Here is a 110649-nt window from a genome sequence, read left to right as displayed (position 1 = left end):
AACCCCCCCCCCAAAAAAAAATTTGCCAATAAAGACAAACCTTTTGGGGAGGATCTCTGTGACTGTTGGTTTGTTACAGGACGCCCTCCATGTCGCTTTGGGAAATGCAGAGAATTAACCTATTCAGTGGTCTTTGGTAGGTGGATGTGTTATCGTGGATCTTACTGAGGTTTCTTCTAGTATTTTCCCCCTACTACAACTGTGGTGTTAGGACTGAGGGTGTTGTACACTGTTTGTATAAAACTAACATGACGCTTGGAGCAGATATACAAACTCAGAATTTTAATATTTCTCATATTAATAAGGCAGTAATACAAACTTAGACATGACAGCTTTTCCATAACTGAATAAACAAGCTGTTCTCAGAGGAATATAAGGTCCCCAGAACACTGTTTAAGGCTAGAAAGTTGGCAGGGTCCGCCAAATATAAACAAAGTGAAACAGTATCAAACTGTGTTGTCCTTAAAGGCCAGTTTGTTTATTCAGTTATTAAGTCATGAGAACAAATAAAGTCTGTTTATCTATTTTACTTTAAAAATGCAGATGTTTCATTTCTGATAAACAATGCCAAAACTGCACCATGCACCTTTAATATTGTTGTATATTTGAGGTTATTCACATGCACATATGCAAAGGAAGTTTCAAGACATGCAGTGAACCTGGGGCGTTTTAAAGAGTTTAACAATAACTGTTCCCTTCAGCCCAAAACTTACTCATTAAACCTGTGTGCTTATTAATTTGATTTCCAGACAGGGGGGGCCACTGTCATCCACCAGAGGCTTACACCACAGCGGAAGTGCTGAGAAAACCAGGAACAGCGGGGCGAACACCACCGCACTGTGTGATGATCAGGTGGAGGAGAGTCACCTGCTAACGTCGACCGAGCACAGCTAGCCCAACCTGACAGCCGCACTCCGGGAGACATGGGAGGGTCTCAGAGCGTCGACATACCCGGTGGAGGTACTGAAGGGTACCACGTCCTCACGGTACGAGCGGTTCTCGGTCACCGGCGAAACGTTTACTGTTTGGGGTGTCTGTGACAGAGGAGAGGGACCTGCTGTTAGCCGCAGACAGGCGGACGAAGGGCTAGCTAACGTCTTAGCTTAACTATTAATTGTTCATGTTTACATTCATTAAGGAGGTTTTACAAGACAGGACCCGGGAGATGTGTCGCTGATTATTATTCAGCCCGATAGCTCAACGTCTCTACCTCTAACTTAGCTAGCTGCCAAGATGTGAACGTGTTTGCAGCGCTGCAGTTTAGTCAAACTGTGGTTTAGATTTGCTGAAACTGTCCTCATAACTCATTTAATGAATAAATTAATCTGCCAGGTGTTTTTAAAGCTATATGAGTTAACATGGCTCGACATGGGGCATTAGTATTAAAACATATGCTCTGGTTAACAACATCAGAGGATTTCTCTCTTGTCGGAGCTGTCAGTGAACGCCTCTTTGGTAAATCAATAAACCACCTCGAATAACCGGTGTGGTTACTCTTTGTGAGCATAGGTGTGTTTACCTACAGTTTAAAAAAGTTCGTTTTCCCTCTCTTAACCACTTTCATTTGCTCGTTTTTCATTTGTTATTCACTCTGGGTGTTATGATTGCTTCCCCCCACATCAATGTCCAGATTTTTCAATTAATTATTCATAAAATAGTGAAAATGGGCATGACATCTCCAAAAATTCCAAGGCTGAAATATGTTAGTAGCTTATTTTGACTAACCAACAGTCAAACCAAGAGTAGGTACACCTACAGTGACGGGGAATCCTCAACGTACACTTTTACTGTAACCACCCTGAGACAGGACACAAGCTGAAAAAAAACTGTCAGTCTTGCAATAAAATCTTTATATAACAATAGAATATGATGAACTGGCGACTTGTCCAGGGTGTACCCCGCTGCTCACCCAATATAGTCTGGGATTGGCTCCAGCCCCTCCGTGACCCTGCAAAGGATAAGTGGTCACAGACAATGGATGGATAGAGAATCAAATAACTTTATTGTCCAGCCAGAGCAGGAAAATGGCTGAATGATTAAAAACAAATACAAGACACATCACATCAATAAAACAAAGATCTCCAAGTGCACAGTGTTAAGCTTACCCTCTCATATTTAAATTTACTGTATTTGGTGAATAGAAAAATTGCACTCAGGAATTTCTTTGCCAGAGGTAAGATAAGTGTTGCTCTCCCCGCTCAACAGTCCGAAAACGTAATATATTTCATATATGATATAATATATGGAAGTTACTGTCATAGTAGACAAAGAAAGCGAGAAAATGTTCACACTTGAGAACCTGGAACATGCAAACTTGTGGCTTCATTTGTTTAAAATATTACTGTAAAGCTTGATAATTAGGGTGCAAGTATATAAACTTGAAAATGATTCATGAATGCACGACTCATGATGATTTAATGCATTAAGACATCTAATGATTGTCAAATCAAGCTACTGTGACTTATGTGAGTGACTCCCAGTTAATAGATAATCAGTTATGTTAATTCACTGTGACTCTGTACATGAATTCATATACATGGAGTTAAGGATTTCACTCAAACGTGTGTTATATTGTGTTAATCTTTGCATCTGAGGACTAGTTTGATTTATACTCATATTTCAATGGGCATTCAGATATTCAGCTTTCGGAGTGGCTTAGAAAATACATGGATCTGAAATTTTGTGTTATGTAATTGGAATCCAGCTAATTTGGTTCCATGTGAATTCATGTATGAAGTAATGGTGAATTAATATTCATCCATCTATGATCTGTTAATTGTGAACTAAAAACATAAAGACATAGAAACTTCATCAGTTGTTAACAGTGAACAACAGTGCATCATGCTACATCCTACATTAATTAATTCATTAACTCATCATGAGTCATGATTTAGTCAGGCATTGCTTAAGTTTATGATGTGTTCCTGTTATAAAGAGATTTTGCTTTATTGAGGTTTGCGATCAATTGTCTTTGTGTGAAAAAAAGGCTTTCACAGTTTTTTTCAGCATGAGTGCAAATGCTTTGTTATTTCAGATTCTGCAATCAGTTGGATCTTGGGTTAGGGTTGGGTTAGAGGCAGGCTTGCAAAGTGAGTGGGATGGATCAGAGGTGAAGTGAAGAAGTGTCAACGCCAGAAATGTTCCTCCAGAAAGTGTTTAGGAGCACATTTCATGCCATTTGGAGTTCCTATTTGTAGTGACAGTTTTTGTGATCACGCATAGTTGGACTGAAATTTGAAGTGTCAGGGCAAAAAATGCTCCACTGTTTAACTGCTGTTTAATTTGGAACTGGTTTTCAAACCCCTGAGCGTGAAAGGATTTTGCTGAGTGGGAGCTGATGAGAAAGTCAAGCTGGCTGCAGCAACAGTCTGTCTGTCATCATCTAAAATGGATGAGAAAGCGTTTGTACAGCATTCTTTTGCGTTTAAGTTTTGTTTGTCAAAGAAAACGTCTGCTCAGCCTGCCTGTGTGGTGCTCATGTTATAATGTAGGATATTTACCATCGGTAATGGATTTGCTGCTTGGGATGCAGTAACACGTGTTGTGTAGTAGATCAACCTGATCAGTCTGATACCAGTATCAGTATAAATGTGAATAACCCTACTTATGGAAGAAGGCGTTGGATGATGGGTGGACTACTATATTTTTAAATTGTTCCAGTAGTATTAAAGGGCCAAATGTGCATGTGTATTTTACAGGTGCAAGAGAATTCCCCTGGTCACCGTGCAGGACTGGAACCATTCTTTGATTTCATCATTTCTGTTTGTGACACCAGACTAGTAAGTTTACTGTAATGGCAAAAATACAGCTTGCTGCAGCTTTTGGGCCTGCTTTAATAAGCCATGTATAGTCTCATGAGTGTTATGGAAGATGATTTGAATGTTTTGATCTCTGACAGAACAAGGACAATGACACCCTAAAAGAGCTGCTGAAGATGAACGTGGAGAGGCCCGTGAAGATGCTCTTATACAGCAGCAAGATGCTGGCAGTGAGAGAGACCACCATCACACCCAGCACCATGTGGGGCGGCCCAGGACTGCTGGGGCTCAGCATCCGCTTCTGCAGCTTTGAAGGAGCCAATGAGAATGTTTGGCACGTCTTGGTGAGTGTGGCAGTTTGACACCAAATCATGTTGAATGGGTCTTACATGCTTGCTGTTCAGATACTGTATGATTTTTTTTATTTTTGAATGTTTTGGGGATCATATGTCTTGATCAATACTGTTGGCTGAGCATCACATATTTGTCAGAATTAGTTTAAAAATCTAAATTGTAGGTGTATTGTATGTTTACTCTAAAATGTTCCTGGAAAAATGAAAGCATTGAAAAAAATAATAATGGGGCCTTAAATTGTCTAAAGTATGATTTTGACAGGTCTTTAAATTGATTGGATCATGAAATGAACACTGCTTTTATGAGGTTTCATTAACTTTAGTTTTGCTTCTGACTGTGTTTTGTGTATTAATCACACTGCAAAACAAACTACAAAAATAAGCCAAAAATTAAGTAATAACTTAAAATTGTTTCTGTTAACGTCACCTTCATTTAAGTGCAAGTTCAGTAGGACCTGGCTCATACTACTGGACTTTTTGTCCACTATGGACATGAAGTTAGTTGTCAAAATAGAGTTAAACTAAACTTGCTGAAACCCGCAGACACCCTGTGTATGTTACTGCTAACACCCAACATGTTTATGCATGTTGTTTGAGTCCAGGAAGTGGAGCCAAACTCCCCTGCAGCCCTGGCTGGTCTGAAGGCCTACGCTGACTACATCATAGGAGCCGATGCCGTCATGACTGAGGTACTTGCTTTGAAGATTAGTAGTAGCACTGACTTAAATTTGGCCACATGTTAACCTGCTGTGTGTCCTCGACAGATTGAAGATCTGTTCTCCATCATTGAAACGTATGAGGGGAAGGAGCTGAAGCTTTACGTTTACAACACAGATGCAGACAACTGCAGAGAAGTGCTCATCACTCCAAACTGTGACTGGGGTGGAGAGGGCAGGTATGACAGTGAGCAAGGAAACCAACGACCTGAATTTGATTTCTGGTGCCAGTTGAAAGCTGGAGAATTGATTACAATTTTTTATTATAGTAAAGAAGGAAACTAAATGTCTTGCCATCTGGATCCCTTTAGAGGTTATGGTTGTCACTTTGCATCTTCTTTAATGCTCCCGTGAAATGTTTGGACACTGTCCCCTCACAGTATTCTCTCTCTTCAGTTTAGGATGTGGTATCGGCTATGGTTACCTGCACAGAATACCTACGCTTCCATTCTCAGAGGGCAAGAAGATCAGCTTCCCTGCACACACTCCCAGTGAACCAGCTCTTCCACCTAAAGATGGCTTCACTGAGGTAACTCAGGATGTTAAACAAATAGAGTAATCACATCAAGACGAAAACATTATTTTGTGTTCCAGGTGTTGTCAGCGTTTATTGAGATGAGGTCATTTTGGTTACCAGGTCCATCTCTCTGCTGTCATTCCAACCATTCCAGTTGCTGTGTCTTCTTCTGTATCAACTGGGTTAGAGCAGCCTCTCACCGGCTTGTCAGTCAGCTCTGACCCGACTGCTGTCATTAGCGATCTAAAGACAGGTACAATATCATCTAGAATTGTTCAAAACATCCTGTTTAAATTGCTGTGAGGTTGACCATGCCGTACAATTTGCAGATCAAGTAAAATATATGAGGAAAACTCTCAACCATTTATCATCAAGATGGCGCTTGAGGTTTGAGATATCAGCCAGGGCTGTCTGCCTTCTCTTCAATAAATTGCAACTAGATGCTCCAAGCGCCAAACAAAAATATTTGAAAAACTCCAGATCAGTATGTTTTTTCCAGAAATCACAACCCAGTTCTTCAAAAATATCCACAGACCTTGTTATAAGAAGTGTCATGTAGGAACTACATTTATTACACTACACCATTATGTCATTGTTTTGGTCATTGAATTGTTACATGAGTAACAGTTTTGTGAAATTGTTTTAGGAGCTTTTACTGTCCCACTGACAGTCCCCTCATCACACAGCGTCCCCATGTCTGTTAGTCCTGCTGCTACACTATCAGGTTAGTGGACACTGGGGAGGACATAGCTCTTTAAATCTCTGAAAGCCAAACTTTGGTGACACCAGTCTGCTGACCTGTCATTTTATTTTAAAATATTCATTGCACAGGTTCCATGCCTTTACCTGGGGGTCTTCCGGGGGTATTATCACCTGGAGTTGGTGGATTACAACATGCAGGTAATGTTTTATTCTCTGGAGTGTGCTTGACTTGTTTGTAAAATATACTAAAGAGTGAGTCTGGTCATGATGTATATTGTTCTAACATCCACAAATCACATTAGAAAGACCAAAACCAATGATGGTTTAATTATACTTGAATGTGTAGCCAGATATAATAGAGCTCCACTGATGTCCATGAGCTATTAGGATCATGAACGAGCCATACTGTTGCAATCAGTGACATTTCACCCTAACCCTAACCCTAAAAAAAAAATCCAGCTTCTTAAATGTGAATATTTTGTTTTCTTTTACTCGCAATCAAAAATGCTCACCATTTTATTGTCTAAGTAACTAATTAATAAATCCAGAAGATAATCAACAGATTAATCAGCACCATAAATAATAATAACAATAAATTGGTTTTAGCCCCAATTTGCAGTGTTTAACATGACCCACATCTTCATAAGTCATAAGACTTACAGAAATTAATGTGATTTATGGTTTAAAACTTGGTAGTTTGCCACAACAAAGAACAATGAGCCAAAATAAATGAAGAAATGAGTCACTCTGCCGTAGGTAAGAACACCTATACAGTATTTGACAGATTTTAAGGTATCTTTGATAAATAGCAGCAACGGCGCTCAGATCAGGGCTTGAAAATTGTTTCTATTTTTTTTCTCTTGAACTTTACCACCAGTGATATGTTGTGGTTTCTTTCTTGTGACAAACAAACTTATTGTAAGTCGCTTTAGACAAAAGAATCTGCTAAATGTAATGTAAATGAAGTTGTGTTTGTGTTGTGCTCTGCAGGTCTCCCACCTCTCACCCTTCCAGGTGTGATGCCTGGTGTAACTCTGCCACCGCCTGACTTTGTTCTTCCTCCAATCGCTGCTAGTGCATTTCCTTCTGTTACACAGGATACCAGGTTTCCCTCTCCTACCCAACAGAACAGTACGCTGACCAAAAGCCCTGTCCCATCATCAGGGACCACCTGTGAATCAATAAATATCCCAATGACTGCGGACTCATCTTAGCAGAGAGCACCTTTGAAAGGGTGGCACACTTGCTCTTAGGTCTCTACTCAGTCCAGCTGTCTGTTTGCTGCTGACAGACTGCTTGTACATACTGTTAGGATTCTAAGTATGAATCTTGACAATACCGAAATTACATTTTATTCTAATCGTATGCAGCAAGTTTTCCAGTGAAAGTGTGTCCAGCAACAGCAGTCCTTCATCTTGAAAGCAGCTTGTTGATGGCAGAAAAAAGGAACATTCCAAGAATTTAAACCTCTCAGAATACTTAAAATAAACTGTTGCAGATATAACTGACAACTCAATCATAGTAATACATATATGTGATAACATGAATTATGGGACTCAAAAACAAGTGAGAAATGACATGGTTCAGAAAAGTGTAAATACATGGGGTTTCTTTTAAGTGTGCAAGTCAGTATTTTTTCCTTGGTTGAACTACTACTGAACCTCTGACGGGCCGTGGTAGGGATTTTTAAACAGAAATACTTTCGTGTTCCCTCATCATAAGGTCTGCATTCCCGCTGATCCACAGGATCAGTCTGTTAGTCCAGCTCTGTTACAATACACCCTTAGTTCAGGGAAACGTTCTGCAGGTGATGCAGAGATATGATTTGAATTTTGAATTTAAAGGCTCATTGCTCCTTTCAAAAGGCCAAGCTCCACCAATGAACAGCCACCAGCTACATGTGAGCACAGCTGCTGTGGATGTGGTCGCTGCTCAGACTGGCTGCTCTAATGGTTGGATCTGTGGTGCTGTGGATATGGCCACTGCGACTGCTCCCATTAACACAATCAAAGCATGGAATTTTTAACTCAGTGCTTTTGTCACAGATGACAAATGTGTTAATAGTTACAAAAATTATTTGATTACTCAAATAGCTGTCTACTATAAAAAGTAATTGCTGACTTTTGACAATTAATCAGTTTGAGTAATTTTGAAATGTAAGTCACAAATTCTCAGATTCTAGATTCTGAAATGAATGTTTTCTCGTTTCTTTACTGTAGAGCCAGTAAACTGAATATATTTGGTTTATAAACAAGACAAGACATTAGGGACCTCAGGTTTGGGCCTTGGGAAATGCTGATGGATATTCTTCACTATTATATAGACCACAAAACTTATCTTCAAAATGATCCTGAGGTCCTGAGTCACCCACCAAACCACAGGGGTTCAGAGATACAGTTGAATTGCAATGCTCAACCAGCACTAGCATCATAATTTACTAAACACACAACCATTGTACATTTGTGTTATGCCCCATAATCCATGGTCCTCAACCACCAGCTCTCCTAATCATCTACCAGCTGCATTGATACAGACTTGAACCTTTGCTAGCAGCATGATGGGGTCTCAACCAGAGCGGCTATATCATAATACAGCTCAGCCTTTTTTATATGGATCAGAGGGAGTGCAAAACGTATGCGATAACAAATTTCAGTTCAAATTAAAAAGATTGATGAGGCAGTAACTTAAACTAACCTTCCTTTAAGCAGGTTTACCTTCTGCGGTCATTAAAAATGGTTTTGGTTTGTATAATCTGTAAAGTGAGATATTGTTACCTTGATTAAATTGATGTATTTTCATTATCTCAGCCTCTGGTCTGCTTTTTATTTCTATGCCCAGCTCTTCAGTGGTTTCATTAGTGGTTCATGTGGTGTGCATCTTTGCCTTTCCTGTAGCAATGCAGTATGAAACATAACCACCGTGTGTCAGTATAATGTCATAAAAAGGAAACGAGCGCTGGCAGACTGCACCCTAAAATTTAAAGTGTATTAACATGAGAATGAACAGGCTGATGTACTCTACAGTAGCATTCACTGGAAGAGAAGAATGTTTCCTGGCATTTATTATTCACTCTTAGCAGAACTGTACAATTTGTACCCGAAGTGGAACATACAGCCCTTGAAAAAGTAAGAGCCACAAAGCAGCAAAATGAAATCACTCCAGGAGACTAGTTTTACATGGGGAAATTTTAACTTTGTACATGTTACTGCTGCAGTTCAAAATCTGAAAATTCACCTGTACAGCATATACAGCTTCCAATTTATCTATTAATTAATATTCCTGCATAGGATTTTATACATTGTCATTTTTCTACATTTGGTTACTTTGTGCATTAAACGTAAGTACGCTGCCCCCAAACCTACATGTCACTAGATGCCACTTGTATGCTACACATTACATTCTCATGGCTAAGTAACTCAAATTAAAGCCTAACAATTGTGAAAAACCAAACATTTAGCCAAATCAACAGTGAAGTCTTTGTAGTTCTATATAACGCTGACTGTCCTCTCCTCACAGTAAATTAACTTCTAGCAGCTGAATCATTTGCACCCTGGCAGGACCATGTTAATTATCTAAACGGCGGGCTGCCAAGTCTCCCTTCGGCCCTTTAAGGCTTTATCCATCCACAACATCTGAACACACTGTCCAGTCACATTTTCTTCAAGGTACGTTGTCAGTTTCAGTGCTTTTGTGGGACCCTCAGCAGATCCTTTTAAAAACATCCCTTCACTGTCCCTCCATTGATCAAGCCCTGGTAAACAAGTAGAAGCCTGGCACAGGTCAAGAGGCCAGGTGAGATCTCCCCACCAGTGTCCTGCTCCTCCTGTTGGCTGGCTGTTCCTTCTCCTCAGAGCCCGAAGCTCTGCAGAAGGGGAGCAACTTGGTCTGTTTGCCTTTTTGTGTCACAGTACAAGGCTGTCAGTATGAGATGATACTGGAGGAGCCGAGTCCTGAGCCAGCAGCGCTCATCTGCAGATTTCCAGAAGAGCTTGATCTCCTCATGTGAGGGAGCAGGTAGGGGTCACTTCCCATTTGGTGAACGTCAACGCGGTCCTCCTTCCTGTATGCCAGGCAACGCCTTATGAAAGCCTGGAAATGAGAGAAGTACCAACAAAAATGTATTTTGTATATTTTTTTTGATAATAAACAACTTCATACAAGAATTCTAAAATGGCTGCATCTCTTTTGTATGCAAATTCACCCACCTTTGCTTCGTTACTGGAAACAGGCTTGACAGGAAACTGAACATCTGTAGCTTTCAGTATGGTGTTCTCCTGCAGGATGTCCTGTTGTGACTGATTGTGGCCAAAAGGCTGATAAAGGGAAGAGCACAGTTGCAGTTCAGCATCATCTAACAACAGAAACATTAAGGGGTACAATCTGTATTGTCCTCCTTACCTTTCTTCCATACAGACACTGAAAAAAGATTATGCCCACAGACCAAACGTCCACCTTATTGGAGATCTTTGGAGGCTCTTTTCCAACCACAAAACATTCAGGAGGCAAGTACCTGGTCAGAATATAGAGAAAAAAATTGTTAAGCATCCCTACTAGCGGCCTGTTACACACTGCCATATGTTCAATTTCACATGTCTCCGTAATCTGCATCAAACTTTTTTTTCTGTTGACAATTTAGTCCATAACTAACTTTTAAAAAGATGTATACTAAAACAAAATGGTCCGACCTTTCTGACATGTCAACTGTGCTAATTGTATCTTTTTAAATTTATACAATTAATGAATGAGTTAGTTTTAAAAAAATACATTGTTTTTAAATCCCATGAAATTATTTTATGCTTTTTTTTAAACTGTACTGAACTGATATACTTTATATTTTACTTCTTCCACCACAGTTCATGTCTTTAAAACTGAATATACATGTAGGACATTTCTTCTCACCAATAGGTCCCTGCACCCTGTGACGTCAGGTCCATCCCATCTACGCCATAGTTATCGTCATCCATGATTTTGGACAGACCAAAGTCAGTGATTTTGATTTCTCCACAGGCTGTGCCGTCGACCAACAAGATATTGCCTTAAAATCAAAATTAAAATAAGGAAATGAGGAAGTAAGAGGAAATGACATTCAACTGGCACAATCCGATTTAATGTAGAATAACTGATCTCTTGAACTACTGTGATGAGTCATTAGTTGCGCAAAGGCTAATATTTACCTGGCTTAAGGTCGTAATGGATGATGGGGGGTTTGATTTCATTCAGGTATTTTAGTGCGTTCACAATCTGCATGACTATGGACCGAGCTTCCTTCTCAGACATTAGCTTATGCTGTTTCAAGTAGAAATCCAAGTCGTTGCCTTCGCAATACTCCATGACAGTGCAAAACCTAATGGATGGAAAAAAGACTCACTAAGAATTACGGCCAACATTAAACACAGACCAACTAAAAAGTGTTGTAAAAGAGGCATGGACAGGAATTAGTTCTGAATGCACTAACGTGTCTGTGTCCAGTGAGAAGTAGTCGTAAAGTTTCACGATTCGGGGATGGTCCAGCTCCTTGTGTATTCTGTACTCTCGACAAGCATGCCTGTGGAGAGGAAGGTAATTATACTGCTATTAGCAACCAAAGCATGAAGCTGCAGGTGTTGTATTCTGCACTGACAGCTCAGCACAGGGGCTTATGGGCAGGAATAACAATGCACTGAAGGCAAGGACTTTAGAGCAGCTTGTATGTCACAACATGTCAAACACGTATTAAAGTATACTGCAGGTGAGGTGACATACTTGTGGTAGTTCTCCTTTTTCTCTTCTCTCCAGTTCTTGTTAAGTTGGTGGATTTTCACAGCAGCATATCGTTGCTCGATCAAGTCAAAAGCCTGCAAACACAAACAGTTTATGCTCAGAAATCAACACGTTACTATTCTGTATGTATGACACCAACATTTAATGGATTACCTTGTAAACTTCACTAAAGCCGCCTCTTCCTAGCAGGTGTAGGAGGAGATATCGTTCATTCAACGTTGGGTGATCCTTAAATCTTTGGATGGAAAAAAAAAAAATACACACAAATCAATCAAAATCACAGATTTAACATATGGCAATGCCAAATTCTTCAACATGCCAATACATGTCTACATGTGTAGAAAGAAGAAAGCTTCATCCATTAGCCAGTTAGTCGATATGGGCACTATGGGTGAGGATACTGGCCTTGTGTGTACATACTGTACCAATGCCAATGCAGTAACTGTCAAAGAAATTGATTCACACTCACTGTGAGCTGTCTTCATTATTTATTCTCTTCAGCTCCCGAATGTGAAGGTTGCGCACCCTCTCCAGACGCTCCAGCTCTGCCTGGATCTCAGCTTCTTCCTATAAATGATTCAAGCACACAAACACAAATGCACACAAGGAACTTCAGAGCTCTGAGTACAAGGAGAGGAGCTCATCAAAACCCACTTGTACACAGCTGACTAGTTCTGTATTAAATATTAACGGTTGACTTGGTACAGAGTCTGTCAGGGGCTGCCTGTGAAGCTTATTCATCAGGAAAACAATGAATACATCAACAAACTACAGGCTCACTCCGTCCTTAGAGTGATTCACACAAAATGAACAATGGTTCAGCTCAGGAAACAAGAGAATCAGGCTGAATATGTTCAATTATCCTAATGTTGAAGACAAAGATTTGCTACATTTAATAATTTACTGACTCCAATTAGGTTTTCTAACTCTCTGTCTTTATTATATACCAGGTCCTGGATCAATTGAGCAACTTACAAATTGTTTTCAGACATAAGGCCTTGTGCTTATACTGCACAGGAGGACAAATTCCCCCAGACAAATTAAAAATGCTTAAAAATAAATTCGGCACTGGGCAAACCTTCTTGAGATGTCCAAGTCGCAGTTTGAAGATCTCTTCCTGTTCATGGTACTCTGCTAGTGTCAGCCTTTTAAGATTATGAGAGAGATGGAAAAAAGCAATTGCCTTCAACAATAACATCAACATGTTTACTTAGATTAGTACGTTCAGTTATCCACCTGCATTCAGTCTTGTTAAAATTGCTTTACAACAGCTTATGATGCAAAAGAATTAAGAAGTATATACAAAATAAAATGACAATGAATTCTCCAGTGGAATGGCTACTATCCAATTTACACAAGGCCTGAACTTACAGCTGAGGTAGGCTGGGTTTCAAGAAGGGATCACTCTCTGCTCCATTCACTGCCTTGGTTTTGCGTTGCTTTGGCTCAGAGTTTGTAGTTGGTGCTTGGGAGTTGCTGGAGGATGGAGGTTTCCTCTTGGCTAGAAGTTTTCTCTGCCTCTCAATGTCCTCTCGCTGTTGGTTTATCGACTCCTGCTGTCTGCAGATGGAAAGCAAAGATTTTTGTTGGGTGCATCTGTTCAACTACAACCGAAACAGCAAAACACTACTGCTGAAACACAAATGGGGTTGTGATGTTGCACTTCACCCAAGTGCACTGGAAATGAGCTCACATGCAAAGACTGCAAAATACTATATATAAAAGCCACATATCAAATCGAATGTTTTGCCTATAAGATGTAAACTTTAGTTCTTTTACTAGTATCACATTTCATTATCATCTTTCACTCGAACAGAAATTAGTATAAAAGGCAAACATTAAAAAGTGTCTCCTTATCACCATTTGGAAACTATATCTATATAAAAATATACTATACAGTAATCACACAAGACGGCAGAAGAAGTGTGGACAGAGTTTGGTAAAAAAAATAAAGAGTAGTTTAGCTAAACTCATTCAGCAATTTAGCTGAGATAATCCAAGCAAGTAAGAATTACAGGTCATTCACACATATTGACTTAACAGCTGAGAAAGCGATAGTCTGCTATTTATTGTGAAACAGACCTGGCACTGCAGCCTGGTGCTGTTCGCTGAGATAAAGAGATTTTTTTAAAAAGGCACTTAATAGCATTATGGGTAGTATCTCAATGCTATGCAAATTTCCTCCAACGCTTCGGTGTGACAAGAACATTTCTGATCAAGAGTGTTTCTCTAAGAATATCTAGAGATGAACAAATAAAGGACAAAAATAAAACAGTAATAACAAATATGTAAAACAACAACATGTTCAATAACACACATCTCACTAAAAGCCACTTACTTCACAAGGTTTTGGAAGGCATAGCCATCTGTCCACTGCTCTGTGAATGATGCTCCATGTCTCACTGTAGTGAAATGGCCTAAACGAAGTCTGTCCTGCATGCTTTTCTCCCGACAAGCCTGTTTTTCCTGGGTGCTCTGAAGAACAATAGAAACAGGTTTGCACGCTTGTTTGAACACACAGTAAAATGTAGAGCTTTCATAAAAGGGTTAAGAAAAACAACACATTTACCTTTTCTATGAGCAACTTCTTGCTCATGGTGATGCATTTATTCAAGCGTTCCTTGTACTTTTCAAGTAATTTTTGTTGTTCATCTATTTGTCTCCTGAGATCACAGTTTGCCTATGAAGCAGAAACAAACTTTAATCAGCAGCTGCACAGATTATGTTATTTTCCCAATCCACCAATTATTTAAAACCTTAAAAAATGCTGTTTATATGGTCGACAGATGATACAAATTTAGGTCTGTTCTACATCCAAACCAGAAGTAGTCAAATTTGTTTTTCAATAAAGTTTAATCATGGATCAAGCACAGTTGTTGAGCTCTTCTGCAAGGCATTCAATGGTAAAATATTCTCCTTACCCTTAGCAAATCATCTATTCTTCCCTCCTTCTTCTCAAGGTCTAGATTCTTAGTGCTTTCAAGGGCAGCCAATTTCAACACTGTAAGGTCAGTCTAGAGTGGAGAACAACAAAAAATGTAAAAAAAAAAAAAAAGCTGCAAACTCAAAACACACAAAGAGCTGATGTCATCCATATACTCACCTGAACAAATTTGACTGCTAGTTGCTTTGGAAGTGTCATGTGGTCCCCAAAAGACAGACTAGTAGGAGATGAGCTATTTTGTCTAATCTGCAACAGAAGACAGAGCACTTCTTTTATGACAGGGTGACACCACATGAGGCACCGAATGAGATTCTGAGTACAATTTTTATTTTCATTTTTTTCTAACTTACAGCTGTGCCCTGAGCGGAGTGGGAATGTGAGTTCTGGGGCGAACGGATCATCGGTGGGAGACCTCTCACTGGACTGGACCCATTTCCTCCCTGGAACTAAAAAGTTACATCACTGCTAAAACTCTAATACAGCACACATTATTCACTCAACACACACTTCCTTTAAATGTTAAAAACGTGTAAAAGCAAAACTGAAAACTTACATCAAAATAATCACTTATTTTGGGTCCTCGTACAATTGATTTTCCTGTGAAAGGGGAAGGGGAAAACCGTGTTTTAAAAACTAAAAGCAATAGAAATATTTTAAAAACTGCAAACAAGAGCCATCATAAACAGTTGAACGTGCTCACCTTGGCTGCTCTCTGATTGGAGCTCAGGTTTCCTTTTTCTACCCCTGGTTGTTTCAGACTGTTTCTTCTCTGGGGTCTGACAGAGAAATTTGATTTTTACAAATTTACAACAACTGTATAAAAATAATGTTGTGACTGTTATGCCAATGCAACATTCACTGTAACCATTTGCCTATCAAGACACTACTGGATAACCATTACTTTTAATATTTCGTCATATACCTACCGAATAAGCAGGAGAACTGCCTCTTTTCACATCTGACCCCTGTAGCATGAAAAAGACAAGAGTTGAAGATAATCATAAAAAAAAAGGCAGAAATATTTAGATGCGACCATCAAATTCTGTTTACATTTGTAAAGCTTTATGAATAGACACAGAAAAAAGAGGTCTTTAACCCTTCTTAAAAGAATAAACATAAGAAAGAACTTCTATTGAGGCATTTATCAAGAGGTGTTGGTCTGATCCGACTTGTCCCCCTTGTTTCAATGTCAAAAGGGAGTGCTATGCAAAGGTTTTCGTACAATCAAGGTTAATCCACTAGTCAAGACATTAGATATAAAAACTGGTCCAAATTCAGACAAACAGTAGCACTACAGCAAAACAAGACAAGGGGCTGCAGTAGTGTGGGTGTACTGCTGGAGCATACAAGAAGAACATAAAATATGAACATGGAAATCCAGTTTGAAGGCTTATTAAATACCAGGACGCAGCATGGTAGTTGGCATACCACACTGTATCGATGCACTTGGTCTTAGTGAAATTAATGAGGGAGCCTTTGTGGGTCTGAATGCAATCTTGCTCACTACCCAATGGGGAGATTTAGCTTTGGTAAACTGGCAGATGGTGGGGACCAAAATGAAGCCAAATAGCCACGCAGTTGATTTGGGAAATCTATCATAAAATTGTCCTCGTGTCTGAATGATGGTGTTCATGATATCAATAAGGCATCAACCCACCACCCACAAAACACAGCAACTGGTTTACATGAACGCGTTGAATGACCAGCTCACAAATGAGGATTTTCAAATATGAACCTGTTTAAGATTAATGAACAAAAAAAAGACACATGAGGAACTTTGTGTTTATCATAATGTAGATAGGCTTATCATCAGTAAGTACACATTGAATATTTTTAGTATATTACCATTATTGAGACAGCACACAAACCCATATATGCACATTAGTCCCACTATGACTCAGGTATTTTTCATTACATACAAGTTATGAGGGGTAGATGTTACAAAAAACAGCTCTATAATTGTCACGGCTACACCCAAATGCTTCTCCAATAAAATTGCTAGCTTACTGAACTGCAAGGTGCAAAAATAAAAAAGCTCTTCACAATTGAACTGCTAGCAGAGCGAACTTCTGCCTGCAATATATCAAAGTATTATGATACAATAATTTGAAACACATTTAATTGATAAGTTATAGTAATATTGATGTTACACTGCATTTAAGTTCCATGAATATACACATTAATTAGAAAGTAAATGTATTCAATTGATCACTATTAGTTTTCAATTAATTTGTGTAATATCCATCCCTCATACACAACCTTTATGTACTGGTCTTGCCCTGGCAAACTCTGAACTGGTCGACCATTGTAACTTATTAATTGAACATGGCTCAACAACAAAAAACAACAACAACTACAAGCAAGACAATGAATTGAATACTAAGGTAAATATATTCATATAATCAGATAACTTAGATTTATGATAATGATTCATCTTAGTGTGTAATGTAGTTTTATGGTCACGTAAACATCAGCTGAAGTTGTGTACCTCTGACTCCTTGTCGCTTAAGGATCCCAGGCTTCCAAAACTGTGATTTGAACATTCATTATTGGTCAAACCCTGGGAAAAAGAAAAAAAGAGAAGAGAATTTTTGGATATGACTTGACATTTAATTTAAAAACAGTATTCTGAACAATTGTGTACGAAGAGTGACATTACTAAATTCTCACTCACTTTGGTTCCCCCACTTGTGCTACCAGTACTGCCCCCTGTGCTGCCGCTGACCCCACCCATAAAGCGTGCCTCCAGCAGCTCCTGTCTCCGGGGGTCCAGGCTGTGCAGCTCCTCCATGGTGCCTGGGAGGATTAGCAACAGTTCACAGTATGTCTCAGCAATTTCACCATCAGCTTAATTACAGTCTATGAATGTCCACCAAGAGCAAGTGATAGTAGATTTATGATGAATGTACCGTATGTAGCTACATAAACAATATCAACCTAGCAGACAGGTGACAATATTTCAATCTAGACCAGAAGACGGGCCAAGACCAAATTTATGCACATTCCCCAGTGGCGTTTTCAAGACAGGTTTTACTCTGTGTAGCACAGATGAGATAATAAAAAGATTTTTACTACGTTAACTCCGCTACAGGGTCTGCTAATAACACCTTAACACTGCTACCACTATAAAAACAAAATAAATGATTAAAACACAACATGCCGAGTCAAGAGGAGAAGGAAGACATTTCTGTGCAATCTTCCTGAGAGTCCTGTGAGGCATTGATGAATACTGTGCTGCTGTGGGACTGTTACGTGAGCTCCCTGGGCTTCAGTGTTGCTGCAGACTCACAGGGGTCTGCCCACTAAACCTGTGCTTTAATGAGACAACCATTTTGAATCTGCCAAGGAATCCATTCAAATGGAGGAAAACGTGATAACACATCGAGACAATTCTTCTCAGTAATAAAAAGTACGAAATCACAGCAGCTAGGAATACAGCCTACTTAAACGAACAGCAAATGATGCCAAACACACTAACTCTTGTTATCCATTCAAAGCCACACACACACACACAACAATCAAGAGAGACAGCAGCATATGGAGTTCATCGCCTCCAAAAACTGCAACATACCAGAGAGTGAGAAATGGAGAGGGAGAAGTATACCAAACAGACCGGAGAAAGCATGCTATAATACCCTTTTATACTAAATAAAGATATGTGATTCAGCTAAATGTCAGGCAGGAGGGGCATCAGTGCACTGAAGCACATCTTCAGGAAAACAACACAGACATGACTGATCATGAAACAAAGACAGATATCTCTTTAAGACTGAGGGAAACAATACATGTAATCAAAATGTGGTTGTCTGACCAGCTTACATATTACACCAAGTTTATTGATTAAAAACCACAGACTTAACAAATGTACCCAATAATTTGAAGATGTAGAACCTCAAACACTACTTGTGTGTAATCATAACTTCCTTGTCGACCTAGGCAAATGTAAACCACACATAGAAGTTTCAGATCTCCAAACACTCTTCAACCATCTTAGATCTAGATTGAATTTAGATTTAATTTAGGTTAAGGCAGATTGTGCTTGTTGAATAGCAAGAATTAGTAACCAGGAAAAGCTAAACAAAATGCCATTCATCAGATCCTCCAAAACAAAAACACTGTCTGCGTTCAAGTTATGTATTACAGAAACAATTCAGTGTGCAATGTGAAGCCACGTGAGAAATGTGTTGTATACTCTACAGCCAACTTACTAAATAGTACTGACTTGTGATTTTTTTTCCAGAAAAGCACAAAAACAGTCACAAATTAAGTATATGTACAAGACTAAAACCACAAAATGTCTCGCGTCATCAAAAAATTACTTCCCGTCAATCAATCAACGTCACCCACAAACCAGTTGCAAAATACTTCAGAGTTTAAAAAAAAGTATACTCTAATAACAACAAGGACAAATGTATGTGTGTAGATAACTAATATCTTGATTACCAGTGTGCTACTAACAACCCAACTACACAATCCCAGGCTAATCCCTGGCTCCAGTGAACAAGCAAAGAAACTGTTACCAGATACTGATCCCTGAACTATATACAATTACAATTTGAACACCATCAAAGACCAAACAAACAACAGATATCAGATTAAGTTTAGGATTTCTGACAGAATGTTTGACTGACTAACCTCTTGGTAACTCGATAACACAAGCACTGCTACATGGGATGGAAACAGGCTTTAAATTAGTCTAATTTTCTAAAACCACATTTATTAATACAGTCAGCTATTACCAATGATTCTCTGTACACCACATGCACTGAATGAAGTAGCATGTCTAGCAAAAAAAAAAAAGGAGCAAAATAAATGTATACGTAGAATTTGCATGTTACAATCTGAAGACAACAATACATCAAAATAATAATCTGGATGCAAGTTATAACTAACACTATGTTGATTACGGAGAGACATTTTCTTTGGATTAACCAAAATTGTTTATCATAATCCTCTTTTGTTAGTTAAGCACTGATTGCTTAGGCAGTGGTAAAACATTTTAGGAGTTAGCTACATAGAGCTGCGATACATTTTTTGAGTATTTTGTCTAAATCAAATCTCTGATTTCAGCTTTTTAAACATGAATATTTCTTGAATTATCTTTGATTTGAAAACCAAGTAAGACATTTCAGGAAGTCATCTTGATCGTCACTTTCCCTTTTTTGACAAAATACAGACCAAATAAATCAAGAAAACAGTCAACAGATTCATTGACAATGATAATAATCATTAGTTCCAGGATCACTGTAAGCACACTTTTCCTGTCAACACCTTGACACCACATTAACAACTTCTCTGTGAGACACTTGCATAAACATAAAAAAAAAAAAAAAATTCTTATGAGATAAACCATAGGCAATAGGCCCACTGCCTCTTCCTAAAGCATCTCAGAGACAACAAAATGGCTTGTAACATTTCCCATGATGTATTGGCTGTGACTTTTAATCAAACATGCACTCTATTTTGCTAAAGAAGTCATCTATCAGTCATCAGTCTCATAGGCTGCCTGTCATTGCTGCATGCAGCATCTGCACCAAATTGAGAGCAAAAGAAAAAGCTGGGGGAAAAATGCAAAACATGTGTGATTTTGCATCTTGCCTTTAACTAACAAGGCTGTTCTGCAATGAGTATATGCAGAAGTGCTACATGTTTATCCCCGTAATGACCTAAATGTAGAGACAAGTTTCCAAACTATTTAAATGAAAACCGTTCACCTCACTACCAATTCACGGTCAGCTAGAACTCTTTTAGTGAATAAATGACTGGTATGTTAAGTGTTTGCTGTTGGATCATAACTACAACTTAATTGCTGCAATATTCACAAGAAGCAGATGTTGTATGCGTTAACCAACACAGGTTAAAACTGTTCAATTGTACCTCTTAAAAAAGATAATATTTATAAGAAGTTGTATCTCTTAAAAAGCCTTCCTACAGTTGCTGTTCTTGCTGAGCAGGATCCAGAACCTTATCTCAGTTTTCACCCAGTGTGATTGTGCCACTTTCACATCTCAAATACAAAGTCAGCAGTGTGGTGTTTCTCAAGGATTTCCCTGTGTATCAAGCATGGAGGCCTCAGTGCATAACTATTATCTATATTGAAGCCCCTGCAGGAACAAGTGGTTGAACCCTTACAACTCTTGCTGTGGATGTCATTTTAACTCCATGCTGCTCAGTCAGCAGAGTGACCACCTGTTTATGGCAGACTCTTGGAAAACCTTTAAAAAAAATCTCTACCATAATCTGTCTCGGATTACCTCCCGATGGGCTGTTTTTTTGGGGGGGCAATTTAAGACTTTAAAGACAATTAACACAGACAACTCTCTTATATGTACATGTATCATGTTGGTGTGGACAGCTATCATTGATTAATGTCAATAACTGCATGCAACACTTGCATGTAAATAAAGATGAGCTGCATCATTGTCCAAAGCTATCTGAAAGTGCTCCATCTTCATACTGTCCACTGAGAACTACTAGGAGAGCCAGGAGTCATGGTTAACATAAGTGACAACTACAACAGGGTCAACAAAATGACCAAATGAGCATTAGTTATATGATGGCGTGTGTTAGCATGCTACACAGCCCAAATCAGCCAGTATCCCAGAAGTGTCCCTTCATTTTCACTTGGCTCTTTACTCCAAGTTGGTGATACTAAAAAAAGGTCAAACAAGGCTACCTACCATCCACTGCAGTAGCATCTATAGCGAAGAGCTGTCTTCATAAAGCCCATAACTACATATAATGTTGAACATATAGCTACTGTCACGCCTGGAGCGGACCCAAGACCCCAGGTTAACGGTTAATATGAAGATTATCGTCCGTTACACAGATATTGTGAACATATTTCGCAGGGAAACACCACAGTCAACACACAAAGGATTGCTAACAGTGCGATGCATGCCTAACTTATGCATTATTTGCTACGAATCGGGTGATATAACGTTAACCATCACTCCAACAAAAAAAATGTTGATTTCTCTCGTTGCATGTACTGATCCAATTTTCCTCATCCATCTGTAACTTGACTAGTGTTTGCTGTTATAACGGCAGCATGCTTAAACACGGATGCACAACGGCTACAGCGGTAACCTTTCTGCTCCCGTAAAAGGTTTATCGCCATTATGCACGTATTTGTCTCTGGGTTACCACACTGGCCTGAGCACAGAAAGACGGTCCTGTGTCCTCAGTGCTACTAGCTAGCCAAACAGGCTCAATTGACTTTGGAGCTGACGCGTTCACTGTAACGTTAGCTAGCAAAGCAGGTTTCGCCACCAAGATTTGCTCGGTCATTTTAACACAATTCCCCTTCGCTCTACACAAAACGACCCACACGAACATGTAGAAAAGAGATATCCTTCTTAAAAACGTTTCACGGTACCTTCCTGGGCCTTCACCACAGCCGTGGTATGTTGCTGAAAACACAGTCCGTGTTGGGGACGTGGAGAGCTGGGACCAAAGATGGCGTCCCCTCCAAACTTCCACTACTTTGGACACTCATCAAGCTACTTTTCGTGTGTTGGCACTGCAGCGCACACGGTTAATCTTTCGCATACGGTGTGAAATTAACCGACTGGCACCGCGCAGTTGCTTCTACATGGGAAGAGTGACCGCCGCTGAGTGAAAATGTCTAATTATTATCTGTTTTTAGGGCACAAACCTCTTCACACCTCGGCACTGTGTCCTGGCTCCAGGGCCACCTCTCCGTCTTCAAGTGGTTGCCCATGAAACGTCATGCATCGTGTGCAAAATACTTATCGCGAGGGTGATACATTTATTCCCAACGTCAGTGACAACATCAGGGAAACATCACTGAAATAAACTCTCACTTTAAAACTACATACAGCACACATCAACTAGGAATAACAATTTTACATCGAAAGTTAATGACTTTAATCAAAGGACGTTGTAATTTTCAAAACTTCTGACCTTTTCTTTAAAGAAATTAAATGTTAATGGAAATCAGTTTCAGGCAATAGGTCGATTTGGACATGGCCAAAAGTTAAAATTATGAGACATTAACTCTTAATTACGGAAATATAAGTTATTTTTGCCAGAATTGTGACTTACTAGTAAATCAAAATTACAAGACACTAAATCAAAAATATACAGTTATGATTTTGACCCATTTATTACTTAAGCATCTTAAAAATTTGAACTAATAATTTTGACTGATTTTGAGTATTTTAACAATGTAAGTGTCAGTGGTGTAGTGTCACTAAGTTAATTTACTCAAGTGCTGTAATTAAGTACGCATTTGAGAAGGCTTACTTGTACTCAAGTATTTCCATTTTATGCAACTTTATAGTTAGACTTTCTTTGTACTACTCCACTACATCTCAGAGGAAAATATTGTACTTTTTACTCCACAACTCTGACAATTTCGTCTGACAATTTCGAAAATGTTTTGACAAACTGAGAAACTTCATCTTTGAAAGGATGCACCTTCCAAGTGTTTTATTTTGTGGTGCTAAACCAAAGAATACCCAAAAATATAAAGGTATCACACACACACACACAAATCTTCAGGATAAAGTCAACAAATCTCGGTTTTACCAGTTTAATCTGACAGGTCTTTCCAACTCTGCATGGTTCTCATAAGACAACAACACTACAATCATATAATGACTTTATAGAACATGATGTAAACCTCTAGATTAAACTTACCAACAGTATATAAAGTAGTTAAAATGAGCTACACCTTGAAGGACTACAGCAGTAAAATGCTAAATACACATTTATGTAGCAGTAATATTGATCCAAAAATTATAAATACATTAGTAAAACACTGACATGACCATTTTAATGCAGACAGAATAGTCCTACTACTCCTTCTGATAATGTTTACATACTTAAGTATGGTTTTGAATGCAGGACCTTTGTTCATATTAGAGTTTTGGTACAGTGTGGCATTGTTACTTTCACCCAAGTACAGGATCTGAATGATCTATTATTATGAATGTAATTTGTCCCAGTTGTCATATGGTATGTAGTCCTAATACGGAAATATTCATTTTATTCCAAACTTTAATCATCAGCCATTTTAAAGTCCAGTTATATTCACTGTGTTTTCTCCATGGACCTATTTTGAGAGAGTATTAACAGTCATCTTACCAGACAGTACCACAGCTTTGTTTTGTAAGTTTATTGCATATATTTTTGTTGTTGTAATAATACTCCTCTGGCAGTAAAACAAAAACATAAAAACAGGATTGAATGAATAAGTAGCAAAGTATAAAAAGTCATTTTCAACATAAGCTGTGCATGGTGGTGTGTTAAGATGCTGAGGGTGGATACAATTTCCTGTATTTGCTCTGCATCCAAACCCGATGCATAGCAACCTTCTCTCTTCTGTTCACTTGAAGTCGTCTGTCCTCCAGATTCTGAACTTTTTCCAGTCCAGCATTGGAAAATAAATCATGAACTTCTTCTGTAAAAATACATACAATAACGACACAGTCAGTAAACAAGGCTGTAGTCACAGTTCTCCTTTATTACTGAGATCATGAGTCCCCCCCCGTCAGATTAATTTGACCAGACCATTTTATTTATATTGTTAACTGCTGAGATATTTTGTTTGTCAACTGTTTCCCAACATGAAGATCTAAATGCTATTTTAATACATTTTGCTGACTGCCTGGTGGGAAAAATACTTTATTTATTATTTATTGGCCTAAAAATAATCAAGCTTAAATGTCATGTCATGTCAACCAGCCACCCATGTAGAATTCAAACACCCCACAAGTCCCAGAAACCTCCAAAGTCCCAGAAAAATACAAAGGACATGACCCAAGTGTCTTTAATTATGTAAATAAAACCGCACCATATGTTCCGCTAACCTTTACTCAACGATATCTCAGCATATTATTCACCTGAGTATTTTATCCTATTTTATAACTTTTTATATTGCTATAAAAATAGCATTTTATTGTATATAATACTTTATTGTTTTTGTATATTGTATAGTACTTTTTCTTATTGTTTATCTGTCTTTAATGGTAACTACGGTTCTCTGGAAAAAAATGCACATCTCATGGTTCTGACTTACCTTTAGTGAAAAAGTACACACAGGTTCCATCTCCACGTGTGTAGAAATTCTCTGATAAGCACCGACCTGATTATGAGAGATTGAAAAAGATGAAATGACTAAGAATGAGTCAAAAATTAGTCAGAGTATATCATATTACTACTCTATTTCAATACTACTCAGAGACTCACCTTTTTTAAACCTGACTTGTGAGAAGTCATATCTCCCATGATCACGGAAGAGGAATATCCCTCCATGTTTCAGGTATGTAGATAGTCTGTTCACAACTCCTTGAATTCTGTCAATGATATATCAATTAATTAATGTTAGGACTTCAGCTAATGAAGATCCAAGTAACCATGGACAAAATATTGGCTATATGGGAACATAGTCAGTGAGGCCTTAAAACACATAACGAACGGCTAAATAAAGAAAGAACTATAAGCCAAAAACATCTTACACGAACAGTGATTAAGTGCCACTGTAAGTGCTGTTTGTAATATTACAGTATAAAGATGATATATATATATTGCCTTGGAAAAGGTTGGTTGGAGGTTTTAGAGGGGGGGTCTTGCAGGTGAGAAATCATGTCGGGCTCTCCTTTGTCTTGTGACTTTCACCTACCGGTTCGGATGAATGGAAGAGAGCACAAAGACTGTCAGAATAACATCCAGGCTGCAAGGAGGGAAGGGAACGGAGGTGTTCTCCTCACAAACGTCATGAACAAAAGCATGACACACAGAGTCGTTGTAGTCTGGATGGTCCTGAATGAGGAAAATATAGTTATAATATAGGCTAATCATTTTATGGTCACATAAATTACCATTTAAAATGGTAGCTCAGATACAGTTTCGGGGAGCTGTTCAGTGTTTGTGTTGCAACATCGCTAACATTTAATACTATTTCCAAACGGATTTCACTTTTACCCCTTGCCATCAATTCTCTATCCCACTGAATGACTCTTATTGCAAGGGTACTGTAAATTTTACCGTTGACCTTTAAAATTAATTTACATAAAGTATAATTTTGCATTTTTCATTAATATTTAAATTGATATGCAAATGTTCGTCAAATCAATATATTATTGTACATCAGAGTGACAGAAAATAAATGTTTCCTGGTGTAGTATGCTCTTATTTTCATCAGATGCTACAAATGATCAATATTCAAATGTATAAGGAAATGGTAAGGCTGGGCAATACATTGAAGTTATATTGTTATGGTGATGTTATATAAGTGTCATGGTTTTAAAGGCAGTTGAACTTGTTCTAATATTTCCCTTTACCCAGGTAGTCATTATATGCACACTACGGATGATTATTTATCAAAAATGTCATCATGATAATATTTTTTGGAGTATCAAAAGTCATCCATACATTGCGTCAATATCAAGGAATTTATCAAAAATATTGTGATATTTAATTCTGTAGTAGTAGTAATAGTAGTAGTAGTAGTAGTAGAAGTAGTGCTTTTGAGGGGATTTAATAATATCAGGAAGCCTAAAAATATGGCAAGATTCAAGATATTTCGTCCACCCTCGAGGTATTGGATAAATCTGTACGTTTAAATGCACTAAATCCATCTCTTCCTCCTCAAAAAATGAATGTGAACTGTACTCAATAAAGGATAAAAAAATATGTATGATATACAATTTAAAGCTACAACAAGAAACTTGGATTTCTTGTTGGTCTTAGGGTTTTCCCATAGAGGAATCAGTATTAAGTTTATTTCATAACCAGTCCATGTAGTACCTTTAATTTTGGGTTATAAATTTGACCTCCATGCCAAAACGACCAACTGCTTGGCACAACTTTCACACGGGATAATTTGCATTTGTTGCATGTTATTTGCAATTTCTTTACACGTGAGAGACTTTTTTTTTTTATTGCACTAAGATTCAAAATATTCCCTCTGAGCTCTTTTTTTCCATTAAAGCTATTATGGCACATGATGCTGTGGTTTCTTGTGCCTGTGTCCTATTTGGAGACCAAATTTAACACTGGCCTGCAGATGAATCAAAACCGTTTTGACTGGAATCCACAACTTCCAATAAGACACACTGTATTCTCTCCTTCGACAATCTGGTTTTATGCTCTTCCTCTACTGACAACTAACTGGTTAAATAGAAGAAATATATTCCAATCAAATTTATTCAAAGAGATAAAGATGAGTTTGAATAAGATGTTACATACTGAGCCCAAAATAATGGTACTTTGCCTTCAAATTATATTTGAAATAAAATATCATCTATAAATGACAAGATTCTCTTTTCAGCATCTTCACACAGTAATTGTCTGATTCAGCTGTAGCAGCAGGGCAGAGCTTTGAGTTATTCTAAAGTACTTTGTCTGAAGGAACAATGGTTTGAAGTATCATTTAAATCATTATTCTGAAAAGCTGTGAAGACTGACAACAGCATCAAAATAAAGGAGTTAAATGTAATACTTCATCGAATGTTAACGGAATCTGTCTAAATATTTCAGCAGTCTGTGACACTTAATCGTTCTCTGATATAACTGTAAATACTCTCAACAAATTGTCCGCATTGCTAGTTGAATAGGAATTATACGGCGTCATTTGTTTTTAAACATAAATGATATATCAGCCAGTAAATGTATCAGCCTTGATACAGTATACAATTTCGATGTCCATACCAAAAGATATTAGAAATGCTCACCTTGACCAGCTGAATGGCACGTGGGGAGAAGTCACAACAGTATAAAAATGCATCCTTTTCTCTGTGACAAAGAAAAGACAACTTAACAACCCTTAAATCATTCGAAATATAGAACAACTGTGTTATAAAGCAACAGGAATCTTTGGCTAAAGATGCATGCAGGCCCTATTTTCAAGGAAGACATGTTGACACATCACAGTAGGACAAGAAAGATCTAAAAAATAAAATTCACAATAGCTAAAGTCCTTTTAGCTTCTTTAGTTTCGGGGGTGTTGTGCATGCTAGCTCACTGTCACACTTTCATGGCTTACTTGGAAACTTAATTATAACAAAGCCATCGGTACTGTTATTCATAATAGCTGTGATGTTTCCAAACTGTCTGCTGTAAAGATAGGCCTATGTAAAAGTACTTTGTGAAGACATGCCCATTGAAGGTTTCACATTTGGTGCAGCTTGGCAAATCAGTTGTTTCAACTGACCTTTCCAAACAGCACAACAGTAGTCTTTGTGTGGTTTATGTGTGTTCTAAAAGTACCAGCTATGTTTGCACATTTCATGCTACAGTATAAATCTTGCTCCTGTCCACAGAACTTCAGAAATGTCATCACGGGCCACAGTTTTGTGCTGATTGGGGATACGTAGCTAAACAATGTAAAGGTGGTGCACTTTCAACAATACAATGATCAATAATACTGTATCTTATGGGATAATATTTGGTGTTCTTAAATTGTTTTGCTTCTGTCAACACAGGCAGGACTAAAAATCAACATAGGAGCCACATTAATGACATACAAACATACAACTGAAATGGAATATAGGGAAATATCACAACGTTAACTCACTTTATGGTGTTAATGATGGGAAAGACACTGTTACCCACTCCACATCCAACCTGTGAACAGAAAATACATTTTATTGATATTTCAGTGAAACATGGCAAAGCAAATGTGCCAGAACAGTCAATTACAATCAAATCATCAATACATGTGAACGGTTTTGCAAACCTCCAAGATCCTAAAAGATGCATGCTGGCCAGGGAAAGTAGCAGTTTGTGTGGCAGCGTCATCGTTTTCTGGCACCACTTTTTGACAGGACTCCTGAAGATCGGCAGTGTCTGGACTTCTGTTATGTCTGTTGGTCTCTGTGTCTGTGCTGGAGCCAGTAGGCAGTGCTGGCTGCTGATCACGCAGACACCTGTTAGTTAATTCACTTTTTGCACCTGGGGGAAGCAGTTCTGGGAATTCTAAAAACAGCCAGTTGCGATCTTTGAAGAACTTATCCTGGTGCCTCCCATAAAACTTGTCCCAGTACTGGCAAGCATCAGTGTCAAATTTACCTGTGTGGAAGAATTTAATACATGGTTTATTCGACTTGTAACCTCAGTCAATATAACTCTGAGCTTTTATTTTTTAAAAATACATTCTTGCCTTGCTCCTGTAAAGGAATTTGTATACAGGAATTTTCTTCTATCCTCTGTCGAGCATTTTCTTTGTCCTCTTCTGTCCATTGTACATGATCCCTAAAATGTGAAGCATTTTAAATCAACTGCTGATACATCTGCAACTTACAAACTGTAAAAGAAAATACAAAACTATAACATGTAACTGTTACTCTAGATGTCAGCTCTTATATACAGCACATATACAAATCCTATTTCCATAAAATGCATATTCAGCTAGGTGACAGATTACAGCACTACTGCACATCACTGACCACATGTTGTGCTTAAAGACGTCATCAGGATTGGTCAGAAAACGTGAGCCCAGTGGAGCCGAAGGTCTCCCTGCTGTGCTCTTTAATCTTGGGGACAATTTGCAGACAGCTTTAGCCAATGTGGCTACAGATGAGCTCCGCAGTGTATGCATTTACCTGCAAAAAAAAAAAAAAATAAAGACAGGGCTGAACTGCATAATGTATTTAATTGCATAAATTCAAAGATAAGACAAAGAGTCCCTGTGTGCTCAGTTTAGAACTTCTTTGTTTAAAGTGATCTTGTTTGTGACCTCGAGAGTTGCTATTTTGAAAAAGTACAGTTTAAGTATTCCGATTTGTTTTGGCTGTCCACAAAAAATGTATTGAAGGCCAAAAAGTTTTTCATTTCATTGGCAAGATTAATATGATATTAACGCAGAGAGAACCCTGGATTCTCTGTGTTATATGAATTGTAAAACTGGAATGTTTCTTTCTAAATTTGTCAAACAGTACAGACCTGTTACATGACCATCTTGGACCAGCCAGACCTCGGAATTTTTAGGTCTGATCTTGTCAGTGATTAATTTAGACTGAGACTGTGGAATGAGGAAAAAACAAAACAGTGACTTAGTCTGAATTCTAGGCTGTTTATTTGTTAGTCTCTTGAAAGCCCAGGCTCAGTAGCACCACGCTGGTCAGGAAACTTGAATTGATCAATAATATATCATGAAAGACATCTCATTACCAAGGCAGACTAAAATTAGTAGTCAAGGATTCAATAGGCTTCAATATACTTCCACTCCACTGCATTCTGGAGGCAAAGATTGTATAATTACTCACTACATTAATTCAATAACTTAAGCAACTTGTTCCTTACATGCTGCATCAGAGTCAAATGAGTGCAGGTTTACATTCACTTTTTATTTTATTTACAATCAGATAAATAAATTTAAAAAACAACAACACAGATTCCAATAATCAGACAAACTAATACTGAATCTGATAACTGGTCCAGCCCATAATCCATCAACCCATACAGTCTATGCATGTAAATCTATGTATAGTATTATCTACATTTCCTCAGACTTTTAATACCAAAGTTCAATCTTTGCTAAAAATTACTTTTGATGCTTAAATACTTTACTTTAGTAGTATTTACATGTGTGGCTTTCACGTTTACCAAAGAATTGTTTTAATACGATCTGTTAACTTTTTCTCAAATGTGACTTTTAGGTACTTTATACAACACTGCAGTTAACACAATTGGCCTACCTGTGTCTCAATTATTCATAGATTTTAAACAGTGTATGGGTCAATAATACATTCACGAAATTATAACAAACTCATACTGTGTAGAAAAACTTCGTTTAAAACAACAGTAGCTTTTTAATATTCTAGTAGTTGTCACAATCTTTCCAAGGGTGCCGCATATTACCCTGGATTTTGAGAAAATGTAAATAAAAATTATGAACCAGACAGACAGAAAAACGTAGAATAAGCCAATACAGTCAAACAGTGTGGAAAAATATAACACTTTCAAACTTAAAGCTCTTTAAGGGGAAATAAAGGGTAAATTAAATGTGATGTGTCGGTTTGCAGGAGCTATCGAGGGGGAGGGCGCTGACGTTCAAAGATGGCTGACGTGTGTTAAATTGTTTGAGGAGAAGAAGAAAGCTGGCGGACTACAACAACGGAGCGCGAGACGGCAGCTAGCATCCGCAGCTAACTAATGTCACACGCCGGTTAAAAAACGGCATTTTCGTCCCAAATCTTCTAACAGCCGACACCACTTTGTTTCTCACCCACGGACAACTAGCCACTTCAACTAACGCTGCGTCACATACGACGGACCAGCTAGGTCGCTAACACCTTTGAGCGAAGTAAAGGAAATATCGAGGTGCTGGAGCTCAACCTGCGCTAACTGAAGTTATGCTAGCAGTTGACTTAGCGTGTTAGCAAACTAGCTTCAAGCCAGATTGGACGTTCAGTGGTGCCTTAAAGATGGAGCTCAGTAAGAAGTTCTAACGTTATCACCTTTACCTACCTGTGGCTGCGGTCTTGGGGTCAGCACTAGTTGTAGTGTCCTGACATGCTGTCAGACAGTCGTCTTGTAGAGAGAAGTGTCACCTTATGATGGCGCTGTACCAGAGGAAAGGAACAGTGAACGCCACCGAGCTGCTGAGCCGGAGGAGTAGAGGCATCAGGGATGCTGGGACCATAATCAGACTCAATATGAAGGTCCTTAGAGCTCTCCTCCTCCAGGTAATGGAAAAGACAGTGCATTTAGATATTGATTGTAGCAAACTGGTGTCAGTGAGTATTTTAATAATAATAGTCTTTGTTATTATATTGTAGGACAGCAGGGATTTCATTAAAGTAAAGCAAAGCAAGACCTCCAAATCCACAATAATGTATGAGAATGGTAAAATCTACTTTGAAAACTACCAGAAATGCTACAGCTGGTGAGTATGAATAATAACACAATAAGAGGCTTATACTCTTGACCCAAAATGAATGACTTAATAAGGACTGCAACTGTAAAAAACATTTGTATTTCTTTAGTGATACTATCAAATATCTTCTTTGCTGATGACTAATTGTTTGGAGTGCAATGTTGGACAATGGTGAAAAATGTCTCTAAATAATCCCAAAACCCAACATGATGTCCTCAAATGTCTTGTTTTGTCCTCAACCCAAAGATACTCAGTTAACTATCACAGAGGAGTAAAGAGACCACAAATTATTCACATTGAAGGATGGAATCAGAGAATTTTGGCTTTATTTGTAGAACCGTACTAAAATCTATGAATCCATTATCATACTAGTTGATTGATTTAATAGTTGACAACAAATTGATTACTTGCTGCATCTCAAAATTAAATTTTCTGGTTCCAGTGTTCATTCAGAGCCTCAAGTTCTATACAAATTGTCAAAGAGGTCGAAATTGGAGAAATTTGAAGATGCCTTGCTGTGTCAGAGCCCCCTCGTAAGTGAAATTAAACTTTTTTTTTATTATATATTTTTTTTTATTAAAGCTGAAATTGCAATGACCAGATTATTTTAGCGACACAGGTTCAGATTGTTGTTTCATGTGTCTTGTTGACAGGACAAAACATTACCCTCCCCCTCTGATCATAAACCCAGCCTCATCGCTTTGACAGCCAATAACTGGCTGTATCGTCTCTCAGCTGAAACGGGAGAGGAGCTGCAGAGAGTTTACCTGTCTTCAAACCATAAATTCAGGTATCGTCAATGCTTTGAGTTCTTTGTTTCTTTGAGTGGAGAAAGATACATTTAGTAGCAGTATGTCTGAACACCTTTTAACATTATACACTCAAACTTTTGTTTGTTATTTTTGTAGGTATCTTGGCTGGGATGTTCCTCAAGAGATGTTTTATGTTAAATCTGTTCAAAACAAAGAGACATCTTTGGCTCGACAGGTAAGGACAGTGTTTTTATTTCATATAAGATTTGTGCCTCATTAAATAGAGACAGGAGACTTGATAAAGGGTAATACAGTCTATGATCCTGCTATATATGGTATGTGGAATTTTCCTGAATTTTGATATTACATTGCATGTTTAATAAATTAGGACAATCAATGAGTCAGTCAAGGACTTTAGATATCACTAGTCAAAGGATGCAACAATCTTTCTTGATCCTGTATATGTTTGTAACAGTGCTGTGTGTGACATGGAGCTTAAGTTTCCCTGAGGGAACCTCCGAAAAGGATTAATAAAGTCATCTAAATCTAAGTCTTATGATTTCCATTGTCAAATAATCTGTTGACTTAAGTCGATAAGCAAGTACTGAATCATAGCTCTGTTTGTTTGTTTTGTTTAATTCGCAGGCAGGTATCACTCAGAATACTGTAATGCACCTGGCCATCTTTCAAGTTTTTCCCTTGGAAATTGTTGGCATTTTGGAGATCAACAAAAAGGTATGTGGCGTTTTTTTTGTTTTTTTTTTCCTTTTTTTTTTTTTTTTAGTTTATTGAGAAAGTGTAAAAAATGTGCCTGCAGGATGATGTCATTAAATTGTAAATCTTAACTTTTCAGGTCTTTGGAAATGGTGTCACCGATGTTGTTCTGTCTCAAGGTGTCCTCGTGGTGTCTTACAGCAACAAGTCTGTGAAACTGTACAGCTTGGAGCACATTGTCCAAAGTGTATGTGTGTTTCATTTTGTCCTAAAAGTGTTTCCTGCACAGTATTGAGCAAGCTGAATATTTTAAACACTGCATCAGAAACACATCTGTTGAAAATGTTGCTTCTTACATCTCTGTGTAACTGATGAACATTTTTTTTGTATGTTTTCAGAACATGACAGAAAAGTTAACACTTGGAAAGCCGAGCTCACTTCTTGGAGGCAAAACAGTGGGAGAAGTCCCGTTTGGTATTCCAGTAAATATCCAGATCACAGGTGGAGTCTCTGTTTTAAAGTCCAGACCTGTTTTGTATTTGTTTTAAACAGTATTGTAGACCTACTTTAGCAGGGATGTTTTTCATTACAATGTAAAAATTGCAAACTTATTGCACAGATTGCCCTCAAGTGCTTTTCGAGGCATCGTGCACCAATAACAGTATCCAGATTGGAGGCTACCCATGGCACTACATCTACACACCACCACATAAAAATGACAGAGGGACACATCACATCTGTTCAGTCAAGGACAGCACCTTAGTAAGTTTATGAAATCCTCTTTGTTACATTATGTCACAACATTTGAATAATTATTTGTTTAAAGTGTAGCTTCTGCTTGGTTATAACAGAGAATTATGCTAAATCTTGTTGTGTGATAGACTGAACTGCCACCAAAATTAGCAAGAGCCTATTGAAAGTGACACAGTAAGAAGGACCACAGATGTTCCTGACAGTCTTTGTATTCGGCTGCTGGACAGAACCAAACCTGTAATCACTATTCAAAACCAAACAAAATGGTGCGACTACTTCCACGCAGTGCAACACAAGCTTCTCTGTATTTTGTCAAGATTATTACGGATATAGTTTCTTTGAATGACACTGCTCACTTTTATTTTATTTACCAGAGACAATCTTCAGCAACTGAGTCTAAGAATTCAGTTGTAGGGGGAACATAATGAATTTTATTTTAAGATATAGTTTTGCTTTCCATGATCAACAGGGTGTGCCTGTGATACTAATAATAATACTGCATGAGCTCACAACATCAAGAGTAAAAACTCTTTAAACCTTTAACACCCTTATGTTGCACATCACAAAAAAAACAACAAATGGTTATGTGCCATTGGTGCTTTGCTCAGATTGCTTTACAATTATTAATGTATGTCCTGGTCAATGAATTGAAGGGATACTTTGACTTTTATGACATCAGGCAATAAATGGAATACAGAACATGAACTGCTGCTCTCTAGAGAGTGATGGGATCTTCTTCCACCCTGACGACTCAGGAAGAATCATCCATGTTGGACCTACCATCATAAAGTGAGTACAGCCAACCTTCACTATGGCCGAATGAAGACAAGTACAAGAAAAGTGGTACTTTTTAATTTCTTATCATACTGGACATCAGCAAGTTTTGATTTCTATTCCTCCAAGTGTCCTGAAGATCCTTGGTGAACTGAACAGTGGTTTGCCATCAAAGATCGTTAAGGATTTCTTTATGGTGACCCATCGAAACAACACTGTAAGTTTCCTGCGTATTTACCCTGATCGTGAATCCGCCTCATGTACAGTATGTATCACATGTTCACCATTACTTTGTTTGGTTTTTGACTGTAATAACTTGTTCTTCTCAATTAACTTTAATATTTCTGCTTTCCATCTGCTGCAGCCTACCTCACAAGTCACCGTCACCTCATCAGGCCGCACGGTGAAGAGAAGACTTCAGCAGCTGGATGATGACCCTGATCAAGAGGTAACAAAAATGACGTTTTAGTGATGGATTCAGTGTCTCTGCAAAGGAACACTGTGATTTTTTTTTTTCTCAGAAAAGCCAGGACTTTGGAATCCAGGAAGAGAACGTAGTCTCGCATACCTTTTAAGGTTAAGTCTCTTTATGGTAACCGAGAAAAGACCAAACCAACTACAAACTGATTCTGTTAAAACCTCAGCTAATATGCAGCTTAAAATTGTCCCTTAAAATTGTCTCTTTGGGAATCAGTGGCTCAATCGTTGAACCTTTTTTTAAATTAAGCTTCATGAGATGAAATTCATAATTCCACCAAAATCTGTAAGTGATGTCTGAGATATTGCAGCAATACGCCAGATGTATCAAGTTTTACAAGTTGATAGCAGTAGAAAGCACCTAAGAATAAAGGATGAGCAGAGGTACATTTTAATCCATTAGTCCAAGTTTTTGTAACTCTGTGACTTCTCTGTAGCCTATTAAAAGCTTTCAGTGCAGTTAGATGTGCATAATTTTCTCTTTGGAAATGGCAGCATCTCCATCATCTTCAAGGCCTCAGGCCACTTTGTGTATTTTACACATGAAAGCAACTTTCATCCCTCCTTTGTGTTTGACCAAATTCAGACTTATTGTGACTGGGACACCATTTGAGATACAGACAATACATATAGACGGCTACAGTTGAGTAACTTACAATGAAAGGGTCAAACATCATTGTTCAGCTTCAAACACAGAAACTTTTTTTAATCAAACCATCGGTTGCAAACATGCATTTTTTTAGTAGAGAGTTGAGAAATTTCTTCATGATGGCTTGACCTCTAAAATAATACTATAGTGCTAACATGTTTTGAAGAACTGTCTTCTTCTGGCCTTATTGTTGTTGGCTGCATGCTAACCTATAAAAACAGATATCCATATACAGTATGAATGGAAAATGAGTTGGCAATGTGACAAGAGTTTTGGACATATCTTTCTGGTTTCTATTTGTAGTCCACATAGTATGGACAAATATTGGTTGCAACCAAGTAAATCATGCATGTGGAGCATAAAAACAGGTGGAAGGCATTGGCAGAAAATATGATCTCAGAGGCCACTGGCTAATGTCTGTACCAACTGGCTACACTATTGCCCCTAGAGTCCAAATCGTTGATGACGCATTCCTATATTGGTTGCAGGCTGCACCTGTAACCATTTCCAACATATCCATAGATTAGAGCACTTAAGTACATTTATTATTACATATTTGTGTAATAAGGTGATGATTCACTATTCATACAGTATACTATACTGTTTATATATGGAAATTAATTGATTAATTAATTAATTAATTGTACAGACTTTCCGTATGGTGGAATATGAGGATGAGCTGGACCTTTTGGCTGTCGTGGTAACTAATGGGGAGGAAGGAGAGGGAAGAGCTCACATTCAACTGCATGACAACCAGAGCGGGCAGTTACTGCGGACGGTTGATCTTGTCGAACCATGGGATGAGGTGAGTAACTATACATGTCAGTGCCAATGTCACACTGAAGTGTTTCTGTACATGGATGGATTCATGTGTGCTTGTTTCTGCTGTTTCAGACCTTTCGACATGAGTTGTTCTTCGACAAAGACACAATAGTTCATATTGAACAAAAGAGCACCAACTTCTGCTGCCACGTCTACAAACTCAGGGCTGCCAGTAATTAAGCTGCGCAAAAGTGAATTGAACTCCTGGAAAGAATCTACCTTTTTAAAGATTATGTACATATCTGTTTTGGTACAGCTTTACTGTAAAACAAATAATGCTGTTTTTCACATGTGGATCATTGTAATGTAATTGACACTGTGTGTGAATTACACTTGATAATGAAGTCTCTGCACTATTTTACTGTCTTACACCTAAAAACAATTTTTACATTTATTGTCTTAAATAAAAATGTAATATTTTTCCAAGTTACTCTGTATTTCTTCCTCATTCTTTGTTTCCATCACGCCAATCTAAATATCAAGATAACTGAAACACAGAATTGCACAGGATTGGACACTCATCCTCACAACCCACAGTTTGAATTATTTATTCCACAGATAAGGTGATGCAACCTGGCTATTCATTTGAAAAAAAACAAACAAAACAGGTTCTGTATCCAAAATGTATTGAGAGATGGGGCCCAACATTAAGACTCTATTTTCCACTAAAAGTTAGAACAGCTAGAGAATAGCTATCTCTGTGCTGTTTTCTCTGACTTCTTGTCAGGGATTTTGGTGTGGGTGAGGCAATTAAGTAATATTTGAGTCAGAAAAGGAGGGCGGTTGTGTGGTTATTTGCCTTAGGCTTGCCCTACAGGGCTTATGCATGGGTCACAAGTGTCTTTGTTTTGACAAGTTATACATGTCTAAGAGAGGTGAGAAAATTATGTTATGTTGCAAATTGCTGCTTGTATGTCCTAAATCTGACAAAACTAAACTAACCAAAGTATGACTTAATAACTGGTAAAGGTTTTACCCCCTGATGTAATCTTTGGTGGTAAGAAACCTCAATTAATCCAGGTGTAAATGCGTTCACACGAGTTCACACATTCCCATTGCACTCACAAGCCTGATTTTAGCGGGTTCGACCAGTGGAAAAGGGGTAAAACAGTATTCAGGGGACTGAATTTTCCTCCGAGAACAGCTAGTTTATTCAGTTAAGGAAAAAAAGTTAACAAAAACAGTGCGTGGCCCTTTAAATGAAAGCGTGGCAATAGACCTTGGTCTGTCCTGCATACTTTCTTTATCACTTGGAGTCATTTCAGGACACTTGAACGTCACCTTGAGCAGTTCACTGCACAGCCTCGTCCTCCTGCTGCACACCTGAAGCTCCCTCTATGGAATACTTTACAGAGACTACTGCACACACTGCTGTAGTCAAAGCGGTCAGATGATGACACAGCACAAAATCGTCAAAGTGTCTAAGCTACTCATCTGTAACCACACGAGTTACAAAACGTCTTTCCGCCACACATTTGCGGAGCTGCGGGTCACATGACCGCGCTGAGTCCTCAGCAGCCACCTCTTGAAAGTGTTTTCCAGTAACAGCTGCTCGGGTCCAGTCGCTCTCGCCTTCTTCCTGCTGTAACACTGGATGGTGGAAATGGAGAGTTTCACGCTGTTCCTGGTCGCTCTGTGCACCGCCGGAGCCATCGGGCTTGTCTCCATAATATTCGTGCTAAGATGGGTCCTGTACTATAAAGAAGGCTTAGGCTGGGATGGAGGACTGGCCGAGTTCAACTGGCATCCGGTCTTAATAGTGACCGGGTTTGTTTTCTTGCAGGGACTGGGTGAGCAGAGTTTAACTTTTCTTTTTGTTACTTTTCAGAGACATGGTGGGCGAACAGGGTGTGTGTGTCTAGTTTGGAAGACATGTAAACATTCAGAGGAAATTCTCGCTCAGAGTTACACAAAGCTGCTTTTCAGGGGGCGTTCATGATGAGTGTGTTACTAAAGCGAGACTTCCAGGGAAACTGACTTTCAGCTGCAGTCATACACTGAAAAAATGAAAACATTTACTTTAAAGGAGCGCCACCATTTTTAAATTTTAATTTCTTTGATTTTTTTTTTACTTTTACTTTTTTAAATTTTTTTATTTTTTACACGTTTTAGTGTGTTTACAGGTCTTGAGGAGAACTACAACTTATATGCAAAAAGTAGAATAAAGTTTTCTGTGGCTCCAGAGGAAGCTGTACGTAATTAGATAAATTGCCTCCAGTGATGTCACTCAGCGGTCACATGGCATTGTGGGTAATGTAGGCTCCAGGTTTTGCCTTTTTTAAAATTCCAAGTATGCATCTTCTTTTTCAAAACCTCGTGCCTACATTACCCACAATGCAGCAAAGCCACTGAGTGACATCACTGGAGGCAGTTTATCAGATTACATGTAGCTTTCTCTGGAGCCACAAAAGGCTTCATGTATGTATGTAACATGTCATTAAAATACTTTAAGGGTAACTCCACAAGTTTGACAGTTTCACACATTTTAGTGTATTTACAGGTCTTGTGGAGAACTACAACATATGTGAAAAAAGCAACATAAAACCTTTTGCCTGGTGCTTTTTCCAGGTGTATTTGAAGTTGTCTTTGGGTCGTTTTTGATTATTTTAGAGGAGTCTGTTAATTTTGTGTGTTATCCTAAATCAAATCATTCATTCAGCTACTCTACTTAAAAAAGTGTACCTTTTTAAGGGAACAAAAAGTGTTTGATATTAAGATCTGAAAAAATGTACATCTGATAGTCACATCAAGTTCTGTTTGACAGTAACATGCCGTGTCTTGCAGCCATCATCGTCTACAGACTCCCCTGGACCTGGAATTGCAGCAAACTAACGATGAAGTTCATTCATGCGGGCTTGAACCTACTGGCATTCATTTGTGCTGTTATAGCTATGGTGGCAGTTTTTGACTTCCACAACACTGCCAAAATCCCCAATATGTACAGTCTGCACAGCTGGCTGGGCCTGATAGCAGTTATACTGTACTGCCTACAGGTAATGGAAATCTATTCATTTTCAATGATGACATTTGAATGTAAATGAGCTTAATGTTGTGTGTTCACTGTACTTTTACCAATCTGTCTTCTGTTGAGCTATGGAATAGTTAAATACAGAGTAAGCCAGAGATTCTCCTTAAAACAAAAACATGATTAGTACAACATCTGACAGGTGGATTGTTTTTTCTCCTCCAATTCTCCTTCACTGAGCAGCTCATTCTTGGAGTTGGCATGTACTTGATACCAATTACGCCAGTCACCTGGAGGGCAACATTCATGCCCCTCCATGTCTACAGTGGTCTTTTACTCTTTACCAGTGTCATAGCTGTGGCACTCATGGGCATCACAGAGAAACTCATATTTGGCCTGTAAGTATAAAACAAAAGAGACTTTGCTTCAGAATATATGCTTCTGTACAGTGGGTGTAATTTCTATCTTGTACTTCATCACTCAGGAGTAACCCCAAGTACAAGGACTCTCCCCCAGAGGCAATTTTTGTGAACGTTCTCGGCGTCCTCCTCGTAGTTTTCGGAGCACTTATCCTCTGGATTGCCACTCGAACATCTTGGAAGCGCCCCAGTGACCAGATCTTGCATTCTCTACATACCAATGGGGGAGGTGAGGACAACACCAAAGTCGGCCCGGCCATGTCTCAGCTGTCTGATGCAGCTGATGATGAGGCCTTTGGGGATGTCAGGAGGAGGAGTAACAAACAAGATGATCAGGCTAACTAATTACAAAATAAGCCACTCGGAGCTTATGCTGTTGCCAGTTTTGAATGTATGAATGCCCAGTCTACACTGGTTAGGGAAAGTAAAAACAAAGAGATATTCTTTTCTTGAGCGTTCCATTTGTAACTTTCTCTCTTGCACTTTGAGGTATTTGATGATTTTGGTAACATGTTGAGAAGCCTGCTGTTTTCTTAGTCATTGTTGTAAGCGCATGTAAAAAATGGGGACGTACTTTATAACCAATTTCAGCACATGTGGGAACATACTTTATTGATATACATGGTGGAAATAATCATGAAAGACTTTCTATTTTCTAACTTTTTGTATTGTAATGTCTGGGTTTTTTAAATATGTTCAGAACCCACCTATATTTTACAATAAATATTTGCAGCTTCTAACTAACTTGCATCTTACAATCATTGTGTGTTTACACATTGGCTGCAGAAGAGGAGAACTATTAATGCAATATATAATGCAGTCAAGAAGTATTAGGAGAGCCAGTATGTGATTGTTGATATTACATTAACCATTACTGCTCTGGGTCCTGTTACTGTTCTATATTAATGCAATTATAAAGGTAATGCTGTAACAGTTATTCACAATATTAACCACTTACATAAAGAACTACTTCCAAAGACTTGAGTACACTTTTAAAATGCTGCCCTTTTAGGTTAATCTTAGGCCCACAGCTCTCCATCTTTGACCTCAGATTTAGAAGCACAGCCACGTCAAAGCTGTATGCGTCCTTTTTGACCCTTCCCAGCACCCGTAGTTGGGTTGGTAGCCCGTTTGTTTTGGCTGTTATTGATCATAGGGTTTTGCAGTCAGGTCGAGAACCTGCGTTGAGGTTTGTAATCTATACATCAACAGAATATTAGAAGTTATATAACATACTTGACATATTTGGGTATTTGTCGCTGTGTCTGTAGCCGAGCTTGCTGTGTTCATTGTGCGGTCAGTAGAACTGAAAGCGCATGACAGCACCCCGGACAAGGGTCCGGTTGTAGCTAGATGCTAACAAAGCTACCACTACGTCTCTGGACATAAAGGGATGGTTTCAACTGTGCAACCAATATTTTCTACGACCCGAGAAACGTTATTTTGGAAATCAAATGAAACCGCGCGTTGTCTTTGCGACCACTTTTTAAACGTTGTACGATAAGGATGGCTAAGCTAGCTCCGTAGCCAGTGACAACAAGGAAGGCTAACGTTAGCTGCAGAGGCCGACCTGATGCTAACGTCGCGTGTTTTCAATGAAACTGCGTTGTGATTATGAATACAGAACTTCATATTCACATGGAGCTGGCTTTCTGCTTTTCAAACGCATATAATAAGCCGACTAAGACCAGAGACAAGTGACAGAGACAGATAGGATAACCCGGTGCTAAGCTAACCGGGAGTGAACAATCGTACCTCCTGTTGGGTGGGGCTCTGTTAGCTAGCCGACAGTGACAGGTCAGCCTGCCTGTGGTTTTTTGACTGGTCTTAACATGTCGCTACTAAATTATTTAATTACTTGTTTCTAACTCACTGAACTGCAACCAAGGCAGATAACACTCTTGGGCAGCCACTTAAACTGTGCATGAAGTTGGTGGTGAGCTGTCGTCATTGTTGTGTAAGGTGGTGCTGAAGCTGAGAGCATCAGCTGTCAGCAGGTGAATTTAAAGCACTGCCTGTATTTGTTGGTAGACAGTACAAACACAAGGAGCTGCTCGATGTTTGGCCTTTGATTCATTCAGTCTTAAAGAGATAATAATTTTAATTGGATATGAAGACACACTAACACATTGTCTGTATACAGCTGTGGCATTATGTCTGACAAAAGTGAGCTGAAAGCAGAGCTTGAAAGGAAGAAGCAGCGCTTGGCTCAAATCAGAGAGGAGAAGAAAAGGAAGGAGGAGGAGCGCAAGAAGAAAGAGGTATGTTTATCATTTTAAACATGTTTTTTAGATTAGGTGAAATATGGGTAATAAGCAAAACAATAAATGGTTCAGTTAAAGTATGGCAAATTATTTATTTTATTTATGCACAGATCCTCTTCATGGGTCTCCAGAACCAAGAAATCATGGACAGCCACTATTTGTGTCAGAGTCAAATGCAGTTTGTTGTTGAATAAAACTGCATAAGATAAGCGTAACATGCTACAAGGACTCTTACAAAGAGGCCAAAGAGTTATCACTCCTCAGAGAAAGATCATCTGCTGATGTTAGAATAAGTAGCACTGTTTTCAAAAAATCTTAATTAACTAATCACCTGTATGTGTTGAGCTCTTGTGAATGAGATGCACAACATTTAGTAAAGTATATATTTTATGACCAAACTAGCTGTGTGATATACACACATATCTTGTTACCTTTAATTCTCTAACTACATTTGCTCTCTATATGATTACTTATATTATCAAATATTTCAGATTTATGCAGTTTATATGTATTTGATATTATATTAATGATATGTCAACATAAAGTCAGCAGGAGAAATTTCTTTTTGAGATTGTTTTTGTCAGTAAATAAATAGTAAATACAAAATATGAGAATATTTAGGCATTATCCAATAATGACAAAGCAAGAGTCCTTTAAGGTATTGTATTATCAGATGGGGTCAGTGTTAGTTTTTTTTTTAAGTATTTACCATGATGACAGATTGGATACAGCCTCTACCCAAGACAAGAAAACAAGCCCCGACAGTCCTGTCTTAGACATCTTAAACGATGGTGACTTTGTATCCTATTAAATAAGGTCATTCAATGAGAAAAGCTTTTAAAAAAAACTCTTCACCTCACAATTTGGTCTGCTAATGGTCGAAACAATGTGCATTTACAACATAGGGTCATGAATAAATACTGTAATTGCTTTTGGGTGTCTTATTTTTCCATAAACCAAAACCTTTATGTAATATGTGTTGGCATTTTCTGTTCTACAGTTGTGTATGCATTACTGTCTGCATTCAATTTGTGTGGATGTTTAAAGACTGCATTAATGGAGGATATGTTGCTGTGTTTCCAGGCAGACCAATTGAAAGATGCTGCACTTCACCAGGATGATTCTGACCTGGAGAAGAAAAGACGTGAGACTGAGGCTCTTCTGCAGAGTATGGGTATAACCTCAGAGGCTCCTGCTGGTACGTTTTTATATTTTCCTCTTAATGTACATATGAATCTCTTTTACATTCTATAATCTCAGGGAATTAACAGGCATGTCCACTTGGTTCCTTGGACTTGGCATTTTATTTGATCCTGTTTCATAAATCCTTACTTGCGGATTTGCCATTATGTCCCTCATACATTTGCAGTCATTATATCAAGACAATTAATTTTTTTGTTAGTGTCTTGGCTCTTTGCTGAGGGCTTGATTGTGTTCACATTCACACTAAGTGACCGGTGTGTTATTCCCCCTATTCAGATCTAACCAGCAACATACTGACGACATACCGATCTTTATGTGCAGACAGTGGAATGTTATTAACTGGCCGACTCGGTCACCTGACCTGAGTCCAGCTGATCATGTGTTAGACTTGTTAAAGACCAGAATGAAGGCAAATAACATGGCTGTGACAGCCTTTTAAAGGCATTGCCTGCAACGTATGTACAACCAAACATTAGAAATAAGCTGGGATAGGAGATGAGTGTTTGCTGTATGTAAAACATGTTTCGAGAAAGATATGCTCCAAATATAAGAACATTAATAAAACGAGAAAGGAAATATAATGAAATAGCCTTTATTAAAAGGCCAATCATTAAAGTACAAGTGCAGGGCAGTCCAAGTACACTGTAATTCTTGTGGGTATCTCTCAATGTCAACTTGTAAGTGAGGGAGGATAATAGTAGAACATTTACGCTTTCTAAAAAATACGCAAAACTGAAAGCTGCTTCACCTCTCTTGGTTTTGATCCTGGGAAAACTGGGTAAACCTGTCCCAGATAACCTGAGGGGGTCCGGATGCTTCATAACGTGCTTAAATCATAAATGTATTTAGGCCAGAGACAATCTTGTGCTTTGTAGACAAGTCACGCGATTTTCCACATCTATTCTGTAGATGTACACACAAGAAACCACTGCAGTGATTTAAGGACCAGAGTAATTTGCTCCACCTTCCTAGTGTTAGTGAGGACTCTGGCACCAGCTGTCTGGATGAGCCGTAACTGTCTAATTGCTTTTGTTTAAATTAGACCTGTGAACACACTGTTACAGCAATCTAGCCTCCTAAAAATGCATGGACACATTTTTCCGTTTCTCATTTAGAAAGATATCGTTGAATTCTTCCAGAGCCTCTAAAGTGGCCGAAGGTTGATTTTGTAGATTTTCTATAAATACTTTTACTTCACAAGGGCCAGCACAGATATAAGAAAAACCTAACAGTAAAATTGTATGTGTAGAATTTATTGATATTCCTTCATAGAAGTCATCCAGAGCTGGATTTGTAGAGCAATGTCACTTTTTCAACAGCAGGTGGCAGAAGAGATCCATCAGAAAATCTTCATGTCCCGCAGGATGGAGACAAAATATGCACTGGAGATTTAAAAATCTTCATAGTTTTGTGTATTTGAAAACAAACAAAAAAAAAATACATCTGTTCCACTGGTTATTGCACTTATTCAGGTATTCATTTATTAAATACAGAGTCCGTTAATAAAGCTTCTTTCCACAGCTTAAGTTTGTTCCTTACACACTGATTTGTTTATTTAACTTCACTTTGCTACTGATGCCAAGGCTTTACACACATGCCAGTGAACATGTAGCTGTCAGGAAATCTGCATTGAGATTGATAGCATTCATTCAGGATTTGAAACAATGAAGCTATCACTCTCGCATGGATACATTTGTACTCCGTTGTGAATGGCTCAGTGTCTGTGTCTGCATTGTAACAGATGATGATTATTGTCTGTCTCGTTGTGTAGTCCCTCCTCCCATGTCTCCCACCACCAAATCTGGGGGCACACCAAGTGAGGCAGGGAGCCAGGACTCTGACGGAGCCGTGGGACCCAGGTACACACACACTCACACACACACAAACACACACACACTGAACAAAAGTGTGGGTAACAAATGTTTTCCCCCGTGCTTCAAGTACAATACTTTACAAGTGTGCAAACATTGTCAACATCCCTAGTTAAGAGGAATTAAGGGCTATTTCTCCACACAAGGCAAATTGTTTGAATGCTAATGCTTTATTGATCTCTATACGTCTTCTCAAATAGATCTCTTTATTCTCTCTACGGTAACAGCTATGCCTCTGCCATTTTCTTGTCACAGCTTAAACCGTGGATGTGTGCAAATTAGATCCAAAGTATTATGAATATAGCTGAAAACCGTAGGCCTGTTTTAGCTTTGTGAATACATTTAAAGCTTGATTACATTAACTTAGAAAGTCTCATACTAATACAGCGAATGATGACGAGTTTATGCCAACTGAGCGCATGTTTATTTAATCTGTGCGTCGCTGAATTAGGACGATCCTAAATTAACAATAAAACAGCAGGCTGCTGTGATGCCGGGGGGACTTCTTAACCTCTAATTAGAGCTCCTTCCCTGGGCTGAAATTCAACCTCCCCCAGTGTCCCATCAGGCCCAGGGAGCTGCTCCCCCTACCTGTTGACTCATTTCCCTCACCAGCATGGCCATTTCCTACACACAAGGAGGTCATGTTTTCTCCCCGAGGGTTCTCCCTCTCTCCCTCCCTCTCTGTCGACACAACACTCAGAGCCTTTGGTGTGACACGGTTCAGGCTGTATCAGCCCCGCAGGCTGCACATTACACCCCGTGTCATCCCACTCTTGAGGGTCCGTGCATCCATGCATTTTAAGCAGAAACTTTCCTCCACCTCTGCGGTGGATTGGAGCCTGATTTGAGCTGAAAAACAGTCCCGAAAGATCCGGTTTGAAGTGTGTTTTGATAACCTCGGATCCAATCAGCATGTTGTGTGCCATAATGCTAACTTTATTTTCCTCTCCTCATGTGTGCTCGCTTGTCTCTCTCACTAATGCTGCCTTGCTGCTGTGACACTAACCAGGACTCTGCACTGGGACTCTGACCCGTCCACTCTTCAACTTCACTCTGATTCTGAGCTGGGGTACTGGACACTCTCTTCTCTCCTTTCCTGGTCATTTTCCCTTCTCTCAATCTATGGCATGATTACTTTGTCTTTCAAAGTCATGATTCAGCTAATGAAATCCAGGAAAACAGTCAAGTTGTGCATGCTAGAGTGGTCAGACGAAAAACCTTTTGATTAATTCACACTGGTTGTTAAACTAATCTGAAATCATCCCATGAAACACTCATTTACATACTGTGATCGGCACAAGATTCCACTCACATGGAGGTGAAGATTGTTATGTAAACACATGAGAACAGTTACAGTAGAGTGACTGCTCTGTTTTGTTTTGTTTTGTTTTTTCTTGTTGAAATCATGACTGTTTTGTGGTGACATTGAGCTGTGCAAAGTGTGAGTTGTTCTATGCTTTTAGGCGTGGAACTCCAAAACTGGGAATGGCCAAAGTCACACAGGTGGACTTCCCGCCCCGTGAGACCGTGTCCTACACAAAAGAGACACAGACACCTGTCATGACCCAGCAAAAAGAAGGTGATTGTCACATAGTAATACACAGGTTGACCTTGAATGAACTGTTTGAATGAGTATGTGGATGCATGGTTTAGCTGACATTGCTGCGTTGGTGTTGTTCCATAATAACAAAAATAAGTCCACATTTGGAACAGAGAGGTTTACATACAGGACTCTCAGGACTTTCACCCAGGAGACCAGGGTTCACATCCTGTTTGGAACATGTTCCTAAACTGATCACTGATTTCTTTCCTTTTCAACAAAAATATTGATGCGGTTTAGGCAACAACATTTCTTGGTTAGGGTTTATGAAAAAATGCTTTGGGTTAAATTAGTCTTTCACAATTTTAACCACTGAAACAAAGGATAAACTCGCATGTGCATATTTTTCTGGTCTTTTTTTACAGAGTTGCAAAGGTATAACTTTACAAAAATTGTGACAGTCAGTCAGTTGCAATGACAGTCTTGGAGCAACATAAATTATTTCGTTTCAGGAGCGACACCAACACATATTACATACATGTATCGATCTAGGGCTGCTATTGTGGAGCGATCAGATTCAGTTTCAGTAGTGGGTGCTGGTACTGACACAATTCACGCTTTGGATTGCAGACCGAAGTCGTTGATCCAGATTCCATTTTTATGAATTCTAAATAATATTTGAAAATACCACTTTAAACCGGGAGCCATAATTTTGTGGCACAAATGAATGAATTAGTAATTCATTACTAATTTTAATGTACCTCAGAATTCAGAATCTATCCAATCCAGTCAGATGCACTGACATGGTTTGTACTCACCCATGAGCCTGTTGTAACGTTACATCAGACAGTTAGCAACCAAAATTTGCTCATTCAGTCTGTCCTTATATGGGTTACATTTAAATTTCATGCATTTATGAATTTTCTTTTGCTCTTTTAAAAGGAGGTGCTGTGTGATTTACTACAACCTAATGAGACCTCACGCATAATACCACTAACAACAATAATAACGCTGATGCTGATAGTAATAACAGTAGTCGTTATAAAGAGCTCTATCAGAACCAGGTCAGAAGTGGATTGCGCGTCTCTATTCGTATGAGGGGTATTCTGAGTGTATGAGTCAGTACCGGAAGTGGATGAGATTTGATCTGAGATGAAAGTGGAGGAAAAAATGAGGTCCAGGAAACATAAGAAGTCAAAGGAGAGATTAAATTCAGACAAGCCCGCCTCCTCTGAACCTCACCACCAAACTTGACTTCGGTACAATTAATGAGCAGGATGAGAAAGCCAGTGACAGGAAGGAGAAATGCGATTGCGGAGGGAGATATGAAGCGCCTCCGATGAGGCTGCGTCCTGCCTCTGGAGCGTGTCGATATGTATATAATTGCTGCGCTGGAGCTTTCATGCGGTTGGCCCAGAGAGAATATTTGGGTTACTACTAACATGCACATGTTGAACACATGTTCCATAAAATATGCAATATTTGTGGGTGGCTGCTTGTTCTTGGCTGATTTGTGTAATGACAGATGGGGAATAATGCGCTCGACTGAATCCCTGATTAAATTTTATGTCTTGCATTCTAAATCTTTTGCAAAGATATCAGAACTAGCCACGTATTCTACAAAACCTCCAACTATTGCAGATACTAGTCAAATCTATTTTTTTTTTAGCTTTATTTCTCTGCAACAGCTAACACATCATTGAAAGCCTGGTTAGGATTTTAAACAGTGTCCTGATTGTCGGTTGTTGTCCCATCAGGTGATGTGTAGAAAATCCCGAGGTGGCGTGCAGCGCAGTCCGATGAAATTGTGTGATTTTGTGGAAAACTCTGAGCAGAACTAGTGAAGGATGAAGAGCATCCCTCTGTTCCTCGTCGCTCTTTACTCCGGACTCTACTGGGCATTGTAAAACTGTGTTAAACAATGATGGTTTCTGCCAGCTGTTCAACACGAGGCCCCCTTCCCCTTCTCTGCCACTATGTAATCATTTCATCAACTCCCTCGCTTCCCCTGTCTTCTCCCTTCACCGAACAGGCACATAACAAAACACACTCAGTGACATTGTGCATTTTCACACCATCACTTCTGGCACTCGATGAGACGGCATCCCCTCTCCCAGCACCGCTCCCCTCGGCGCGTTTTTTGATGTGTGGGGTGGCGTCGGGCCTGTGCTCTGATTGAGCGATTTATCATGTTGTCAAAAGGAGGCAACGGCGCGGCACTCTCAAGGTCAGCGGGCGGTGGCATTAGAGGGAGCGGCTGCCGCAAGCCGAGGGTTCCCACAGTGTCTGCGAGACGTCTCGGAGAAAGGAGTGAAAGATTTTAATATCGGCTGCCATGTTGACCTCAAGAAAAGCCACTGAACATTCAGGGGAGAGCACATCGTCAGGCTATTTGGTAGAAATGGGGGACAGTGTTGCATCAGCCAAATCTCCCTGATTCTATCTTCTTTAATGTAGATATTTCTGGTTTCCTCACCGTCTTTGGAAAACACTGATTTTCACAGTTTTCTTATATTTTAAAGACCAAACAACTAACCAATTCATCGATTTGACAGTTATACAAAGCAAAAGAAGTAAAAAATAATAAAACATATTAATCAACAATAAAAGCAATTGTTGAAGGGGCACGATTTAGTGTTGATGAAGAGATTCAAACTGAATTTTGATATTTACCATAATGATGAGGTAAACATACAAAACCAGAAATATATATATTTTTTAGATAACTGAATAAGCTAATTAAGGAAAACAAGCTCCTCAGAACACAGCTTGAAGCTCGCAAGGTGGCGGGGTCCGCCAAACATAAAGGAGGTAACATATTGTGAAATTGAGTGAGGTCTGACTTTAAGGTCAGTTTATCCAGTTTGTTGAGGCATTAAAAAAATCAGTCAATCAAGATCTCTTCCCCAAAACTACATAGTGCACCTTTTTAAATCAGCGCTGTTCAATTTGTCGGTTGTTTCTGGTTGTTTTTAGCCATCAGATTGGTGAATTGCCGCGCTGCCGCTCCAGTATATTCCCTGACTGCACTAGTAGGTAATTCACAGCATCAGTATGCACTCCTCAACAAGAGGCTGTAATTATGGAGTAAGATATTGTTGGAGGTTGGGGGTTGGGGGTGGGATGGGGTGGAGTGGTCGGTCTGCTACAGCGTTTTTAAAAAGGCTTGTCAGGAATATGAGTACGTGGAGCAGTTCACTAAATCTGATAGTTAATTGAATGTGATTGTTTTAATCACGCTGAATTCAGAGGCAGGTCAAAACTTTTAATCACAAAAGCCCTTAATGGCCTTCTTGTGTGGAGTGCCACTTGTAATTGTGGTCAGCTTTTTATGCACTTGATGATTAGTAGTACTGTTAAATGTCTATTGTATCCCTCCGTCATATCGCTGCTCATCATTCCAACGGAAAACTTGGGATATCTTTTTTCTCTCTCAGTTTCTGGTTTGAGAATCTGCATCTTTTTTGAAATCTTCTTTTGTTCAGAACCTTGTTTGACATTGTGAGTTTTGCATCTGTGGCAGACATTTTATATTTAGGGGGATTGTGCCGGTTTTAGATTTCTGTCTGACGTCAGCAAGTTTGTGTCCTGTAGACCTCAGTGACAACAGAGACACGTGGGGCCATGTTGAACAAGGTGAAAACAAGTCAGAGTGTTAGTGCTGATGTCTTTGTTTTTATTGTCCCTGCAGCTGCAAGTTTTTGTTTTTTTTATTAAGAGATGCACCAACCACCCTTTTGGTGATGTGAGGTTGTATTAATCCACAAAACAGCACCTTTAAAAGACAAAAAGAATTACAAAAATGATTTGAATCAAATGTATTCCAAAGCAGTTTATTTGAACTGTAGGAGTGATACTACTTCAAATGGATTTCTTTCAGACGATACAGATAACCAATAATTGATAATAACCAATAATCATATGTTTTCAATGGCAGATACCATGTAGATAATTGATAATTTCCCATTTTTGTATTTTTAAAAGGTCATAACATGCACATTATGCACTCCTGAGGGGTAAGAAAGACAAATGATATTATCAGCCGATAGTTCAACCGATGTACAAGAATAAGATGCAATTGCAACTCCTTTAATGTTTTGAAAACCTTGAACAAATCAAGTGCATAGCCATGCTTCTATCAACCATGAATGAACATATTTCTACACGAAAAGTATCAAGCATCAAATCAGAATATGTCATTTGGATCAGTCAGTGGACAAGTGACATCAGTCCAACAGAAATTATCACCACGCATTGACCACGAATGCAGCAGCACGTTGAACCGGTTGATCACTATATTTTAAGTGCATTTTATAAACTGGTGCCAGAGGAACTCTAATTTAGAAAATCAGACATTATTGTGTGTGTGTGTGTGTGTGTGTGTGTGTGCGTGCGTGCGTGCGTGCGCACGTGTGTGTGCGTGCGTGTATGTGTGTGTGTCTGTATCCGTGTCTGTGTGTGTGAGGAGAGTTTTGTGTTCAGTAGTTTCATTGTTGGCCTTCAGACGACAGAGAAAAGCCCTGGTGCACGTGCTGAAGTCAGACCTTTATTCAGTGTGGACATACAGAAAGTGGAAGACACCTGCAGCAGAGAGCAGAGGTCATTTCGCTTTAGACTTGTACATCAGTGGCCGCACACCGTGTTTGCATTAATATATTGTCCACTGACTAAGACCTGTGATTACCCCCCTCCCTCCTGTCCGGCTTCCCCTCCCCAAAAAAGCTTTTATTTCTTAAGTGGTACAAAAGCCATAATTGGGCCTGCTTTGAGAGGAGGTGTCAGTGTATGGGACATCGCTGATCCGGGTGAATTCTGTTAAATGCAACCCCCCTCCACCCTCGCTAGGCGCTGCTACCCCCCTACACATCCCCAGCAGGGTCACCAGGATCACTAGCTTTTCTCCAAATGGCCATTTTGGCTGGCAGGTGCATTATACCCTTTATTTTCAGATTGTCTATCTGCTCCTAATGCCTGGCAGGTTGATTGCTCTGGCTGCCTCACCAGGGAAAGGGCTGACGAGCACGGCCGCGACTCGCTGAAAGACAGTGATTACTGTTTTCCTTTAAGCCTGATTGAGGCCCTTGAAAGGAAAGATTTTAACCTTGTCCTGTTGGTTGCAGAAGTATGGCCGTACATTGAAATGGCATGTGTCATCAACCCAGTCCTGTAAACTCATCAGTGCACTCAATAACCTTGTTCCCCCAAACCTCCGTCTGAGAAAGGGGATAAATCACTTTATGGACAAAGTGACAGATGACATTATCATTTAGATTATCTCACTAGGACGGAAATTCTGGCATGCCGCGCTGTCATCTTAGATTAACTATAAGGCTCATACCAAGATAAACGCCTGTAGGAACCAGGCGAGTATTTCCCCTCTCTCCTCATGAATCTGTTTTGTCCTGCTTTTGCTATTATTATTTTTTTTACATTGAAAGCATAGGCGATATACCCTCTCTAGGAGATGTGTTTTGAAAAAGCGTCTTCATCTTCTTTGAGGTAGAACCGGTGTGCAGTTTGCCAGCTGCCCTGGCCTGTATTTTGTCGTACATTCTCTGAGGTTGAATAGGAGTTGCGGGACCCCCCGCTAGGATGGTAATTGCGCAGGCTTGCTGTTCAGGGAGAAGCTTGTCTCGGGGCAGTCAGGCGGAAAACCTCTGTGCCATCCCCATGCCACCTCTGAAGAGCATAAGACAATCCCAGCATCACCATCTGCTTTTGCACCATGCCGTCATCTGGACAAACCAATGGGACGGGCCCCGGGGCAGCTGCTCCACACCCTCTGCCCTGCTGCCCCGTTGGTCTAGAAGGGGGCAACCTGCTACCAGAGGAAACGGCTACACTGACAGCTAGACTCTCCCATTGAATGGCGGGGGTCTCATTAACAGTTGGGAAAGACAGGGGTCCCTATGACAACAAGACACCCGCTGCGCTGTGTCCCTTTTAATCCAAATGACAAACTTCCATGCTTTAGAGGAGCAGGTTCTTTTTGAAAGGCAACATTGTGCTGACAAACCAAACAAATGCAAGGCGGAGATTGCTGTGTCCGTAATCACTCGGCAGAGCTGTTTTTTTTTTGTTTTTTTTTTTTTTTTTTATTGAGTAAAGAAAATAATGGAGGTGGAAGATGTAGTGACCAAAAGGCATGAAAAGTCTGTCTGGAGACTTGGTCGTTTGCTGCGTGAAAGTTGCTGTGAACAACATTTTATTCCCTGTTTACATGTGAAGTTCCATGACATTGATATCTGAATTACTTCAGAGGAATATGTTGATTCAGAGATGTGGTGTGTTCAGCATTACTCAGTGTTTAACATGGTTCACTTTCTGATCAACAGAGGAAGAAGAGGAGGAAGAAATAGCTCAGCCTCAACCAGTTAACGAGACTCAGACGGAGAAACCAGACCAGAAGGAGGAGGAGGAAGGTACGACCAGCTGTGTTCTCTTTAATATTTTATTTTTTGATTTAAGTTTTCACAAAATGCACACAGCTCCAAATCCCTCCCAGTCTGACCTACATGCAAGAAAATGTAATTACTATAAATGTTGTACAACATAACAAGACACAATGTAAATGTCTCTGATGTTTTTCAGATGATTGATAATATCATCTGAAAAAGTACTGTTAAGTCTGTGATCCGACCCTCTGACTGCAGTTACACGGTGCAGTAACAAGTGATGAGTGGCTGAGACAGAGACACCATTCACCCCGTTACAAGACAATGTTCCATCAACAGGATTTAGAAGCTGTTATTTTAAAGTACGAAAAGTGACATGTTGCTGTAAGTGTTTCCATCCATCAGCACCAGGAAAAACATTTGATTATTTTTCGCTACTGACACAACAGCCGGACAATCCTCATTCTTGAGCCCTGTGACACAGGTGTGTGTACAGGCAGCTATTTATTTAAAAAACACAAAAAAACATCAAGTGCTTTACACTTCCTGGCAATGCATGAAGCTATTTCCGAAAACCTGTTTTTTTTAGTTTTTTTTAAAGGTGCTTAAATGTGCCCTAATGGCAGTGTAATTCCCCAGTAAGCAAATTAGCAGATCTAATGGGAACGTAAATCCTGTAAGTTACTGTAAGATCTTTGTTTTAATTCTTAGTCCTGCAGTACATGTTTGCGTTTGTATTTTCCTGGGTGAGACCAGAGACAATTTTCCTGCTCTTGCTGGACAATAAAGTTATTCTGTTTATTATGTTCCATTCTAATCTACAGTTTGTCAAAAATCCTCTCTAGGCTGGACAACAGGGCATTAAAAAAATCTTTATCTAGAAATTTAGAAGGACTTTTTATTTTACCCCACCTTTAAAACTAGGAAAAAACAACTTATATCATGCTCCAACGACCCAAAATCTAAGATGATATAATATTGATATGTTGCCCAGTCCCCCTCTTTACTACATCTAAAACACATACTTCATACCCAATTGCAATACGACTGTGCTTCACGGTAGGGATCCTCGCTACATTTCAGTGTGTTTGTCTTTCTCTTCTAGCACCCCCCCACGAGCTGACAGAAGAGGAAAAACTCCAGATCCTGCACTCGGAGGAGTTTGTACATTTCTTCGACCACAGCACTCGCATTATAGAGCGCGCTCTATCAGAGCACGTGGACCTCTTCTTTGACTACAGTGGCCGTGACCTGGAGGAAAAGGAGGGGTAATAATTGGACAACTGGTGTTTTTTTTTGTTTTAAAGAAAAAAATAACAACAACTCGCAATTGGTTTTTGAAGAAGTGCTTTTATTGATTTGCTTGGGTTTGTTTTCTCTCAGTGAAATCCAGGCCGGGGCAAAGCTCTCTCTCAACAGGCAGTTCATGGATGAGCGCTGGTCCAAGCATCGTGTCGTCACCTGCCTGGACTGGTCACCCCAGGTCGACAACTTTTTGTAATCAAAGTAACATTTCTGAAGGTGTTCGCAATTATCAAAAAACGTCAATCCTCAAAAATGAAATCATTGTGTTTTTTGTGCTATTACCGAAGTAACATGTGCATAATTGTTGCTAATTGGCTGTTGAAACAACTTAGCTGCGCGCAGCCATAATGCTTTATGATTACATAGCTTGAGTTTGACAGCATTTACTCCCAGCCACAGGTCCCTCAGGAAAAGTAAGTTATGTCCCACACAAATTGTCACTTAGTCGGAGGCCGTAATGATTTGTTTCCTCTGGTGTCTGAGGTCATTTCATGCATGATTCTGCAACGACTTTTGACAGTGATTGAACACCGACTCTTTGTTTCGCAGTGTTTACTCGCTCCGAGGGATATCCACACCGTTGTGATTTGAAACAATTCATTTACAAACTGTAAATCTCAGATCAGGTATTAGAAGCAGCAGAGGTTAATGGTTTGTTTACGTCTGGGTGGTGTTCCCATAGTCGTGCTCTAAAAATGAGCTGCTGTGTTTCCCTCCGCAGCTTTTGGTTAAAATTATGAAAGGAAATAAAAACGCAAGTTCTTCGGGGGGCTGCTTAAACGAGCCATAAATCTTGAGGAAAGGGTTACTCATTCTTTTAGGCATTCGGCAGCAGCACCACACCACACAGGGCAGGCAAGGCTTGTCCACATGGAGCCAAGCCTGGGGGGCACGTCTGCCTCCCCCACACATTCATTTCGGCTGACTGTTTTTTTTTTTTTCTTTTTTCCGTCACCAGTATCCTGAACTCCTGGTTGCCTCATACAACAACAACGAGGACGCTCCCCACGAGCCAGATGGCGTGGCATTAGTGTGGAACATGAAGTACAAGAAGGCTACGCCTGAGTACGTCTTCCACTGTCAGGTACTTCTTTCCCCCCACGTCCTCACCGATGTTTTCCTCACCCCGCTCCCCTCCTGCCTTCATACACGTTGTGAGTTCACCGTACTGGCATCCACCTCCACCACATCTATCCACAAACACATGTTCGCGAGGCGCCGGGAGAAGACCTGTGGCGCAGGAGTTGAATGGAATCCAAGCACTGCAGCAGGATTAAGTGTGTGGGGCAGGGCTGGTTATCATGTGTATCTAAACAAGGGCCCTGTGTTCAGACGAGCTAGCAGGGAGAGCAGCGCGGCTCCTCCTTATTATAATGCCTGCCCCGAGGCTCCTCCACCAAGACAAGTTGAGTAGAACCACATGTCGTTGCCTCCAGAGCGGATGTAGATGCAGGCGCGTTGCTCCGATGAATAAAACTGAACAGAAGTGAGAACGCAATCTTTCTCCGTGCCTCCGAGCTGGCTCATTCTGAGATTTTTCCTCAGACGTGTGTCAAGAAAAGTCCTTGCAGTTGTGTCCAGTGAAGTGACGAGTGCAAGCAGGACCACCTAAAAAACCAAAACCGAACAATAAAAATGAATGAGTCAAGACATAATCCAGAAATGAATACTAATCCTGTTCACCAGCCGCGAGGTTTGTTTTGTTTGCACCGTAAGAACTGAGGTGTGAGCGATGAAAGATGTGTTTCGGGGAAAGAGGGGACACGCACAGAACAGTTGTGTAACTTTGAGATGAAACAGGGAAAACAGCAGGTTCAAGCTGATGTTTTCCATGTTGTGATTATTGGCAACTTTGAATATTTTGAGCGTTGCCATTATAAAACTTATGAATAAATGAAAACAGACTAATTTGATACAGTTAAACCTTTTTGGTCACTTACATCAGTGGAAAATTCACCCAAGTTGTGTTTATATTCGATTCAGTGTTTGTTCTGTTTTGTGTCAACGACTGTTCCAATTATTCTGAAAAGAGACGTTCTAATACCCGTTTTTCCTTCCTGATACCTATTCTAATGCTTGAACTTTGAGTATCAGCATATACAGAGTACTGATCACTCTAGTTATTTTTCGTGGTACAGATGCGCTTGAAGTTACGCAAGTCCCTGTCCGTTTATAAATGTTGGCTACTTGTGGAGTATAATATCTGTTAAGTTGCATACAAATGTTCTGCTGGGAAGTACCAGAGACACATTTCTAATTAAAAGTGGTATCGATCAATGCATGTACTTGTGCAACAGACAGCACCGGTTCCAGCAGTTAGGAGGCAACCTAATAAATACCTAAGAGGTATTTCTGATAGTGAAGGGAAAAGATAAAGATTCTAAAATACCAGTTTAATCATCTAGCTGAAGCAAATGCAGTCAAATACTTAAATCATACAATACATTCTACCTTAATGAACACGTCTTAGACCGAAGAACTGATTATAGATTCATAGAATCATAGATCAAAAACTCTCCTGGGACCAGTGTGCTTATGCTTTCTGTAAGAAGGGCCAACAGAGCATTTACGTTCTTCGATAAATGAACTTTTTTAAAGTTACAATATCACAGTCTCTACTTTTTTATCAAGCTTATCCTGTGTTATTGTGTTATTGGCTGGCGTGGGCAGTCGAGAAATCGCTGACAGAAACCATTCTCAGAAAATTGGGAAGAACTGTGGTAAAATCACGGGGAAACAGCAGGTTGACCTGTAACACCTGTGGTTACCAGACCGACTGTGATGGCAGACAAGGTCTGCATGGATCCATCCCACCTATTTTCAGAGTTTGAGACGCTCCTCTCTGGAATAGATATCTCCAAAGACGAGAACCAGCCGAGCAAAGAGACTCATCCAGGTGGTTACTCATTTAAACAGTATGTGTGATTGAGAGGAATCCAGGGAAACATACGGGCCAAGGGATGTGAAACAAATAGATACACAGGATGTCTGCAGTGTGCTATTGATTTTGATAATTGTTGACATGCACTTCAAACTGTCTGTCTGGACTGTGCAGACAGTGATGATGGCTGCTACACAAGATCTTAATGTTGTTTTTATCCGTCTGATGTATTTTAAATGCGTCTGTAATGTCTTTTGAGGTGCTGATCCACCAGTAGTATCACTTAGGCGGCTTCAGTTCGTGATCCTGTCGAATTGAATTATATGTCTATTATTTTGTCCACCCCAGTTATATCAGTGAGGGCAGGCTACACACCAGGAACACCTCTCTGTATTTATTTGGACTGGATTTACTGCAGGATTGTTGTATTATACTGCATTTTGTTTTATCTAGCTGGAGCTCATGAAGTGGTACCTGAGTGTAAATATCACGATCTATCTTTTATATGTGAAAAGATTTTAAAAAATACGAAGCCGTGCTGACCGGTCCTACCACACAGATTCTGCATTGTTGAGTCTGGAACGAGACTTGGCCGTTGAAGGTGCACATGAACCCTTGCCTGGACGCGTTCTTTCTTCTCTGATTGGATGTGACACGATGGTACATTTTGCCGGATTGTCTCACTGTAAACACACACTTTTTCACCACTCGAGAAACTAAACATCGCTTCTCCCTTTCTCTGTTTATCCTCCTCTATTGATAGTCGGCTGTCATGTCGGCTGCCTTTGCCAAGTTCCACCCCAACGTTGTGGTGGGGGGCACGTACTCGGGGCAGATTGTGCTGTGGGACAACAGGAGCAACAAGAGGACCCCCGTGCAGAGGACTCCCCTGTCAGCCGCAGCACATACGGTACATTTAAACACCTGACAGAAAAAAAAGGGCTGCCGCTTTATTTGTAATACAGCAGAAGAGTAAAATGTCTCCCTTATTCTTTTTGCAGCACCCTGTTTACTGCGTGAACGTGGTTGGCACCCAGAACGCCAACAACCTGATCAGCATCTCCACTGACGGCAAGATGTGCTCCTGGAGTCTGGACATGCTCTCCCAGCCGCAGGTAACACACACCGAACACATGCGTGGGTGGTCAGAGGGGCGTTCCTGCGTTACATAAACGGCTCAGGATTAAAGATTTAACCGTAAAAATTTAATTGCCATGTCAATTCATCACATTTTTAAGAGTCGAGATTTTTTTTTTTTTTTTTTAAATATCTCTTCAGTCACACATTCCACACGCTTCCTGTCCCTCCCGTTCAGGCTAAATGTCAAACATGTTGTTGGCCCGACTGCCTTGTTTTAGCATTCCAGTTTGGTATTTCCCTTCCCTTATTTTTTCTTCAACTCATTTTTCACTCTCAAGGAAATTAACTTTGCTAGCTGTGTCATTTCATCTGCGCTGCCAAGACCTCAATGTCAAGCTCCCATTTTTTATAAAGTGCTAGTTGAATTTAGATTATACATTAATAAACTGTCAAGTGATTTTTATAGGTTGTGCTTGGCAGAGTGTGTGTTAACATAAAGCCTGAGCAGGGAGCTTGTTAAAGATGTTGTTCCACGCTGCCTCCCTCTCTCCCCCCTCCACAGGACAGCATGGAGCTGGTGTTCAAGCAGTCCAAAGCCGTAGCTGTCACCTCCATGTCTTTCCCTCTCGGAGACGTCAACAATTTCGTGGTGGGCAGCGAGGACGGCTCGGTCTACATGTCATGTCGTCATGGAAGGTGCGTTCACAAGCGGCCGCTGGTCCCCGGGGCGTCCCTCCCCGAGCCTCGCCAGGAAACTCAGGCGGCTTGTCGGGCCCACCTAGCACCACGTGTCAAATAAATATAGCCCACTCACTTCCCAGTGCAACGCAAATCCAACACTTGATCTCCCGCTGTTTGAGGTTTCACTCCTGCCCAGTCATCCTGTTTTTCTTTTCCGCTTGTCAGTTGTGTTTGTAAAGGTCGTTCAACATAAACAGGGCACACATGCAGGGGAAACAAATCATTCTTTCCCCGTCTTGCTCAGTATGTTTCTCCGGGTGAGAGAGTTTGTTTACAGTCGGTCGTCCCGGGGAGAATTAAAACTGCAGTTCATCCCACAATGTTCCCATTTAAGAGGCTTCTCTCACAAGGACCAAAAGAAATACCAGCGTGCAGCGGTACATGTCCTGCAGTATGCCCCAAGACCGCAGAGAGGGGGTAGCTGCTAGGTCTCTACACAGCAGAATCACCTCTGTAATTGGGCGAATAATTTTCCACCTCATTTACAATGGTATGATACTCTCATCGCAGTTAATAATGCATAAGCATCACTCACGCTGAGTATTTACCTCTCTGCGTTAATTATCAGAGCCTCAGTTGGTTAACAGCTCTGCAACATGTGGTTGAGGGATCGCAGGCGCTTTTGCCACCCCGCTGGTAATCGCATGATCTAAGTAAATGATTAATGTGAGCGTGTCCAGCGGAGGTCCATCCGTGTTGCTTTCTCTCATGCTGAAATCATTTTTAAAAAAAAAAGGCGAGCCGCTAACCCCTTTTGTTCGTTCGCCTCGTGTCATTTATAGACCGCAACTGAAGGCTGTCACTCAACATCTGCAGCTCTCGGGAGATTAAATCTGTCATGCTAAATTGAATCTGTCGGTCTGTTTTCTCACTAACCCCCACACTTCTTCTGTGTGCCGCCACAGCAAAGCGGGCATTAGCGAGATGTTCGAGGGCCACCACGGGCCCATCACGGGGATCAGCTGCCACACAGCTCCGGGGCCGCTGGACTTCTCCCACCTGTTTGTTAGCTCCTCCTTCGACTGGACTGTCAAGCTGTGGAGCACGAAGGTATGAGCCAGATTTAAGGATCCAGGATTGTATTTGTTTGGTTTGAAGAAAGGACATCTATCCGCTGAGAATCATTTCCTCCCTCTGCGTGTGTTCTCTCTACTGCAGCGTCGTTCAGGGTAATGTGTCTGTTGACGTTGATTTTCAAGACACATATTTCTGTTAAAAGAGTATCGACTCAATTTGAAGCCAGACAACCAGAGCGCTTGCAATAGTAGACAAAACGAGACCTCTATTTTTAACAACCACAAAGGTCTTCGGCCAGTAAGAGTGCCGCGAGAAGAAAACCAAACTGTGAAAAGAGGTACAAGTTGAAGTCCAGTTTTTTTTTTTTTAATTAAATGTTATTGCAATGCTGTCATACATGATAATTTTCACAGTACTGACCATCAAACACCTTTGTGATTCTTCACCTGAGTGGAACTGCTCTGATTCTATTTCTTTAATTTATGATTATTTCAGTGTTATTTCTCACCTCGCTCGGAAGGGAACCACTGGCAGACTAGCTGCACCTAATATTCTAGCCTATGTTTGCAAATCATTCTATTCACTAAAGTTCAAATTTGAAAGGTCTTATTAAATATTATTTTTGTATTTGTTGCTGCAAAGAGGGATGTGGGTAAATGAACAGCATATCGGCGTCAAACAGGCCAGAGGACGGTGTCAGAGTGGTTGCGTTTGCAGTGGTAAATGCGCACCCTTCACTGTTAGGACTGAACATCACACTATCGCTATCGCACCGAGAGGGGGAGAGAGCTGAGATGGAATGAGGAGACAATTGCTATTTATGGGAAGGGGATCAGCCAGCGAAGATATCAAACACAGCTTGATCCAGAGCACCTGCTGCTGTTTGATTATCAGCTGATAGAGATTCAATGTCATACCGACCCCCCTGCACTGCATTTAAACAGGTTCACGAGCCCGCACTGCTACGAAGTACAGCTATGGAGCAGTCTTTACCATGTTTACCATGAAATTATGCAAATGAAAATTGACAAAAACACAAATTAATGCTGGTAAGAACGTCGTTAATTGTGTAGGTTTCTGACCAGGATGTGAAATTTGGACTTAATGGTGACACAAGGTGAGAAGTTTGCAGTTAATCCTGTTTGGAGCATCGAAGTCTTCACTAAAATTTGTGACAACTGATCCAAAATTCAGTGGCAAAAACTTAGCCGACTTGAATGGACAAAAAAAATGCGCTTTCAAAAATGTTTTAAACTAAAAACTTTTGAATAATGTTTGTTTTTGTATCTTTCCGCAGAACAACAAGCCGCTCTACTCATTTGAGGATAACTCTGATTATGTCTACGATGTCATGTGGTCTCCGACTCACCCTGCCCTGTTTGCTTGCGTGGACGGCGTGGGCCATCTCGACCTGTGGAACCTCAACAACGACACGGAGGTATTCACATTCCTACTGACAGCACACACACACGCATCTAATCATACCTATCTTAATCATCATGAAGGTTTCCTCTTCTAATTGCTATCTTATGATGTTGCTGTCCCAGGTTCCCACTGCCAGTGTCACAGTGGAGGGTAACCCGGCCCTCAACAGGGTGAGATGGGCTCACACTGGCAGAGAAATCGCCGTGGGAGACTCTGATGGACGAGTTTTTGTGTATGAAGTTGGAGAGGTGAGCAGGCATGACTAAGCTTTTGCCCGTCAAATGTCTCTTTGCAGACATGATTAAGCCTCTTGGCTGCTATCATTCGTACTGCAGTGAATAACTGCACAACATAACAGAGTGTCTTGTGGATTAAATTCAAATCATTTCTTTTGGTTTGAGGATGCATTGTAGTTATTGTCTATAAATATGGATGTGGCGCATACCTGCGTTTGAAATGTGAGTCATGTCTGTGTCGTGTCTCCCCACCAGCAAATTGCTGTTCCGCGAAACGACGAGTGGACCCGTTTCGTTCGCACGCTGGCAGAGATCAACGAGAACAGAGACGATGCAGAGGAGCTGGCGGCCCAGCGCCTGACCGCCTGATCTGCTCGCCGCAGACGTGATGTTAAAGGGACCAGTGGTGCGCTTGTTAATACCAGCCCCCAGTTTTTGTTGGAAGGAAAAGTTGCGATGACAACATGAAAGGAGGGAAAGTTTCGATCGGCAAGAAGTACGGACATCTTTTTCGTTTTCTAACACCTTCTTATTTGGACAACTCCCAGTTAGCTGGACCGTCACCAGTCTTCCTCGGATTAACACAAGCGACAGGGCTATCGACCTCAGACACTAACACGAAGCCATATTCAAACACCACAAACCAGTTGTCATTTTTTTTTTCCAACCAGATGCCTTAAACTTTTAATTTTAACCTTGATTGTAAAAACCCCACCTGTCTTCATTTAGGGCATGTGATCACAAGCCTTAATTTTGAGTTAAGTAATAGGTGCTCCGCTCCACATATTCATGATGAACCACTCATAGCTGTAATTTCCGCCAAAGTTGTAATAAAACAATCACAGGAATGTAAACATCTCATAACTGTAGCCCACGTTGTCATCTCTGTTTTCTTTTTAGACTTGATAACCTAAATACTAACTGAAATGTCCAAAAATCTTTCTACTTCTATTGTCTATACTGCACCAGTTTTCACTTCCTCAGTGCGGCTGGTTAGACTTGAGATAGTCGGAGTCTCCTCAATGCCTAAGAAGATGATCATGTATGCTGTAACTACTCAGTGGTTTCTCAGAGATCTGTATTGTATGTCTACGAGATTTGTTTTCCTGAACAATCTCAAATCCTGGTGTCAAAACTGAGAATGTACTTTCACACAGTAGAAACAGTTTGAATGATTTATTTCAATAAAATACAATAAATACATTTAAATTATTTCCCGGGTCCTTGGCCATGATTTCAAAATGAGCACTTTTTGAAAACATCTGTACATCCTCGCAAGCACACCGAAGCTACCGCACACCGGAAAAACGCAGTTACAATCCTTCGTCATGCCATAATGTCCTGTCTCTGTAGAGAAGTACAATATGTACAGTTGTGCAAGCTATGCGAAGAGAAAATGCAATTAAGCCATACTCATGCAGCATTCAAAGTAAGACAAGCGCTCAAATATATTTGATTGAAATGTGGTTCAATGAAACCATTTTGGAGGAAACAATGACCCAAGGCCTCATTACAGAAACTTCCTCAATCTGAATTCCTGTCTTAATTCAGTTTAGGATGACATTTAAGATTTGGAGTATTGCACAACAAGTTTCCTAACTGCATTCAGGATAGGATGTGAATTCAGCAGTTACAGAACTCTTTCAACGAGTGAATTTCCCAAGTTAAGATAGCATAAAGTGCCACCAATTGTTATATGTGTATGGCAACAACAATTAAAAAAAAACAAAAAACATGAACACACTAGCCAAATAATGTACCTGAAAGGTTACTCACACTGTAACTTTTGGCTGACTGAATGTTAGCTTATTGGAGAAGCTAACTCTGACGTTAGCCTGTTGGACAAGCTAACACTGATGGAGGAAATTTAACACACTTCAACTGTCCGGTGCACTCAGAGTCAGAAGAAACTCAGTAAAAACTTGACAAATATACTCCAAAGTACACAGATAGGCAACAAACTGTATTAAAGGACTATCGTTTCGACAAAGCTAACACTGCTATAAGTCTAGTGAAGAGGCTAACATGGTATTAATCTGTAAAAGAAGCTAACGCTTACGTTAGCCTGTTGGAGAGGCTAACACCGATGTTAGCTTGAAGGAAGAAGTTGAACGTGCCTCAACTGTCCGGAGTCAGGCATTCTACTATCATGAGAAACATAAAAAATTTACTCCAAAGAATACTGGAGCACACAGATTTAGACAGAAAACTATATTAGAGGACTAACTTTTTGCAATCTAACACAGCTGGAAAAGCCTATATAGATGTTGGCCTGTTGGAGAAGCTGATATTGTCATTAGCCTGTTGGTTTCTAGCACTGATGTTAGCTTCTTGTTTGAGTTTCCCAGACCATGTATTGATGTGTAAATATCATCTCCTCCAGCAACAAGATTAATGTGTCTGAGTAACTGAAGCCAAATATGATCACCTGTCTCTTCTTCTGTATTAATTCATGCTAGCTAGAATTCTTAAGATATGACTGGCTGATTGAAATAGGATAGGACACATCCATGACTTTTAAGAAATGCTTCTGTACAAAGAAAGATAGAATTTTACTTATCTTTGAAACTAAAGTTAAAATAAGACAAGTCGGTTTCTGTAACAAGGTCCCGGAGGAGCATGCAGTGCTCACGGTCAAGTCGAGTGGTGCTTTATGAAGCCTGTGGCTCCGCTTTGGACTCTGCTGGTTTGATTGTCACTTCTCCAGAAGGCTTAAACTTGGGCAGGTGCAGACCAAATTTTCTTTCCACACCAGCAAAAGTTGCAGCAGCCAGACGGTAGCCGCCTACGTGGTCTGCAGTCACAGAAGGAAGATCCTTGATGGTGGGTTTGGGGGTCGGCATGGAGCCGGCAGGATGACTGAAGGAGAGAGCCAGATTAGGGCAAGACGCAATTCTAGAAATTAATGAGAGGCTGACAAGGTGAAAGTACTTACTGTCCGCCAAAGTCAATGTATAACCATCTCTGCAACAGTTCATAGGTCACCAGGGTTACACCAAACTGCGGTGAGGATCTGCAGACGCGAGCTAATGGAAGACAGTTTAGAAATTACAATGTGGGATTTAATATTTCTGTGGTGACAATTACAGCCACCACAGTGAGCCCCATTTCCCAGACACGAAACCACTTATAGCACTGTTGAGTATGTGCATATGTGTGCTTTTACCTCCCGTGCCCTTCCAAAATGCCTTGAAACCTTCCTCCTTGAGGATCTTCCTGAAGCAGTCGATGACTCCGCTGTATGTCGTCTGGCCTGCTCGGGCCGCCACCTGGAGCCTGGTCTTGATGACATCAGCAGGGGTCACCAGTGAAGCAGCCGGTATACCTTCAGAGACGTGTCACAAAAGACATAATGAGGTGTTTTCACTATGCACATACGGTGTCACATTCTTACATCCCTGCAGCAGCGTCACACAGGGCTGGAGATGGCTGTATGGAGTGGTATGACAAAAGCTCCGTATATACAGCCAGGGTATTGTGAGACTCGAAGCGCAGACAGGGAGGAGGACAAAACCCATTTCTTGGAGAGGAAAATGTGACACAACATGTTGCTGTTTGGATGTCCGTGGACGCTGAGCTCTCCAGATGTTTGTTACCTGCGATGGCTCCAGCAGTGAGCAGCTGCACTGCCCCCAGGCTTCCGTCCTCGTCTGCTATTTTCGCCTTGGTGTGGGCATAAACAGGGAAGTAGATGGCGGAGAAGGGGATGTCACGCAGGAAGCAAGCTTTGGCTCCCTAACAGGAAAAAGAGATCAATTTAAATATGTATACATCTTGACCACAGCCAGAGGAGGCTGGTGAGGAGGTTCGTCTAGGGGGGATTAAGTGGAGCTGTCTCAGTGGACCTACTGGCGGGCTTTAATGTTGATGATGGAGCCAAAGAGCCCCCAGGCAGAGCTGCAGCACTGGGCCTCCAGAGAGAAATCCATCACACACACACACACAGACACACACACAGCTGTGCCATGGATCCCGGTGTGACTGGCTTCTTCTGCCAAGAGGAAGTCTGCCTTTTTTTTCCCCCATTTTTTTTTTTTTAACAAGCCACACACTGTCTGCTCCTCATTAAAATATGGAGTATGAACACATGACTGGAGCTGTAAGTAAACCCACAAGGATCTGGAACGAAGCGGTAGCAAAGTATGATCCTTCACTAATTTGCTGTCGGTTGTTGGCTGCCGCTCCCTTTGCATGTTTAACACACAGTCTTGGAAAATTGCAAACAGTCAGCAAAACGACCGTTTGATCTTTAAATTTCGGATCCTGATGTCCATTATGTCTGTGTACACACGCAAATGTTTGTTCAAATACAGTAGTGTTTCATCTGTGCATCGTTACGGGACAAAAAAACAAATCATATGCTATTATTCAGCAGTGAAAAGTAAAGTACACTCACTCAAATACTCATGTACTTTATATTCAATACCTTTAGGGGGGAAATATTTTATTTTCCCTTGACTATCTTCGATGTTGAAAGCTACAGTACAGTGATTTGTTGTATAATGCATTGTTATATAGATTAACGTGCACTTGAATCAATATTTTCAGCACCCAGCATTTTATAACTCTTTCCAGTGTGGCTCCTAACATGCCTGTGTATTTATGTGTTTTAAAGGGGCACCATGTTGTTTTTGGAGAAGAAATTCAAACCCGGAATTTTAACAAGTACAATATTAATGAGGTAATAATACAAACTCGGAAATACTTATTTTTTCCATAACTACATGAACAAGTTGTTCTCAGAGAAAAATAAGATCCCCCGAACACTGTTCTACAAAGGTGGCAGGGTCCACCACATGTAAACAAAGTAAAACAGTATGAAGTTTTGTTTGACCTTTAAGGTCAGCTTGTTTATTCAGTTAATTCAGTCATGAAAACTTAGAGTTTGTTTATTTAGTTTATTTAGGCATAACATAAATAATCTCTCAATGAAGATTATCTTTTTCATTTCAACATTTATTGCCCAAAACTACACAGTGCACCTTTAATGTATCCTGTTTTGACTGTAAGATGTTGTGTTTTTAATTGACCTGTTGAGTATTTTGATTTCTTCTCGCATAACAGCGCAGCTAAAATAACTAGAAACTTCACCTACTGCCAAAATGTATTTTAGAAGTTACCACAGAATTAATAACAAACCAGTACAATAATTAATAATAATTTAATTTTACATTTTGACATGTTTATGATATTAATTTGGAGGCGCCTTCTTCTGTCTAAGGGCCAACAGTTGTGGTATTGCTACTGTTACTTAAAGGTCCAGTTTGCAGGATCAAGGAGGATTTAAGCAAGAAATGCAACATAACATTCATAATTATGTTTTCATAAGTGTATAATCACCTAAAATTAGGAACTGGTTTCATTTCAGCAATGAGCCTTTTATATCTACAGAGGGTGTCGTATTGTTACAGTTCTTAGTCAGAGGTAAAGAAGCTGAAATGTTCAGCTGATCAATCATTTGGTTGCAGATTCATCATCTGTTGTTCAACTACTTTAATTATTGTTAAAATTTTTGGTTGTTTAAATAAAAAAAAAACAGTATTCCTTAGTACCATCCTAATTTTGAGGTTGATGCTGAAGTTGATGTAATTCCTATTGTCCATGGATCCTCTGTGATCTCTGATTAAATCATGTAATACAGCTCTAGTTACACACTTGTTATAGGTGAGAAGTTCGACAGTATCTTCAGTTGATATTAGCAGAAAAACACGTCTTTTACCAAAATATTTCAGAAAACTGTCCATACACTTGGCAGGCCAAAGTCTGACTTGTTGTTCTGCATTATTGGTCCTGTATTTTTCAAAATGGATATTATGATCCTATTTCCCATGCTTGTGGTGTTTTTCCAAATGCATTTCCTTGTGTTTAACAATAACAGCTTATTCCCATAATTATGGACACAGAACAAAACTGTGGGGAAACAAGGTGTTTGAAAATAAATTGAATCTCTGTGTTTTGAACTGCTAATCTGACAGACGTCTACAGACATCATCTTTCTTCCATCAAACTTCTCCTATTGTTTATAAATATGCTGAAGTGAACAATAAATAAACTCCCCTTGTTGTTGGTGTTATATCTCAGGAACATGCCCTTGGTTGCTGCTGCAGACGTCATGGTGCTGCAGAGGTGCTGACCTACCTTGTAGAGGCCAAAGAAGCCCAGGTCTCTCACAACATTCAGGGCACTGACCCTGGGCCCTGTGGTGATCTCTCCAGCCACCTGCAGACGAATCTTAACGATCTCCAGAGGATTGGTGAAAATCACCTGGGAAGCTCCGGCCTGTAGGATGCAACAGGAAAGAGAAACTGATGACGAGAGGAAGGTTTATGAGATGGACTCAGGGGTGAACTTTGGGTGAAGATGTAATGATGTGTAAGCATTTCTCCCTAGTAGGGGTTTTCCAATTATCTCGGTAAACTTCAGCACAAAAGATACTTTTTCCCAATGATATAGTAAGAGAATGGCCTTGACAGGAGGAGAGAAAAGCCGGCATTGATAGAAGAACAACTGGGGTCAAAAGAGAGCAGACGTAGGGTAAGTAGAAGCCTGTCTCGTGGTTGAGAGGCTCTGACCCTGGCACCGGCCCTCTGCCCCCTCGCCCTCCCCTGAGGCACCTCCTGTGGCAGGGTGAGTGGCCCAGCCTGGCCTCACCCCTGCACACTTCCCCAATTCACCCTTGTTCCCAGGGGAGAGTGCTGAATCACCCGGTCCGGGCAGGCAATGCCCTAAAGGCACAGCACCCTCTGACTCAGGCACATTTATCACCCTCCCCAAATCTAATCAGGCCCCAGGATGGCTGCTGGTGACACTCAGGGCAGGGGTCTTATCTGTAAACATCCGAGCAAAGGTCTAAAAAAAGCTCTGGCACATTTAGTCATTTTCAAAGCGGTGGGGGAATATCCGCTGCTCTGAAGATTGATGCGTTCAACCCGTCTCTTTTATCTTCTTCAGTTCTCTCCTCTGATGGGAGCGATAATTCAGATTAAACAGCCCTTTAACTTTAATAAAATCTCACGAGGATGCAGTCTGGTCCATAGAAATGAATTTAAATCTCACGGAGGCCACATATGAAAAGTCTCCTTAGCTGTTACCATTCTGTATTGGAAACATCCTCGCTGTCCTGCGAGGGGACCTGCACTGTGACCACGCCTCGGGTATGGACCACGTTGTCAAACTCAATCACGCAGAGCTAGACCGAGCTTCATCCACGACCCTCCAGGGCCTCTTCCTACAATTACACCCTGACAGGGGTCACGACCCTGCAGACCCTGTTCCTCTGTGAGCAACCTGCGGGGCTCTGCTGCATGTTCCATTTTAACACAGCCAGCAGAGAGGCAGAGTGAAGGAATTACATCTGTAATCTGGTGACACTCTCAAAACATGGTGTAATATTATAATTTGGCCAGGATAAAGTAATGTTCACTTTAGAGGGACAGAAGTTAATTTTTATATCCAGCAGATCTATGAACTGTTGGACAGCAGTTTATAAATGAGAGGAACACACAGATGAAATCAAAGAAACTTACATTTCAATTAATCAGAATCCCCCAGATGATCAATTCATGAAGCTTAAAATGCTCGTAAAATGTGTCTTTAACTAAAATGCTAAACAATCTGCCAGTCTGGCTGGTATGGTTTTTAGATGAAGGTCCATCATCAGCACACAATCAAAGCTTTTATAGGCAGTAGCGTACTTGCCAATATTAAGACCTCAGAAATAGGGAGGATTTCGAAAACCTGGGGGTCCTCCCCAAGAAGGATTGAGTTTCAGAGACTTCGTTTCATGCTTTCTTGTGACTTCTTAAGAATAAAAACAACAAACTGCAACAGCTTTTTTATGTTAAATACTTTTAAAAATAATTGCACTTTTAATTCTCAGGCAAACTAATTTGCCCCTCTGACACAAACTTACATTCTTCAGTATTCATTTATTCATTCATTTTTTGCCCCTTAGAGATTATGAGCACACCACTGACCTATGTTTAACCCCCTTGATCAAAATGGCGACATGACAGCAGACTACATGTTGTACAGTGCCAGAAACAGGTTGTGATAATTAAGAAAAAGGTGTGGAAATTTTAAATTGTGAGAAACACAGGAGAATTGCGAACCCTGGGAGGAAGCCGGAAGAAGGCTGGCAAGTATGTGCAGTAGTGGTCGTCGTGATACTTGAATTTCTCACTTTGATAAAACAACTTGAAAAATATTGATAGCTGATAACTCTGATGGCGTAACATTTTAGATTTACATTAAAAGATACCTTTATGAAGGCTATAATATGACATTAAGGGACAACTTTGCAGAAAACAGCAGATGACTAAACTAAAAGTTGAATATCAAGCCTTTTTCGAACCATTCAGTGTTTTCTCTGCAGATGATGTCTTGAAAAATATTGTGTATGGTGCCGACTGACTGTTGGAGAGAAGAGAGAGCGGGAAAGTGTGACAAGTACTCCTGTATCAATACTGCGGAAGAAGAGTATTGAAACCATTTCAAATATTTAGAACTGGTAAGTATCAAACAATTGATCGATGATTTTTGACGACACTGACTGTATTGTATTGTTAGGAAAATCATGTGAGGATCCCAAGTTTCCTTAATTGACTGACTTCCTGCACATAGTGTCACTGTGCCCCTCATGCTCAGATTATGTAAGTAATTCATAATTAATAATAATTCACAATTAAGTAATTCATAAATAGGGATCCTACTTATGAGAGCATGTTTAACTTACATGAACTAGTCATTAGTTAGTTATTAGTTTTTCATTGTTTCCACACAAACATCTGGCAGATAGATGCCAAATTGATCCTTATGGCGCAACAACTTTGGATATAGCTCTGACATTTAATTTATCTTTGTTTATTGATTTATCAACTATATAATCCTGCAGATACGCTAAGCTTTATATCATATTATCATAAATCTAAATAGTACTGTGTGTTTGTCACTTCCTCTACTACTTCCTAAAACGCTTTAATGCGGTTTGATTTCTCTTGAACTGAACTAAGATATTTATCAAGTCATACAAGTGAAAGGATGGATTTTTCTTTTTCCAGTAAGTCGTTACTTTTGCATGTGTATTGTTGAGTAAACCAAACAGGAGTTCATGAGCAATAGTAAAAGACAGCACATAATTTCCAATATGTACTGATAACAATTACTTTAAATCGTATGTATTTTGCACATCTTTTAGGTGTTTCTTTACTTGGTTTTGAGTTCATCTACTGACTGAATTTAAAAGATCTCAAAAGTGATGCTTACACATCCACCAGCGAGAATCTCTGCAGGCAGAGGGATGGTATCGTCTTGTGTGGTGAACTTGTCTCTGACAAAATCATTCACCTGAAAAAAAAGAAAAAAAAAAGACAAGAAGAACAAGAAAAAAAGGCAGATGAGACACACAATCCCAATCTTGATAGCGGGGCATTAATGTTAACTTGTGGTTGCAGTCACATCTTGATTGCGGAGAGTACATTTCGTCTGCACTCTCTGCATGTTTTTCATTCACACTGAATCATCGGGAGCAACTTTTTGAACACTCCGAGCTACACAGTGGAATGACTTGCCGTGAGTTTGATAGCTTTCTCCGGGGCGACGCCGATGAGCTGCGGGAGGAGACCTGCAAAATATTATTCATAGATACCATTAGAATACCTGACAGAGACAGAGACAAAGTCTGGCTGGAAATGAATGCACATTTTTATCTCTGCTGAATGAATACATCCACTGACAGCCAGAACAATGTAAGCTGCAGGGTTCTTGTGTGCGTAAAACAAACCCATAAATATTTACAGATATGGCTGATACATCTGATGCACCAAAACACAATGGTCCCATTGAAATTGAACAAAAGTCCAAAAATATGACACTGCTGGTGCGTATGGGATCAGCATTGTTGAGGCCTGATCCCACTGATGGCGGGGAACAGAGAGAGCTGTGTGGTCACGGACAAGATCAGGGGGGAGGAGGGGCGGGTGCTACGGTGGCGATAACCGCCATACTGTTTCACCGCCTGTCCTTCATCGAGCCAGATAAACTTCTGAAGGAGCTGCTGAGTGACTGCTGCTGGTATGCGGCCAGAAAACAGCCGAGCGTGTCTGTCTCGGAGTCAATCACCCCTTATCATTTGCAAGAGAGGAGGAGGAAGGAAGAAAGGCAGAGCGACAGAGAGCTGCAGTGGTGGAGGCAGCAGTAGATGGCAGTCTTGACTTCCCTCACATGAACAGCCCGAGGGTAGTAGTGTTGAATATCACAAGCCTTCAGCACCATTATCACCATCGGCACAGAGGCAGATCAGACACTGCTACTACATGAGTTCTGCTGGTCATTCTCCTCGGGGAGCTCTCTCCCAGGCACCGAGATAATGAAAACGCGACCCCCGGGTGTTGCTTTATTCACCGCTGAACAGGGAGGGCAAAGGTTTCTGGTATCAATTAGCAAACCATGCTGCAGATATTAGCACACTGACAAATCCTAATGCTTTTCCCATAACGTGGTTTGAGATGCATAGGTTGGCCTGCACACGGGTCCTGTTTATGTGCTGCGAATGATTACCCCTGTAGAATCCGAAGAAGCCCTCGTAACGGAGCACTTTCTTTGCACAGTCGAAGCTGCTCTTGTACATCAGTTCTCCTACAAAGGAGCCAGTGGAGCGCTGGTTCTGCATGCGCGTCTTCACCAGGTCGATGGGGTACACAGCTGTGGCACCGGTGGCTGCAAAACACACACATATGTCACCAGTTTAAATCTTTTGTTATGCTTTTGTAAATTATGTAAACACAAATGTGTCATCTTTTTATGCTTTTTTTACACAAACACATACTAGCAACAGTGAGGGTTAAGTTTAAAACTTTTTCATTATTAATTTTCTGTTCATTTGTAAGATGTCACAAAGTACAATAAAAGCAAAGGCCCATTTTAATTCACAGAGCCCAAGGTGGCATCTTAAAGGTGTCGTTTTGTCCTAAGAGAGACAAAACAGTACAAAAAGAGACTAAGAGTCCAAAAACATGTATGACAAAGAAAAGAACAAAAAACAAAAAAAACAGGTTTAAATTAATTTGTCGTTGTTGTTTGTAACCTTGTTGATCAACTAATTGATTCACTCATCATTTCAGCTCTAAATTGGACATTGTTGTTCTCTTGGAGAGTCATCTTGACACTAATTAATTTCTTGTGCCTTACACAGTTGATTTGTACAGTATTAATTCTGCAGATGTGTTTGTGTATGAACTGTTTGAAAACTGTTATCAAGCTCAGAGTAGGACGTCTAGTAGCGGTGAGAAAACCGTCTGTGGAGGCGACACTGCAGCAACTTGCACTAAACTCTGCTGCTCTCAGCGTTATGTCCTGTCTGACATCAAAGGCTGCCGTAATGACTCTTTTCTGACACGAACAGCTCGGTCAGCATGGAAACAACTCATTACCACCATAGGGACACAACATTTTTTTAACATAAGCCTAGTGATTAGCGCTGCTACGATCAGTCGATTAGTTAATTGAAACAAAATTCACTGCCAACTATTTTGATCGTTAGTAATTGATTCATTCATCTTTTAAGCATGAATGTCAAACATTTGCTGGTTTCAGCTTAAACTTGAGAGCTTGCTGCTTTTCTTTGTCCTTTATGACAGTAAAGACAAATAATTTTTGATCCCAAGATAAGTTTGCAAGTCACTCTTTGTTGTGAAAGTTAAAGTAAACCTTAAAAAAATAATTGTTAGTTTCAACACTGCTTGTGATCCACATTTATTTTTGACCACTGCTAAGAGCACACTCTCTCTCCCACACACACAGAGGGACAGAGTGTGTTCCTATCTGAGGGGAAGTTATGACGTTCCTTGTATCAGCTCCTTCCAGTGTAATTAGGAGGAGATTCCAGAGAGTGCGGTTCCGGAAGATTTGTGTCATTCCAAAAGCTCGGACTCCCAACGACAGCCTGGAGCCACCGGTGGCAAGGCAGCACAATGCTAGAGCCTCACATCACAACCCCTCTCCCCTGCCAGCACAATGGCCGGCCCCGGGGCCTCAGTGCGCCAGTCTCGCCGGCTAAGGTTACCCCTCGGGCGGGCCGGGGGCTCCGCCGCAGACATGTCACTCACCTCCAGCGATTGAGCCCAGAGTAAACCTGTAGGCAGACTCTGCAGCCTGGAGCCAGACGGGCCGAGACGTTTCATGAGCGTGCTGTATGGGAGAAAAAGACACCAGTGGTCAAATGAATCTGGAGAAAGACAGGGGGGTCAGAACACAAGCCATGAATCGGCTGGCTATTAATCTATAGCGAACCAGATACATTGTGGAAAGAAAAATGCTGTGGAGTACTCAACGGCGGAGGAAGGCGCTGGAATGTGGACATGTCATATAACGTCTAATTCATCATCAGCCGGTATTAAATGTCACAGACAGAACAGCTCAGGATGAATGACTGTGTGAACCTGCAGCCACACTTCCCCACACATGCTACATGTGGGAGGCTTCGAGCTAAAGGTCTTCTTTTATTTTTACTACAAAGTATAATTTCTCTCTTATCGACTTGATCTCTGGATTGGTATTTGATGTTGAAAGCGGAGCCCCTTTTGTTTTCACTGTGGTGTAGGGCAACAGATTAGCCCCACAAGCCTTTTCCATGTACAGATAAGTATCTACATGAATATTACACAGTCCAAGGGAGCTAAAGTCTGTGTGTGTGTGCGCGCGCGCGTGTGCGCAGGTTGAAGCAGGGTGAGTAACTTTTCCCAAACCAGATGAGAAGGGGAGTAGGGGCCGATCGGTCTTTTCCTCTTCCCAGATGCTTCCACCGAGGGCTCCACGCTAACAAGATCGAGGTCTTGATCAAAGGGTTTAAACAATTAGCCTACTTCCACTAAAGGGCAGGCCCGAGAATTGCAGCATCCCCCCCAAAAGGGAATCAAATTCCAGACCTCTGAGCCTGAGTCCCAGGAGCATGAGTGGCCTGAAAGCTCTGACCACAGTCTGATATAGAGCTGCGTTATCCGGTGGAGGCAGGAACTATTTTGTTCTCCCACATCCACCTTGACTCCCACTAGCCTCCTACCATTAGCAGACTCTGCTAAAGGCTCCTAAAACTCCTCAAGCCCCGCACTGATAAAAGCCTCTTATTAGTGTCTCAGATGTGTGATTGCAGCTGAGGTGTATGTGCAGTCATACTGAATAAAATGGGGAGAGCCTTTCATGGAGAGGAGCAATGCAACAATCCATTCCTCTTCTGTAACTATAATTGGTGTACTTTTATCTGGGAGTTTAAGTAATGCACTTCACAAGGGAAGAAAAACATGGGCACTCTGCTAATTCAGTCACTGTGCATTCTCCCTTTTTTCTGAGAAGGAAGTAGAGGGAGAAAAGGAAGAAGCTCTGATAAAAGGCAGGAGGATGTAAGGTGTATTAGAGGAGTCACTCAGGCTACCTGTCTCTGGGCCTCTGCTTGGTGGTACGGCATGGCTTCTTCCTCCAGCGGGGCTATCCTCTCAATGTCTGCCTGGTTCAGCCGCCTTAACACACAACAGCAGGGAAGGGAAGGGAGGGTGGGAGGGAGGGAGGGAGGGAGTCAGGCCAGGAAAAGACAGAGAAAAGAGAGAGAGCTCTGTCTACAGCGAGCAGCAGCCAGTGATGTAAGATTTTCCACAGAGCTTTTACTGGCATATAACTCCAAGTTACAGCAAGTTTAATTTAAGATTATATAAACAGCGGACAAACAAAGCTGGATGAGTGCCCATGGCCCAGCGAGTAAATGAAAGTGTTTTGTTGCTGAATGTTTGAGACACAAATATTCCCCAGCGGCCTGTCGCATCATAAAGTCTGTATCCATGTTTTATGTTTGTCTTGTAAATCAGCCAGTGGAGCCACTGTTGTTAAAGTGAATGAGCAATAACTTTATCTTTATAGCCAATAAACAGACCTGCAACATATTTATTCCATTCATGCTGGAATTAGAAATAACACAGTGTTGTGTAAATGTTTTGAAGACACTCAGTGGATTTTAAGAACAGCAGCAGAACCTACCTGAGTGACTGCACAGACAAAACTTTAATTTCTAGAATTAAAAGTCATGTTGATTTTGTTTGAAATTTGTCATCGCTATACACATTCATGTTTGTCTTTTGTCATTTTGTCTCTTGTCCATTTAGACCTTTGAAATATGGACGCACCAATATAATGACTGAATATTGGTGTCAGCTGATATTCCCCTTGTTGACTGCCATCTGCAAATTAGGTGACATTCACCAACGGTACATCAGTTTTGCACGGGTGCTATCATCCACGTCATAAGTGTGTGAGGCTATGTAAGTACTGGAAAATTATTTTCATAGAGCAGCTAGTTGTATAGTGGGCTAAAGGCTTTTGAAGCAGGTATTTTTTCATGTGAAAGGAGGTTAAACTAAAGGTTGTTTCATGAATTTGTTTAGTTTCTGCTCTTTCAAAGATGAGGGGCTGAATGACGTAATCATTAACATAATTATACCAATTTTATTTACCTCTGTATCAGTGTTGCAACAATATTGTAGGAATGACTATTGGTACTATTACAAAATATGTAAGAACAAGGAGAACCATCTAAGATGATATATAGTCTCATATCACAATAATGATATATATAGTTATATTGTCCAGCCCTTGTCATAATCACATAAAATATCAATATTAATCAGATCTCGGAATAAAAATATAACTATTTATACAGACAAATACAGCAGAATAAAATGTGAGATATAAAACTATTACCCAGTATATTCACAGTGAAAGGGATTTTATTATATCTTAGATTTTATATTCATACTTGTTTTTCAATTAAATTAAATTCAATACATTTTGTGTATTATACTGTTTGTGACTTATACATATTTTGTCATGTTTTCACTGTTTGTTTACATGTATTGTTGAGTTTCATGTCCCATCTAGGGACAGGCAATGAAAATCAGCTTGGCTATAAATGTCTGGCATCAGTTTATACTGCATACTTGTCCCTATTCAAATAAACATTAAAAGAAATAAATATTAATAATGAACTGTTTTATAAATTCCCTTCAAATGTTCTATTGTCAAGAGAAGAAAAAAAAGAGATTGCGTGTTTAAGTCCTACACCTGTTCTTTTCACTGGTTTTCTCAACCTCACTCTACTGTAAATAATTCATATAAACAGCATATTCACAGATGAGCAGGCGACTCCAGAGGGTTAAAACAGTGAAATCTTACCCGGAGTGAGTGTGGAGACCAGAGAGCTGGTACAGGATGTCGATCTCCATTGGAGTGATTTGACCAAACTTATTTGCAGCATGAACAAACTCCTCTACGATGCAATAAAGAGAATAAATAAATTAATACAAACACTCAATGGAGCCTTGACACGTTAAAGTCAAACATGAAGCTAAGGGATTAACGACAGACCAGGTATTTTCTACAGCAGGCTAGTATCAAATAGTATTTGCAAATACTTATTTGTTTTGGTGCTATTGGGGATGCTTGATGCCAAATGGGGTATGAATAAGGAGATTAAAGACAGAATCACTCCTGTATGTGCTTTGCCTCCTTACGCTAACTGAGCATGTAATCTCTCAGCAGCAGCCCCCTGTGTGTGTCACTCTTTTATTTGCGCTTTATATTCACTTCTTTACTGTTGCCTGCTGAGAAGCTCCATTACCATCAGGTTGTCTTTCTCAAAGGAAACCTGATGGTGGTCGTTGAAGGGGGGGAAAAGATTTCTTTATTCACATCCCCACAAAGAACCTTCCTGTCAGGTCCAAGCGTCGCAACCTTCGCGTACGAGCCTGCTTCTCTGACCTCGAGTACTGCAATGAGATACTTTTCTGCAACTGACAGTTGACATGTGAGTGTTTGCTTTACACTTTAAACCCACACATCTGATATGTCTGTATGTAGCACACATGACAAGATTTATTTGCAATTACTATTTGCCCAAAGTGTTTTCTAGAAGGAGGGAAACCAAGGAGAGAGGAGAGGAGCAGGCTACAGTTTGCATCTCAATGGGAAAAACATACGTAGGAACAGATGTGACTGATCAGTTACACAGGTCTACATGTAAGAGGTGATCTGATTACCAGGTTAAAAATGTTCATTTACCTTAGTAATTTAGTGCTACAGTAATGTTCCCTGTGTGTTCACTCACACCAGTCTGTCAAGAAAGTTAAAACAGGGTCGCACATTTCAAGTCACATATGAAACGCACACATGACTCATTTCAGTGATGTCGGTGGTGCCTCAGGTGTACCTTTGGTTACGAGCGTGTCTCTGTGGGTGCCGGCGAGGGTGCTGTAAATCTTGCGGATCAGCTCCATGTTGTTAAGGAGGGCGTTGAAGGCGTTGAAGTAGGAGAAGCTCACCATGTGTGAGGTGCTGCCTCCTGCAGCCTGGAGAAAGAGCAAAAATGAGTTGCTGCTTGATGACTCTATCTTATCATATTCTCTTAAATACTGCATTTTGTGCAAGAATAATGCAATGCTGGAATATATAAATCACTAACATGTACATCTAACCAACATATAGACTTCTGTATCGTTTAATTTAAATTCTTGTTTCAAACCTCCATAACTGAATTTTTGGCCACTTTTGAGCACAATATTGGTTATTTACATTGCCAGCAGTTATAGAGCAACATCTGCATGTCATGTTTGTGGCCACCGGCTAAATGTGAGTCCAGTATTTGCTCTCCTTGTTAGTTTTTGGTCTCTGCCTTTTCTTGAGGGAAATATCTGTCTCTTGAGCTGCTAAACACTCTACTGTGATCACCAGCTTGTTGCTAACTTTTGTATGTTCTTTGGTGCTGAGCAGGTAGATATCTTTGGGTGTAGCTAGCTGCTGTTAGCTAGTTAGCACAATTAGCCATGCAGCTAGTGGATCTATTACCTGACTGGTTCATTTGTACAACTTTATACTTCCACTACACTACATGTATTCAATTACTTCAATTATTAGTTACTAAGCAGACTGAAAGTAATCAGTGTTGATAGCCTTATTTAGGTGACATGAAACCAATTAGAAAGTGCTGTGGGTGGGAGATTGAGTGGGACCACAGTCTGGTGACTAATAAATAATTTATTCTATCAGCAATCGGACACAAAAAATCCACTAATATCGATAATCAGAACCACACTGAAAATCGGCACAGATAATCAGTCTATGGCACGGTGCAAGAAGAGGAGGATCGGAAAGACATGAAGCGGGAGAGGAGCGAGAGGAAAGTCAGACATCTCCATTTTGGAAAAGTGGCTGGAATACACCCTACATCTAACAATGTGAATTAAGGATTTATTTAAACCAAACCAGAGGTAATTGTTGGGAAAGTGGAAAGACAAACCAATACGGTTTTGGTGAGTTTTATTTTCCTTTTGCTTGTTTGAATGTAGTGTGTTTTATGATGACTTAATAAGGCGATTAGGCTCATCCTATTTTGAAGAAAGAGAGAAACTCAGGTTCAGAAGGCGTAAAGCTGTATTTTTTCTAATTAACATGGTGGAAAATATGTCCTTGACATATGTGAGTTTATTTTGTATATTTATTAAGCTGCAACGATCAGACAATTGCTTCTTGAGGTACAAAGTAACAATACAGGACAGAATGGCCCAGGGGTAGCTGGTTAGCATGCCAACTTCAGTAGAAATCTCTGCAGCACAATACATACACATCGGAAACCGAAATTCTTCATTTTTGTATTATCTTTTGCTTTAAACTAAAATTGTTGAATTATCTTACATACTGCACCTCAACAACTGCTGAAGAGCATTGTCTATAACTCACTGAAACCAGGTTCTCTTCTACAAATGGAGTCAGCATGTGGTGTCTGATGGTGGCCATGATGTCGCTGAAGTCCAAGGCGGTGATGGTTCCACTTTTGTTCTTGTCTTTTTGTGCAAACGCTTGGCGGGCGTGCTCCAACTGCAGCTCCTGCAGTAACACACACAGGGAGAGAAGGTCAAGCTGTTAGCTGACAAAAGAAGCAAAGAATGTGTTCCTGTGATGAGAAGCATCGTGTTACGGGGGAACAGAGAAACAGAACTTTCAAGGATGAAAGTATAATAATATCAGTGTTGGACAGATGTGAAAGGCAGATGTGACAGTGTCAGACACTGGGTTTGTAATCACCACCGTCTCTCCAGAGACTAATGGAAACCAGCTCCGAGAAGTCTGATCCCGGAGCTGAGCTGAGCGGTCGGTGAGGCGGCCGGCAGGTGTGTCCACAGGAAGGTGATTCAATATGACAACCATGCAATCAGATGTGGGTGCAGGGGGAGGCTGACCCCGGGTCAATGTCTGCTGTCAAAGCTCATCACATATAACTACAGGATCACAACGTCACCGCAATATTCAGCTGTTACTTCATCTTTACATTCGGGTTCTGATAACCTAATCAGTGGATTGTTGCTGAAGATTAATTCACACAATGTTTGATGATTGCATTGCTGAAAACTGAAAACCTCACAAACATCATACTTCTCAAGCATACAAACGCTCCACCTTGTCTGCACTTATTGAAGTTTCAAGTCTGGACAACAACCACAAGGTGGCAGAGCCTTTAAATCTGAAATCAAAACTACACACAGGACTGCGCTCATTTGTGTTTTAAATGAAATTAAATGTACTTGGACATGACAGGAAAATACAAGACAATAATAATAAATAGATGTAAATAAAATGTTGCACACACAGGAGTCTTTGGTGCAGTGGTGGGAAGCCCTCGTCTACTATGATAAACCGCAAAGTGCTTGGAGGGATCCCACACCGCAGTGCTGCCTGTCTAACTCTGAGACCACCCAGTTTCTGCCTGAGACCACGGCCCGAGACTCCAAACCAGGTTCCTCCCTCACCGAACTGCTGCTGCTGCTCCTGAACAGCACAGAGGTCTCAGTGAGGTACATGCAACAACCAATAAAGACAAACAACAATGTGAAGTGTCTTAATGGCATGATGGGCTACCGCAAACCACCAGGACAAAGATGCAACTCCACACCACAACCCCATTATCTTAAGTGATCATTTATGCCATGTGGTTCATGTTACGTCATTTCCATTTGTCGCTCAGCGGGGTAAAAATGCCTCGCCACAAGATGAAGGTGATCATTATGAACGGTTTCACATTTATTGATGCACATTTTTGAAGATGCTGAAGGAAGAAAAGGTGAAAAGACATTGTGCTGTCAGTATGTTTTGTCGTGTATCATGTCGCATTTACATACAAAAACTGTTTATCTGTTGCTTTTCCTATGAGCTGAAGGGCAATGTTTTTTTTAAATATGTATTCATTGTCACTTTAGCATTTTGTTCCAAACCATTTACTGTAGTATTACAGGCCACCTCTACTAATCTCATGTTTTTTGACCCATGGCAGAGACAAGTCTTCACTGTATGTGTGTTTGTATTAACTGTCGTTGTCATGCTCTTTTGTTTTATATTAATTTTTCCTACACCACTTGATTTGCTTTTGATGACAAAGACAACAGGACAATCAATATTTCTATAGGTGTTCAATTGTTATTATGACAAGAAAAAACACTTAAATGGAGGCCATGCAACTTCTAAACACATCTTTTTCATTTTATGTAAAATTTCTAAGCAATACAAACAAAAAATGCATCCATTGTCACTTTCAATCACAGCTTGACTGCTATGGTTTACTCTGTCTGACGTGGTCAGGGGCAACCAGTGGCAGGATATTCGAGGTAATGAGGTATCACATTGTTGTCACCAAGCATCAAGTGTTACAGCCAGTGGGTTCATTGTAACCTGTCTTGATTTAGGGCTTTTTTTGTGAGATAAAAATGTCACTGCTGCGACATGAAAGATTGGGAACCACAGACTAAATACACAAGCAGCAGATGTTCCCAATTGAATATTTGGATGTTTGACAGCAGATTCTTTTGTTAAAATGTATGAAACAAAAGACAGATGATCCAAAAAGTATATGATTAATTTCTATGATACATTTTCTGTTGATCAGTTAATTTATTAATCTGCCAATAAATTTGTAATCTTTTTAATCTGCCTTTTTAATCTGCCTTTACATTTGTGAGCTTTTGAGTTGTTTATAAGTAGATTTGTTTCTTTGACAGTGTGAAGCTAACAGTTTCCCCTTACGTCCAGTCTTTACAATAACCAGCTGCTGATGGTAGCTTTATATTTAAGGTATGAACATGAGAGGGGTATCAATCTTATCCAACTCTTGGCAGTAAAAAAAATAAGCTGCTTTATGACGCAGCGTATCAGTTCTAAAATAAAACGATGGAGGTATAGATTGAATGCATACCTGCAGAAACTGGGTGAATTCTGTGTAGGTGAGGTTCTTGTTTCTTTCATGGCCGAAGTGTAGCCTGATGAACTCACAGTCCCAATTAAAGGGAATGTGGTGATGAACTGTGGTCTGGCTGAAGATGTCACGTACATTCTCTGAAAGAGTGTGACACGACTCAGCAATAACAAGAGACAGAGGGACAAACATGCAAAGATGCAACTCGAACATCTATATTGCACCCTCATTCCACTTGCAGTGAACCTCGTTAAAGTCGAGGGAAGAGTCTATTTGGACTTCAGAGCTGAATAGGCTGTTTGACAGTCCCACTCCTTTTACATTTTGAGTCGTTCCAGGAAATGTTCAGCATAAGCACTGCTCTCAATTTCAGGCAGTTTTATTGAGGCCCATTGCACATACAGAACATGGCAGCAGCCTCTTTGTACAACTCTGCATCTCTTGGTGTATGGCATGCTGGATTCATTTCCCCTCTTGTCAGATGGAGTTGGTTATAATGTGATGTTACACACAGATCGCTTACTGTCCTGCCCTTAGATGAGACTTTAAGAACACATGCTGCTAGCATATGTAATACATAAAAAAGACATGGCTACTGCCACATTTATTGACTACAAATGCTTAAGTAAGAATAGAACTTCTGATCTATAACATTGAATGTTACACTAAATCGATTACATAACAACACAACAAAAATTAACCTGAATGGAACAATTCATCCAAGAATGAAAATTTAGTTATTCGATCACTTCATGCTGATGTTGGCTGAAGTTTCATAGTCCACACAACATTTCTGGAGCTTCACAGCAAAACAGCATCGTATCATTCTCCCGAACAACTGAAGTAGAGAGGGATTTGTTTTAAACATAAAAAAATACACATAATCATTATCATAATCCAAGTCTCCAGAAACCTCAAGATTTTTTACTCTCCGTACGCACAATTTGAGCTTGTGCAGCCATACCAGACAGGTTGAGAGCTGAAACTTTAAGCTTCACCTGACTTTCCATCAGCATGAGGGTGAGTACATATTGTTGTATTTGACTTTTTTATTTTTGGGTGAACTGTTCCTCTAAACATTAAATAGGTAGGTAACATTAATTACCTGCATGAAGTCAACATCTTCAGTCAAATAGAGTTTTTTAAAAATATTTAACATTTAAACTACACTGTACAATATGTACAAAGGATCATGTTTAGTCTTCTGTAGTTGAGCATGAAGCACACCCTCACACCTGGCTGCAGACATTACCCATCATGTACATACCAAATGAGATGTTCCCTGTGCCCGTCTTGTCAAACAACTGAAAGGCAACTATGAACAGGGCATCCGGGGCACACAGAACTGATTCAAAGGCCAAAAACTCCTGAAAAGAGATCAGTCTGTTTGGATGAGAGAAAAAGAAAAAGAAAGAAAGAGTTCATAATGTATATTTGACAAAATTACAAAACCTAAAATTACTGTATATAACAGTCTACCCTGAGAAAATAAACAGAGAAATATATTGACTGACCTTTTTAGCTAAGCTTCAGAGTTCATTCTTGAGCTTAGAAAAACAGCATTTTCACTAACAATTCACTAACAGAAAAGTCCAGTGAATAGCAGTTCTGGTGCTTTCATTATATCATATCAGATCATATCACATGAAGTTTATCAGTTTTCCCAGTCAAGGAAATTTCCACTTTTGTCTATAATCATCAAAGGTGCACTATGTAGCTTTGGAGACAAAAATTTAATCAGAGGAGAAAGATTGGTCATGACTGATTTTTTAATGCATAAAAAACAAATAAACAACAAACTCTCTTTGTTTTCATGACTGAATAAACTGAATAAACAAACTGACCTTAAAGGTCTGTTTATATGTGGCAGACCCTACCACCTGTCTAGCTTCAAGCAGTGTTCTGGGACCTTATTGTCCTCCGAAAACACCTTGTTTATTCAGTCATGAAAACATGTCATGTCATGTCATGTCATTGTCCGAACCGCTTATCCCTTTCCACGGGGTTGCGGGGTGTTGCTGCTGGAGCCAATCCCAGCCTTGTCTCAGGGCGAGGGCAGGGTACTCCCTGGATAAGTCGCCAGCTCATCGCAGGGCCCTCACTAGTGAGCAATGTGGGGTTCAGTATCTTGCTCAAGGACACTTCGACATGCAGCTCAGCACTGCCCAGAGCTGGGATTTGAACCAATGACCTTCTGATCACTAGTCGACCTGCTCTACCCACTGAGCTACAGCCGCCCTCATGAAAACATAATTATTTCAAAGTTTGTATTATTACCTCATTAATAACATAAAATATTATAATTAATATAATATCATTTGAATTTCTTCTTGAAAAGATCATAGTACCCAAATATTTAATAATCATTAATAATAAATAAGAATGGACTTTGAAGCTCTACTCTATACCTAACATAGATAAGATGTCCTTTGAGTGCTCAGAAAACACCACAAGCACTTCAAGACTGTGAAGTGAATGTATGTGTGTGTATACACACACACACACACACACACACACACGTCACACACATTTTATATATATATATATATATATATATATATATATATAAATATATATATATATATATATATATATATATATATATGTATATATATATATATATACACACACATATATATATATAAACACACATATATATACATAAATCTCACTGGATTTTAAATCATTCAGCTGTAAGTGTAGAAGTGACTGATAATGACTGCTGGTTATTCATATATTCATATACATCACTGAGATAAATCCTTAATAGTCTCATGGGCACCTACTATACAATCTTCTTAGTTTCCTGTGATAATAAACTAATGAAATCATAAATATGGATATTATGCTCCATTTCTACCAATAGGTCTCCTTAAATCCTGAACACTGGACCTTTAATACAACACAGACTAATCCTCACAGCAAACAAGGCATTGTTGTGCACTTCAGTCAGTTAAGACTGACATGCTTTTTGTCTTGTGTAATAATGCCCGTTCATGTAGTGTAGTATTGTGCTGACAGCATGTAATCTGCAAATTCCAGTTTCACTTGGTTCTTACATTACTCTAAGGACAACAAATTATGACAAGTAATACATACTTTCACATCCAATTAAATAGCAGCAGCTGCCAAAAAATACCAAGATACCGATATTTATTCTTGACCAAACTGGGCATTTAAGTGTGAGGAAACAAAAACAAAATCAAAACAAGGTACACAAAACTTTTGTTGAGTAAATACAGATACAAACGGGAATAACTGTTTATTCAATTGTATTAACATAACTCAACATCAACAGAGAACATCCTCAGCTTACCTCACTGTAGGCACTTACCCATCTTTAGTGGTGTCAGCCACTCCGGCTATCAGTTCCACAGTTTTGGGATTGTACTGAGGCTGTGCATGTAAACCCAGGTAACTCTGCACAAAGTCCCTGGGGGTCATGTAATGCTCTCCATCGTCCACTACACTGGCATACTGCAGAGGAGATACAGACAGAGCTGTAAACAATTTGGATGTTCAATGGCTTACATGTTGATTTAGATAAGGAATCTATAAGGAAGATTTCTCATTGTGCACATAGAGAGAAAATGCTGTGAGGTGCTGAATATAAGGAGAGAGAAAAATAACAATAAGACATCAACATGTCTGTTTTTACTGCAGGTCACTCCATAGATTTTTCTTCGAGACAATAAGGTCTTTGTGTTTAGTTTTCTATTCAAGCACATATGGTTTGCAGTTTACTGGCCCTACACAGTACATTTACATTTATACAATGCTTTGCTGAATCCCATCATGACAGAAAGCATCAGTCCCTTTCAAACCATTGTCATCATATGAAAGGCAGAAACACACGTCACTATGCACTAGATACAACCATATTCATCTCAACAAAAGATGGACATGCAGTACAACAAAGAAATATCAGATGCTTAACCTACAATACGGCTTAGCTGTGTCATACACTTTAATAACTATTACCTGCAATGTGTTATATGTAGTAACTATGTTGATGACTGTTTTAACTTTTGTTTATCAGCTGATCAGAGCCAGGCTCTTGTTTCAGGAACACCCTGTTCACATTCACACCTGGAAGCTGCCCAATCTGCTGGTCGTTGGGCAGCTCCTCTGAAGCACTTTGGAGCTCAAGGCCTTGTTGGAAGGGCTCATTCGCTGTCAGGACTTTTCAGTCATAAGCCCACTTGGCTGAAATTAGTCACAATATGATCTAACTTGCAACCTTTTTTCCCTCAAAATTTTGACATGCCCTGTAAACTACAGCCAGACCTCAAATAGCCCATGAATTTCTCCAGTTACATAATTCAAACACACAACAGTCAACAAGATTTTGGGTCTACCGCTATGGTTTTTTCATGGCCTTAACAATAGCGAATGTTTTTTTTTTATCAGCAATCTGACAGAAAAATCACCAATACTGATAACAGGAAGAAACTTAATTTAACCCTGATTACCAGTCAGGCTGATAATTGATATATATTCCCAAACAAGAGTGGCAACTGCACTAGAGTGGACAGGGTCAGAGATCTGCAACCTAAAACAAATGTGAGCCAGGGGTTTAAGTTAGGGGGCCAATGGCGCATTTCCCACTTCCAGCCTCCCTCATTCCTGCCCCCTTGTTCAGACAACATTGATCTTCAAACCCAACCTTCATTGCAATCTCAAATACACACCTGCACATTTTCATGACTGTATCTTGCACAGTCTATCCACAGACAGACACAGGCAGACAGTCACCAGGACCATTTTCCCATGATGGACCATGGTGCCAGTTGATCTGAATAAATACTAACTGTAAAACTCTAAAAATCAAAATGTATGGACAAAGTAACCAGATGACAATGTTTATTTTTGTTAATCTAGAGATTCAACTGCCTAAAAAATCTATTTTGTTTATCACATTAATGTAAATATCCTGTATGTGTAATATTACTGAACATCAGTCCTCCTCACTGATTTTTCACAAAGGCCTAAAAGAACCAGAGACTGTAGCTCCACAGTGAACAGATTTAAGTCTAAAGCCCATCTGATAAAACACACAGCTCACAGTGACAATAATGTAATTAATAGGGATCACCTTACAAGTGTTGTGCTGCGTGTTTTACTCTGAAAACTGTAAAACATGCACAGCCAGTGCAGCCTTCAGCTAAACCTGCAACCTCAGTCAGCCTTTAAGACATAGGGTCATTTTTAGAGCCTGGGTTGAGTTTCAAGTTGGAACAGAGATAGCTCTGGAAACACAAGCACCACATGAACTGGCAACAGAAAGGCCACGCTCATGGGTGTAAGCCAAGCCTCTGATAGAGAGAGCATGAGATAAACAGAGAAGGAGTGTGGGAGGAGACCTTCACACTGAGTGTTTTTGCGGATACAATTCATTGCACTCCGCCAAATTAATGTTTTAAGTGAAAATATTAATTCCGAGCAATTTATTGCCACATTACTCCGTCACATGATTGTATATCCATTCACCCTCACAGTAGGCCTCAAGTAGTTCTTAATCAAATTATACAGGCAGTCAGAATAAGCTTCCAGTAATTAACTCTTCCACCTGAATATGCATTAGAAATTACACAGCCCTCTTATAGCAGAGTCAAGAGATGTGGAGGGACCATAAGGTGACTTGTACCTCAAATAGGAACAAGTTTACACTCCAAACACGACCTGTGTGGGTAAACAAACGGACACACTGATGCCAGCGGGCTGGTCTTTTTAAAGTATTTTGGACAGGGCGTGAAGAAAAACGACATGTCACATATGCACCTGAAGTCAAAGTGAACGGGGATCCTCTGCTGAAGCAAAACCAAAATTAGTCAAAGCATTTGCATGACCTTTATTGAACTATGCATCCCAGTGGACGGCACACAGAAACTACTCACTGACTGGTTAGTAGACTTGTGACACACACTTTCTGTATGAGCTGCAAATGTTTTGTCATCCATGAGTCTTACCTTCAGAAAAATAGTCTTCAAGTCACCTGGGTCGGCTCTTTTTGTTGCTTGCACCTGCGCAAAAAACACAAATCATCGTCACATCATCAGAAGTGCTGCCCACACTTGAAGCTAATGAGGAGACTGCAAAACAAAAAAAAGCAGTCAGCCAGTAAAAGTGAAGTTCAGTCTGTCACTGTTGATCTCTGATTTTTAACACAGTCGGCTAAGCGGAATCGACCACACAGACTGTAACAACAGCTGCAACACCATGCATGTGAACGTACTGCCGCCACACCACTAAAATAAATACACCCGCTCCTGATATACACATGCAACAGAGGAAAGAAATTACAGTTGCCTGTGCGAGGCCGGCAGAGATGCGCCTATGCAAAGATGCAGAGATAAACGAAAGGGGGGCTCCGCTGCGTGACAGACACGAGCTTTAAACCCACGAGTCCGCACAGACATGCTGTCCTCCGCATCCGACGCGCCCGTGGCCGCTTTACCGCCTTTTAAAATTAATATCTGATAAGAAATATTGACGGAGTCACCTTGACCGCCATGCTGGGTGTGACGTCAGCTGCAGTGGACTAGCGCAGGCGCTAGGCATCGGGATGACAGCGGGCATGACAGGAGAGCCAGCCGAGGTCTGAGACACTGCGCGCAAAATGTATATTTAGACAAGTGTCGTCCTTTTTCTTTTCTGCCTGCGGGGCGGCGTGTCCGCCGAGGAGCCGAGGACACGGAGGGATGCGCCCGGACAGGGAAGCTACAGCAGAGGGGAGTTTCCTGTCTGCTCGGGTCAAACGAGGACACGGTTCAGTGTGTGTGCGTGTGTCAAACAATAAACAGCAAAATACTCAGCAGTCTGCAGCTGACAGGAGGAATGTGATGGTGAAAGCGAGGGTTAAACTTGAAGAAAACAATGAACTGTAAAGGTGCTCTATGTAGTTTTGGGGAGGACATTTTAATCAGAAAAGAAGGTTCAGCACTGACTGATTTCTTTTTTTAAGCATAAACAAACTAAATAAGCAAACTCTCTTCGTTTCCTTGACTGAATAAATTGAATAAACAAACTTACCTTAAAGGACAACACAATTTCATACTGTTTTACTTTGTTTATATGTGGCGGACCCTGCCACCTTTCTAGCTTCAAACAGTGTCCTGGGGGCCTTATTTTCCTCTGAGAACCGCTTGTTTATTCAGTTATGGGAAAAATTAATATTTCTGAGTTTCTATTATTACCTCATTAATATTGTAATTATTAAAAATTCTTCTCCAAAACTACATAGGAAATGGAAACTCTGAAACTAAAGGACTGCAATTAATGCGCTCATTATCCATATTGGATAGGTTTTCCAATGTATTGATTGTTTCGTATATATAATGACACAAAGTTACGAAATATAAGAGCCAGACTGATATAGATTAGTTCTGCTGATGTCGACTGAAGCATAAATAGCCTATGCAATGTAGTTTTTGTTCTTTCCTTCCAGATTTTTCTTTATTGTGCCTGAAATTGTTCTACAAAAACAACCACAGGATTACAGCTTTTACAGTCATGGAATCGGTATCTGCAGCTTACCTTCTGAAAGTAGTCTTTGAGTCACAGGGGATGCCTCTTTTTGTTATGTATGTACCAGCATACATGGCTTTCAATATTAAAAGTTAATTGTTTTGGCACACTCATAGTATATCATTTTAGACAGTAGGGTTTATCATTAAACTGTAATATATCTTGCTACCATTATTTTTCACAAAGGGTAGACTCCATTCTCTCAAAGCAAAATGACCAAAATGCACCCCCTTGTTAACCTCGGATCCCCCATCTCCATCCCCTAGTAGTAGAGAGAGCGCATGGGCAGATGGCTCGCTTAGTTGAAAACTTTAGTCTAGTGTGCCCAACATATTACCTCCGCTAAGGAGGTTATGTTTACGCCCAGGTCTGTTGTTTGATTGGTTGGTTTTATCAGCAGGATTACAAAAAACAAACAAACAAATTTCCACACTTGAAACTTGATTGGAGGATGGGTCTCTGCCCAGAGTAGACCCCTTTCTGTGCAGATCTGGATAAAGGTACCAAGGCTATGACATTTTAGTTGTTTATAACTGTGATATTTATTGATAAATCCAAAGGTGCTGTCTCTGGTTCTGAAGTAGCAGAGGGATATGTAATTCTTAGTTTTTCTCTCAGTCCAGCCTCTCTTGTCAGTTTTTTCTTAAATCTCTACTATTCTCTAAACAATAAACTAGGAATATTAAAGTCTATAATACAGTGTAAGTCTTCATATAATAATGCTGCAATACCTTCATGATCAAAGTGAAAACAGAGTCGCAGAAGAGCATTGTATAGGGTCATAGAGGATCATACGGACACACTGCTGCCTGTATTAGTTCTATAATATTAGAGAATAGAGACATAGAGACAATAGAGAAGCCACAAAATTTAGAGGAGACATGACTACAGGTTATGTGCTCCCACTGACTCGTCCCCTTAATAGAAATATCACAAAATCACCCACTGAACAAAAACATAGTATTATGATGTACTTAGAGAGAGCTACCAAAAGCAAAATGTATATTGCAAAATGTACTCACTTTAAAAACGTAATTTTACAACATTGGTAACAGTCTTAAACTGAAAACACAAGGATACCAAACATCTACCTCTGCAAAACCTACTGTATCTCCACATCCCCCATAGCATGAGCTCACATGTGAAATTGCTGTGATTTTTCTTTCTCTGTGTCACTTCTCTCATCACACAATATCACATTCACCTGACAGACACATTTAGTCCGCCACAACTCTTCTCTTCTTACATGAAAAGCAATTTGGGCTCCTGCTCAAGGAGTTTTCACGGATCAAACCACCATGATAAATGGCCAAACCGCTATACCACCTGAGTAGCTTACATACATGAAACACGTACATGCAGCGGATAGCCAATTCAGACGCTGCTGAATTTTGTTGAAAATTACTACGAGAGGATTTACTGTACCAAAAGTGTTTTAACACCACAACATTGCACTTCCTACCTCTACTGTAGGATCTTTTCATTCCATGCATTTGCAGAAAAAAGTCCAAACAACTGTAGTTTGTAGTTCAGAGATCAAGCAGCATGTATTGCCTCCATGCAGACACAATTTGTTGCCTAAGGACTATAAAAGGTATGGTATTGTTCAGGAAAGGGATAATCTAGTGCTGACAGTGTAGCAGAGCTAAAATTACAGTGGCTTAAACATGACTGGGTAGGTCATTCATTGGTGCACCTGGAGGACAGAATAGCTGAGGCTGGGATGATAGCACAGCATTATCCAGGCTCAGAGGGATGCTCACACTTGCACTTTCCCCCAGAGAGTCAATTTCATTTTTTTCTATTCTCACTAACTCGTACAAATTAGGTGGAATTGTATCAAAAATGTGTTATTTATCCTACATTTGTATAAGAATAATATGATGCTCATGTGCTGTGGTATGAGTTCCTCTCTTAATCAGTACCGATTTTAGGGTGCCACCCCCCTTGTTGGCAAAATGAGTAAAATGCCTTGTTAACCTGTCATCCCCTTAGTAGCAGAGAAAGTGCTAGGGCAGATGAGTTGTTTAGTTGTCTAATCTTCCTGAATCACTGAGCCTTTATCTTACTGAGGTTTATGCATAACTCCGCTAAATCTGCTGTGTGACACTTACCAGTAGACTCTGGATTTATGCTGCTGAAAATGTACCCCCTGAAAAACCACCTCTATAACAAAATATTTTAGATATTTTTTTAAAAAAAAAAAAAAAAAAAAAAAAAAAAGAAATCATAAATAGATGAAATTCAGTCAGAGCAAAATTGTAACAGATTTTTTCATTAGTAATGGTGGTTGCACAGCAACTCCCAACTTAGTTATCTTACACTACTTATACCTTGTATTATGTTTTGATTAAGACACCCCTAGTGGTAGATATTACATCAGACAAAACAGTTCAACTGAAGACATAAGAGCCCGACTGATACTGGATTATGAAGTTGAACTGATACTTGAGAGTAAAACCTATAATGATCTATATGCTAATGGGATTCATTTTTGTTTATTTTAGATAACCATATATGGCTTTTTTTTTTTTAGATAATTATTTGGCAGTTTTAGTCCTCCATAGTAAGCAATGCATTTTAGTTAAAAATAAAATAAATCACTGTTTCTTACATTTTAAAGGGGCGCTTTTTAGTTTGAATAAACAAGCAGTTCTCAGAGGAAATTAAGCTCCAAAGAACACTGTTTGAAGGTAGAAAAGTGGTAGGGTCCACCAAATATAAACAAAGTAAAACAGTATTAAACCTTGTTCTTCAAGGTCAGTTCGATTATTCAGTTTATCCATTCATGAAAATAAAAATGACTGTTTTATTTTGTTTTTTTTTTAGGCATGAGAAATTAGTCAATGAAGATCTGATTAAAATGTATTTTCCAAAAACTACATGGAGCATTTTTAAAGAATACAACAACTAGCTAAGCTAAGATAGACTCAAAATAGATACGTTTGTTAGCTGTTAATTGATGTAGCATTAATTGCTTATTGCAGACTAAATATAGCTACCTCATTCCAGCTTGAAGATCCGGTGTTCTGCGGCATTGAACTAACCTTCCTGTGTATTCAGTAATTCTTTGTTCAAAGGTGCCGTTTTTATCCACAAAACGCGGTTAATATGTTGTTACATTCGCATTTTAGGTTGAAATTCACAGGCTGTGTTGTCATTTTACGCCGGAGACGTTAGAAAAAACGACTTCCTGTTTCTTCACGTCACGAACCCGGAAGTCATCCTGATTCCGCGGGTCTTTTGGGACAACACAGATCCTCGCAGCACAGTGTGCAGAAATGGCGGGTAAGTGACTGAACGGTTGCATGTTTACCTCCTTTGTCGTCGTTTTAATGCTTGTACCTCGGTGAACGGACGTCGGTCCTGTTTTTATCCCAATGGAGTTGTAGGTTGTGTCGTGACCTGTTCAAAACATAGCGAGCTAAGCTAACGTTACATTGCAAGTGACAGGGGCCTGCCTGCCTGTTAGCATGCTATCAGACTGTCATAGCATAGAGTGTGTTTGTGTGTTATCAACAGAATTGAGCCCACTTGTTAGAAATGCCTCAACTGTAACTAACATTTTGAGCACATTTAGAGAATATCTTGTTGATTATATTCGCCTGCAAGACATAACTACCTCATGTTAAGTGGTAACACTGGTTGTTCAGCTTCATAGAGAAGCTCAAATTGTCAGAACGGGATCTACACTTTAGCATCAGGTTGCTGCAAGGACTGATGAAACTGATGTGCACCTCCTCAGAAATTACACCATTTAGTCAATAAATGGCCATTTTAAGTGTAAAGATAAGGCAAGTGTAACCATAAGTCGAGGTTAAGGGGCACTGTGTTTTGTCAACAAGGGCTTCTTTTGTTCTCTGGTATGTTTCTGTATAGTAGTGGTTGTTGAAAACATCAGGCACAAGAGTATCTTAATTTTCTCTATCAAAGCCATTCTCTGATGCTGCTAAAATATGGATGAATCTCTTGCCAGAGCACTTGTCATCAAGCATCAACTGTGACTTCATCACTGTGTTTAATTCACACCAGCATCTAAACACAGTTACATCTTCTGATCCTGCTGTGTCAGAGTGATATCTGGCTAGCAAAGATTTCTGATGACTCAAGCTGCTCCTTAAGTGGTCATTGGAAAGCAATAACTTTGATTTACAAGATACCTGTACCACGGTTATTTTGCAGCAAAAAGAAGCTGGTCAATTGAAATCCTAAGATGAAATAGAGAATAGAGAATTCTGTTTATGATTATACTGTTTATATTTGTACATATTGCGTATATACAATTCCACTTCTGTTTCTGCTCTAGCTCTTATTCTTCTGACCTTTTTATTTTATTTATTTTTTTATTTTTTTACTAATAGTATTGTTTTTTGTTATATTAAACAGTCCTTTGGCTGCTGTGATGCACAGATTTCCCTGTTTGTGGGACTAACAAAGGAATTTCTGATTCTGATTCTTAGAAGTAAGAAATTGGCCTTTTGATGCAAAAAAGTTATAAAGTAGATAAACAAAACATGTTTGATTTGTGCGTTCCGCAGGAGTCAATACCATGGAGAAGAAACTGGTTGAATACAAGTGTGACACCAATGAAGCTATATCCTTGAAGCTGGGTATGTTTATTTTTCCCTTTATCATATATGTCTTGTGAAAATAAAATGATAATATTCATGCACAGTATCTTGTGGATTCAACTTTTTATCCCCATTTAAATTGTCTGAAACTCGTGTTTTCATCTCAGTTCGCTTCCCAGAGGATGTTGATGATGAAAGCACAACGTTTCACCCTGAGTACAGCCACCAGCTCTATGGAGACGAGTGAGTATTTTTTGATCATTACTTCTCGCTAATGATACAGAAATTAATGATCACATAGATTTTACTATGCAAAGAAGGAAGTTATTGTGAAGGGACATATTTTTGAGCACTGTGGCCTTACTTACCATCATCCTAGTATTGTATTCACATATGCAAGCTGTCAGGTACAACCAGTTTATTTCTTGGACTTTTCGCAGACCCTCAAGAGCAATATGGATATTGTGCTTTCACCAAGGCATAACAGTGGTGAAGAGAACTTAAACTAAAATGTTTATAGGATGGTGGTATATTTTCAGTGGACAGTTCTGTTAAAGATATGATATATAACTAAAAGTCCGATACACTCACAATACTGAATACAAAGTTTGACTGAAAATGAATATTGAGAATTTGTTCCACCTTCTTTAGGCATAAATTGTGAATGGACATTAGCAAATTGTGTGTCGGGGTGCATATTCTAAAGATAGATCAATAAAAACTAACAATAGCAGTTTTGCTTCATGTTGTAGCATGTATTTACAGTAATTCGGAAACCTCAGCGAAAATTTGTGCTCGGATAAAATCAAATGTGTGCAGGGAAGTAAGATCTGATTACAAGTCTAACAGAGGTACAATCAACCAATAAGCCCAGAGTGCACACTCCTTAACTGGACATATATTGTTATTATCAGGACAAACATCAACAATTGCTGGTGAAAAGAGAAATACTATAGGATGATGTATAAACTTTTAAAAGGGATTTTTATTTTGTGATGAATGTCACCACTAAGCAGGCTCATGTGCCACAATTCTTGGTTAAAAATCATGGCAGTTAACAAAATAGTTGAATATTTTGTGTAATCTGCTAATTTGCTTTGCATCTGAGTGAGATGAGAAGAGCTGTATGATGTGGTTAGTGTGGCTTGAGGACTGGAGGGAAACGGTTGGCCCAGTTCAGTATGAAGTCATAGAATACACCTGCCAGCTCCTCCAAAAATAATCTGGTGAAATCTGCACAAAAACAGAATGTATGAGTGACATGTTTGGACTTGTAACTACAAGTTGACATGCAACAATCTGTCCGTCAAGTGCAACGTGACTGACTCCATCGTAGGTTGCCAGAAAAGGTCGTACCAAACCTGGTAGCTTGACTGTGACAAGAATAACATTTGTGTTCATCCAGTTACCTTTTTTAATTTGCAATTATGTGAGTGTACTAAAGAGCTATACATGAAACACATGTCCTTTAATCATTACCTAGGTGAGCTGTGTTTTCCTGTTCTTAGAATAGAATAGAATAGAATATACTTTATTTTCCCCTAGGGGAAATTTGTCATGGACTCAAAATGCATAGTGCATAGTAGTAGCTACCCTTACAGATGATAAATACACATAAAAGACATACAGCAGCTCAAGGCGTACATGTAGGCTACATATACACTCATGACACATCCAATAAAAGATTAAAGTAAAAAAACAAAACAAAAAGAACACCAAGTTATTGCACACTTCCCAGGCCTCAGCGTATGGATCTATTTAAAATTTTGATGGAGGTGGGTACGAAAGAGTATTTATAACGTTTCAATGTGGGATTGATTTGTTTTGACTAGCTTGCATCTGATGTTGGTGTGATGTCAATTCCTCCTCCTCACCTTCTTGGATTATAATTGAGGATAATGTATATGAAGTTTTGTGAGTTTTTCCAACTCACTCGTTATAAAGTCCTCAGACCAAATGTCATGAGCTACAGCAGCCCCATTTTCTTGTGCAGATTTGTTTCTTTTCCGTTTCTGACAACAGCCTACATGAACATCATGTTACTAGTTTGAAAGCCCAAACATCAGAGGTCTACACTGAAAACAAACTGAATCATGGTGCAGTTTGATACAGACTGATGCAAACTCTTCAAATTGGACCGGGCTTTGAATAATGGATCCAGTCCACAGAGGTTTCGCACCTGTAATTTGGGTCTGTATCAAAAGTCTGGACCAAACAAGGGGGGGACTATAGGCCTAGATAAGGTGCTGCACAGTGTTATAGGTTCAGATGTTTAAATGTTAAGATGCCAATAAGTGGTTCCACTTTATGAATCCCTTTGAAACCACAAATTGTCGACCTTACATTTCTGTAGAGTTTCACATTTAAAGTTGGGTGGTGCTTTTTATGACTTTGAACAGAGAGGGTTAGCTGAATCCTCCTCCTTCTTTTATTATGCTATATGATAAGCTAGGCTAATGAAGTCCTTACTTAACCTCTGTATCCAACACTGCGACATGAGATTTTTTTGCTTTCCAAATGTTGAACGTACCATCACATTCAGTGTTGCCAGACCAATCATTGGTATTGAACCTGAGCGGGACTACATTATAGGCACTGACACCTGTGTCTGGCTCACAGTAGCATGTCGATATGCTCTAAATTGCATTTCCAAATTAGTCAAAACTACGATTGGTTATTTTTGCACTTGCTGCAATCAGCTCAAAGGGAACTCAGTAATTGGGGCATTAATTATTTCAGCAAGCGTAATTGCTAGTAAAGCTCAATCACAGAATTGCATAATGATGAAATCTATTTTGCCATAAACTGCCTGTGATGTGGTGGTTAAAGAAACAATGCAACATAGTGAAATAATTGGTCTGACCTACAGTAAGCATGTTTATGATGAGTGTATGCTATACTGCCTGCTACATAAAACAGCTGTTTGTTTTCTTTTTGGAGGTTGCCATCATAGTTAAATTATATGTAACTTTGCTGTTATTTTTAATCATTCCGACTACTTTTTTTGTTTGCAGTGAGGTCGCCTTTGGATACAAAGGTCTTCAGATACAGCTTTTCTACACTGCTGGAAACCTGAGCACCCTCTTCAAAGTGAAATACTCCTCTAAAGTCACTGAGGTGTTTGATTGTGTGGAGGTAGGACACATGCTTCTTTACTCTTTTCATTTAGAACATCCAGCATACTGAAATGTGACTGGTGTTGTTTCTGAATCACTGCTCAGTTTACCTGTTTCATTTTTGTAATGATGATGCACAACCATGCTTGTTCTCAGTATAAGCAAACTATGCCTTAAATCAAGGTGTGATCAAAACACCTTGCCTCTTGCTGAAATACGTTTTCACACAAAGCTGCTCTATTATGCTTTAAATGGGGGATTATGAAGAATAAGAGTTGTCTCTTCTTAAGGTGGATTTTTGCCAATAGGGGTGTATTTTAAGTGCTGCTGAATAATGAAGCTAGTACGTCTTTGTGAGATGACAGTTTTATATTTTTCAATCAATCATGCCCATGGCAATTGCGTATTCTAATCTTAGCATTCTCAGTATAGCTGAGCTACAAGTTTCGAGCTTCTGAAGCTGAACATAGGTAAGTCATGGACTTGTGGTGCTTAGAAAACATATATGTTGGATGCTCAAGTTGATCTGACTCTCCTTTGCTGGTGACAGGTGGGTGAGTTCAGTTCAATTCTTTATCAGTTTGGTTTGTCATGGCCTTTTAGAATACATTGGCTTACAAGCTGGCAGTTATACATTTTATTACAAATGCATTATTCGCCTCCAACTCTCTTACCCATACTCTCCACGAATCAGCACACAACCACATGTTCCTTGTGTCGTAGTTTGGACAACAGACCTATTGGGAAATCAATAAAGTTCTCTCCACTGCCTGATTTATAAGGTAAAGTGTGTCCACAGTGTTTGTAGGCCTTATGTCAAATGAAATCCAAACCCCCAAAAGTATGGTCTCCATTGGTTTGAGGCCTAGATAAAGGAACTACCAGCAAACTGTTATCAGAGGACCTTAAAGACCTGGGGGTGGTAGACAATACAGCGCTCTGTAAGTGATGACAAGAACTTTTGAATTGCTTTTGAAGAATTGGGTTCCGTATTTGACGGGGGCCATTGGAGAGTAATCACAGTCTGTATCACCTGGGGCCTTTTGGAGGATCTGGTCAACATTTTAGCTGCAGCAGTTTTGACATAAAAGCATCCAATAACATATACATCTCTGCGTTAGACGAATGTTTCAGCTGTTAAAAAACATGAGTGATTTGGCAACTTGACCTGTTGGTCCAGAGTCAGTGCCTGGTCCACACCTTGGTTTCTGATAGATTTAAACTCCGTGGTAAGAGACCCAAGACCATTCATTCATTACCTTCGGGACAAGACTAGGAGGGGCAAAAACAATCCAGCACATTGATAATCTGAAGGAATAAAAGACATTTGATGTTATTTTTTTGTGTGTGAAAAATGTTTGGATACCCACTGTCACATGTAATTAGTGTTTGTGGAAAACTAACAGCAGGCGGCAGCAGAAGTGAAAATGGAACAGGACTTTTACAAATTGAAATGTACGACAATAGATGCCTTTTTAATAACCTGAAGTTTAGTAAATCAAACTGTAACTATGACAGACAAATAGGCAGCTTTACTGACTGCAATCACATAGTCTTAAAGGGGAGTACATGGACCTATTGTAGGCTTTTGTGGGCAGTTTTTCTGGTATCATAATGTTGTTTCTTCACTTACTGAAGAAACTCTGAGCCTCTCTGGGTGGTGACATTATCCTGTGAGAGATCTCCCGTTTTGTTAGACAAAATCTCAGCCCACCATGGCCCCCTGTGCCAGTACACTAATCCTACTCCTCCCTGTCGGAAGAGAAGGGCTTTAAAAGGGTTTGTACGTGGGGTCTAACATGAGGAATTGATTTTTTACCGAGGTTTGTGTGATTGAATCAGCAGGAGGAGTAATGTGACACGGTTGGGTATCTTGTTCATATATTTCCAGGAGGGAGTTGTTGCTCAAGTCATCAACAATCAAAGTCGTTGGTGCTGAATATCTGCGAACTGATCTTGAAAAGGTTTTGGCTTTTAATGTGGTGACCCTTTTTATGTAACGATTAATGCATTCTTTGCCTGTATTGCTCAGCTAATAACAATTAGACTTAATGTTTTCTGGGAGTCGCACTGCTCAGTGTGTAAAACTGTCTGCTTTTTTAATTGCCAGACATGAGAATTTACATATCAACAGCCAGTATTTGGACAAAAACGGACAGTAAAGTGAAATGCTTGTCCTGGTCACTCCTTCTAAGAGACTCCACAAAAGGACTCCGGCAGCTTTGAATATTTCCTGAAGCTTTCAATGCAGCAAACACGTTTAAACGAATACATGAATTGGCCAGGGCCCCTATTGAGGTCAGAGGATTCAACTCTGGGGACATCTGCCTTGTCTGGAAACAGCAGGGGCTCCCTAACTGGACAATGTGGCCTTCAATTGGTGGCAGTGGGAGCAGTGGTATTACAAGGTCTGTAATGAATGTCTTTTTTTTTTTTACATCCAAAGCTTCTATTATGGTTTTCAAATGAGGCTTCAAAGGTCTGTCATATTTCATGACGTCATCAAAAATCCTCAAACAAAATAGTTAATGTGAATGTTCTTCATCTGATTGTAGGAGTTTTTCTTATTTTTTCTAAATCAAATTTCTTGATGGATTTAGCGTGTCAGTTTTATAAACGTGTGTGTGTGTCTTATAAGAAGGTGAAACGTCACTAAGAATGGATTTAAACATAACATTGCGTTAGACTGAAAAAATGTTGTGAATTTTGGAAATGGGTTGCTTCTGTATTTATTTTTTTTCAATAAATGACGACTTTTTGACTTCTCATCACTCCGGTTTTGTGAATTCTCGATTATACAAGTCTGAAAAATTAATACATAGTCACCGGTGGAATCTAATTCCATAAATAGTATGATATTAATGTAGCCTAACCTTTATCTGCAACTGTGCAGAAAGGCCGGGTTTTAACAGAATGAACAGATTTATGGTTGTGTGGAATGTGTTTATTTATTTCATTTTATTAAAAAACAAAAAAAAACAAAACAGGTGTATTTAGGTGGCTGGTATTTATGTGTGAGTGTAATTGGAGCTGGATCCTAGGTCTGGTGATCTTGAGATTATGGTTAAGCAGCTATGGGTGGTTTAAAATTTAGAGTGATCCAGTGCTATATTTGATTACGGTTGATTCACATTAAGAGAGATTTTTGGGCCTTAGTGGAGGCATCTACTGATTCCAGTTTGTAAGTAAGGTGGTTATATAAATGCGATATTTGGTGCTGTTAGTTTGCTTCTAGACCGCCACATTAAAAGAGGTGCATACCTCCCTTTGAGCTGGAGAGCAAATGTTGTTTTGAATGACTCGATGCCAAAAAATACAGATTGAAGCAGAATATTTTGTTAACTAAAAACATGTTGTGAAATTTGGACAGGATTACAACTTTGAGGCTTTGAACTGTTTGGTGTAGCTGTAGGCATTACTTCTAAAATCACCAGGTTTTGGTGTTCCTGTGGTTGCACTCAAATCATAAATAGCCTGCTGCGACAGCGATCCAATGGGGCTACATCACTTTCATCTCCGGTAACTTCCCCCCAAAAAAAAGCCATGGCAACAAATTCTCAGTGTTTGAACATAAAGAGAGCCATTAGACTTTTTTGGGAACATAGTTCGGAGCTGATATTCAAACTGAAATGTGATGGCTGGCTTCGTGTCTACGTGCGGCTCTACTTAATGTTCAGCGTTGACCCCTGAGTGTTCACCTTGTTAAGGGTTTGAGTGCAGCTGGTGTAGAGGTAGAGAGCGAGGGGAGCAGCAGAGTTCAGGCTGCATCTGAAGAGTGTTTGTCTCTGAGTGCGTGCGGACGGTCGGGGTGCGGTGCAGCTGGTGACAGCCGAGGGGAGGCAGAGATGGAGAGTTTATGCAGCTGCCACGTTGATAGAAGACTCATCGAAAATCACCTTCTCCCCTTTAAATCAGCCAAAAACAGAGTGCTGCTGGACTTGTGTCAGAAAACACTGATTTTGGTGCCAGAGCTTTTGTACTCCTGAGCTGGCAACTCATAGTTGTTAAACACAATTGTTCCTATTGCGTTCATTATTCCTGTGAACGTGTAAATAGGTTTTAACTGTGAAAATTTAATAAATGATTACAGGCAGAGAAAATGACTGCAGATTTTTGAATGTGGGATGGTCTTTAGAGTAGATTAAAGAGATGAAATAAAACCAACACAACAAATTAGATAGTTTGTACTCCCTTTGAGCTTATTGTTAGAAATCAAAGACATTAACAAAATGCTCTAAAAGAACATTGTTAAGTTATATTCATGCCAAACTAAGGCATCTATTCTGGAAGGCTGTGCAATTTAGCGTCTAGTATGTAGGAGAGTGCCCAGGACAAAGAGACTTGTTTGTCCATGGCCTTTTAAGTATGGTCCTTGTTCCTTAGAAATGTGGCTGAACAATTACAATGGTTAAGAGGCATTCAGCTGCAGGTGCATTACTTCCAGTTAGATATTAGCTGATGTCTGAAAGGGTGGGGAATTAGCAGTATGTTGTATTAGCCTTTTGTAGTGCATTTTGCTCAGACCGTCTTCATTTCCCAGTTTTCAATGCTGAGCAGCAAGGGTCTCTTTGCTGAAATAATGCCCATCACACATGTAAATGGTGTGAAAGGGCTGCTTAGCGAAGTGTTCTCATGTCAATCCTTGTGGAAATGGATACAATGCAAACATTACAGCTGAACTAACCACAGGTTGCACTGAGTAAAAAGTCCAAGGGTAGGGTCCCTTTGTGTTCGAGGCTCTTTGGAAATGCAGGGGCAAATTCATTTGACTGGGTTCACTTGGCAGGATTAGAGGAGAGGCCTCTATTATGGATGCCCAAAGGTTTGTTAAGTTGAGATCAATTCATAAGATTTTATTTCCCAGTGAGAAGCAGAAATGCGTTTTATTGTGGCAACTTCATCACATATTCATGGTTTAACATAAGTAGTAAATGTACTGATTTAAGTGGTCTTTTCAGCGGGGAGGGGGGGGAGGGTGCCGCTGTGGTCTCTGCTCAGCTGACAGTTTTAATTGCCTAATGGTTTTCTTTTCATGAGCACAAAACATGTATGCTTCCAGTTTTATTTTATAGGATATGGCTTTGTTCTTTTTTGCAGCTTGCCAACATATTTTTAAGTGTATATGTTAACCTAAAAAGGTTAAACAAAATTTTGCAAAAAATATTTTAACTCTGCTTAAAGTAATAATCTTGAAGATTTTCATATTAACAAATATCTGTTAAGTCACTCATCGCCGAATGACGTAACATAATGATGATTGAGCCTTTGGCCCAATTTTGAAAGCCATTGCAGTTGCTATTATACCAAAGATGTACGCTCGGTTGGTGGCAAATTTCCCAGAAAATATCAAAAGCAGCACACAGTTAGTGAAGCATTTGAGGGTAGGTGGTTTGCATGTGATGTAACCGTTTTGTATGTCCTAGTCTCTGCTAGCATTGTAAATGGTTAACGTTACTGTAAACGGTCATTGCTGAACAAATAAAGAATAAAACGATATCAGTGGTATGCGCTGTATTCTGGCAGCCTTTTGCCAGTTTATGGCTATTTTATAGGGACGCGCAATATTTAATTTCTTTGGGCCGATACCTGATAATTACCTGCCTCTCATGACTCTCATCATGTTTGATTCTCTAGTCTACCCTACGCAGCTCTATACAGGTGCAGCAGTTTGACGTCATGTGCACGACAACAGCATACAGTGCTTCTTCTTTTCATTTGTGTTTATTGACAGATAACCAAACCAACTTTAAAGGTGCATACCTACTGTATGAGAGTCCATGAAAGCAATTTGGCTTCATTTTGTAACTTCCATTTATCAGCTATAATTTCACCGATACTGATATATACCTAGTTATATAAATTTCAGAATTGGGCTAATATTCATCAAGCTTTTTTCACTGTCTGCGTTTTCCTGGATATTCCCACAAGAGTCCCGTTCCCAAATGAATCCCCACATTCCCTTTGTGTGAATCCCAATGCAACTGGTTCTGTTTCTTCTTCTTTCAAGTTTATTGACAATACCAGTACCTCCAACTTCTAGACTTTGTGTGGCCTCATTTATTCAGTCCAAACCAGTTGATGCAAATGCCCCAAGTTCACATTTTCTTTTCAGTCATTTTTTTTGTGACTTTCAATATTTTCTTACTGAACAATTAAGTGGAAACACAGCTTATGGACATACAGTCTGTTTTTTAAAAGAAAAGCAGAAAGTATACTTGAGAAGTTACGTTTATCCCAAAAATGCAAGTCAAATCTCTCAACTTTCAAACATCCTGATGTGTTTATTGCGCTGCTAAATTCATGCACATTTTGTTATCCCAGCCTGACGATGTCGAAGGGAAGATCCGGGAAATCGTCCCTGCTGGGTTCACCTGCAACACTGATGACTTCATCTCACTGCTGGAGAAGGAGGCCAATTTCAAGCCCTTCGGCACCCTGCTTCACACATACACAGTCCACAGCGAGGAGGCGGGAGAGCTCACATACCAGATTCACAAGGTACAAAACTTCACACTGCTTCTCCAAAGCAATCCCAGACGATATAAGTGTTAGATTTGACATTTTTAGAGTAGCTTGTTACATTTGAATAGCAGGGACAAGACTTGACTCTAAACAAAATCGGACGTTTGTTTATGTCGTATTCACCCTCAGGCTGATATCACCTGCCCAGGATTCCAAGAGTACCATGAGCGCCTGCAGACCTTTCTCATGTGGTTCATAGAGACTGCCAGTTTCATCGACGCAGACGATGATCGTTGGGACTTCTTTCTTGTGTGAGTGCCCTTCTTAATTGACATCATACACCCACCCCGCGCACCCTCCCTCTACGCCCAATCCTACCCTAAAGCCTTTATTGTGTCATTGAAAAACAAAGCCCCCCTTTGTGGCGCTTGTGACCAATTACCAGGCCAGTTTGATTATATTTCCCCCCGTAGGAGAATTGTTGATCAGGCAAGAGCTTCCTTTGTGCCAAAAGCCCTTTTCAAATTTTTTAGGGGCAAGAGCTGAATTGAATACTGTTGTCTTTTGAAACACTGAACAATGTCTTAACAGTAAAAAGAGCCTCTGCCAGTGTTTTCTTTACCCTGGCAACTATTAATACTGACAATGGGCAAAATGGACTGAAGTGATTTTGAGGAGCTCAGTCCCTCCTCCAACCCCTTCTCTTCCTCTAAGTTGCAGTACTCCAATTAAGTGCATAATGTATTCAGGTTGTAGCAGGTGTACCAATCGGGGCCTGGCTGCTTTAACTTGCTGACGTCTGGGGGGGGGGGCGGAAGGGTGGGCATGAGAGCCGAGAGGCTAAAATGGACACTGCATGGGAGTGTGCCTGTAATTGACCTGTTTGCCTTTGTGTTTTATCTGCAGATTTGAAAAGTACAATAAAGATGGGGAGACTCTCTACGCAACTGTTGGCTACATGACAGTTTATAATTACTACGTGTATCCAGACAAAACCCGACCACGTGTAAGGTAATTGCTGGGGCAGCACGTGCCTTCCCATTCTTTTGTATGAGAAAGGAGTGGAAAATTATACATTTCTTTATCCTCTTCCCAAAGAGCCCAAATTACTGGCTTATATAGCCAACCATTCAACTAGATTTTGTTTCATTACCAAACCAGGGTGATTTGTATCTGAAAACAACTTTTTAGATAAGATTTGATTTGATTTGTTGCAATGATGGATTAGGATAACAATCTATTATTTCCTGCTTTGAATCAAAGAATTTCTGTTCCTGCTCAGATGCCACATAAATGTGTTTTGTGAATAAACCTCAACAAACCTGTTTCCTCATCAGTTCTATGTCTGCGTCCATGTCTGCCCCTTTTTTTTTTTTTTTTTACCAAACAGCCAAATGCTGATCTTGCCTCCATTCCAAGGAGAGGGACATGGAGCTCAGCTTCTGGAGGCCGTGCACAGATTTTACTGCAGCCTGCCCAAGGTGCAAGACATCACGGGTGAGAATCATTTTTTTTTATTTAACATTTTACTGTGTTGGAGAAGGTTTAGCATTTTAATCTGAGATCATCATGTCAGTCACAAACAGTTGTAATGATTTTCTTGGTGGATCCAGGGGATGAGTTAAGTTAGATGGCTTACATGCGTACCAGAATGTGCTGAGGCTCTTTTGAAAGTAGTTTGATTGAAATAGTTGCTTTGCATGACGACAGAGGATGAATGCTAAAGAGGCATTCCAGCCTTTTATCCTTTGAGAGAGGAGTCCTTTTCAAGGCAGAACGCTCCTGCCAACAGTTTGTCTGGCCTTGAGTGATACTTTGTCTTTGCTGTTTGTAAGTAACTTCTTGAAATGATTTGAAATATGTCTTCCAAACATACATGCACACATTGACCATGTATTAAATCAACCTTGTTACCTCAAATTTACTTGTATCATGTGGTCTGTTATCAGCTGAAGACCCCTCTGAGAACTACGTGAAGCTGAGAGACTACGTACTGGTCAAGTTATGTCAAGGCCTGCCATCCTTCGCTGCAGACAAGCTGCACCTCGGCTTCTCAGAGGACATGGTCAAAGAAGCACAAGAAAAGTTGAAAATAAACAAGGTGCTGTATGAGACTGTAGCTAATGATTATTCTGTTCTTTGTTTGATAAAAAGCTTTGTTTAGAACATATCAGACAAATGCTACTTGTCTAGCTGATAATACTAGTCCACATGTAATCCAAGTCCAGCAAAAAGTTGGATGTGAATGGAATGTGACACAGGGTTTGTAATTTATAAGCAGTCCCTGAATGCACCATGTAGTCAGTGGACAGAAACACGCAGCTGACTGCCCAATAAAACCAAAGTTTAAGAGACAAGAGGTTTGTTGCATTTAAGGAGAAAATGTAGGAGGCTGTGTCCTCGATAGGGTCCCCACCATCATGTCAACTCTCAGGCTGTTGTTATCAACATAATAAAGACACAGAAATCCCAATAAAATGTTGGGGTTTTTTTTGTTTCGTTTTTTTGAATAAGAAGAACATTTATTTTCTGACATATCAACACATCTCAGGTTATCATCCTTTTTTCTCCAGTTACTTTCAGTACTCTAAACATCGCAAATGTTCATTATTCCAAATTTTTGCAACCCAGTTTGCTGCTTTGCTCTAAATACTGTTTGATTCCTTGTTGGTTCGTGTAGCAGGTTAGATTCCGTAGTGAGGAATCTGTGATGTAGAACTTGGTGGCATTTCTTGAGAATACTTGGCTTCTTTGAAAAGATAACTAGAGGCCTGATTTATCATCAGCCCTTCTTATCACTGTTGAGCTCAGAGTGTGTTCTGTTCCTGATGAGTGCATTTAAAACATTGTTTTTATTTTTTTATTTTTTCCACAGAAACATGCAAGGCGAGTGTACGAAATCTTGCGTCTGAGAGCAACGGACATGAGTGATGAAGACAAAGCAAGAGAGTACCGTCTGGAGGTGAAGAGGAGACTATTTGGACCATACAGGGTGAGGTTTTAAACATCTAAACTCCGTAGTAGTGAGGAGAAGGTCGTGCAGACATTTTGAGTAGATGATTTCCTGATTTATTCAGAAATAAGTCTGTCAACTTGTCTCATGTTGCTGTCAAACATGAATCCAGTATGCAGTCTTCTACCTTTTGTTAGCGACACATTACAACTGTTCAGTGTAGGAAGCAAAGTGGCCCATGTTCAACACACTTGATCGGCTTACAGCTCCGTATTGTCACTGTTTATTATGTTACCTTTTTCAACAGCAGAAAAATTGATCTTCATTGCCGTGAAAATTGATAGATTACTCGTGCCGTATTGTTGTAGCCACAATAGGGCACACCAGGCGTCTGTGGTACTGCTGCCGCCAGAGCTTTTTTCTATTCAGACACATGTCATGAGCTGGGATTTGCATTTCTTTGGGCGAAATAATTTTCATGAAAGTGTGTGTGAAGCACTTTGTCAAAAAGCTGCTACTGTTCACAGTTCTGTAGCTTTACTATTGTAGCGTTCTTTGAACTTCACCAGCAAAACTGTGTAATTTTGTAAAATACTTTTTGTTATTTTTTCATGTTTTTCTTGACAACTTTCCTTTTGCGTTTCAGAGATTTAGTGTAACAGACTTAAGCCTGGTGAACAGAATATCATTAGCTTCTCTGATTCAGTTTCACCAGACTGGTTTGAGTAGATCTGTGGGCACCAGCGTGACACCCTACATCCTGTTTGCTTTAGACATTTTATGTTTGAGCTGCTCACTGAAACTTTGCATACCAGCCATTACAGAATTTTCTGTCAGTAGTGTGACCACATGTCTCAAAAAAGGCAGAAACTGACATGGAAAAGACCTATGTGGTGAAGCAGGAAGTAGGAATTTCTTGGGAGAGTGGCAAGGAAAGATCTGGTGGCCAGATGCAGAGCGGTTTTCCTTCCCTGAGGAGATTTAGCGTGTATAAGCTGCTGCTCTGTGAATGTGAGGGAAAATTATACATTTCTTCTCTTACCCCCAATCCCCCAGTGACCATGTCTGCAAGCATGTGAGTGTTGGATTTTTCAAGAAGCAGATTGCATGAGACTAGGTGAACGTGTACTTCATCACTCCAAGTCCAGAACCTTTCAGATTTCATTGCAGTTGTTTATTTCACTGACCAATAACCCATGATTTATGAAGGGTATATAAATTGGAACCAATGCCTCAAATAATTACTACACTTGTTATTGCTTTAAAGATAAGTGATAAGCCATTAATAGCATTTGGTTTATATCCTTATGTTGCATAACAGACTTTGTCTTTTTTTAATTAGCTCATTAATTAATCATACAGAAAGTTCCTTTAATGGACATCTTAACCACCAAGAGAACTGAACAGCATGTGGACCAAAACACTTTCATTAGAGGATAAGGTCGATGATATTCTGTTTCTGTTATTCTCAACGAATACAATGAAAAATACCAAAACCAACGATAATTGCTGTTACAAGCAATTTATGAACTGCAAAGGTTGTAATATTCCTTTTAATATGAACATGTTGTCTGCCTTCTGTCAATTCTGCAGTCCTCTGCCACTTGGTCACATACTATTCCCCACATAATCCACTGTTTGCTCCTATTAGTATAAAAGTGTCCTTTTTTTCCCTCCCCAACATTGTCTTTGGACGAGAAAAAAAAATACTAAAAGTAATGTGTTTTAATATATATTGTCAAATCAACAGTAATTATATTCAAATTTCTTGAACTGTCCAACTAGTGGACATTTGTGAAAAACTAAAACTCAGACTTGATTAATTATCGTAGCGTAAGAACACTCATTAGAGATGAACTCACTGTCTAATGGTCAAGTCTGCAGTTAAAAATGTAAAGGTGCTCGGTATCTTGTGAGTCCATGAAAGTTGAACACTTGTTTTATACAATGAATAACATAATTAACCAATTAAAAGAGACATTAAAGGTGTAATATGAGAATTTTAATAGAATTTTATAAGAATTTTAACTTAAATCATTAAAGAATTAACACATTTTCAATGGACTGTGAATAGAATAATTGTTTTGACTTGTATGTACTGTCTTGCAGAGATATCTATTGAAGATGGCATGCTAACCTGCTAGTTCTGTCTCTTCCTGCCTTGTAATAGACCGAATCAACAGTTATATCCTTGTGGAAAATTGGCCATTGGTTTGCAGTGTGGAGAAGTAAAATCTGCAAACTTGTTTGTTTGTGGTCATGGAAAACAAGCTCACTCCTTGCCACATCTTGGCACTTTCGTCACACTACTCAGCTTTCAAAGTCACTAGTTTGCTGTACTCCACTGTAAATCCAGTAGAGTATATTTAGCTGTTATGCCTTTGGAGGAAATCGCCTCACCTATGTGTATTTGCGCTATTAATGTTGTGCAGAAGAACCAGAGGGAGCTGGCAAAGATGAGGAAGTGCCTGCGGCCGGAGGAGCTGGTGTCCCACATGGGTCAGATGGACACTCAGACGCAGCACGAGGAACTGGAGAAGAGCTATCAGGTTGTTGTGGAAGACTACAGGAGAATCATTGAGAGGATCGCGTCACAGGCCTGATGAGACTCTGAGATGCTGCTGGCTCTGGAGCCCACCCTCTCAACATGCAGGTGGTCTGTCCTGTCTGTACAAAGCCCACATCGCCACAGACTTCAGCTGCGACCAAGAAGAAACTCTCCTGATGTGACAAAATCACTGTTTTTAATTAAAGAGTATTACAGATTTATAGTGGCTGAGACATTGGTGGAGAAAGTCCTGTCTGTTCCCCAGCTGATGTTGATACAGTAGAGGAGAATGGTGCAGCTGGAGGGTGAAGCTTCCTGTTTTTCCTCATGTGTTTGATCACATTGTGTGAGATTAACTGATGTGTACTATTTCACAGGTGATAGGAGGTTCACTACCCTGCAGAAAACCCCTGCTTCTTCTCCATCGTAGACATTTTTTTAAGATCTTTTGTCAAAACAGTTCCAAATGTGTGTTTTGAAACACTTCATACTGAAAATAAAAAAAAATGATTTTGTATATTGCTCAAATGGTGTCATTCTTATTGTGGAGAACTAAACAAACTGAGCCGTTCAGTATATTTGTTGCCAGTGCGGTTTTTATTTAACATTCTAACTCTTAACAACTAAAAATGTATATGTAATCATATATCATAAATCATAAAGACATCATCAATGAACATCTGTGTAAACATAAAAGGCAATTAAGTAGAAAAGGCCTGGCACCCAGACTTATACTGCTAACTAATATTCCACACCACTTTAAGATGTGGCAGACTTCAGAGTACTCACTACTACACTTCTTCAATGCTTTGGACTCATGGTGGACAGATGAAAAAAAGATTCTGAGTTTTCGTAAGACTAGATTAGATTAGCCTTCTTACCTGCACACAGTGAAAATGCTGGAATGACGATGTTAAGTAGTTGTAATTTTGCCATTATTTAAGTGTCTTGGCATAAAGTTTAGGTTGATGGGTCATTGAGGTAATCTTGCTTTTGCAGTCTTGGCATTTTGGACCTGAAAATGGCACTAGATGAAGGGTCGAGGGTTCAAAGTTTTCACAGTTAATCCTCAGGGAATCGTGATGTCTTTACTAAATGACGTGAATCCATCTAATGTTTAAGATATTTCAATACACACACAAAAGTCTATATTGTGATGGTGCAGAAAAGTTGGGGGATTGTTCAAGTCAGGGGGATTCATCCTCCAAATTTTCCACAAGTTCCCACTAATCAGGGAATCACTGAACAAAATGGGGCACTAATACATTAAGTTAGATGCCTCTAGGAAAAAAATAGCTCTATAAATGCAACAAGA

The 110649-nt window shown here is 39.9% G+C and overlaps 8 protein-coding genes across 14 annotated transcripts; 5 read left to right on the top strand and 3 right to left on the bottom strand.

Moving 5' to 3' along the window:
• Window positions 1-421: 421 nt before the first annotated feature.
• LOC119025695 (Golgi reassembly-stacking protein 2-like) lies at window positions 422-8847 on the top strand. Its single transcript, XM_037109533.1, has 10 exons — window positions 422-986; window positions 3699-3779; window positions 3899-4102; window positions 4714-4800; window positions 4876-5006; window positions 5224-5356; window positions 5465-5597; window positions 5991-6068; window positions 6176-6244; window positions 7037-8847. The coding sequence occupies exons 1-10, from the start codon at window positions 924-926 to the stop codon at window positions 7258-7260; spliced, it is 1203 nt and encodes a 400-aa protein (XP_036965428.1). The 5' UTR covers window positions 422-923; the 3' UTR covers window positions 7261-8847.
• A 243-nt stretch (window positions 8848-9090) lies between these two features.
• tlk1a (tousled-like kinase 1a) lies at window positions 9091-22465 on the bottom strand. Its single transcript, XM_037109532.1, is given in 24 exon segments — window positions 9091-10135; window positions 10252-10359; window positions 10445-10556; window positions 10946-11081; window positions 11221-11390; window positions 11502-11591; window positions 11789-11880; window positions 11960-12041; window positions 12276-12373; window positions 12885-12951; window positions 13178-13366; window positions 14145-14281; window positions 14376-14486; window positions 14728-14820; window positions 14910-14996; window positions 15101-15196; window positions 15304-15347; window positions 15451-15526; window positions 15677-15715; window positions 17239-17310; window positions 17425-17546; window positions 22129-22178; window positions 22180-22205; window positions 22207-22465. Coding segments are annotated over 24 exon segments (2310 nt in total). The 5' UTR covers window positions 22249-22465; the 3' UTR covers window positions 9091-9964.
• Window positions 22466-23291: 826 nt separating this feature from the next.
• mettl8 (methyltransferase like 8) lies at window positions 23292-31323 on the bottom strand. 2 transcript variants are annotated; one of them, XM_037110424.1, is made up of 11 exons: window positions 31188-31269; window positions 29661-29739; window positions 29165-29320; window positions 28879-28970; window positions 28456-28787; window positions 28294-28343; window positions 27452-27512; window positions 25399-25538; window positions 24966-25072; window positions 24796-24861; window positions 23292-24177 (listed from the first exon to the last, which is right to left on the bottom strand). In XM_037110424.1, the coding sequence occupies exons 3-11, from the start codon at window positions 29314-29316 to the stop codon at window positions 24023-24025; spliced, it is 1155 nt and encodes a 384-aa protein (XP_036966319.1). In that variant the 5' UTR covers window positions 29317-29320; window positions 29661-29739; window positions 31188-31269; the 3' UTR covers window positions 23292-24022. The 2 variants fall into 2 exon arrangements, with proteins under 2 accessions (XP_036966319.1, XP_036966317.1); XM_037110422.1 differs by lacking the exon at window positions 29661-29739 and having other exon boundaries at window positions 31188-31323.
• dcaf17 (ddb1 and cul4 associated factor 17) lies at window positions 30733-36967 on the top strand. The gene is made up of 14 exons (XM_037110420.1): window positions 30733-31405; window positions 31499-31605; window positions 32039-32129; window positions 32250-32386; window positions 32505-32583; window positions 32994-33083; window positions 33202-33309; window positions 33461-33563; window positions 33682-33824; window positions 34495-34604; window positions 34719-34806; window positions 34954-35037; window positions 36365-36520; window positions 36610-36967. The coding sequence occupies exons 1-14, from the start codon at window positions 31274-31276 to the stop codon at window positions 36715-36717; spliced, it is 1536 nt and encodes a 511-aa protein (XP_036966315.1). The 5' UTR covers window positions 30733-31273; the 3' UTR covers window positions 36718-36967.
• An 833-nt stretch (window positions 36968-37800) lies between these two features.
• On the top strand, window positions 37801-40665 carry LOC119026229 (cytochrome b reductase 1). Its single transcript, XM_037110425.1, has 4 exons — window positions 37801-38327; window positions 39322-39530; window positions 39746-39900; window positions 39987-40665. The coding sequence occupies exons 1-4, from the start codon at window positions 38132-38134 to the stop codon at window positions 40264-40266; spliced, it is 840 nt and encodes a 279-aa protein (XP_036966320.1). The 5' UTR covers window positions 37801-38131; the 3' UTR covers window positions 40267-40665.
• A 297-nt stretch (window positions 40666-40962) lies between these two features.
• On the top strand, window positions 40963-63094 carry LOC119026224 (dynein, cytoplasmic 1, intermediate chain 2a). 3 transcript variants are annotated; one of them, XM_037110417.1, is made up of 17 exons: window positions 40963-41110; window positions 42065-42182; window positions 43269-43383; window positions 45160-45247; window positions 46272-46331; window positions 46726-46841; window positions 53138-53224; window positions 54303-54465; window positions 54581-54680; window positions 55461-55586; window positions 58147-58293; window positions 58385-58498; window positions 59026-59159; window positions 60110-60254; window positions 61519-61659; window positions 61769-61894; window positions 62138-63094. In XM_037110417.1, the coding sequence occupies exons 2-17, from the start codon at window positions 42075-42077 to the stop codon at window positions 62249-62251; spliced, it is 1884 nt and encodes a 627-aa protein (XP_036966312.1). In that variant the 5' UTR covers window positions 40963-41110; window positions 42065-42074; the 3' UTR covers window positions 62252-63094. The 3 variants fall into 3 exon arrangements, with proteins under 3 accessions (XP_036966312.1, XP_036966314.1, XP_036966313.1); XM_037110418.1 differs by lacking the exon at window positions 40963-41110 and adding an exon at window positions 41900-41918; XM_037110419.1 differs by lacking the exon at window positions 46272-46331.
• Window positions 63044-92873, bottom strand: LOC119026223 (calcium-binding mitochondrial carrier protein Aralar1-like). 4 transcript variants are annotated; one of them, XM_037110413.1, is made up of 18 exons: window positions 92687-92873; window positions 88127-88180; window positions 85492-85634; window positions 83425-83540; window positions 82158-82297; window positions 79655-79801; window positions 78129-78267; window positions 77096-77189; window positions 75309-75393; window positions 73987-74068; window positions 72440-72598; window positions 71452-71504; window positions 71147-71227; window positions 68021-68161; window positions 65479-65617; window positions 65049-65207; window positions 64818-64908; window positions 63044-64741 (listed from the first exon to the last, which is right to left on the bottom strand). In XM_037110413.1, exons 1-18 carry the CDS (start codon window positions 92720-92722, stop codon window positions 64534-64536), a joined length of 2067 nt encoding a protein of 688 aa, XP_036966308.1. In that variant the 5' UTR covers window positions 92723-92873; the 3' UTR covers window positions 63044-64533. The 4 variants fall into 4 exon arrangements, with proteins under 4 accessions (XP_036966308.1, XP_036966311.1, XP_036966309.1 ...); XM_037110416.1 differs by having other exon boundaries at window positions 92732-92848; XM_037110414.1 differs by lacking the exon at window positions 92687-92873 and adding an exon at window positions 88660-88887.
• A 10-nt stretch (window positions 92874-92883) lies between these two features.
• On the top strand, window positions 92884-109862 carry hat1 (histone acetyltransferase 1). The gene is made up of 11 exons (XM_037110421.1): window positions 92884-92972; window positions 94223-94294; window positions 94423-94498; window positions 97270-97390; window positions 103693-103869; window positions 104023-104144; window positions 104740-104844; window positions 105224-105330; window positions 105783-105934; window positions 106709-106825; window positions 109219-109862. The coding sequence occupies exons 1-11, from the start codon at window positions 92966-92968 to the stop codon at window positions 109387-109389; spliced, it is 1227 nt and encodes a 408-aa protein (XP_036966316.1). The 5' UTR covers window positions 92884-92965; the 3' UTR covers window positions 109390-109862.
• Window positions 109863-110649: the final 787 nt, after the last annotated feature.

This window comes from Acanthopagrus latus, chromosome 9 (genome assembly GCF_904848185.1).
Source record: "Acanthopagrus latus isolate v.2019 chromosome 9, fAcaLat1.1, whole genome shotgun sequence".
NCBI classification, from domain to species: domain Eukaryota; kingdom Metazoa; phylum Chordata; class Actinopteri; order Spariformes; family Sparidae; genus Acanthopagrus; species Acanthopagrus latus.
Note: the sequence above shows the minus strand (reverse complement) of the source record. Positions and strands in the feature narration are given on the sequence as shown.

Coding starts and splice junctions, on each gene's coding strand:
- LOC119025695 (XM_037109533.1), top strand. CDS start 924: ATGGGAGGGTCTCAGAGCGTCGACATACCCGGTGGAGGTACTGAAGGG. Junction 4,801..4,875: donor CCGATGCCGTCATGACTGAG/GTACTTGCTTTG, acceptor TGTCCTCGACAG/ATTGAAGATCTGTTCTCCAT. Junction 5,007..5,223: donor GACTGGGGTGGAGAGGGCAG/GTATGACAGTGA, acceptor CTCTCTCTTCAG/TTTAGGATGTGGTATCGGCT.
- mettl8 (XM_037110422.1), bottom strand. CDS start 29,316: ATGCATACACTGCGGAGCTCATCTGTAGCCACATTGGCTAAAGCTGTC. Junction 25,073..25,398: donor TCTTCCATTCATCCGAACCG/GTAGGTGAAAGT, acceptor TATCATTGACAG/AATTCAAGGAGTTGTGAACA. Junction 24,178..24,795: donor TGTGTACTTTTTCACTAAAG/GTAAGTCAGAAC, acceptor GTATTTTTACAG/AAGAAGTTCATGATTTATTT.
- dcaf17 (XM_037110420.1), top strand. CDS start 31,274: ATGATGGCGCTGTACCAGAGGAAAGGAACAGTGAACGCCACCGAGCTG. Junction 34,807..34,953: donor TGACCCATCGAAACAACACT/GTAAGTTTCCTG, acceptor CATCTGCTGCAG/CCTACCTCACAAGTCACCGT. Junction 35,038..36,364: donor ATGATGACCCTGATCAAGAG/GTAACAAAAATG, acceptor TTAATTGTACAG/ACTTTCCGTATGGTGGAATA.
- LOC119026229 (XM_037110425.1), top strand. CDS start 38,132: ATGGTGGAAATGGAGAGTTTCACGCTGTTCCTGGTCGCTCTGTGCACC. Junction 39,531..39,745: donor TTATACTGTACTGCCTACAG/GTAATGGAAATC, acceptor TTCACTGAGCAG/CTCATTCTTGGAGTTGGCAT. Junction 39,901..39,986: donor GAGAAACTCATATTTGGCCT/GTAAGTATAAAA, acceptor TTCATCACTCAG/GAGTAACCCCAAGTACAAGG.
- LOC119026224 (XM_037110417.1), top strand. CDS start 42,075: ATGTCTGACAAAAGTGAGCTGAAAGCAGAGCTTGAAAGGAAGAAGCAG. Junction 43,384..45,159: donor AACCTCAGAGGCTCCTGCTG/GTACGTTTTTAT, acceptor CTCGTTGTGTAG/TCCCTCCTCCCATGTCTCCC. Junction 53,225..54,302: donor CCAGAAGGAGGAGGAGGAAG/GTACGACCAGCT, acceptor TTTCTCTTCTAG/CACCCCCCCACGAGCTGACA.
- LOC119026223 (XM_037110413.1), bottom strand. CDS start 92,722: ATGCCGCAGAACACCGGATCTTCAAGCTGGAATGAG. Junction 85,635..88,126: donor TGAAGACTATTTTTCTGAAG/GTAAGACTCATG, acceptor TCTCCTCTGCAG/TATGCCAGTGTAGTGGACGA. Junction 75,394..77,095: donor GGTCTCCACACTCACTCCGG/GTAAGATTTCAC, acceptor TTGTGTGTTAAG/GCGGCTGAACCAGGCAGACA.
- hat1 (XM_037110421.1), top strand. Junction 103,870..104,022: donor TCACATACCAGATTCACAAG/GTACAAAACTTC, acceptor ATTCACCCTCAG/GCTGATATCACCTGCCCAGG. Junction 106,826..109,218: donor GACTATTTGGACCATACAGG/GTGAGGTTTTAA, acceptor AATGTTGTGCAG/AAGAACCAGAGGGAGCTGGC.